At 44.2% G+C, this 130,000-nt stretch overlaps 1 protein-coding gene and 1 long non-coding RNA gene across 2 annotated transcripts; both read right to left on the reverse strand.

The window, feature by feature from the left end:
- Positions 1-37,808: 37,808 nt before the first annotated feature.
- LOC138357085 (zinc finger protein 271-like) lies at positions 37,809-42,683 on the reverse strand. Its single transcript, XM_069313633.1, has one exon. The coding sequence runs from the start codon at positions 39,618-39,620 to the stop codon at positions 38,238-38,240; it is 1,383 nt and encodes a 460-aa protein (XP_069169734.1). The 5' UTR covers positions 39,621-42,683; the 3' UTR covers positions 37,809-38,237.
- Positions 42,684-42,889: 206 nt separating this feature from the next.
- Positions 42,890-117,947, reverse strand: LOC138357167 (uncharacterized). Its single transcript, XR_011224846.1, has 4 exons — positions 117,791-117,947; positions 116,266-116,375; positions 115,723-115,800; positions 42,890-43,127 (listed from the first exon to the last, which is right to left on the reverse strand). It is a non-coding gene; the product is annotated as an uncharacterized lncRNA (long non-coding RNA).
- Between the last annotated feature and the right edge of the window lie 12,053 nt (positions 117,948-130,000).

A 130,000-nucleotide genomic window follows, 5' to 3' on the forward strand; every position in this document is an offset into this window, starting at 1 on the left:
GTTTACAGTACTGTATTGTGAAATTCCCCCGGTGCACATGAAATAAAGTGTTCCCAAAAAATTATTTTTTCTTCGTAAAATGATAAATTCCCTTCCCTCAACATATCTATGTAAAAACAAATACCAAATTCCACTTACTTTGGCTGTGGGGACGTGGACACGGTGCGCTGTGACATCATCAGGACCTGGTCGCCCGTGCGTGAATCGCCCAGACACAGTCGCGCGGGCTATTCAAGCACCAGGTATTGCCTCAAATATATTTTCAATTATTTGTTTTATGTTAACCAATGCGGTTTTAATTGTTTTTTTTATTGTATATGATGCATATTTGTGTCCTTTAAAATATGTATACAGTAAAACGTTCATAATGTTCCATGGAACTGTGATACATGTGTCAGTAATGTGTCCACAGTAAATGTTTATTGTCGCAATATTACCTGTTAAAAATACACTAAAATTACAATATGTACAGTTTCACACACTATTTACACAGTAACATACTGTATTACACACTCAGTACTTCGGAAGTGAGTAATAATCAACGAAGTAGTCCATGGTACACAGCGTGACTTCGCTCTGAGTGCACCAGGTACAAATAAATTTTCGCTTCCTGTTTCTTATGTACATTTCTTATGAAATGTACTCACGTACACCCTTGGCTTTAGTACTTGTAGGTTGTATGTAGCCAAGCTTGTAAAGTAAGTAATTATCAAAAGAAGGCACCAAACCGGGAAGGCTATGTAGTACCAACAAATGTGCGGAATAATCAGAGGGCGCTAAATATCACCAAGGATGCCAATACGAGAACAAAAACGCATAAGGCGAACGATATCAAAAGTATCTGAGTCACCAAGAATTCTACTGAGGGACAGGGGACAGGTGACCGCGAGAGGCGGTCGGAAAGCAAGACACACGCTCGTCCTGGAAGTCAGGACATTCAAGAAGGATATGCCCGACCATAAGAGGGACAATTAATGCAATTAGGACAATAAGGAGCAGGGCGGCGCTCCATCAAGTGACCATGGGTTAAGGGAGTATGACCAATATGCAACCTCGCCAGAGCCGTTTCCCATCGCCGGTTACGGTGGTAGGAGGATGGCCACGAGGAAACACAACATTTAAGAGTACGTAGTTTGTTACCAGTAACAGACGACCAAGAAGCCTGCCAACGAGTAAGGATGGAAGAATGGATAACCAGTTAAAAGTCGGAATATGGAATACCTTTACGAGGGATGGGACAAGAGCGGACAGCTTCCTTGGCAGCAGCATCCACACGCTCATTTAAAGAGACACCAATATGGCTGGGAACCCAACAAAACTCAACTGACTTAAATTTACTGTGAACAAGAAACAGCCAATGTTGGATCTCGGCAACTACTGGATGAACCGGATTAAAGGACCCGAGAGCCATGAGGGCACTACGAGAGACAACAACAATTACAAAGGAAGACTGACAACGAGAAAGCAGGAGACGAAGAGCATAAAGAATAGCATAAAGCTCCACTATGAAGATGCTAGTCTCCGGAGGTAAACGACACATATAAGTGCGATCAGGAAAAACAACAGAGTAGCCAACACTGTCCGCAGACTTAGACCCATCGGTGAAGACAAACGGAGTGGGAGTGAGAAGAAAAGTGCTCAAGGAAAAGGCATTTTAGAACCGTAGGAGGGATAAAAGCTTTAGTGATGCGGGTCATGGATGTACAAAACTGCGGAAGGGGGACTCACCATGGGGCAAAAAAGGAACAACATGAGGAGAAACATTAGAAATATGAACGGAAAGAGAAGCCTGTAAGCGAGATAACCAGACAGAAAGAGGGAGGTGGTAATGAGGAACAGGAACCGCAGGAGAGGTAAAAGTTAAAGCACGACAGAGGCAAGAGGAGGTATGTTGCAAGGACCGTGCAAGATAGCGAAGACAGTAGCGATCACGGCGGTCCCGGAGAGACAGGAAGCCAGTGTCAACATGCAAGCTGAGGACGGGAGTCGAACGAAAGGCACCAGAGCCGAGGCGCAGCCCAGTATGGTGCAAAGCATCAAGACGGCGAAGAATAGAAGTAGAAGCAGACGAGTAAGCAGGGCAACCATAATCGAGCTTAGACAGGACGAGAGAGGAATGTAAAGCAAGGAGTGCGCGCCTATCCGCTCCCCAAGAAGTATGGGACAATACCCTTAGAAGGGCATGGGCCTTAGAGCACTCAACACGGAGGTAAGAGATATGGGGAGACCAAGAAAAACGAGTGTCAAGGAATAACCCCAAAAGCTTCGTGAAATCTTTGTACTCAAGGGGATGACCATAAAGTGACAAAGAGGGACGAAGAACGACTCGTTTCTGAGTAAAGGTCAGGGCACAAGTCTTAGTAGTAGAGAACTTGAAGCCATGATCAGTGGCACAAGACGACACGGCATCAATCACAAGTTGAAGCCGTCGTTGAAGGAGAGGCGCGTCATCACCCTGACAGCAAAGGGTAAGATCATCGACATAGAGAGCGGAGAAGACGCCCGAAAGAAGAGAGGAAGGAAGAGCATTGAGGGCAACCAGAAAAAGAGTAGTGCTTGTGGTGTTTGTGTGTTACTGAGGAAGTCTTGGTTGTAGGGTTGATGTAAAGTCATGACTTGGTTACTGACTTTAATACTTAATATGATTACATGACTAGTAGCTACCAAGCTTGGCTGGCGTCCTGTATGCTCTCTTGTTTACCTCCTCTCTCTGGCGTCTGCTCTGCCACACATAGAAAACGGATGGTACCATTTTCTGTGAACATGACATCCCTCCTTTTCTTTAAAAAGAATGAATACAGGATGTCTACCATGCTTGTAGCACAAAGCAAAGTTATTGACACAAAGTAAGTTATTAACATATCAAGAGATACTGCATACAATTAACATTAATTAAGCACACAAAGAATTTAAACAACTTAATCTTTTCCACAAAGGATTTCAATGTTAAAAATACATATGCAATGTTAAGCAAACATGAAAGAAACTGTAATACAAAGTTACAAAATATTGAATGAGATATCTGCATTATTCAAACAATATTAAATTTAGTTTAGCATAATAAGTAAATACTTTTCATTACATAGGAACACAATTAATCATCAAATCGTGCAGGGCGTTTAACATGACGTTTAGGACGTGAGTCCCCAAATACAATAACATCCCTTGATGAATTGTTTATTGAGTTATAACTCATTTTTTCTTTTTCTTTTGCACGACTTTGCACTTCATCATTTTCTACACTAGTTGGAATCACTTTGAAATAAGCCATATTACGTGTTATACTATGATCTCTATTACTAGCTGTTACCATAGTTCCTTTTACACTAATCACTTTATATGGTTTTGTATCATACGGCATATCTAACTTTCCCTCTTTTTTCTTTTTAACGAGAACAGTATCTCCAACTTTTATGAATTGTTCCTTTGCATGTTGATCATGAGCAATTTTCATTTTGCCCTTGGCTAGTGCATCCTTCTGAGCGAGACGTTTATCCGTTACCTCGGCTGGCATGACGGGTAGTGCGATTCTCATAGGACGTCCAAATAAAAGTTCGCCAGGCGACTTGCCCAGTGTTCCATGTGGTGTTGCACGGTAGTTCCTGAGAAAAGCATACATAGCTTGTTTCCAGGATCGTCCTTCGGCATGAGCACAGCGTACCGCTTTCATGAGAGGTTGCATGATTCTCTCAACTTCTCCATTTGCTTGAGGATGTAGTGGCATCACACGGCGGTGTTTGAATCCAATATGCTCAGCAAAGTTGACAAAGTCTTGTCCATTGAATGGCGGTCCATTGTCCGTCTTGACAACTTCAGGAATGCCAAAGTTTGAAAAGATCTTGTCGAGTTTCGGGATGACGGCCTTTGCAGATGTGGAATTGATGATTTCTACTTCTGGATAACGTGAGTGATCATCAATGACTACCATCAAGTACTCTCCAGTTGGTAGTGGTCCGCAGAAGTCCATCGATACTTCCGTCCATGGTGCAGCAGGTAGTGGTGAAGGTTGTAGAGGTGTTGGTCTTGAAGTATCCACTGCAGCTTGGCAAGGGACACAGGCATCATGCATATCCTTTGCTTGACGATCAATGCCAGGAAACCACACCTTTTCTCGTAGCAGCTGTTTGGTCCTAACAAGACCTTGGTGTCCTTGATGTGCAAGCTTCAGAGCACGTTGCTGGAGAACAGCTGGAATAACGATACGAGTACCTCGCAGCACGGTGTCGCGTTGTTGCGTAACACTTAATTCTGTCTGGATGCGTTCAAGTGCTTTGAATGCATCTTGGTCAACTCCTGAGGGTGGGATGCGTAGAAACTTTTTCTTAGTCAATGCATCCACTGTTGCTTGTAGAGTTGGGTCCTCTAGGGTTGCAGTACGGATTTCATCAAGAGTAAGAGCCTTAGGGACTGCATCACAGGTTACAGAGTGTACATATTCCTCGGCAACTTGTTGATGCTTGGTGATGGTGAAACTGTTGGCAGGATGTCGACTGATGTAATCAGCGGGATTGCCTGCACCCAGCTTGTATTTCACCATAAAGTTGTATGGTTGCAGACGAAGAGCCCATCTCTCAATGCGAGCTGGTGGTTTGGACTTTGGATTATTGAAGATGGTCTCCAACGGATTGTGGTCAGTGACTATCGTGGTGAAGGGCGCACCAAGCAGATACACATTGAAGTGTTCACAGCCCCATACAAGAGCAAGAGCTTCCTTCTCTGTCTGACTGTATCGTTGCTCAACATCTGTGAGAGAACGGCTGGCGTAGGCAATTACTACTCTGGAATCTGGTTGACCAGGTTTGTGTTGGGCTAAAACAGCACCTAAACCAACAGGACTAGCATCCACCGTTAACTCAGTGTCCATTGATGGATCAAAGTATGCAGCAGTCGCATTCTCTACTAGTGCATCTTTCACGGCATCAAATGCATTTTGCTCGATATCGCTCCAGTACCATGATGCATTTTTCTTCAGGAGCTCATGTAGAGGCTTCGTAATGGTAGCAAAATCTGGAATGAAGCGAGAACAGTAGTTTGCCATTCCCAGAAAACTATGTACTTCAGTGGACGTTGAAGGAGGTGCAGCATTCTTGATATCTGCAACTTTCTTAGGATCTGGAGACAGACCTTTGTCACTAAGTACATGTCCAAAGAATTCAATTTTATGTTGATTGAACTCACACTTTGCTCGGCTTAGCGTCAAATTCTTTTCTCGTAAGCGTTGCAATGTTGCACGAAGAGCTTTGTCGTGTTCAGCTTGGGTACGGCCATAAACAATGATGTCATCAGACATGTTGTCAGCATTAGGTATATCTTGCAATACCTGGCTGATGTGCTGGAATACCTCGGCAGCACTGTTAATACCAAAACTCAGGCGCTTGTACCTATACAGACCTCGATGTGTCGTAAACGTTGTGATGAAGCGACTCTCATCATCAAGTTCAAGCTGATGATAGCCCTTGTTTAAATCTAACTTGCTGAATACAGTTGCACCATTCAAGCGGTAAATCATATCATCTACAGTGGGTGTAGGATGGCGTTCACGCATTATTGCCTTGTTGGGAACACGCATGTCCACACAAATGCGTATCTCATCTGGATTCTTCGGCTTTGGTGGAGTGACAATTGGGCTTACCCATGGTGTTGGGCCTGTTACTGGTTCAATGATATCTAGTTCCATCAGCCTATCCAGTTCGGCATCGACTTTCTTGCGAGTATGGAATGGTTGTCGGCGATGTGGTTGGGCAACTGGAATTACATCTGGGTTGATATGCAGATGTACTTTGCTATCAGTATAACAACCTATGGATTTAAATCGATCAGAAAATTCAGCAACAATAGCATCAACATTGTTTGCAGATTCCACTGCTACAGCATTAGAAAGCTGAACCCGCCAAACACACACCGAAACTACGACGTTGGTACAACGTTCGAACAAGTTTTAACACCTCCTAACCAGTTATAACAACCAATATAGCAAGTTGTAACAACGTTCTAATACGTCATAAACACGTTAAGCCAAGATGTAACAACTTTATTACAAGTTGTAACAAGCGGAAAATAGAGACAGTTTCGGTTTGTGTTTCCAGGGAAGTAGCCCCAATTTGGTTGAAGTCTTGTAACTGAATAAAGACTCCTTTGCATTCCTAACAACATGGAATGTAGTAATGAGCATTGCATTCTTTGACTTAATCTCTGCAGTGAAAGTTCCAATCACTGGCAAGGCTACCTTTGAAGCATAGGCAGTGGCACTACCATTGTAGTTTTCTAGCTTTGGGAACTGTTTTTTAAATTTTTCATAGTGGCACTCAGCAATGGTGTCAATGTTTGATCCAGTGTCAATGAGAACTTTGAGACAAATACCAGCAATGTATACACATGTCTCTGGGAAGATCAGAATGGAATGATCTTGTTTGGAAGATCATTCCATTCTGTGATTGCTTGTACTCCATAAGTATAATCACATTCACTGTCATCTGAGACTGGTTGTAATGAAATGTTGTCTTGTATATTATTAACATTCTGGTTATGAGGTGCAATATTGTGTTTACCACCTCGACCCCTATGACCTGATCCTCGTACAGTGCTTTTATTCATTGACTGTGGTTTCTTTAGTGCGGAACGACACATAGCACCAAAATGACCTAGTTTTCCACACTCATAGCACTTCTTACCTTGAGCAGGACAAACATTACCTTGGTGTGGGTAGTCTCCTCCACAATTGTAACATTTATTGTTGACACCCTCTGATGTGGGTCGTTGTGACTGCTTGAGTCTTGTTCCTTGACCCCAGTTGTGACGTGGTTCTCGGCTAAATTTACTGTTAGGTTTGGCATGATATCTTCTTTGATTACGATGTCCTCCCTGCACCTTACATACCTCATCACTGTTAGTAACAGTGGCAGAAGCGTTGTTGGCACTGCACTCCATGACACGAGCATCACGTGCAGCATCTTCCATTCGACGACCATATCCAGTATCTTGGTAAGAGAACTTTCATCATCAACAAGTTCTAGAGCTCTTCGACGGAGACGTGTAGATGTGCATGTTTCAATTATTTGCTGTTTGATTTCTTTGTCAACATCAGCAAACTCACAATGGGCTGCTAAACCCTGCAGACGTGTGTGGTATTGATCCACAGTTTCATTAGAGAGTTGTTTTGCTCTCCTGAAATGCATAATTTCCATTGCAGTATTTTGCCTTGGTTTGAAATGTTCAGTTAATTTGGCTTTGGCAATGTCATAATCTTTGGCACCACCAGTGTCTTCCAGTGTGTCAAAGATGTCACAAACTCTATCACCTGCATAATGAAGTAGAAAGGCACGCTTTCTTTCAGCACTTTTGATGTCAGAAACTATCAACAAATTTTCAAACCTTTTAAGCCATTTGACCCACCTCTGTGACAGGTTTGTCTGGTCACAGTCAGGATCAAATGCAGGAAACTGAGGTATATTTGCCATTTTTACTGAATAAATGTAACTTATCACTTAAATGTTCCACAGAATATTAAACACTTATTGCACTGAATATGTTAGTCAAGAATTCACTGTAATTACTTTAATTTTGCAAAGCACACAAGCATTTTAATGCAAAAGTTCACAACAGTGCACAATATAGCAGCAACTGACTTCTTACCTAGCCCTTGTGTACATGTGTTGTTCCTACTCACAGCAGCAGCATGGCAGTTGGCACAGCAGTTGGTACAGCAGTAGTTAGCAGTTGGTACAGCAGTTGGTACAGCAGTTGGTACAGCAGTCGGTACAGCAGTCAGTTCAGTGTGATGAATTTTGTAGCACGAAGCGTCGTTTCGTAACCAAAACATCAGGTTTTGTACACATCAAAGCGTCGTTTCGTACACAACGTCGGCAGATTCCTCAGTACACAGTTTCTTCAGCACAGCTTGGGTATCACACAGCATTGGTTAGCACACAGCATTGGTTAGCACACAGCATTGGTTGCATTGGTTAGCACACAGCATTGGTTAGCACACAGCATTGGTTAGCACACAGCATTGGTTAGCACACAGCATCGTTTAGCACAAAGCATTGGTTAGCACACAGCATTGGGTATGGTGTTCACAGCACGACTTCTCCTTCCTCGTAACCTCCTCCAAGCTAGAGGAGGAGCAGGCAGGATGTATCCATCCTCCTGTTTGACATAGGCCTAGGCCTAAGGTCTAGTCTTCAGTGCGCCAAGTAGATCAGCTATAGAGGCACTAAGTGTGCACCGCCCCTCCTACCAACTGTGGTAGGCCCTAGACGTGTGGATTGGCCAGAAATTAAGGCAGCAATTGTTAATGTGGCAATATCAGGCCTGCTGAGGGGGAAGTTGTGAGGAAGGAGTTCTGACGTAGGTTGGGCCGCCTCGCGGTACCTGAAGCCTGGGGCCCCACGCGCGTGAAAAATAGCCTTTGTGCCCTCCCTACCCAAGGTCGTGGTCTGTGTGCGCGACTAGTGTGTTTACACAAGAGACTGCCAGGGCACACCATAGAGTACCCCTACGCTACGTGTGAGTGTAAACCTTGTGCCTTGTAGGTGTCTATATGTACATGTGTGCGTACGTAGGGCAGAGTGCAGTGTTGAAGACATACCACCCAACAACACATGAAGTGAGCCGCAGCAAATAGATGGTTGTTGACACGAGAAGTAAGACTTTGAGACAACAACAACAAGTGACCATGGCTGGTGTACCCGGGAACCATAACGACCCCCATCCCCGCCAGGGGCCCCTGGGTGATGGTCCACACCCGGGGCCCTCCGGTCGGGATCCCAGCCCTGGGCCCTCCAACAGTACTGATACAGGAGACTCTACAATAGACGATGAAGGTTTCCAACTAGTCCAAGGTAGAAGTGGCAGGAAACGGGATAAGTCACGGCGACAGGATGAGCAGCAACAGCAACCTCAGCAACAACAACAACAACAACAACAACAACAACGACGACGACACGACGAAGACAGTGAGTGGCACACCCTAATCTTTCCTGCAGGGGTAATGACAGCATCAGAGAAGTTCAGATGGATTATTGAGGCCGCCCGCGCCCACAGAGGAAAGTATTGTATAGAGAGCAGGTGTGTAGGTGGCAATGTTAGTGCACGGGTGCAGGGTTACAGTGCCCTGAAGTACTTCACAGAGACCAGTCTCGAGTATCAAGGTAAGAATGTCAAATTATTAGAAGCAAACCCACAGACAAGACAAACTAAAATTATAATTAAGAACTATAGCATTCATGTTGACGTGAAATATCTCAAGGACTATACCGAGATTGTTTGGGTCGAGCGCAACACTGGACCAGGGGGACTGCCCAAAAATCAAGCAATTGCTATGTGGAAGGGAGAGCTGCCCCAAGTCATTAAAATGCCAGGCATGAGGGCGTGCAAAGTGGAGAGGTATATTGGCAGCCCGTCCTTGTGTGGCAACTGTCAACGGTGGGATCACAGAACGTGGCAATGTGATCGCCCAATTAGGTGTGGGTGTTGCAGTGGCTCTCACGACACCAAGCAGTGTCTGGACAAGCTTAAACAGGGTGGGGGTAGCGGGGTAATACCTAAATGTGTCAACTGCAAGCAGGCCCACCATGCCTGGAACAGATATTGCAGCAGGAGGCCTGACTGGCAGGGCTTGAGAAGGACGCCGACGCAGACGCAGACAGCAGGTGGACCAGTAAACAGGGGCGGGAATGGCTCCGTGAACAGTACCACAGCAAGCCAGGGTCCAGCCTCCAGTAGGCAGACACCAGCCTGGGGTAGTGGTGGAGTGACCCACCACCACCCCGCACAGGCCCAACCAGACCCCATTTCTCTCACAAACCAACTTACCTCAACCCCACTCACTAACCCCAACCTTATCTCCCTCACTAACCCCAACCCTACCCCACCCAACAAACACCATTCCTGCCTCATCACCCATACCCCCTAACGCCTCCCAGTCAACCAGCCCTTCCGCCTCTCAGGCGACCCTCCCTTCCCCCCACCCTACCACTCCCCCTCCCCACTCACCAGTCAACACCTCACTGGGTCCAGATAACACAATGCCGCCCGATATGGAAGCAATGATTACCCACATGATAAAAAATCACCCACTCATGCAAGAACTAATAAGCAAGCAAAATAAACTTGAGAATACCCTATGTACAATCCAGAAGACCCAGGAGGACATACTTCACATTCTGCAGGGCCTGAAGTTGCCTCAGGCGAGTTCAGCAGGTTGCAACTTGGTGCATGGGGATGCAACACGAGCCACGGCACACAACAGCAAACTCAGTGCTACCCAAGTGAACTCATTGCGACCCAGTGAACACACCACCACCAGTGAACACACCACCACCAGTGAACACACCACCACCAGTGAACACAACACCACCAGTGAACACAACACCACCAACAGCACCACCAGTGAACACAACACCACCAGTGAACACAACACCACCAACAGCACCACCAGTGAACGCAACACCACCAGTGAAGACAACAGCACCACCAGTGAACACAACGACACTAGTGTACACAACACCATTGACCACTGGCACAAACATTGACCACTGGCATACAAACAGTACCACCAGCACATGACGGTGGTGCAACACCACATACAACACCACCAGTGAACACACTCTCACCAGCAACAACACCACACACAGCACATCTGATGACCAACGCCTCCACGATGGATAACCATGCTGAAGAAAGTCTCACTATCCTACAATGGAACTGCAATGGCGTTCGCAATAGAATTAATGACATCATACAATACGCTCGTGAACACCAAACTGACGTCATAGTGCTACAGGAGACAATGGTAGGTGATGACTTCAACCCAAGGTTCAGCGGTTATCGCAAGTTCTCCCTGCCACATGAGGAAAGAAAACGGGGTCTCATCACTTTTGTAAATAACAACATTCCCGCACAGATTATTGATGACCTGCACATGGGGGATGAGTTTGAATCACTGGGAGTAACCCTTTACTTAAACAATAATGCTCTACATATAATCAACCTATATGTGCCACAGAGTAAACTTGACCTTGACGCACTGCCTGAGTTTGTTAATGAAGAACCTACCCTGCTGGTTGTGACCTTAATGCCAGACACCCACACTTTGGTGCCAACTGTCATCAGCCCAATGTCAATGGACGGAAACTGTCACTCTTTGTCAGGGGAAGTGAAAACCTTAGGGTCCTGGGTGATGAACAGCCAACTCACCTCAGAGGAGGAAGATTAGATTATGCTCTCCTGCTGAATGCACAGGACACGGATGCCAGTACACACATTGTGCACAGTTTCTGTAGTGACCATTGGGCACTGATTACCACCGTCGACATGAGCAAGAGAAGGAAAGAGACAAATAAAAGAAAAAGGTTATCACTCGGACCAGATATGAGGCCGCACTTCATAAACAGGATGAGTGACTGGTTCACGGAATACCAAATCCCAGAAGACATTGACACATTTGTTGATGACCTTAACCACCAAATTGAGAGCTGTCTAAGAGTTCCGTGCCGTACGCCTGGGCGAAGTAACCCTCAGAGGAAGAAAATAAAATGGTATGAGAATGATTACATAAAGATGCTTAACGCAAATGTGCGAGACATGAGTAGAGAGTACCGGAGACATCCCACTGAAAGTAACCAAGAGTTGTTTAAAACAGTGTGTCAAGTAGCCAGGGAAGAGAAGATTAAAGAGCGGGAAAGACAATGGCTTGAGTTCACTAGCTCTATTGGACGGGAAACATCTGCAAGATAAGTGTGGGCAAAAATTCAGATAGCTAAGGGGGGCAGAGCCCGGCCTGCGGCTCACAAAGACCCCCAGGGTAAGGCTGAGGAACTAATTCACAAGTGGAGTGATGCAGCATCCTCCTCCTCCCTCCCTGCAGAAATCAGCAGGGAACAGCTCCTGCGACATGATGACAGAAGAATTAGGATAACAAGAGCACTGTCTAGTGATGACGAGTATGGGGAACCAATCACAGCCCAAGAAGTAAGGGGCGCTATGAAAAAGGGTAAAAGTACAGCACCTGGTGAAGATGGCGTCACCTACGATATACTCAATGCACTGTGTGAAGTGTCTGGGAATCCACTACTCCACCTGTTTAACAAGTCATTCCTAAGTGGAGTGTTGCCCACGCAATAATTATTCCCATACCGAAGCCTAATGACCCTGGTAATTACAGACCTATCAGCCTCGTGTCATGCACTTGCAAGATGCTTGAAAGGATCATCCTAAACCGACTGTTGCACAAAATAGGCAGGTTAGGGGAGGGGGTCAATGGATTTGTTAAAGGACGGAGCACAGCAAATTGTATAGTTAATTACTTGGTTAATGACACGGCTAGGTACTCTGTATTTGTTGACATCAAAGGAGCCTTCGACAAAGCACAGGGGATTGCGATCCTGGACGAGCTTGCATGCATGGGTGTCAAGGGGAGACTCATGAAATGGGTTGAAGACTACCTCACAGGAAGGAAAGCCAAGGTTTGCTTCAATGGAGCAGTCTCCAGAACAATGAGTATGGAACTCGGGACCCCCCAAGGCGGAGTCTTAAGCCCTACACTATTCAATGTACTTATGAACGCCATTGCAAATATTGATTTTCCGGAAGGAACACAACAAGTGGGATATGCAGATGATGTCCTAATACAAGCTCCCACCTTGGGAAAAATTGAACAGTCCATTGAACTCCTCGGAAGGAAATGTATTGAGCTCGGTTTCACTCTCTCCACAAACAAGACGAAGGCATACTCCCATCACAAGCGGAGAGCAAATGAAGAACTGCAAATTAATGGTGTAAACACTTGAATGGGTTGACCACTACCGGTACCTTGGCGTCACTGTCGGCTCTAACAAGGGAAAGAAAGAGGAGCTCAATCAACTCATAGGAACATGCAAAAGTCGACTCAGGGCACTGAAAGCTATGACCTGGAATGGACATGGAGCCTCTATTGCCGTGCTCAAAATGATGTACACAGCCTATGTGCGCTCCGTCATAGACTATGCCGCACCAGTACTGTGCACCTACTCCTAAAGCGATATGAAAAGGCTTGAAAGCATTCAAAATGAAGATATGACAATCATTCTTGGAGTCCCAAGAACTGCTAAAACGTCTAATCTACGAGAGGAGTTGTCCCTTCCCAGTATTAAAAGCAGAATTTAGGAGCTGAATGCTAAGCTTGCAATTAGGATAGCCAGAGATCCCCATTACAATGATATTGCCAAGAAAAAACTGAGCTCTGTGCTACTTTCAGGGGGAAACAGGAGAAGCAAAAAATGGCATCACAGAGCAGCCTGCTACCTTGAAGAGCTTCACCTGCTTGAGCAAGCCCGTGAGCTCCTGCCTGTAGAGAGGTTACCTCCCTGGGAGGATGACTCATGTAAGATCATCATCAATGAAATGGCAATGAAAAAATCCAACATGATACCACAAGAAATGAGGCACAAGTATCTCGAGGACATTTATAAAGAAGCCGGAGATGAACTAGATCAAATCTACACTGACGGGTCATCTAATCCTATCAATGGCAGGGCTGGTGCAGCATACACGGTAATCAAGGATAATACCTTCCAACGCAGAAATGAAGAAAAAGCACGTATTGAGAACTATGCCTCTTCAACGCAAGCAGAGCTAACTGCCATTGTTATGGCGTTAAGGTTTCTTGAACGGAACACTAATGGTGCAATGATTTGCACCGATTCAAAAGCAGCACTGCAAAGCCTAAGTAAAAATCAGGCAGAAAATCTTGCAATAGTCGCTGAAATCAAGAGAGCTGTGAGAGTACTTACCAATCAGGGAAGAGTCATCAAGTTTCTGTGGATCCCCTCCCATGTTGGAATATGTGGGAATGAACGAGCAGATGTGCTGGCTGCTGAAGGCGCTGAAGGAGACCATATTGAATACTTCATACCCAAGACTCAACTACAAATTAGAGGTATTATCAGGCAACATCACCGTGACAAGGTAACTGAGGAAAGGAGGATAGAAGCACAAACCAGTGAATCTGTACGATGGTACAACATGGTTGCAGCTGGCAATCCCAATCAGTATGGCCGAAGAGGAGGACGACGAGTGAGAGAATCTGTAATAGCGAGAATCCGTCTTGGATACAAATATCCATGGAGATTTGGAATGGAAACAACAGTTGATCAGCGAAGTTGCAGAATCTGTGGTGAGAGTGATGGACACCGCCTTGACCACTATCTACGTGAATGTGAACACCTGAGAGACATTAGGAATAACTGTAGAATAATAAACCCCACATTGTTTGAGTTAGGAAAACACTATTTGTCAAATATTGATACTGTTCTTAAAAGATTTCCCCATTTTGCACCCGCAAGATAACGTAAGCTTTTAAGGGTTGATAAATGTTAATCTTCTTGTTTGAGGCGCTGTTCACTTGAGACAGTTAAGCAAGTCCCAGCTGTGTCTGGGTACAAGTGACAGGATGAACAACCCAGCGGGTTTTCTTCCTATTGGGGAGTGTTGTACATTCTGCTATGGCGGTATGTTCACTCACAAGATGAGTGGCGCTGCCCAATAAACTCGCCCCTCGGGGCAAAATTTAAAATTTAAATTTTCTCCTTCCTCCTCTGGGCGAGACAGCATGCTCCTTCCTTGTTTAAAGTTGAACAAAATACCTGCGTTCCCAGTTCATCCTCGTCGCCAATGTGGTGTTTGTGTGTTACTGAGGAAGTCTTGGTTGTAGGGTTGATGTAAAGTCATGACTTGGTTACTGACTTTAATACTTAATATGATTACATGACTAGTAGCTACCAAGCTTGGCGGGCGTCCTGTATGCTCTCTTGTTTACCTTCTCTCTCTGGCGTCTGCTCCGCCACACATAGAAAACGGATGGTACCATTTTCTGTGAACATGACAGTGCTCAGAACACTACTCTGGGGCACACGTTCGTATTGCTGAAAAGAGGCAGAGAGAGCAGTACCAAGCCGCACCCGAAAGGAACGACGAGAGAGGAAGCTGTGGAGAAAGAGAGGGAGATGACCACGAAGGCCAAAAGAATGAAACTGGGATAGAATATGATATCGCCAAGTGGTGTCGTAAGCCTTTTCCAGGTCAAAAAGGATTTATTTATTTATTTATTTATTTATTTATTTATTTATTTATTTATTTATTTATTTATTTATATATATACAAGAAGGTACATTGGGTTTGTGAGAATACATTGGATAGTACAGTATTTACATTCTTGTAAAGCCACTAGTACGCGCAGCGTTTCGGGCAGGTCCTTAATCTAGCAGATAATTTTAAGTAGGTAGTTTCTTTCAGAATTGATAAATGATAAAGATACATTGCAAGAGAAAAATGAGATGAGAGAGCTAAGTATATTAAAGCACATTGTTATATTATAGCTCTGATTGATTACATTGACAGCTTGATTAGTAATTTAAACAAGATTAATAGACACCATACAGCAGATTGACAGCACATATAAGACAGCAATGATCACAATGGTAAAGATGTTCAGATTGGGTACATAAAGATTGGGAGACTGGGTAGCAAAAGACACAGATAAACAAGATTTATAAACACCATACAGCAGATTGGCAGCACATATAAGAAAACAGCAATGATCACAATGGTAAAGATGTTCAAATTGGGAACATAAAGGTTGGGAGATTGGGTAGCAATAGATACAGTGCAATTTTAAGGCAAAAAGTGAAAAACTATGAAGATGAAATTAGGTACTTTTTAGTATTGATTTTGAATGATGTAAAAGTTGGACAGCTTTTCAATTCAGTAGGGAGTGAGTTCCATAAACTGGGTCCCTTTATTTGCAAAGTGTTTACACAGATTAAGTTTAACTCTGGGGATATCAAAGAGATATTTATTTCTGGTGTGGTGATAATGGGTCCTATTACATCTGTCCAGGAAGAGTTTCAGACAAGGATTTGCATTTAAGAACAGGGTTTTGTAAATGTAGTTGACACAAGAGAATTTGTGGAGTGAGATTATGTTTAGCATGTTTAGGGAGTTAAACAAGGGGGCTGTGTGTTGTCTGAAAGCAGAATTTGATATTATTCTGATAGCAGATTTTTGCTGGGTGATGATGGACTTGAGGTGGTTTGCAGTGGTTGAACCCCATGCACAGATACCATAGTTGAGATAGGGATAGATTAGTGCATAATATAGAGAGATGAGAGCAGAGTTAGGTACATAATATCTGATTTTGGAGAGTATACCAACTGTTTTAGAGACTTTCTTAGTTATGTGTTGTATATGGGTACTGAAGTTGAGTCTCTTGTCTAGGAATATGCCAAGAAACTTTTCATCATTTTTATTGCTAATGTTTACATTGTCAATCTGAAGCTGAATTGCATTTGTAGATTTGCTTCCAAAAAGGATTTAGTAGGTTTTTTTTATGTTAAGTGTTAGTTTGTTGGTTGACATCCATAAGTGGACTTTTTTTAGTTCATTATTAACAACATCATTTAGAGTATGTGGGTTGGGGTTGGAGTAGATGAGGGTAGTGTCATCAGCAAACAAAATAGGTTTCAGAATGTTAGAGACATTAGGCAGATCATTAATGTATATAAGAAATAGAAGAGGTCCCAAGATGCTGCCCTGTGGCACTCCAACGGTTATTGGTAGAATGGGAGAGATTATATTATTGATGGCTACACATTGGTGTCTATCACTAAGATAGGATTGGATATAGTCCAGTGCATGGCCTCGGATTCCATAATGATGGAGTTTACATAAGAGGTAATCGTGATTAACAGTATCAAAGGCCTTTCTCAGGTCAATGAAGAGTCCAATTGGAAACTCATTTTTGTCAAGGGCTGAGTAAATTATATCAAGGAGACTAATAATTGCGTCGTTGGTACTCTTTTGGGAGCGGAAGCCAAACTGACAGGGGCTAAGAATGTCGAATTTTACGAGATAGGAGTACAGCTGTTTGTAGATAATTTTTTCAAATATTTTTGATAGTATGGGTAGGTTCGATATTGGTCTGTAGTTTATGTCTGCCGGATTACCTCCTTTATGAACTGGCGTTACTCTTGCTTTTTTAAGGATATCAGGGAAGGTATGACACTCAAGGGATTTGTTGAACAGCAGAGCTATAGGTGGCGCAAGGGCATGGGAGGCGCTCTTGTATACAATGGATGGGATTTCACTGATGTTCCCAGCTTTGGTTTTTAGTGAGTGTATGATGGACACAACATCTGACGGGCTGGCAACAATGGAGGTCTTCGCAGCAAAAGCAGTAGGAATATAGACCTCCGAGTTCACCCGGACATCAGTCGTGCTGCGGCACTTGCGGAAACCAAATTGAGAAGGGGAGAGGAGGTGATGGTGTTCCAGGAACCACATCAGACGAACGTTAACCATACGTTCAAAGAGTTTGCAGACACAACTTGTGAGGACAATAGGGCAAAAGTCCTTAGGAGATGTTCCCAGAGACCCTAGTTTGCGAACAGGGAGGACAACGGCATCGAGCCAGTCCTCAGGGACTGACGACGACTCCCAGATCCGATTATACAGACTCAGTAAATACCGAGACGTGCACGGAGGGAGATGGCGAAGCATCTCATAATGAACAGCATCGGAGCCTGCCGCCGTAGAACCGCAGAGGGCAGAACGAAGTTCAGAGAGAGAGAAGGGATTGTTATAGGGAAGCCGAAGATGAGTGCAGAAATCCAAAGGACGAGACTCAAGGACAGGTTTACGAAGAAGGAAAGATTGGGGAAGATGAAGACCAGAGCTAACAGAAGGAAAGTGGGAACCCAGTTCGGTAGCGACCTGCAACGGGTCCGCCACAAGAGTACCATGGAGGTGAAGGACAGGTGAAACATCAGGAACGAACTTACCTGCTATCTTGCGGATATGCTTCCAGATCTGTGGCAGAAGAGTTTCGGACGTTGTTACGACCCTGGGTTCCTCAGTGGAAACCAGAGGTCAAAACTGAGCTAATAAACTGCCTTTTAGTATTGAAAACGCATCACGAGGTGCACTTGTTTGTATCTTCCCTGCCAGACATAAGACTATTCTTGTTTTCCAAAGAGCATTTAAGACTGAGCTTGGGGTTGATTATTAAATAATAACATAGGCACCAACTATGTTTAATGATACTTTCTAATCAGTTGTAAAGTTAAACCTGAGTAAACTGGGTATAGGGCTGCGGTACGATTAATTGAGCAGTCTGCCGGCAGCGAGCCAGCTGGGGGAAAGGAGACTGAGAGTCTTTCTTTCTCTGAGCTGGCGTGGTGTGGACAGGATCCTCCTACCCTTCCTCCTCGTTTCCTTATTTCTGTGTCTTGTTCAAGCTAAGTATATACTGTGTACATTATTCAATTTCTGGCATACACGTGTTCTATGTGTAGAGTAGTATACTTTGTGTGTAGTAGGTGTTTTTAGAGTTTATATTACTAGTTATTCTAAAGGGGGTCCCAGTGAAACCACGTGGTCTCCCTACCCTAAGCTGACTCTAGCTTCAAGTGTTTCCTTAGTAGAACTTTACCCTAGCTTGTTTTCAGTGTAAAACCTTGTGTCCTGCTTATGTGGACCAAGGCTTTTAACGTAAGATAGTGTGGTAAAGTAATTATTATTTTTGTTATTGGTGTGAATGTATATGGGGGGTTGTTAAGGGGTTAATAAATAAGTGAAGTAAGAGAGTATCAGTTCTTCCTGTGTAGATCTTAAATCAACCTCTAGACTGACCTTGTGTGTAGCCAAGTATTCAGCACTGCTTATAGTTTTATTTGGGGGCCGGGCCTTTTAGATCTCCCACATTGATAACTCTTAATGCTTACTGCTGCCCCTACATCCAGATAATACTAGGCCCCATAGTACAAACACTCCCCATATATAACAGACGTAATGGAGGAGACATAAGATGCCCAGTAGTAAGTAGTAATTATCAAAAGAAGGCACCAAACCGGGAAGGCTATGTAGCACCATCAAATACGCAAAATATCACCAAGGATGCCAATACGAGAACAAAAACGCATAAGGCGAACGATATCAAAAGTATCCGAGTCACCAAGAATTCTATCGAGGGACAGGTGACTGCGAGCGGCGGTCGGAAAGCAAGACACACGCTCGTCCTGGAAGTCAGGACATTCAAGAAGGACATGCACGACCGTAAGAGGGACAATGCAACGAGGACAATAAGGAGCAGGGCGGCGCTCCATCAAGTGACCATGGGTTAAGCGAGAATGGCCAATACGCAACCTCGCCAGAGCTGTTTCCCACCGCCGGTTACGGTGGAAGGAGGACGGCCACGAGGAAACACAACATTTAAGAGTACGTAGCTTGTTACCAGTAACAGACAACCAAGAAGCCTGCCAACGGGTAAGGACTGAGGAATGGATAACCGGGTAAAAGTCGGAATACGGAATGCCTTTACGAGAGATGGGACAAGAGCGGACAGCTTCCTTGGCGGCAGCATCCGCACGCTCATTTAAAGACACACCAATATGGCTGGGAACCCAACAGAACTCAACCAACTTAAATTTACTGTGAACGAGAAACAGCCAATGCTGGATCTCGACAACTACTGGATGAACCGGATTAAAGGACCTGAGAGCCATGAGGGCACTACGAGAGACAACAACAACTACAAAGGAAGACTGACAACGAGAAAGCAGGAGACGAAGAGCATAGAGAATAGCATAAAGTTCCGCTGTAAAGATGCTAGTCTCCGGAGGCAAGCGACACATATAAGTGCAATCAGGAAAAACAACAGAGTAGCCAACACTGTCCACTGACTTGGACCCATCGGTGAAGACAGAAACGGAGCGGGAGTGAGAAGAAAAGTGCTCGAGGAAAAGGCGTTTTAGAACCGTAGGAGGGGTAAAAGCTTTAGTGATACGGGTCAAGGATGTACAAAACCGCGGAAGCCCTCAACCCTCCACGGGGGCAAAGAAGGAACAACACGAGGAGAAACATCAGAAATACGAATGGAAAGAGAATCCTGTAGGCGAGATAACCGGACAGAAAGAGGGAGGTGGTGAAAAGGAACAGGAACCGCAGGAGGGGTAAAAGTTAAAGCATGACAGAGGCGAGAGGAAGGATGTTGCAAGGACCGCGCAAGATAGCGAAGACAGTAGCGATCACGGCGGTCCTGGAGAGACAGGAAGCCAGTGTCAACATACAAGCTAAGGATGGGAGTCGAACGAAAGGCACCAGAACTGAGGCGCAACCCAGTATGGTGCAAAGCATCAAGCCGGCGAAGAGTAGAAAGAGAAGCAGACGAGTAAGCAGGGCAACCATAATCGAGCTTAGACAGGACGAGAGAGGAATGCAAAGCAAGGAGAGCGAGCCTATCTGCCCCCCAAGAAGTATGGGACAAGACCTGAAGGAGGGTAAGGGCCTTAGAGCACTCAACACGGAGGTAAGAGATATGGGGAGACCAAGACAAACCAGTGTCAAGGAATAACCCCAAAAGCTTCGCGGAATCTTTGTATTCAAAGGGATGACCATAAAGGGACAAAGAGGGACGAAGAACAACCCGTTTCCGCGTAAAAGTCATGGCACAAGTCTTAGAAGTAGAGAACTTGAAGCCATGACCTGTGGCCCAAGATGACACGGCATCAATTGCAAGTTGAAGCCGGCGTTGAAGGAGAGGCGAATCATCACCCTGACAACAAAGGGTAAGATCATCGACATAGAGAGCGGAGAAGACACCAGAAGGAAGAGAGGAAAGAAGACCATTGAGGGCAACCAGAAAAAGAGTAGTGCTCAGAACACTACCCTGGGGCACACCTTCGTATTGCTGAAAAGAGGGAGAGAGAGCGGTACCAAGGCGCACCCGAAAGGAACGACGAGAGAGGAAGCTGTGGAGAAAGAGAGGGAGATGACCACGAAGGCCAAAAGAATGAAGTTGAGATAGGATATGATAACGCCAAGTGGTGTCGTAAGCCTTTTCCAGGTCAAAAAGGACGGCAACAACGGAGGTCTTTGCAGTAAAAGCAGTACGAATATAGACCTCCAAGTTCACCAGGACATCTGTCGTGCTGCGGCACTTGCAGAAACCAAATTGAGAAGGGGAGAGGAGGTGATGGTGTTCCAGGAACCACATCAGACGAACGTTAACCATACGTTCAAAGAGTTTGCAGACACAACTTGTGAGAGCAATAGGGCGAAAGTCCTTAGGGGAAGTACCCAGAGACCCCGGTTTGCGAACAGGGAGGACAACGGCATTGAGCCAGTCCTCAGGGACTGACGACGACTCCCAGATCCGATTATACAGACTCAGTAAATACTGAGGCGTGCTCGGAGGGAGATGGCGAAGCATCTCATAATGAATACCATCGGAGCCCGCCGCCGTAGAACCGCAGAGGGCCAGGGCAGAACGAAGTTCAGAGAGAGAGAAGGGATCATTATAGGGAAGCAGAAGATGAGTGCAGAAATCTAAAGGACGAGACTCAAGGACAGGTTTATGAAGAAGGAAAGATTGGGGAAGATGAAGACCAGAGCTAACAGAAGAAAAGTGGGAACCCAGTTCGGAAGCGACCTGCAACGGATCCGCCACAAGAGTATCATGGAGGTGAAGGACCGGTGAAACATCGGGAACGAACTTACCCGCTATCTTGCGGATACACTTCCAGATCTGGGCCAGAGGGGTTTCGGATGTAATTGTCGAGACATAAGATGCCCAACATTCACGTTTAGCTGTACGGATGGCCCTATGGGCCACCACACTCACCTTCCAAACGAAAAGAAAAGAATCGGCCATATGCTGACGGCGGTGTCTCTTCCAGGCTGCACGCTTACAGCGGACAGCCCGAGCACAGTCTGCATTCCACCAGGGAACGCACTTCTGTGTACCCTGAGAGGAAGAGCGAGGAATAGAGCAGAGGGCAGCGTCGAAGACAGTGACCTCTCCCTTCTGCCTCTCCCTCGCTCTCTCCTACTTTTTCATGACAGAGACAGTAGCACTGAGGGTAAAGAGGTTCCAGTCCGCTTTCGCAAACTGCCACCTAGGGAAGGAGAGGGGAGGGCGAAAAGAGAAAAAGGAAACAAGGATGGGGAAATGGTCACTGCCATGGAGGTCATCACGAACCTGCCACTTGAAATCTAAGTAAAGAGAAGAAGTGCAAAGAGAAAGATCAAGACCGGAAAGGGTGCGAGTCCGAGAGTTCAAATGCATGGGCTCACCAGAATTCAGAAGAGATAGGGAAGAAGAGAGGATAAACATCTCAAGAAGGCGACCCCGGGTGTTCATCAGAACATCACCCCAAAGGGAATGATGACAATTGAAATCACCCAGCAGGAGCACAGGCTCTGGCAAGAAGTCCAGTAAGTGTTTCAGATCAGGAAGAGAAAGCGGGACACTCAGGGGGAGATAAATGGAACAGTGTACCATTTCCCCACAAAGATACGAGCAGCAGAAGAATGGAGAGACTAAGGAAAAAGTAAGGGGACAAAGGGAACATCAGAGCGAATCAAGAGAGCAGAAGAGTTAGGAGCCCCAGCTGTTCTGGAGGGGGGGGGGGAGAGAAAGGAATAGCCACGAAAACGACCAGGACGAGCACCAAGCATCGGCTCCAGGAAACAGACACAAAGGGGCGAAAACCGAGAAATCAGAAGTTGGAGTTCAAGGAAATTGGCATAATAACTTCGAACGTTCCATTGAAGAATATATATCGACGAGAAGAGAAAGGACAACAACAGAGAACAAGGAAGAAACAAAGGCGAAAGAGCAACACAGCACATTAAAGAATGTCAGGGGTCGGGATCAGGGTCAGCAAAGTCAGGGTTAGGGGGGCATGGGTAAACTGAGCAAAGACGGAGGGAAGGAAGCGGGAGAACAGATCAGAGGTGGACGGGTGGGGTCCGGAGGAGGCAACCGAGAGGAGCAGTCAAGGACAGCAGCAGGAAGAGGGGGAGGAGAAAGAGGGGAGCGCAACTCAGAAAGGGCAGCAACCGAGAGGGAAGCAGGGGCCAAAGAAACCTCCATAGCAGGAACAGGGGGCGCAACCACCGAAATGGGAGGGGAAGGAGCGATAGAGGCAAAAGTAGGGGCCGAGGAAGAAAGCGAAACCTTCTTACCCGCCGGGGAGGAGGAAGGAGAGGAGCCAGGCTTACACTTCTGACTTAAAGAGACAGGTGTCCCTGCAACTACGTACCGGGCAACGGATTCTAGCGTCTCAACAGGAGAAGCTGAACGAGAGTGCACACAACGGCCGTTTGGAGAGCGATGGACACCAGCCCGCACCGACAGGCAGCGGAGAGAGTCAAGAGACGGAGGGGAAGGATGGGAAGGAGGATCGGAGGGAGACGAGGAAGAAGACACAGGAGACATGACAGACCGGGTAGAAAGAAGGGGAACCCCAGACAGAGGACCAGGAGGTGGACCCTTCGGGACAGAACTGAAAGGAACAGAGGAGGGGGCAGTGGGCATATCAGGGTCCAAAGGCCCGGAAACGGTTGTGAGTCTGAGGAAGGTGGGAAGGACGAGGAGAGGAAGAACGCAACACACGAGCATAAGAGATATTAGCATAAGGCGGGAGCCAGCGAACCTGGCGCCTCGCCTCAGGAAAAGATAAACGCTCCCGGTGCTTCAAGTTGAGGACGGCTGCCTCAAGATTGTAATGGACACATGCACGGTAGAAGGTAGGATGGGCCTCACTGCAGTTGAGGCAACGAGCCTGGGGAGAAGTGCACTCCGACGTAAAGTAACCTTCGCCACCACACAAAGGACAGAGACAGTCCCAGAGCAGCGGAGGGCACTATGCCCAAACCTCCAGCACTTGTTACAGAGCCTAGAAGGATTTTACTCCTGGACAGAGCACCTGGCACCAGCAAGAATGACAGAGGGTGGAAGGGTCCGACCATCAAAGGTAATCTTCACAACCCGAAGGGGTTCATGGCGACTACCACGAGGGGGACGAGTAAACGTGTCCGCCTGGAGAATAGAATGGCCCTGGGCATCAAGGATATGTCGAATATCGTCGTGGCAGTCCCGCAGATTCCGAACACCGTTCGCAACATGGGGCGGGAGGAGAATAGTGCCAACACTGGCATTCAACTGAGCGTTCTTTGAGACCCGAACAGGGGTCTCGCCAAGGCAGGATAAGGCAGCCAAGCGGGAAGCTGCATCCTGAGAAGGAACAGCAACGACACGTGTACCGAGACAAGTGGGGTTGAAGGTTACAGACCCATCCAAGGAATCAACGAGATGTCAATGGAGGGAGAAATAATCAGGAGGCGCAGAATCAAGAGGGAGGAGATCAAAATATTTGGTCCACGAAGCGGGACCGAACAAGGCTTGATAGGTATCAGAACGGGAAGGAATCGGGCGAGGGCGGCCGTGTCGTGGACGGCGTTGAGAACCCCCAGAGAAAGAGGGGGTTTAAAAGGAGCAGTAGTTACAACTAGAAACGGAGCCGTGCCAGGGGACGAGGTAGTCACCACTGGGGGCTTGGGGCTCGACCCAACCACAAGAGGGAGGGAGGGGAGCTGAGGGGAGGAGTCAGAGTCCAAAGGAGGAGCAAGGTCAGGGCCCAATGCAGCAGAGGCTACAGAGCCCGGTCTTCCAACACGGACAGACTCGGGGGCTTGGTCGCCCACCCCACGAGCCTGAGAAGGTAAAGGAGAAACTGAAACATCGGTTAACATCGCAACAAAAAAGAAATATTCATTCACGAATGTGCCCCCCACACCCACCAAGGAGCCACAATTAGAGGCAGGACATCCAACAAGACGCTATAGCCGATCATGCCTGGGCCACCTAGGGGTGCATCACAAGTATACGCCCCACAAACCGCCACCTTAAGAACCGACAGTCCGTCGAGGTCGGGTTCAGTGACGAAAGGGGGATTGACAATAAAAGGTTCCCCTCACTCTCGACGTTGGGTACTACAGTTCTACAGGTGCAAGAGTATGCCTCCTCAAGCACCCGGGCGTCAAAATAGAGGAAGTCTAAAGAAATAACGAAAACAAGCAAAAGGTCGGCAGGAAACGACAAGCAGATAGGAGAAGAGTGGAGAGAAAAACGAAACAGAATGGAAAGGAAAAGTCGCTCAGCACAATTGGAGAGGACGGCAGCAGGACCACAAGGCTACAAAAGGACAGAGGACTGCCCCAAGGAGCATCACACTCCGGCAGCCGCCCACTAAGCCCCCTCACGGCATCAACAAGCTGAGCCGGGAGGGGGCCAAGCTTGTAAAGCATAAGGTAGTATTAAAAAGGTTATGGAAAAAGATAAATTTGTAAGGTAGTCTTGAAAAGGTCGCTTTGTATGATCCCTCACAGGAAAAGATTCAGTTTGCCTCACGAGTGTCTGTCAGTCAGAAAGAGATTCAGCTAGCCTCAAAATGTCCGTCAGTTAGGAAGAGATTCAGGTATTCTTGAAAATATCTATGGAAAACACCACCATGGAAGCCGCTAACACTGTTCATCTATGCTACTTGTATCAGATGCATCATCACTGAAGGCAGAAAACGATTCGTCTATGTATCATCTAAATATATTGTAGATAGCATAGGATTGCAAGGGTGACGCTCAGAGCTACAACTGGATACGCTTGCTGTATCACTTGCATCCAACCTTTGCGTTAGGTCCTTATTGTGCATAGCTTCACCAATATTATGACCCTAATGTTCTTAAAACAATAAGGTTTGAATTTCACTTACAGAGCATGATCTTTCAAAACCACCACAGACAGGTGTTTGGGAGCCAGAGGCGCGTGCGACACCCATGGTTGCTTATTCAGTACTAACCCAGCCAGCAGCCCTAGGGCATTCTGGGAATTTTTTCCAAGATGGCTGCCTCTCACTGGAGGTCCTAAGAGTCCATTTCGTACACAACCAACCTCGTACACATTTAGAATTGGTACCGAAAAATCAAAGAGTTTTCTCGAGGTTGGCGCAGCACTGCACTGTCATGTTCACAGAAAATGGTACCATCCGTTTTCTATGTGCGGCGGCTGAGACGCCAGAGAGAGAGAAGGTAAACAGGAGAGCGTACAGGACGCCAGCCAAGCTTGGTAGCTACTAGTCATGTAATCATATTAAGTATTAAAGTCAGTAACCAAGTCATGACTTTACATCAACCCTACAACCAAGACTTTCTCAGTAACACACAAACACCACATTGGCGACGAGGATGGGATGTGAACGCAGGTATTTGTTCAGTTTCAAACACAAGGGAGAAGCATGCTGCCTGGAGGAGGAAGAGAAGCTGTGAGCGCCATACCCGATGCTGTATGCTAACCGATGCTGTGTGCTAACCAATGCTGTGTGCTAAACGATGCTGTGTGCTAACCGATGCTGTGTGTTACCCAAGCTGTGTGCTACCCAAGCTATGCTGAAGAAACTGTAATCTGCCGACGTTGTGTACGAAACGACGCTTTGATGTGTACAAAACCTGATGTTTTGGTTACGAAACGACGCTTCGTGCTACAAAATTCATCACACTGAACTGACTGCTGTACCAACTGCTGTACCAACTGCTGTGCTGCTGCTGTGAGTAGGAACAACACATGTACACAAGGGCTAGGTAAGAAGTCAGTTGCTGCTATATTGTGCACTGTTGTGAACTTTTGCATTAAAATGCTTGTGTGCTTTGCAAAATTAAAGTAATTACAGTGAATTCTTGACTAACATATACAGTGCAGTAAGTGTTTAATATTCTGAGGAACATTTAAGTGATAAGTTACATTTATTCAGTAAAAATGGCAAATATACCTCAGTTTCCTGCATTTGATCCTGACTGTGACCAGACAAACCTGTCACAGAGGTGGGTCAAATGGCTTAAAAAGTTTGAAAATTTGTTGATAGTTTCTGACATCAAAAGTGCTGAAAGAAAGCGTGCCTTTCTACTTCATTATGCAGGTGATAGAGTTTGTGACATCTTTGACACACTGAAAGACACTGGTGGTGCCAAAGATTATGACACTGCCAAAGCCAAACTAACAGAGCATTTCAAACCAAGGCAAAATACTGCAATGGAAATTATGCATTTCAGGAGAGCAAAACAACTCTCTAATGAAACTGTGGATCAATACCACACACGTCTGCAGGGTTTAGCAGCCCATTGTGAGTTTGCTGATGTTGACAAAGAAATCAAACAGCAAATAATTGAAACATGCACATCTACACGTCTCCGTCGAAGAGCTCTAGAACTTGTTGATGATGAAAGTTCTCTTACCAAGATACTGGATATGGCTCGTCGAATGGAAGATGCTGCACGTGATGCTCGTGTCATGGAGTGCAGTGCCAATGAGTAGAATGAAAACAAGAAATGAAAACATAGATGAAAAAGCAGCACAAATACAATTATGTCGACAAACAGCGCTCTTTAAAGAAAAAAACAGACATTGGTTGACAAAAGAAGGGTAAGGTAGGTTACAGGGAATTTATTAGGTATAGCTTCGCTTTTAACTTAAACTGGTTGAGAGAGGTACAGTCTTTAACATGGTTGGGAAGGTCATTCCACATTCTGGGCCCCTTGATTTGTAGAGCATTTCTAGTTTGATTAAGTCGTACTCTAGGAATATCAAAACTGTATTTATTTCTGGTGTGATGCTCATGGGTTCTGATACAACCTTCTATGAAGCTTTTGAGATCAGGATTGGCATTATAGTTTAGCGTTTTATATATGTATAATACACATGAGAGAATGTGCAGTGACTTAATGTCTAACATATTCAGAGATTTAAGTAGGGGTACCGAGTGATGTCTGGGGCCAGAATTGGATATTGTCCTAATAGCAGCTTTGTGTTGAGTAATTAGAGGACGTAAGTGATTTTGGGTAGTAGAGCCCCAAGCACAAATACCATAGTTGAGATATGGATAGATAAGGGAGTAATAGAGAGTCACCAGGGCAGGGCGAGGTACATAATATCTGATCTTAGAAAGAATGCCCACAGTTTTTGAAACTTTTTTTGATATGTTTAGAATGTGTCCCTGGAAATTAAGCTTGTGGTCAATGAGAATGCCAAGGAATTTGCCATCTAATTTGTTATTACCAATAACGGTTCTGCCACTGTTACTAACAGTGATGAGGTATGTAAGGTTCAGGGAGGACATCGTAATCAAAGAAGATATCATGGCAAACCTAACAGTAAATTTAGCCGAGAACCACGTCACAACTGGGGTCAAGGAACAAGTCTCAAGCAGTCACAACGACCCACATCAGAGGGTGTCAACAATAAATGTTACAATTGTGGAGGAGACTACCCACACCAAGATAATGTTTGTCCTGCTCAAGGTAAGAAGTGCTATGAGTGTGGAAAACTAGGTCATTTTGGTGCTATGTGTCGTTCTGCACTAAAGAAACCACAGTCAATGAATAAAAGCACTGTACGAGGATCAGGTCATAGGGGTCGAGGTGGTAAACACAATATTGCACCTCAAATCAAGAATGTTAACAATGTACAAGACAACATTTCATTACAACCAGTCTCAGATGACAGTGAATGTGATTATACTTATGGAGTACAAGCAATCACAGAATGGAATGATCTTCCAAACAACCCAGAGACATGTGTATACATTGCTGGTATTTGTCTCAAGGTTCTCATTGACACTGGATCAAACATTTTTTTTTTTTTTTTTTTTTTTTTTTTTGAGATATATACAAGAGTTGTTACATTCTTGTACAGCCACTAGTACGCGTAGCGTTTCGGGCAGGTCCTTAATCCTATGGTCCCTGGAATACGATCCCCTGCCGCGAAGAATCGTTTTTTCATCCAAGTACACATTTTACTGTTGCGTTAAACAGAGGCTACAGTTAAGGAATTGCGCCCAGTAAATCCTCCCCGGCCAGGATACGAACCCATGACATAGCGCTCGCGGAACGCCAGGCGAGTGTCTTACCACTACACCACGGAGACTGCAAATTGATACCATTGCTGAGTGCCACTATGAAAAATTTAGAAAACAGTTCCCAAAGCTAGAAAAATACAATGGTAAAGCCACTGCCTATGCTTCGAAGTTAGCCTTGCCAGTGATTGGAACTTTAACTGCAGAGATTAAGTCAAAGAATGCAATGCTCATTACTACATTCCATGTTGTTAGGAATGCAAAGGAGTCTTTACTCAGTTACAAGACTTCAACCAAATTGGGGCTACTTCAGCTTTCTAATGCTGTAGCAGTGGAATCTGCAAACAATGTTGATGGTATTGTTGCTGAATTTTCTGATCGATTTAAATCCATAGGTTGTTATACTGATAGCAAAGTACATCTGCATATCAACCCAGATGTAATTCCAGTTGCCCAACCACATCGCCGACAACCATTCCATACTCGCAAGAAAGTCGATGCCGAACTGGATAGGCTGATCGAACTAGATATCATTGAACCAGTAACAGGCCCAACACCATGGGTAAGCCCAATTGTCACTCCACCAAAGCCGAAGAATCCAGATGAGATACGCATTTGTGTGGACATGCGTGTTCCCAACAAGGCAATAATGCGTGAACGCCATCCTACACCGACTGTAGATGATATGATCTACCGCTTGAATGGTGCAACTGTATTCAGCAAGTTAGATTTAAACAAGGGCTATCATCAGCTTGAACTTGATGATGAGAGTCGCTTCATCACAACGTTTACGACACATCGAGGTCTGTATAGGTACAAGCGCCTGAGTTTTGGTATTAACAGTGCTGCCGAGGTATTCCAGCACATCATCAGCCAGGTATTGCATGACATACCTAATGCTGACAACATGTCTGATGACATCATTGTTTATGGCCGTACCCAAGCTGAACACGACAAAGCTCTTCGTGCAACATTGCAACGCTTACGAGAAAAGAATCTGACGTTAAGCCGAGCAAAGTGTGAGTTCAATCAACATAAAATTGAATTCTTTGGACATGTACTTAGTGACAAAGGTCTGTCTCCAGATCCTAAGAAAGTTGCAGATATCAAGAATGCTGCACCTCCTTCAACGTCCACTGAAGTACATAGTTTTCTGGGAATGGCAAACTACTGTTCTCGCTTCATTCCAGATTTTGCTACCATTACAAAGCCTCTACGTGAGCTCCTGAAGAAAAATGCATCATGGTACTGGAGCGATATCGAGCAAAATGCATTTGATGCTGTGAAAGATGCACTAGTAGAGAATGCGACTGCTGCATACTTTGATCCATCAATGGACACTGAGTTAACAGTGGATGCTAGTCCTGTTGGTTTAGGTGCTGTTTTAGCCCAACACAAACCTGGTCAACCAGATTCCCGAGTAGTAATTGCCTACGCCAGCCGTTCTCTCACAGATGTTGAGCAACGATACAGTCAGACAGAGAAGGAAGCTCTTGCTCTTGTATGGGGCTGTGAACACTTCAATGTGTATCTGCTTGGTGCACCCTTCACCACGATAGTCACTGACCACAAACCGTTGGAGACCATCTTCAATAATCCAAAGTCCAAACCACCAGCTCGCATTGAGAGATGGGCTCTTCGTCTGCAACCATACAACTTTACGGTGAAATACAAGCCGGGTGCAGGCAATCCCGCTGATTACATCAGTCGACATCCTGCCAACAGTTTCACCATCACCAAGCATCAGCAAGTTGCCGAGGAATATGTACACTCTGTAACCTGTGATGCAGTCCCTAAGGCTCTCACTCTTGATGAAATCCGTACTGCAACCCTGGAGGACCCAACTCTGCAAGCAACAGTGGATGCATTGACTAAGAAAAAGTTTCCACGCATCCCACCCTCAGGAGTTGACCAAGATGCATTCAAAGCACTTGAACGCATCCAGACAGAATTAAGTGTTACGCAACAACGCGACACTGTGCTGCGAGGTACTCGTATCGTGATTCCAGCTGTTCTCCAGCAACGTGCTCTGAAGCTTGCACATCAAGGACACCAAGGTCTTGTTAGGACGAAACAGCTGCTACGAGAAAAGGTGTGGTTTCCTGGCATTGATCGTCAAGCAAAGGATATGCATGATGCCTGTGTCCCTTGCCAAGCTGCAGTGGATACTTCAAGACCAACACCTCTACAACCTTCACCACTACCTGCTGCACCATGGACGGAAGTATCGATCTACTTCTGCGGACCGCTACCAACTGGAGAGTACTTGATGGTAGTCATTGATGATCACTCACGTTATCCAGAAGTAGAAATCATCAATTCCACATCTGCAAAGGCCGTCATCCCGAAACTTGACAAGATCTTTTCAAACTTTGGCATTCCTGAAGTTGTCAAGACAGACAATGGACCGCCATTCAATGGACAAGACTTTGTCAACTTTGCTGAGCATATTGGATTCAAACACCGCCGTGTGATGCCACTACATCCTCAAGCAAATGGAGAAGTTGAGAGATTCATGCAACCTCTCATGAAAGCGGTACGCTGTGCTCATGCCGAAGGACGATCCTGGAAACAAGCTATGTATGCTTTTCTCAGGAACTACCGTGCAACACCGCATGGAACACTGGGCAAGTCACCTGGTGAACTTTTATTTGGACGTCCTATGAGAATCGCACTACCCGTCATGCCAGCCGAGGTAACGGATAAACGTCTCGCTCAGAAGGATGCACTAGCCAAGGGCAAAATGAAAATTGCTCATGATCAACGTGCAAAGGAACAGTTCATAAAGGTTGGTGACACTGTTCTCGTTAAAAAGAAAAAAGAGGGAAAGTTAGATATGCCGTATGATACAAAACCATATAAAGTGATTAGTGTAAAAGGAACTATGGTAACAGCTAGTAATAGAGATCATAGTATAACACGTAATATGGCTTATTTCAAAGTGATTCCAACTAGTGTAGAAAATGATGAAGTGCAAAGTCGTGCAAAAGAAAAAGAAAAAAATAGTTATAACCCGACAAACAATTCATCAAGGGATGTTATTGCATTTAAGGACTCTCGTCCTAAACGTCATGTTAAACGCCCTACACGATTTGATGATTAATTGTGTTCCTATGTAATGAAAAGTATTTACTTATTATGCTAAACTAAATTTAATATTGTTTGAATAATGCAGATATCTCATTCAATATTTTGTAACTTTGTAGTACAGTTTCTTTCATGTTTGTTTAACATTGCATATGTATTTTTAACATTGAAATCCTTTGTGGAAAAGATTAAGTTGTTTAAATTCTTTGTGTGCTTAATTAATGTTAAATGTATGCAGTATCTCTTGATATGGTAATAACTTACTTTGTGTCAATAACTTTGCTTTGTGCTACAAGTATGGTAGACATCCTGTATTCATTCTTTTTAAAGAAAAGGAGGGATGTCATGTTCACAGAAAATGGTACCATCCGTTTTCTATGTGCGGCGGCTGAGACGCCAGAGAGAGAGAAGGTAAACAGGAGAGCGTACAGGACGCCAGCCAAGCTTGGTAGCTACTAGTCATGTAATCATATTAAGTATTAAAGTCAGTAACCAAGTCATGACTTTACATCAACCCTACAACCAAGACTTTCTCAGTAACACACAAACACCACATGCACCAATCGAGAATACTCGGTTGGCGCAGTTAAGTGGTTAAACGGGTATGACCAATACATAATCTCGCGAGAGCCATTTCCCACCGCCGGTTTTGGTGGTAAGAGAAAGGCCGTGGTGACATGCTACCCTTAAGAGCACACAGCTTGTTACCAGTAACAGAAGATCAGTGATCCTGTCACCGGGCAAGGATTGAGGAATGAATAACTGGGTAGAAGTCGAAATAAGGAATACCTTTGCGGGAAATGGGTCAAGTGCGGCTAGCCTCCTTCGCAACAGCATCAGCACGCACATTTAAGGAAACGCCTATTTGACTGGGAACCCAGCAAAACTCGACTGTCTGAAATCTACAGGAGATAAGAAACAGTCATTATTGAATTTCGACGACTACAAGATGGACAGGATTAGAGGATTCCAGAGCCATTAGGGCACTGCGAGTCTATTACAACAAAGGAAGATTGACAGCGAGAAAGCAGTTCACGAAGAGCATTCAAAATTACATTGAGTTCTGCCATGAAGATGCCTCCAGAGGCAGGCGACACATACAGGTGCAGTCAGGAAATACAACAGAGTAGCCTACATCATCGGCAGACTTGGATACATTTGTGAAGATGGAGATAAAGCAGGAGTGTGAATAAAAGTGAGCAAGGAAAATTCGTTTCAGAACTGTAGGAGGGGTAAAAGCTTTACTCATGTGGGGTCAAAACTTAGGAATAGGGACCCACTATAGGGGCAAAGATGGAATGACACAAGGAAAAACATTTGCAAGACGATCCGAGAGAGAGAACCTTGCCAGCAAGACAGTCACACAGAAAGGGGAAGGTGGTGAAAGGGAACAGGGTCTACAGGAGGGGTAATGGTCAAAGTACGACATTAGCAAGAGTGAGGGTGTTGTAGGGACCGCGCAAAGTAGTGAAGACAGTAACGATCACACTGATCCTGTAGACACAGGATGCCGGTCACAACATACAGGCTCTGGGTAGGAATCAAACGAAAGGCACCAGAACTGAGGCGTAGCCTAGTACAGTGAAGAGCATCAAGACGACGAAGAGTTGAGGGAAAGGCAGAAGTAAGTAATTATCAAAAAGAAGGCACCAAACCGGGAAGGTTATGTAGCACTATCAAATGTGTGGGATAACCAGAGGGCGCTAAATATCACCAAGGACGCTAATACGAGAATAGAAACGCATAAGGTGAACGATATCAAAAGTATCCGAGTCACCAAGAATACCATTAAGATACAAACAACAGCGAGGGACGGTCGGAAAACAAGACACAAGCTCGTCCCGGAAGTCAGGATATTTAACAAGGATGTGCACGACCGTAAGAGGGACAATGCAATTAGGATAATGTGCACTCTACATTATTAAAACAGTTAACACTGAAAAGCATCACTGAAAGTACTCAGAGTATGGGTAACGATGTGTATCAGTGCTATACCGACGGCTCTGTAGAAGAATGTGGACGCTGTACCGAATGTGCATGTAATATATTTGAACACATACAGCAATGAAGCACGTCAATGACTGGGCAAGTACAACTCAAACCGAACTTGCAGGCATATACCTTGCCACTGAATTTTTAAAAGACAAAGGCAGTGGACTTTTATACTGTGACTCGCAGAGTGCACTCCTGGCATTGAACGCACATAGTAGTGACACCCAGAAAATAGTCAGTGATATTCGAATGAATGTTTTAGCTGCTAAAGAAAACAGATTTGAAATTAAATTCCTATGGATACCATCACATGTTGGCATCTCAAGGCATGACACTGTTGATATGCTTGCAAAGAAAGCCTGTAGAAAACCAGTGGTAGAAATTGATATGGGTGTTTCATTAGCAGTGACAAAGAGAATACTTAAACAAATATCTAATGCAGATCTCACCAACCTAACAAATTCACAAAGACCTGAAAGTTGTAGCATTAAATATTATGATGGATATCGTGAGGAGACATTCACATATGGGACTATAGAACAAGAACCTGGCAATGTGATGTTATAGTGGCCAGAATACGCCTGGGATATAGACGTATCTGGCAGCTTTCTCAAAACCCAAATGTCGAGTACACAATGTGTCAACTTTGTGAAAGAGAAAACATGCACTCTCTTGAATATTATATTGTAGATTGACTGACTTTCGCCCTCCTGGGCTAAGGTATGCTGAACTGTGTAATTACTATATGAGTACTGGAACACTTGATGATATATTGGACTTATACCCAAGATTAACCATGTAATGTATCAATTATACAATGTATGTATGTGATGTAACTATATAACCTGAGCTTGTAAAAGCACCTTAATGACCTTCAGTGATTAAGCCATGGTGCTTAATCACCTTCAGTGATTAAGCACTTAATTGCACACTAGTTTCTCTATCATCATCTCACCCTGTCAGAGTAAAAGAGACAAATGTATGTGAATGCATGTGTGTGTGTGTATATATGTATGTATATATGTATATATGTGTGTGTATGTATATGAATGTGTATAAAGTATATATGGAAGCTGATCAGAATTACATTTCACCTTTGTAAATGCACATTACTGCCAAAACATTCTGGCCAATGGAGGAGCAAGGTCGGGGCCCAATGCAGCGGAGGCTGCAGAGCCCGGTCTTCCAACACGGACAGACTCGGGGGCTTGGTCGCCCACCCCACGAGCCTGAGAAGGTAAAGGAGAAACAGAATTTAACATGAGGATAAAAAAGAAACATTCATTCACAAATGTGCCCCCACACCCACCATGGAGCCACAGTTAGAGGCAGGACACCCAACAAGAAGCTATTGCTGATCATGCTGGGGCCCCCTAGGCTGTGTCGTGAGTATACGCCCCACAAACGCCACCTTAAGAACCGTCAGTCTGTCGAGAGCGTGTTCAGTGATGAAAGGAGGATTGACAATAAAAGGTTCCCCTCGCTCTCGACTTTGGGTACTACAGTTCTACGGGTGCAGGAGTATGCTCCTCAAGCACCCGGGCGTCAAAATAGAAGTAGTCCAAAGGAATAACCAAAACAAGCAAAAGGTCGGCAGGAAACGACAAGCAGATAGGAGAAGAGGGGGGAGAAAAACGAAACAGAAGGAAAAGGAAAAGTTGTTCAGCAGAATTAGAGAGGATAGCAGCAGGAGCACAAGGCTACAAAAAGGCAGAGGAGTGTCCCAAGGAGCATTACACTCCAGCAGCCGCCCACTAAGCCCCCCTCATGGCATCAACGAGCTGAACAGGGAGGGGGGAGGCAGAAGAGTAAGCAGGACAGCCGTAATTGAGTTTAGACAGCATGAGAAAGGAACGTAAAGAGAGCAAGCAGCATGAGCCCTTCAGCTCCCCAGGAAGTATGGGACAAGACCTTAAGTAAGTTAAGGGCTTTGAAGCATTCAACTCGAAGGTAAGAGATAAGGGGTGATTAAGACAAGCAAGTGTCAAAGATTAACTCAAAAAGTTTAACAGAATCCTTTATAAAAGAGGATTACTATAAAGAGGACAGAGTGGGGTCGAAGAACGACCTGCTTCCAAGTAAAGGTCATAGCACAAGTCTTAGTTGGAGAGAACTTGAAGCCATGATTGGTGGCCCAGGACAACATGGTATCAATCGCAAGTTGAAGCCGCCATTGGAGAAAAGGCGAGTCATCACCTTGACAGCAGAGGGTAAGATCATCAACATAGAGAGCTGAGAAAATGCCAGAGGGATGGGAGGAAAGGAGACCATTGAGGGTTACCAGGAAAATAGTAGTGCTCAGAACACAACCTTGAGGTACACCTTCGTATTGCCGAAAAGAGGCAGAGAGGTTCCCTTAGAATCTCATTCTAAGGGAATGACAAGAGAGGAAGATCTTGAGTTAGAGAGGGAGATTGCCACGAAGGCCAAAAGAACATTGTTGGAACAGAATGTGGTATCTCCAGGTGGTGTCATACGCCTTTTCCAGGTCCAAAAGGACTGCAACCACGAAGGTCTTCACAGCAAAGGTAGTACAAACATGGACCTCTAAGTTCAGGAGGACATCAGTCATGCAGCAACACTTGCGAAAGCCAAATTGAGAAGAAGAGAGGGAGGGCGATAGCGTTCCAAGAACCATATCAGACAGACACTGACCATACATTTAAAGAGGTTGCAGACACGACTCATTAAAGCAATGGAGCGAAAGTCTTTAGGGAATGACCACAGAGAACTAGGTTTTCAAATAGGAAGAATAACCGCCTCAAGTCAGTCCTTGGGAACTGATGACAACTCCCAGACACTGTTATAAACATTCAGTAAATACTGAAATATGTATGGAGGGAGATGTCAAAGTATTACATAATGAATATCAAATGAACCCGCCGCTGTAGAACCGCAGAAGGCCAGGGCAGAATGGAGTTCTGAGAGAGAGAGGAGCGTTATAGAGAAGATGAAGAGGCGTTTGAAAATCTAAGTGACAAGATTCAAGAAGAGGCTTAAGAGTAAGGAAAGGAGGAAGATGAGAATCGGAGCTAACAGTTGAAAAGTGTGAACCAGTTCGGTTTTGACCGAGACCGGATCTGCCACAACAGAACCACAGAGGTGAAGAACTGGCAAGCCATCTGGAAAAAACTTACCCACTAACTTGCAGATTTCCTCCCAGATCAGGGGCAGAGGGGTGTTAGACATAATAATGGAAATGAAAGATCTCCAACTCTCACTCTTAGTCATACACTTGACTTCTGGCGCAAAAGCAAAGAATCAGGCGTCCATCAACAATGGTGTTTCTTCCAGGCCGCACGCTTACAGTGGACAGCCTGAGCACAGGCTGCATTCCACCAGGGAATGCACTTCTGTGCACCCCGGGAGGTAGAGCGAGGAGGGCAGCATCAAAAACTGTCATGAAAGGAGGAGGGGGTCTTGGGAAAGAGGAAAATCAGAGAGGTTGGAAAGAGTAACACAAAGGTAAAGAGGTTCCAAACAGCCTTGTCAAACTTCCATCTAGGGAAGGAGAGGGGAGGGTGAGAAGAAAAGAAAAGTGAGATGGATGGGGAAAAGGTCACTTATGTAGGTCATCAAGAACCCGCCAGGTGAAGTCCATATAAAGAGAAGATGAGCAGAAAGATCAATACAGGAAAGGGTGGGGAATCAACATGAGTGGGTTTGCCAGAATTCACTAGTTATAAATGAAGAGAAGTGAGCACAAATGGTTCAAGAAGGCATCCCCGGGTGTTTGTCAGAATATCTCCCCAGAAGGTATGCTGACAGTTAAAATCATCCAAAAGGAGCACAGGCTCTGGTAAAGAGTCCAACAGGTGTTTAGGATCATGAAGAGAAAGCGTAAAATTTGAGGGGAGATAAACGGAACAGACTGTATACCATTTACTCACAAAGATACGGACCACAAAACACTGAATGGGTAACTGAAAAAGTCGGGGGATGAAGGGAATATCACGACAGATCAAGAGAGCAGTAGAGTTATGCGCAGTAAAAGCTGGAGGAGAAAAGAGAAAGTAATAACTATGCCAAGTAAGTTTTATTGTTTTCTTTTGGGAGGGAGTTCTTTGGTTGTTCTACCTCTTCCCCTCACTTCATTACACACGCAAATCACAATAGCGTGATGCTTCAATGAACAAATCCACAAGGGCCGTGACGAGGATTCGAACCGTCAGAAGAGGTAGAACGGCCTATTGACATAGCTAGAGTGCATGGGGGAGTTGTGTAAAACCCTGGTTTGTGTCTCGGAGAGGCTGCAGGATTCAAGTAAGTTCAGTAAAACTTCTGGTTTCAACTCTTTTTACCATGTCGTAGCTCAGTCGATAAGGCAGCGTCTGCGATGATCTAAGACGTAGGTTCAAATCCTCGTCACGGTCCTTGTGGATTTTTTCATTGATGCATCACGCTATTGTGATTTCTGTGTGTTTTTGACAATATTCAAATGACTTATGCTGTATGAATCCTAATGTGCTTTATTAGATTTGATTTTTGTTTAAAGTCTTTTTGACACTCTGAACAGTGATATGGTTTCTCTCCTATATGAATCCTCATGTGTTTTCTTTTATATGATTTTTGTGAAAAGTCTTTTTGACACACTGAACAGTGATATGGTTTCTCTCCTGTATGAATCCTCATGTGTGTTATTAGATTTGATTTAAGTGAAAAGTCTTTTTGACACTCTGAACAGTGATATGGTTTCTCTCCTGTATGAATCCTCATGTATCTTCTTAGATATGATTTTTGTGGAAAGTCTTTTTGACATTCTGAACAGTGATATGCATTCTCTCCTGTATGAATTCTCATGTGTGTTATTAGAGATGATTTTTGTGAAAAGTCTTTTTGACATTCTGAACAGTGATATGGTTTCTCTCCTGTATGAATCCTCATGTGTCTTCTTAGATATGATTTTTGTGGAAAGTCTTTTTGACATTCTGAACAGTGATATGCATTCTCTCCTGTATGAATTCTCATGTGTGTTATTAGAGATGATTTTTGTGGAAAGTCTTTTTGACACTCTGAACAGTGATATGGTTTCTCTCCTGTATGAATTCTCATGTGTGTTATTAGAGATGATTTTTGTGAAAAGTCTTTTTGACATTCTGAACAGTGATATGGTTTCTCTCCTGTATGAATCCTCATGTGTGTTATTAGATTTGATTTAAGTGAAAAGTCTTTTTGACACTCTGAACAGTGATATGGTTTCTCTCCTGTATGAATCCTCATGTGTCTTCTTAGATATGATTTTTGTGGAAAGTCTTTTTGACATTCTGAACAGTGATATGCATTCTCTCCTGTATGAATTCTCATGTGTGTTATTAGAGATGATTTTTGTGGAAAGTCTTTTTGACACTCTGAACAGTGATATGGTTTCTCTCCTGTATGAATCCTCATGTGTGTTATTAGAGATGATTTTTGTGAAAAGTCTTTTTGACATTCTGAACAGTGATATGGTTTCTCTCCTGTATGAATCCTCATGTGTGTTATTAGAGATGATTTTTGTGAAAAGTCTTTTTGACACTCTGAACAGTGATATGGTTTCTCTCCTGTATGAATCCTCATGTGTCTTCTTAGATATGATTTTTGTGGAAAGTCTTTTTGACACTCTGAACAGTGATATGGTTTCTCTCCTGTATGAATCCTCATGTGTGTTATTAGAGATGATTTTTGTGAAAAGTCTTTTTGACATTCTGAACAGTGATGTGGTTTCTCTCCTGTATGAATCCTCATGTGTGTTATTAGATTTGATTTCCGTGTAAAGTTTTTTTGACACACTGAACAGTGATATGGTTTCTCTCCTTTATGAATCCTTGTGTGTGTGTTATTAGCCATAATTTATTTTTAAAGTCTTTCAGGCACATTCTACAGTGATATGACTTTTCTCCTGAACGGTCACTTATTTATATTTTGATATTTTTTAAAGTAGTTGTAGTACATTACTACTACTAAAGTAGTAGTAATGTATTTATTTTTTTCTCTAAATGTTTTGTATGCTATTATGCGAGATGTTTTCATAATATAATTTTAAACATTCAACACTGATGACATTTTTCTTTTGAATAAATATTTGTACAGTTTTCTTGATTGTATAAACCTTTACAGCTATTTGATCCAATAAGCAAGTATTATCTAATGAAATATTCTACATTTCATTAGTTAAGTCTTGTAGACAATTATTACTAGTATTTGTATCCTTTATAAATTGTTGTGTTCTTTATAAATCTTAGTAATATATTTTTTATATAATTTTAAATGCATGAGCTTTTATTTATTACTAAAGCAAATATTGTTAAGAGATGCCAAAAACACTTGGACTGTCGGATACATAAATAATTCAAGTAACTACATAGTAATCAGTATAGAGTAACCAGAATAGAGCACACAGGTTATAGTGTTAACTCTGTTGTCAACAGATGGCATTCAATATCAGATAAGCAATTGGAATAATCTAACTTTTGTAGGAATATAAAGCAATTTAATTACTTGTCAAAGACACAAGAGAATGGAAAAAAGTTACAATATGTAAACCACTGGTATTATTCATAAATAGTAAGATAATATTGTGCTTATTATATTATAAAATGTGCTAGACATAAAATATACTCTACAATATTTCCTGTGAATCAGCAAGTGTAAAAGCAAACATACAAATCTACGTCTCCACATGCGTTCACCAGCAGGAAAGTTAGTGTCCGTGTATAACTTTGTAAACATTACAAACAAATCTTGTGGCAATTTTTTTTTTTAAGATTTAGCAAAATGTCTTTGTATAGGAAAATTAAATATATTATAAATTTATTTATAATTATACTGTTTTATCATACTGTACATATAGCAACAGCAGAGAGGGATGGTTTATTATAAATACAGCCACAGTATTAAGATGTTTCACTACAGAACCTTATTATAAACATCACCACAGAACTATGGGATGTCTTATTATATATATAACCACAGAACTGAGGGATGTCTTATTATATATATATAACCACAGAACTGAGGGATGTCTTATTATAAATATAACCAGAGCACAAGAGTCAGGTACAGTGGACCCTCATGTGGTCTGTCATTTGCAAAAATATATGTATGTGATTTTTACAAGAACTTACTGATCCAATGTACCATGCACATTGTTATTTTTAAATCCCCTATACATTCATGTAAATATGTAAATAAATAAATAAATTCTGAGCATAAAGAACACTGATATATTATCTTATTTGGAGAGCCTTTTGAGCTTAAGAGCAAATTACCTAAGAAAAAAATCATAATTACTATACAGTATAAAGATTATTTATTTTAAATGCTTTCTCAACATTTACAATGGCTCACATAGGAGAAAAAGTATGTAATGTTTTAAAACTGAAAATATATATTAAACTTTTTTATATTAGAACCTGATTATAAAAATAATTAATTTGAAAATCTTAAAATGTTTTCTTGCCAAACAATAGTATTAACACTTTGAGGTTCCACAGACTGATTATCTCGTCATTTATTTTTCTACTGAATGTGTTCCAACGACGCAATACTGAGTCACTCATTAAAATATTTTTTAAAAATTTAAATTTTATCAGATCAATCTTGTAGTGGTTTTAAAATAGGCGCCTTTAGATTGCACACAATTTGATACCAAAATCAAAGATATAACATGAAACTTGATGTCCAAACACTTGAAATATTATAAATAGGCCTATGGTCCGAATATTAAAATAATTGTTAAAATTCTATTTATTGTCCTATTATCTTGGGACTAGTTTTAAAATGCGCGCCGTTTTATTGCGAACAATTTGATACCAAAATGAAAGATGTAACACAAATATTTATGTCAGAACACTGGAAAGATATAAATAAATTTGTGATGATGAGCGTCCAGAATTAAAATATTTGTTAAAAATCCAGTTATTGTTCTATTATTCTGGGACTAGTTTTAAAATACTCGCCTTTTTATTGCGAACAATTTGATACCAAAATGAGCGACCTAGCACGAAATTTGATGTTATCAAATTGAACGAGTTGAACATTAGGTTGCAATGTACAAAATGGTGCTCGTTCACAAGTAACTTTAGGCTTTTCTGCGGGGAGGCACTCCAGCCTTTTGTACATTTTATTCTTACACATCTGTAGGGAATTTAATTGCGAACACAATGATACCAAAACGAGCGACGTAGCACGAGAATTAAGGTAAAAAAATGGAAGGAGAATGCACATGTTACTGATTTTGTGCGTTTTTGCCGACTTTACGCTTTGCTGTTGGGAGTCACGCTAGGCTTTTGGACATTATATTTAAACACAGCTGTAGAGAATTTAATTGCGAACACAATGATACCAAAACGAGCGACGTAGCGCGAGAATTAAGGTGAGAAAACTGGAATGAGTATACACATTTGGGTGTCACCGCGCGCTTACCCGCACGGAGGGGCCACGATCCCCCAGTCAACCGCGAGTTTCTACGGAGCGCGAAAGTGTTAAAAACAATACTGTACCACATACACAATGAACTAATACCGAGATTTTAAAATTAATGATACACCAAATTTAATTTAAATACACATTTTCTTTGTTACCATAGTGCATGAGATGTTAATAATGCATGACATATTGATAATACATATAGTCATTCACATGAGTGTGCTGAAGACAGTCTTACCCATCTACATGTAGTATTTCTTACACCATAATGTGTTTCATAATACTGCTGACAACACGTATGCAGTATATCTGACAGTGTGTGTGGATGCTGACACTGCAGGTATTATTCAATACCACTGGGTCCTGACACTGCAGGTATTATTCAATACCACTGGGTCCTGACACTGCAGGTATTATTCAATACCACTGGGTCCTGACACTGCAGGTATTATTCAATACCACTGGGTCCTGACACTGCAGGTATTATTCAATACCACTGGGTCCTGACACTGCAGGTATTATTCAATACCACTGGGTCCTGACACTGCAGGTATTATTCAATACCACTGGGTCCTGACACTGCAGGTATTATTCAATACCACTGGGTCCTGACACTGCAGGTATTATTCAATACCACTGGGTCCTGACACTGCAGGTATTATTCAATACCACTGGGTCCTGACACTGCAGGTATTATTCAATACCACTGGGTCCTGACACTGCAGGTATTATTCAATACCACTGGGTCCTGACACTGCAGGTATTATTCAATACCACTGGGTCCTGACACTGCAGGTATTATTCAATACCACTGGGTCCTGACACTGCAGGTATTATTCAATACCACTGGGTCCTGACACTGCAGGTATTATTCAATACCACTGGGTCCTGACACTGCAGGTATTATTCTTCTGGTGACTGTAGGAGCTGTGAAAGAAAGGATTGAGAGATTACCAAGTCGTTTAAAGTCAACAAATACCAAATACAGAATCTTTGAAATCTAGTAAAGATTTCCCAAATAGGATTTTTTTTTAATAATTCCAATACTATAATGGGTCTTTCTCCAAATAAAACAAAGATATACAGTATAGGTAAAATATATAAGCCAGCAGACTGTAAACAGGTACAAATCCCTGCACACAGGAATCTTAGCAGATACAGTACATAGAAAAAGGCAAACATAATTCCAATCTACAAAAATGGTATCCAAGAAGACCCTCTAAATTATAAACCCGTATCATTAACAAGTATGGTAGTTAAAACATTAGAAAAAAATAGCTAATACCAAATGGGTTGATCCATTGTTGTTAACACAACAATGGGTAGAACACCTGGAGAATACAATAATGACATCATAATGGACAGACGGTATGGTTTTCGAACAGGAAGATCCTGTGTAACAAATTTACTTAGTTTTTATGAATCACAGAGATTCTACAGGAAAGAGATGGTTGGCCAACTGTCTATCTGGACCTAAAAGACCAGCATTGATGTAATGAAATGCCATCTTCTGGGTGAGACCAGAGGCTCCCTGGAGCTATCCGGGCTGATATGAGTGAATTAGACCGTGGCATCAGCCAAGTGAATGGAGTTCTTAGGCCTAACAGGGACCACAAACCAGAACCTAGGCCCCCCTCAGAGTGGCACAAGGAGCAATGGCCTATAGAAAGCCTCGTGAGGTTGGAAGCATTCTATGTCTGCCATCGACCAAGACAGGCACCAAAGAAAGGTGGGTACCCCAAAGCAAACCCTATCTGATTAAAAAAACCAGCGTTGAATGTAATGAAACGCCATTTTCTGGATGATTCCCGGAGGCTCCCTGGAGCTATCCATGGCTGATATGGATACCCTAACTATTTTGCATCAGTCGATATGGGTGGCGTTCTAGGCCTACCGGGGACCATGAGCCAGAACCTGGTCCCCCTCAGAGAGGCATGGGGAGCAATGGCCCATAGAATTGCACATGTGATTTGGAGCATTCTATATCTGCCATCGACCGGGACAGGCACCCAGAAAGGTAAGCGCCATAAAACAAACCCTTATTCTGGTTAACAACAAAAATCGACAAACAAGTGGACAGAACTCCCCCAGGAAAATGAACTAACAAGCATGATGTCACACGAGCCTCGCCGCCGCATGTCTGCGCAACTCCCCCCTCCCCGGGAGGGGGAAGGGGGAGCCCCAGACCCCTGCGCCGGCGATCCCCGCCCCAGTTCTGAGGCTGGATATCAAAACCGCAAAAAAAAAACGCCGACCGGAGGGCGGGAGGGTGCCGGGGAGCCTCCGGGACTCACCCAGAAAATGGCGTTTCATTACGTTCAACGCTGGTTTTCTGGGGGGAGCTCCTACGGCTTCCCGGAGCTTATTCACCAAAGACTACCTAAGAAAACAAGGGGACATACCCGGGAGGCGGTCGGTGAACCACACCTCAACACGAAGTTGAGACAACCCAAGGACCCCTCCGGAAAGCAGCAGGCACATCATTCGCTAGAAAAAGGGAGAACGGCTGCAGACGAAGAGACCTATGACCACGACCACAGGAGCCAAAAACCACTACGCCTGAGAAGAGCATGAAGCTCTGCCACACGACCCCCAGAGGCCAATGCCAACATAAAAAGAGAGCCGAGGCAAAGCAAACCTGAACCGAAGGAGCCACAACAACCAAGGAGAAGAAAAACAGGAGAGCACCCTTTCCAAAGACCAGAACGGTACAGGCAGTGCATGAGCAGGCCGGAGGTGAAACAATGCATGAGACAGCCTGCGAAACGGCACAGAAGGAACATCGATACCAAAAGCTAGCAGCAGAAACCAAGGTGCCAGACCCAGGAACGGCCCCAAGCGCCTCTACATCCTCCGCAAGCCAATCCTATGACAGCCCCAGGAGGGAAAAGAAAATGCAGGACCAAAACGAAAATGCCCCAAGCATGCAAGTCCACCGCCACAAGTGCAGCCGACAGGGAAGGATCCCGCATAAGGAGCCTCCCCGCACCAACATCCCGCAGAAGGGCAGGAGCAAAAAGACTCATTAAGAGGAGCAAAATCGCCCCCATGAAAATGAGTAGTGCCGAGACAGCGCTAAGAGAAGAGATATGAACAGAATAACAAGGCCAAACACCCAGAAACTGCCTGGAATAGGACCCACAAGCCCTAGAAAAGACCAGAGGGAAGCTCAACCGAATGACGACAGACGTACCAGAAAACGGGAAGGAGCAAAACCGTCCCGAACCTCCGAGAACAAAAAGAAGCAAACACAAAGGACGAAGGCACAAAAACCCCATCACACCCGAGACCAAAAGTCATGCAGAAACCCCAAGAAGAGGGGGACATGACGGAGAAGGCCCGTCCCGGAAAAAAGGGGCGAAGACCGTAGAAAAACACCCACCGACAGGACAGAAGCAAAGGGCACAATGGACAAGGAAACCAAGCCCAGGGAGGGGCCGACGCCCACAAAGCACGTGCGGAAAGGGGGGAACAGAAAAACCCCACACTACAAAACCGCAAGCCCCGCCCAGAGGGGTAGAAATACCCCGGCGGGGACCAACGGGGCCTGAGGCCCCTCACGTTAGCCCCCCCCCAGCCCCGGGAACCCACCCTGCAGGCCCTGGGGCCGAGCTGTCCCCCCAAAGCCCCAGCGTCAAGAAAAACCCCGGGGCAGCCGTGAAAAACACTAAGGAAGGGAGCCACTAGGCTCTGGAACTTGAACCAAAATCGGAGGATAGGCGAGGGGCGAGACGAAGACCCCAAGCTCATCCCCAGCCAGCTCAACGAGGCGAGGACAACGAGGACAGGACAGAGAATCCAAGGAACATGGAAAAACCAGGCCCGGCACAGCAAGACTGGCAAGGAAGGAGGGCCCCAGAAGGAGCATGGAAGGGCCGAACAAAATGCCACAACCAACCCCGACACGCAGCCGCAGTACCAAAACCACAGCAGAACGTCACCACACTCCCTGAGGAAGCAACAGAGAAGATAAAGATAAATCGGAACATGAGTGGCACCCAAGGGGACACAGGCGGAAACCGAGCACCCAACTGAGCCACAGGGACGGTAGAAGAAACGTGTGCAGTGGAACAGGCAATCGAAGGAACACATTACGCAGCCCAACTAGGGCTGTCCCCATACACAGCCCCAAGAGCAGAAACGAGAGCGCCCATGAAGCACAGAATCCGCTCGACAGGCGAACGACAGGGGAGAGGCAGAACCAAAGAGCCAGATCCCAATCCTGCAAGCACAAGGAGGCGAGCACAAAACGCCCTCGACACAGGAAAACGTACCACCGAACAGGCAACCCCACTGTTGCACCGTGGAACAAGGTGGAGGCGGGGCCCCGAACTCCAGCAAGGTTAGACAAGCATAGGAGAGGGGCAGGAGGAGTACAGGCAGGAGCCGTCTCAGAAGGGCCAAGAGGCCACCCACAGACACCCGTGAACCGAGGAAGGAATCAGGTGGAGAGAACAAGAGCTGCCCTGTATGGGCTAATAGCCCTGCAGTAGGCACCTCAGGTGGTACGGTCCACGTTCTCAAGTATGTATGTACACCCATTCCTACTTCCAAAAACAAAAACAGCGTCAGGACGAAGGAGACGTCATACCGCACCAACCCACCTGCAGAACATAGGCTCTGTGGGCCATGACGCAAGCCTATGAGTCCGTAGCCGCCGGAGGCGGCCAGGGTGCCCATGCTGGAGAGGAGAAGGGGAGCAGCGAAGGAGGCTCCCCACCCTAGAATGCAGGGAAAAAACCTTGTGACTTCCCCACAGCGGCACTCCAGAACACCCCCAAAGCAACGGGGCACGGATTGTATTAAGAAAAGAGCGAGAGGCGAAGCCCCTGAGAGAAATGGATGCAGAACACCACGTGTGCACACCGCCTGGAGCCAAAACAAACTCCCACGGCACATGCGCAGGACGCGAAAGAAAAGTAGCCCAACAAGGCGACAAGGAGCCCAACCGGCGGCAAGGAGCCCAAACCGCTACAAGGAGCCCAAACCGCTGCAAGGAGCCCAAACCGCTACAAGGAGCCCAAACCGCTACAAAGGAGCGCAAACAGCTACAAGGAGCCCAAACAGCTACAAGGAACCAGTATGGAGGCAAATTCCGGGACACGCAGGAGGTAAGCCGCAAAGGCCAACTGCACCACAGGCGAAGAGATGCAGGTAGCCGAAAACCTCTGGAAGACTGAACCGAAAAACCACAGGGACACGGAACCGACCCAGGGAGGAGCAGAACCCAAGCCCAAATCGTACGCAGTATGGGGGAAAGAAACCCCACTCCTCGCAACAGTAAGCCCCGCTCAGAAGAACGGAAATCCAGGCGGGGCGCAATGGAGCCCAAGGCCCCCTCTCCCCAACCCCAGGAGCCTCTACAACAGGCCCCAGGGCCAAGTCGCCCTCCAAAGCCCCGGCCCCACAAGAAAAAGCCGGGGCAGCCGAGAGAGCTGGAAGAGAAGGGGCCCACTGGTTAGACCCCGGAGCATCGGCCGGAGGAACAGACTCAAATGCCTCCGCAGCTACCCCGGACGGGGCAACCCCCGAAACTGCCCAAGTCTCAGAACCTCTAACCCCGCCTCGACCCCGAAGCCTGCAGATGCGTAGGGGCCGGAAGCAGGAGGGAGAAAAACAAGGGGAAGTGGAAGGAACCAAGGCCGAAGCAACCAAGGCCGAAGCAACCAAAACCCCCAAGTCTGGGTCCCTACACAAAGCGGGGCAGCATCGTGGCGTCCAAGGAAGCGACAAACCCGAGCGCGTTGCAACAACCTACCTCGCAATGCGCGAGCTGCCTGCACCCATGGGAATTCATCAGCAGACTGGGTGAATGGAGTCACGAACAAGCAACAAAGCTCGCAGGACTCAGGGTCGAATGTGTCACCGACCCAACAGGCAGCATGACGGAGGCAAAAAACAAGGAGAGTCACCCTAAGACAAAGGGACAGCAACCCTCAACTCGCACAAAGCGAGAGGGGATGCAAGGGTCTCCACTATCGGACCCGAGAGCCCCTGGGGGGTTTCCCAGGGCTCCTAGACTGGGTCTGCTAAGGGTTATCCCAGGCAGGGCACTGCCAACTGGCGCCCCAAACTACCAAGCAAACTGCTAAAGCTGAACCCACGGGACGTGTCCACCCGTGAGGGCGAAGCAGGGGGGGTGCCACCACACAAACAAACCTAATATAAGGGGGGGGGAACACAAGGGAGACCCCCCTACCAAGGTAAACAAGGGAGGAAAAACCCCCAAACACTTGGGGCAGCTAAACGCCAAGCAGCAAAAAGCCAACAGAGGTAGACTCAAGGTGATTTGTGGAAGGCAACCCCAAGCCCCAAGGGTGGTACTTACAGGGCACTCAGGGAAGGTGACCCTAAGCACATGCAGGCCGAGTACCTGAGAATACTACTCCCAGCTCACACGACCACCGTAGGAGCAGCACTGCAAACAAGTCACAGCACTGAGACAAGACCGGAGCTGGAGCCACACGACCGTGCATTATCCCATCAGCCGAGGAACTGGGGCGGGGATCGCCGGCGCAGGGGTCTGGGGCTCCCCCTTCCCCCTCCCGGGGAGGGGGGAGTTGCGTAGACATGCGGCGCGGCTCGTGTGACGTCATGCTTGTTAGTTTGTTTTCCTGGGGGAGTTCTGTCCACTCGTTTGTCGATTTTTGTTGTTAACCAGAATAGGGGTTTGTTTTGTGGGGCTTACCTTTCTGGGTGCCTGTCCCGGTCGATGGCAGATACAGAATGCTCCAAATCACATGTGCAATTCTATGGGCCATTGCTCCCCGTGCCTCTGTGAGGGGGCTAGGTTCTGGCTCGTGGTCCCCGGTAGGTCTAGAACTCCACCCACATCGACTGATGCAAAATATTTAGGGTATCCATATCAGCCATGGATAGCTCCGGGGAGCCGTAGGGGCTCCCTCCAGAAATTGCTACTGAAAGCCAAACTGTTGAGAAGAACTCTCCAAACTAAAAACGAACAAACGAGCATGATGTCACAACCATCTCCGTGCCACTGTCAGTGCAGCTCCCCACTTCTGCAGAAGGGGGAAGGGGGAGCTCCAAACCTCCCACACCAGCTATCACAAACCTCCGACCGGAGGAAGGGAGGGTTGCCGGGAAGACTCCGTGTCTAACCCAAAAAATGGTGTTTCATTACATTCAACGCTAGTTTTCTGGGGGAGCCTCTTTGGCTTCCCGGAGCTACTTAACCAAAGATAAAAACAAGAGGGACTTTCACGGGAGGAGGTCGCCACTCGCTCCAGGGGCACCATGCAAGCGCTCGCTTCCAAGAGAAGCCGGACCTGGGACAAAGAAGTCATCCGAAAACAGGAGCAATAGACCCAGGGGTTCAGATGGAACAAGTCCAGAATGTACCGCAAGTCCGCACAGTCTCGTTTCAGAACCGGAAACAGGCGAGAAACCGACCTGAGGGATGAGGACTTTTGTCCACACCCAAGCAAACCCACTCCAAGATGACCCAACAGAGAGAGAGAGAGCCTGCCCTGCCAGCTCCAAGCCCCCCGAAGAAGGAGGGGCCACCCAATGCCACTGCAAGCCGCATGAAGAGACCCGAAAAGCCGACAAATCGTGGGACCAGGCGTGAGCAAACTGTACGAACCTCTCCCCCCCAATTGCCTCGTCAATAGGATGACCAACGAAAGGGCCGAAGCCCCCTTATGAAAAGCCGATAGATGAGCAGAGCAATTACCGCTCCAACCAGACGTCGTCGGCCCGGAAGGCTGTTCCGACTCTGAAAATGGCACCACTGGCATACCACGACAAGAGGAACCTCGAACCCTGGGGCATAACCCTTTTGGGAAGAAACCCCACGGGCCCCCCTAAGAACCAAAAAGTCCAAGATGGGACGACAACTAGAAACCTCCGTTTGCAGAAACTGCACCATCGCATACTCTGCAAACAGAAAGGACAAAATGGGCATAGAAAACCTAAGAGCCAGAGCTCAAGCGGATTCCAAGGATTGAGCGAGCACCGCCTGATGGCACCCAAAACGAGAAGCAAAAAACAGAGACACTGCCTCCCTCAGGATCGGCACAAACAGCTTCAACAAGGCAGCCGATGCCCGCACCACTGCGACCAACGTACCAGAACTAGGATGAGCAACCAACCCCTCTATGTCCTCCTTAAGCCAGTCCGAAGACAGCTTGAGAAGGGAAAAGAAACGCAAGACCGAAGCCTAATGGTCACAGATGAGTAAGTCCTCAGCAACCAGGGTAGCCGAAAGGAAGGGAACCTGCACGCGAAGCTACACAGGCTGACATCCCAAAGAAGGACAGGGATGTCCGTGACACTGCTACAAACAAGCAGTGAAGCGTTCAATCTCGCCCCCCGGGTAAATCTGAACAACTGTCAGGGCCTCTCGCCACTGAAGCATGTGGGACCGACAGAACATATGCCATACCGCCATTGAAAATACAGGCTATATTGCCAAAGAGGACGACTCCGGAACCTCGTAACGCACCTAGTAAAGAAAGGAAAAACCGATCACAAATGAGGCAGGATCCATTATCGAGGCACAATCCAGGTCGTGCAAGAGATGGCCTCGAGCCACAATGGCCTCCCGCACCTAATGGGGCACGATGCGGGAAGCCGAAAACCTCCGGAAGCGAGGAACAGAAGTACCAGAAGGATCCCAGGGAGGGGTTGATGCTATATCAAAATCGTATAGGGAGGGAGAGGATAAGAAAACCCCACCCCCCTGCAACAACAAGCTTCGCTCATAGGGTACCAACACCCAAGCGGGGTCAAATGGAGCCCAAGCCCCCCCCAAGTCAACCCCCTCCCTTGCCTCGGGAACCTCCACATTAGGACCCGAGGCCGAGTCGTCCTGCAAACCCTGTGCCTCAAGAGATAAGGCAGAGTCCACCGGAAAAGTTGGAACAAACAGGGCCCACTGGTCACACCCAGAGGCACCGGCTGGAGAAAAAGGCTCGAATGCCTCCGTCATCACACCAGAAGGAGCATCCCCTGAAACTGCCCGAATCTCACCACCAACTAAACCCTGCCCTGACTCTGAAACCCTTAAACACTTCAGAACTGGGTGCAGAGGGTCGAAGAACAGCAGGGGAAGGACAAGGGAGGCATGGACGAAACAAAGTTGAGGCGATAACAACCCCAAGTTCGAATCCCTATATGCAAAACTGGGCAGGCTCGTGGCATCCGGGTTAGTAACCAACCCAGCGCACTGCAGCAACCTAAAACATGCATGCAACGCCGAAGCTGCCTGCACCCGAGTATTAAGATCAGTGGATTGGATGAACTGGAGTACAAGCAAGGAACACCACTCGCAGGACTCCGGGTCAAAGGTGTCACGGACCCAACAGGCAGCATGAGGGAGGCACAAATTGGTGATTGTCATCCTGAGACAAGGGGACAGAGCAACCCTCAAACTCACATGAAGTGAGATGGGACCCAGAGAATGCATCCATCGGACCACGGAGCCCTAAAGGGGGTTTCCAGGGCCCTTACATGCTCTGCTAAGGGAAGCCCAGGCAAGATACTGATAACTGGCACCCCAAACTATCCAGCGAACTACTAACAGTTGAACCCTTGGGAGGTGTACACTCACAGGGACCTAGTAGGACCACCAATTTATATAGAAGGGGTACCAACACCAAGGGGCAGACCCCCACCAGGCAGGAAACAAAAATAAAAGAAAACCCCTGCATGAGGGACAACGACCCGGTGAAAACTAGCTGCACAGTACCTTGCGCCCCTACCAGTGACAAAACAAGTGGTGCAAGAAACACCCCAGCTGACACCAAGGCAATTAAGCAATTACCGAGAAGCAAAAGATTCTACAGAGGCAGACCCCAAGCGACTTGTGGAAGATAACCCCAAGCCACAAGGGCAATACCTACTGGGCACCTAGGGAAAGGAACCCTAGGCATATGCAGCCCCGAGTACTTGTGAAATTACTCCTGGTTCACACACCACCACAGAACAGGACCACACCACAAGGCACAGCACTGGAAATGACTTGAGCTCAATCAGGGCATTAGTCAATGGAGTTCAGCCTACCGGGGACCATGAACCAGAACCTGGCCCCCTCAGAGAGGTACAGGGAGGAATGGCCCTGGAAAACACCCCATGGTTGGGGGTTTTCCTTATCTGCCATCCAATGGGGTTAGGCACCCAGAAAAGTAGGCATAACAAAACAGACCCCACATGGTAAGAAAACTGCAACCAAAAACCGGAGAGGCAAAACACCCACCAGTCCCAAGTTAACAAGGGAAACAAGCAAACATCACACTTTGCCGTCGCACCACTCGTAAGCACAGCCATCCCCTCCCCGAGAGGGTGATGGGGGAGCCCCGGACCCCTTGTGCTGGTTACCTAGCAATCCAGTTCGGAAGCTAAGCATCCAAACAATGAGAAAAAAAAAACATCAGCAGGAGGGAGGGAGGGAGGGTGACTGGGAGCCTCCAGGGATCACTGAGAACTTTTCGACCTCCAAAAGCACTGCGCCTGAATATTGACCCAAGAAATGGCAAACACGGCAGCCAAAGCAGCAAACTTCCTAACGTCATGGGCGTGCAGACAGATAGCAGGCTGGCTAGACTTAACCACCATGCTGTACGGCCATAATAAAGGACAATTCTGTGGTGAGCCGAAAATAAATTCTGCGCAAAAAATTATTTTCTCTTGTTAAATTGTAGCCTCTGATCACAGCAAAATAAAATTAAATATTGTATGTGACATACTATAGCCATGATGGAGCTGAGAAGTTGAGCAAATAATGGGCGCTGAGCGATAAAGCTCTCAGGGTCACTAGCAGACGCCACCTCACTCCCTCTTTCACCAACACCTCTCTCGGCAACATTCCTTCTCCCAACATACTCATTTTGCTGTTATTACACTATATACACACACATCATATACAGTATAAGAATCTACATTTGTTTTCAACATAGCGAACCACTAAGCTGGTATGCTGAGTCCAGACAATAACAGGCTGCCACACAGAATCAGTAGACGACGCTACCTCCCTCCCTCCCTCCCTCACCAAGATTACTCCTCCCACCATACTGCGAACAGGGCTAATTATCACCACAATCCTGCTATTATCAGAATCCTGGTCACTAAATCCTGTAAATTAATCATTTTCCACAAGTTTATTCTGTAAAGGAACATGAGAATTCATTTCAACATTCTAAGATGGACCAAACAATGGTAGGGTGCTGTGGCTACCTGCATAGTGCTGTGAACATCTTGAACAGAACATGAGAACATAAGAATAACGGTAACTGCAGAAGGCCTATTGGCCCATATGAGGCAGCTCCTATTTATAACCTCCCACTCATATACATGTCCAACCTATCCCACAACAGCATTGTGTTCACTGATATCTGGAAATTGTACAGTCTTTATCACAGTCAGGCTCCTCTCTAATACTATCATGGCTAAATAATACCAGTTACATATATATTTTTACAATTTTAGGCGATGCTGTGGTCACAAGCTGAACAGCGATGCTGTTAGCTCATGCTGTACTCACCTAATTGTACTCACCTAATTGTGCTTGCGGGGGTCGAGCTCTGGCTCTATGGTCCCGCCTCTCAACCGTCAATCAACAGGTGTACAGGTTCCTGAGCCTATTGGGCTCTATCATATCTACACTTGAAACTGTGTATGGAGTCAGCTTCCACCACCTCACTTCCTAATGCATTCCATTTGTCAACCACTCTGACACTAAAAATGTTCTTTCTAATATCTCTGTGGCTTATTTGGGCACTCAGTTTCCACCTGTGTCCCCTAGTGTGTGTGTGCCTCTTGTGTTAAATAGCCTGTCTTTATCTACCCTATCAATTCCCTTGAGAATCTTGAATGTGGTGATCATGTCCTCCCTAACTCTTGTGTCTTCCAGCGAAGTGAGGTTTAATTCCGTACCTCTCCTCGTAGCTCATACCTCTCAGCTCGGGTACTAGTCTGGTGGCAAACTGTGTGCCAACCTTGGTTGCTAACTCAGTACTGAGGGTCTCACACTTAAGAACGATTTTCTTTAAAAATGGGGTCTGTTTAAAGGAGTCCTGAGACACAGGATGTGAGCCTCGTATACCTGCAGAAGTTTTGAATCGCTCCCTATACCTGAGAGCGCCACTCTGCGCACCCCCGATCTAACCCCCAATCTGGTGCTCTGCGTACCCCCAATCTAATGCCTCAAGGCACTCTGCACAGTGCGGTGGTTAACCCTTAAATTGCACAACACTTTATATGACATGTTGAGTAATTGACGCACGGCTGCGCAATATAACGTTTTGGAGTACTACCCGCTATTTAAACTGAAGTTTAAATAAAAATAATATAACTCCATAAAAAATATGGAGTACTATTTAAATGGCCCACAGATACAAGGGGTTCACATCACCTTCTGCAGGGCTCTTGTAAACAGACGCCATTTAAAAAAAAATTGTCGGCAACATTCCCGGGTGTGGGGGCCTCAGTACTGAGTGAGCCACCAGGGCTGGCACAAGCAGCATGAGCTCACAACACTGCTGTTCAGCTTGTGACCACAGCTTCACCTAAAAATGTCAAAAATATATGTAACTGGTATTATTTAGCAATGATAGTATTACAGAAGACCCCTGACTGTGATAAAAATTACTAGGATTCTGACAATAGCAGGATTGGTGTGATAATTTGTGCTGTGCTGTGAGATGAGTAATGTTGCGGGTGGGAGGGCTGAAGCATCGACTGCCGAATCTGTGTGGCCACCTGTTGCTGTCTGCACTTACTATAGTACCCCTCACCATAGTGGTTTGCTATGGTGAACAAAACATGCAGATACTTATATATAATGTCTGTATATAGTGAATAAAAGCAAAAACAGTATAGTGGGAGGAGAATTTTGGTAAAGGAGTGAGTGGCAGCCAGTGGCTGGCTGGTGTGCCGGCCACTCCTTGCTGCTTTTTGACTCAGCATACCAACTTAGTGGTTTGTTATGGTAAAACACACATGTAGATACAGTATCGACTATTTAACAGTCTCTTATTTACCAATCTGCCGGTTCCATTGACCGGTTTGGGAGATCCGGTATCTGGAACCTCATATACCGTCTGGCGGTCGATATTGGGTTTGTTTCGGTATCGGCGGGCCCTCACATGGGAACGGGCCACCAACCTTGAAGGTATTGAGGGAGGGATGGGAGGTAGTGATTGAGGGGGAGAGGCAGGGAGGGATAGAAGCAGTGAGGGAGGGAGAGTGTTGGTACATCTACGCTTGTATGGTGAGTAAAGGCACAGAGATGTAGCTACTCACACAGTCAGCTAGTGGCGGCCGCCCTCACGGCCAGACGCACTAATATTTCTCCTACAACAATACTGTTTGTGGTGTTATTACGCTATATACACACATTATATATAAATATCTACCTGTTTTATTCACCATACTTGTACAAGTAAACTGGTATGGTGCCCAAAGACCATCGTGGTCATCAGTAAACAACATGATAAGTCCTGCAGACGACGCTCCACCCTCACCAAAATGGCGGCTCCCAACCTCCTACTCTCGCTGTTATCTCACACTATACACACGTTATATATAAGTATCTACATTTGTGTTCACCATAGCGAACCACTAAGCTGGTATGTTGAGTGCAGTCAATAAAAGGTGGCCACACACACTCAAAAGACAACGCCACCATCCTCCCTCCCACAGCACCAAATATCACCACAATCCTGTTATTATCAGAACCCTGGTCAGTTTTATCACAGTCAGGGGTCTTCTGTAATAATATCATCGCTACATAATAGCATGAACAAGTATATTATGGCATTTTTAGGCGATGCTGTAGTCACAAGCTGAACAGCAGTGCTTTGAGCTCATGCTGCGTGCATCAGGCTTGGTAGCTGACTCAATACTGAGGCCCCTAACACCCGGGAGTTTGGCCCACGATTTTTTTTTAAAATGGCGTCTGTTTACAAGAGCCCTGATGAAGGTGTGGTGAATCCTGTGTATCCGCAGGCCATTTAAATCTTGCGTAGTACTCCAAAGCATCACATGATCCGATGCGCAATTTACTGCAAATCGGTCAAAGCATCATATGATGCGATGCGCAATTGAAGGGTTATGGAAACTTCAGTCTGTGCACATTGCTTTTAGGAAACTTATTTATTTGTTATTACATAATTACTAGTACTTATTTCATTTGTTTTTGGCAATGATTAATTGTTCTAAAATTTATGGTAATTCCTGTAACCAGGTGGTCCCTCCCGACGCTCCCCTCCCACCCTCCCGACACCACCCACCCACCCCACCACCTCCTTCACCATGCATCTATAGAGCCACAGGCAGACGGGATTAATACAGTACGAATTTTTATCCGGCCAAACCAGCTTTTATCCAGTTCCTGTGGCCATTTTGGCCGGATATTGAGAAAACTTTATCCGGTCACAATTTTGGCCGTATAAGGGCGTTTTCCGGATGTTCGAATCCCGGATAATCACGGGGTTACAGTATATACATACACACACTGTATATACCCATGTACATGTGTGTTCCCCATAGCGAACCACGAAGTTAGTATGGCGAGCAAAACAAGAGTGGCTGCCACACAGAGAGGGTACCTGAATTCTCTCCCTCCCTCCCTCACCACAATTCTTCCTTCCACAATACTACGCTCAACGCTAATTATAATCACAATCCTGATCACAAATTCCTGTAAATGAATAATTGACCACAAGTTTATTTTGAAAAGGAACCTAAAAAGTCGTTTGAAGATTCCTAGATGGACGAAATAATGCTGTGGTTAGTGCTGTGAACATCGTGAACAGCATTGAATCACTGATATTTGAACATTGTACCCAGTCATTATCACACTCAGGCTGTTCTATAATACTATAATGGCTAAATAATACAAGTTATATACAGTGGTACCTCGGAATGCGATTGTCCCTATATGCGAGGTTTTCGGAAGGCGAGCAGTATTTACTCCAAAAATTTGTCTCAGAAGGCGAGGGTTACTTCGGGACGCGAGTTTGTTGATACGCGTACAGGCCGACCTAGCGCGTGCTGGTTCGGCGATCGTTGCCCCTCCGCCCCGCCGCCCCTCAGTTTACCATTGTCTCGCGCTCAGTGACTACCCCCACATCAATTCTTCTCGCAGATTTTCAGTGTTTTGTTGGATTTTTGGTGATTTGTCTATACAATTTGTTATTATATATCTCACCATGGGTCCCAAGAAAGCCAGTGGTAAGGATAAAGGCCAGAAAGCTCATGTGAGGATGACAATAGAGGAGAAACAAGAGATCATTCGGAAGCATGAGAACGGTACACGTGTTGTTGAACTTTGTAGGCAGTACAACAAAGCCACATCAACAATATGCACTATACTTAAGAAGAAAAATAAGATTATGGGTGCTAAAGTGGCAAAAGGAGTAAGAACATTAACGGCACAAAGACCACAAATACTTGAAGAAGTGGAAAAGTTGTTATTAATTTGGATACACGACAAGGAGTTGAGGGGTGATAGTGTTTCGGAGGCCATTATTTGTGAGAAAGCCAGGGTGTTGCACGAAGACCTTCTAAAGAATACCCCTGCAACGAGTGATGCAGATAAGAAAGAGTTTAAGGCAAGCAGGGGCTGGTTTGAAAAATTTAGAAAGAGAAGTGGTATCCATAGTGTTACAAGGCATGGGGTTATGTGATGTGATTATGGAAGGGGACTCCCCTTCCAAACAGTAACTCCTCTCCTCCTCCCCCCTCCTCACCATCTTCCATACGCCTACAGCACTCGACAGCAAGGTAAGTAATAACTGGAACACAGTTTTGTAGGTTTATTTAGATGAATTAGGTAAATTAGGTATAAAAATTTAGTTTGATGTGGGGTTTTTGGGGTAGTCAGGAACGGATTAATTCATTTCCCTTTATTTCTTATGGGGAAATTAACTTCGGAATGCGAGTTTTCGGAAGGCGAGGCGTCTCCAGGAACGGATTAAACTCGTATTCTGAGGTATGCCTGTATATATTATGACATTATTAGGCGATGCTGTGGTCACACGCTGAACAGCAGTGCTGTGCGCTCATGCTACGAGCACCAGCCTTGGTTGCTCACTCACTACTGAGACTCCCACACCTGAGAATGTGGACCACGATTTTTTTTAAAGATGGCGTCTGTTTACAAGAGCCCTGTGGAAGCTGATATGAACCCCATGTAGCCGCGGGAGTTTTGAATGGAACGTGAAAAATACAAATACCCGGAGGCACGTTGCGCACCTGAAGCCTGGGCCTGCAGGCGCGTTGCGCAGTTAAAGGGTTAAAGAGTGTGCAGAGGCTGAGGGATACCTACTGCAACAAGATTTTAATTGTGATGAAACAGGACTGTTCTGGAAAAGATTGCCTAAGAGGACATACATTACCAAGGAGGAAAAATCCTTGCACAGACACAAGCCTATAAAAGATAGGGTTACGCTTGTGCTGTGTTCAAATGCAAGTGGCGATTTGAAAATTAAACCCTTGCTAGTGTATCATTCTGAAAATCCAAGGGTTTCAAACAGTATAAAGTGCAGAAACACCAAATGTGTGAGATGTGGAAGGCTAACAAAAGGGCACAGAGTGACTAAGATTTTTTTTCGGAGTGGGTGAATGAAGTGGTGTGCCCTACCATAGGAAAATATCTGCAGGACAAAGGTTTGCCACTCAAGGCCCTGCTTCTCCTCGACAATGCTCCTGCTCATCCTCCAGGATTGGAAGATGAATTGATGCACAGATACAGTAAATTTCTCACAATAAAGTTCCTTCCTCCTAACACCACCACTCTAATTCAGCCTGTGGACCAGAAAATCATAGCGAATTTTAAGAAACTGTATAAAAGGGCACTTTTCCGGATATGTTTTGAAGTGACTGAAGCCACAAACCTCACTCTCAAAGAGTTCTGGAAAGACCATTTTAACATTTGTAGTTCTTTAAAACTCGTTGACAAAGCCTGGCAAGAAGTGACTCAAAGAACCCTGATCTCTGGCTGGAGAAAATTGTGGCCTGAATGTGTGACAGAACTAGACTTTGAGGGGTTTGAGCCTGTAAATGATGCGCCTATTGTTCAGGAAATTGTTACTCTGGGCCAGCAAATGGGCTTGGAATTGAACGATGATGATGTGGAGGAGTTAGTGGAAGAACACAATGAAGAACTGACCACCGAAGAACTCCAAGCCCTTCAAACGGAACAGCAAGAAGACTCAGCCGAGGATGTTTCTCCAGTGGAGGAGGATGAGGCAGTAGCGAATGTCCTTTCTGCAGAAATTAAGGTGGTGTGTCAGATGTGGGAAGAGATGCAAACTTTTATTGAAAAGACTCACCCAGAGAAAGCTGTAATAGGCCTTAATCTTTTCAATGACAATGTGATGCCTTACTACAGAGACAGCTTGCGAAGAAGGGAAAAACAAGCTTCCATGGACAGATTTGAGAAAATCGAGCAGTGAGCCACAACCAGGACCTAGTGGTATGCAGGCAAAACGTGCCAGGGAGTGCACACCAGAAAGGTCCTCACTGCCTGATGTTATAATGGAAGGGGACTTCCCTTCCAAACAGTAACACCTTCCCTCCTCCTCCCACCTCCTCACCATACCTGGTTGATACCTGGTTGATGGGGTTCTGGGAGTTCTTCTACTCCCCAAGCCCGGCCCGAGGCCAGGCTTGACTTGTGAGAGTTTGGTCCACTAGGCTGTTGCTTGGAGCGGCCCGCAGGCCCACATACCCACCACAGCCCGGTTGGTCTGGCACTCCTTGGAGGAATAAATCTAGTTTCCTCTTGAAAATGTCCACGGTTGTTCCGGCAATATTTATTATGCTTGCTGGGAGGACGTTGAACAACCGCGGACCTCTGATGTTTATACAGTGTTCTCTGATTGTGCCTATGGCACCTCTGCTCTTCACTATTCTACATTTTCTTCCATATCGTTCACTCCAGTACGTTGTTATTTTTCTGTGTAGATTTGGTACTTGGCCCTCCAGTATCTTCCAGGTGTATATTATTTGATATCTCTCTCGTCTTCTTTCTAGTGAGTACATTTGGAGGGCTTTGAGACGATCCCAATAATTTAGGTGCTTTATTGCGTCTATGCGTGCCATATATGTTCTCTGTATTCTCTCTATTTCAGCAATCTCTCCTGCTCTGAAGGGGGAAGTGAGTACTGAGCAGTACTCAAGACGGGACAACACAAGTGCCTTGAAGAGTACAACCACTGTGATGGGATCCCTGGATTTGAAAGTTCTCGTAATCCATCCTATCATTTTTCTGGCTGTCGCAATATTTGCTTGGTTATGCTCCTTAAACGTTAGGTCGTCAGTCATTATTATTCCCAAATCCTTTACATGCTGTTTTCCTACTATGGGTACATTTGATTGTGTTTTGTACTCTGTATTATGTTTAAGGTCCTCATTTTTACCGTACCTGAGTACCTGGAATTTATCACTGTTAAACATCATGTTATTTTCTGATGCCCAGTCGAAAACTTTATTAATATCAGCTTGAAGTTTTTCAATGTCTTCAGCCGAGGTAATTTTCATACTGATTTTTGTGTCATCTGCAAAGGATGATACGAAGCTGTGACTTGTATTTTTGTCTATATCTGATATGGGAATAAGGAAAAGCAGCGGTGCAAGGACTGTACCCTGAGGTACAGAGCTTTTAACTGCACTTGGACTAGATTTTATATGGTTGACCGTTACTCGCTGAGTCCTGTTTGACAGAAAACTGAGTATCCTATGTCCTACTTTACTGGTTATTCCCATTGACTTCATTTTGTGTGCTATCACGCCATGGTCACATTTATCGAAAGCCTTTGCGAAGTCCGTGTATATCACATCAGCATTCTGATTTTCTTCTAATGCCTCAGTGACTTTGTCGTAGTGCTCAAGTAGCTGTGAGAGGTACGATCTTCCCGCTCGAAATCCATGTTGGCCTGGGTTGTGAAGGTCATTGGTCTCCATTAAATTGGTGACCTGACTCCTAATCACTTTCTCAAATACTTTTATGATGTGCGATGTTAGTGCAACTGGTCTATAATTCTTTGCCAATGCTTTGCTCCCTCCCTTGTGTAGAGGGGTTATGTCTGCTACTTTAAGTGCATCTGGTATCTCCCCCGTGTCCAAGCTCTTCCTCCACACTATACTGAGTGCCTGTGCTACCGGCACTTTGCATTTCGTTATAAATATTGAATTCCATGAGTCTGGACCTGGGGCCGAGTGCATGGGCATGTTTTCAATTTCTCTTTCAAAATTTAGTGCGCTCATGTTTATATCAGTTATATTTACAGGGGTTTGAATATCCCGCATAAAGAAATTGTCTGGATCTTCCACCTTCATGTTGTTTATTGGAGTGCTAAACATGTCCTCATACTGCTTTTTTAGGATTTCACTAATTTCTTTGTCATCCTCCATGTATGAACCTTCACTTGTACGAATAGGTCCAATACTGGCAGTGGTTTTTGCTTTTGATTTCCCATATGAGAAGAAATATTTTGGATTTTCTTTATTTCCTGAATTGCTTTCTGTTCTAACTGCCTTTCTTCAGTTTCATATGAGTGTTTCAATTTCCGCTCGATTTCTTCAATCTCCCTATTTAAATTATTCCTTCTTTGACGGGAAATTCGTGTCTGCATAAGCAGTTCCGTTATTTTTTTCCTGCGTTTATAGTGTCGTCTGCGTTCTCTTTCTACGTTAGATCTCTTTCTGGCTTTCCTCAAAGGATCATGTTTCAGACAGACTTGATACGCTTCTGAAGTCAGTTTTTTCTATTCCTTCTGTAGGACTTGTATTACTTAGAACAGTTCCCCATGGAATGTTTGTAAGTTCCCTGTTTATCATCTCCCAGTCTATCCTTTTATTATTAAAATTGAATTTACTGAATAGCCCCTCTCGCTTTATCAACGTTTTAGGTCTATTCTGAGTATTGATGGTCGTTTGCACTTCAATGAGCTTGTGATCTGAGTATGTGATATCTGATATCGTAATGTCTCTGATAATGTCTTCATTGTTCGTAAAGACCAGATCTAGAATATTTTCATTTCTCGTTGGCTCCGATATCTGCTGATTGAGTGAAAATTTGTCACAGAATCTAAGTAGTTCTCTAATCTGTGGTTGGTTAGGTCCTGATAGATTTCCTGGTATAATATTATTGTTTGCTGTTCTCCACCTGAGACTAGGCAAGTTGAAGTCACCTAGGAAGATAATATCAGGTATCGGGTTCTCCAAATTATCAAGACTATTCTCTATTTAGCTTATCTGTTCTGTGAATTCCTCAGCCGTTGCATCTGGTGGTTTGTATATTAGAATAATCACTAAATTTATTTTCTCTATTTTCAATCCCAGTACCTCTACCACCTCATTTGTAACATTTAGGAACTCCGAGCATACAAGATCTTCCCTAATATACAGACCCACTCCTCCATGTGACCTAATTTTCCAACCCATCCTCCGAATTGACAGTACGATTTAATACTAAGTGTAATAAGTACACTTTCGTACTGTCATAACCAGTGCATAATTGTACTTATTTACCCAACTCCCTCCCCCGATTTAATTCTCCTCGTTTTCTGTTAACACACTCAGAATTTTAGGATGCAGTTTTCAATTTCAATTAGCAATACACAAGTTTTAAATATCAGGAATTTCTTTTTCAGGTTTATTAAACAATATAGATTTTATACAAAATTTTAAAATATCCTTAGTTACTTTACAATTTATTGATATATTTTAGTTTTGTTTTATTAGTTTTATAAAACTGTAATATCAATATAGCTATAGGTTAAGTACTAATTGTAATTAAGAAGCTATAAAATTATTATCTTCAAAAACTAAGACGGTTAGGTGAGGGTGTGGTTTTCTATTCAGTTTTTCAGGTAAACTCAAATATTCACAATATATTTGAGAGTACGATTTAATACTAAGTGAAAATAAGTACAGTACAATTTATAACTGCTATGAATAGTACATAATTGCACTTATTTGTCTCCTTACATTTACCACCCCATTTTTGGAGGACGGGCTGAATTTTCCTATCACACCTGTATAGGTTATATCCTGGAATCCAGATCTCTCTGTCCAACAATTCCCCTGCATGGGTTTCTGTGAAAGCTCCAAATACTGCATTTGACTCCGTGAAGAGGCCATTTATGAACTGTACTTTGTTGTTTGTTCTTGTTTTCAGTCCTTGTATGTTGGCAAAGATGAATGAGGTTACTCTATTAGTGATAGTTTGAATGGGAGACTTTTTCGGCAAGCCCATTATTCGTGGACATAATGAGTTTGTTCTGACCAGTACTGATTGTTGTAGGGCAGTTGTCTGTCGTAGTTGTAGTTCCCTTTCGGTGGGTAATTGTATCTGTAATTCTGGAATGCAAGTGGATCTGGCATCCAGTTCCATACACTCTCCATGCTGCTCCTTTTGAATTCTCTGCCCATCTGGTATAAAAAATTTATAGGGTTTCCTCCAAATTCATTATCCTGCTTGCCACTCTTTATGTAGCGTTCCGTGCCTTTCACGTGAAAGTGTGGGCAGCTGAGGTCATAGCATTTTCTGTCCTTCAGTGAGGTTTGGCACATGTCAGGATGGAAAAACCTACATATTGATCCAAATCGACACTCACCTTTCCTAAGCATATTTAAACATTTTTTGGGATGTTGGTAACTACATTCTAATCCTTTCTTATTACCAGCATATCTATGTCTGCATATGCCCTTTGCATAAAATTTGCATAAGTCTGTCCTTCTGTTCTGAATTGCTCTATCAGGAACCATCTTCCATACACCTACAGCATTCATCAGCAAGGGTAAGTAACAACTTGAACATAGTTTTGTAGGTTTATTTAGATGAATTAGGTATAAAATTTTGTTTGAAGTGAGATTTTTGGGGTAGTCAGGAACGGATTAATTCATTTCCCATTATTTCTTATGGGGAAATTAGCTTCGGATTATGAGTTTTCGGAATACAAGCGGTCTCCAGGAACGGATTAAACTCTTAAACCGAGTAACCACTGTATTCTAATTTGATGAAAATAAAGATCATATGCTATTCTGAGAGAGGAATAACATTAAATGAACAATTGGTGATAGTTCATATTTTATATTCTGAATTGAAAATCTGAAGTTTTCAATATTCAATTTTAAAATTAATTTTGATTCTCTTATTTTTCAAGTGATCATTTAGACAAAGTTAGAGCATTTGCCTAGTTGATTATGCCAAAAAAATTGGAAAATGCTTGTGCAAGTTTTAAAAACTTACGTTAAATTATTTTGTCAAATCATATACGTATGTATTGCGCGGTCTAAGGGTTAAGGATGTGCGCCCAGCAAATCCTCCCTGGCCAGGATACAAACCCAGGACAAAGAGATCACGAAACGCCAGGCGACCGTCTTAACCACTACACCAAAGGGACTGGTAATAAAAAATCAAATGAATCAAGTCGACGTAAACTACCTTACCTCCAAAATGTCAACCTGTCTTGCTATTTTCAAACAATATTGGTTATTCACCAACTCATATAATTGCTGATATCTGCCATGTATAAACTTCAAGAAAATTATAGTCTATCTGTTTATTAGCTAAATTACTCCTGATGTTCTGTTACAATTTCTGCTGTTCCATCCAATATGTAATTGTCATCATTCTGCACCCCCCAATCTATTTCAGTTGAATTCATGCTTTTGATCTCAATAAGTTTTAAGTTTTTCCCACATCTTGCCCAAAATGTTCTGACAATAAAGTTCCTTCCTCCTAACACCACTCCTCTAATTCAGCCTGTAGACTGTACCAAAATCCATATTAGTAGCTTTAGGCATAGTATAAACTAGCTCTATCTAGAATGACAACATTATGTTTGTAACTAATTTTGAATGTACATCGGCACCTCGACTTACGATTGACCGGACATACGATAATTTCGTGTTACGATGTAAATTTGATATAAAAATGCGACTCAACTTACGATAGTGTCGTCGACTAACGATATTTGTTGGTACACGTTTGGGTCGATTGAGCGCATGGTTCCCGGTCACACTGGCCGACCTGCCTCAATTTACTAGAGCTGCCCGCTTAGTGACGATCACGCCAATAAGAAATTCCGTTTTTGTGGTGATTTTTTACTTTTTGAACTGTGACGATAATCTCTTTCAAGAGAGATTGAGCCTCCTCTTCCCTACATAAAGTTACTTATATACATACAACAATAAGATGCTACCTTCAAGATACATCTACCAGTAGCACAAAAAATTTTGACCAGGAGGGAAACGTACCCTAAACTCCCCCCTACTCCACACTCCCTCCATGCCGGCTCGCCACCGTCATCAACCAGCAAACTACCATTCCTAGCCTGCCTGCTTCTGATTGGTGACCTGCCGACTGCACCTCAGCGCCCTTTACCAAGTCGATGTCTGGGCTTGTACCAGCCATTGAAGTTAGAATATCTTGTGCTCTCAAGCTGTGAACAACTAACTGATATACGCTCTGTCTATCAGGTGGATGTTTCTCAGCTAGCGCTTTATTCTCAGCACCTGCTTATTTCATTTTGTCTTTATATTATAGAGTAACGTCATCCCTGTTCTTAATTTTTATGTTATATTTTTTGACTTGTTTGCTTGCACTGTACATAGCCAAGGAATTGTCTGTTTTTAATTTGCTTTCAGTTTAATTAAAGTTTCATTGTTCATACTATGTGTTTTGTGTGTAGTCCCTTACTTTACCACAGACAACAGCCAAGCAGTCGATCTTTTTTTTCTTAATGTGATAGGCATTGACACCAGCCATTAGGAGGACTGCCGAACATCTACACTCCTTCATTTTTCTGTCACATTAAATAGGGGCCTGTCCGGGAGCCTCACTCAGGTACTAGTACTAGAACATCAATTTGTGTAAGTGTACTTGGCTTTGATACAGTTGCTTTTCAATATTTTCATTACTTTTAATATTTATATATATATATAAATATATAGATATAGATATATACAACAAAACAAGGCAATATGGGAGTAAATAAACAAATTTGTGGCCACTGTAACAACTTCTTAAAGACGAAGGTAACGGGAATTGAATGTTATATCTGTAAGACTAGATTCCATTCAGCTTGTACAGGAGTAACACTACGGCACTGAGAGATGGCCACTTGCTCTGGGTGTGTAAAAATGACCTGCCAGCTTGGAATATCCTAAAAAACCTTCTAGATAACATGACGCATGAACGGAAAACATCATTCATTGGAAGCCTACCAGCCATCCAGAAGGAGTGGGAAAGGAACAACAATTCTAATATACCAGGGGCGGAGGCTATAGTCAGGGATGAAACTGAGGCTGAAACTCAGGAAGTTGCAAACTCTGACTCAGTAGGCCAGGATGTAGATGACAGTAAACTAGAAAGTGTACCTGACAGCTCGATAGGTACAGACACCACGACGGTTCTCGATAGAGCAATTCAGAACAGAAGGACAGACTTATGCAAATTTTATGCAAAGGGCATATGCAGACATAGATATGCTGGTAATAAGAAGGGATTAGAATGCAGTTACCAACATCCCAAAAAATGTTTAAATATGCTTAGGAAAGGTGAGTGTCGATTTGGATCAATATGTAGGTTTTTCCATCCTGACATGTGCCAAACCTCACTGGAGGACAGAAAATGCTATGACCTTAGCTGCCCACACTTTCACGTGAAAGGCACAGAACGCTACATAAAGAGTGGCAAGCAGGATAATGAATTTGGAGGAAACTCTATAAATTTTTTATACCAGACCGGCAGAGAATTCAAAAGGAGCAGCATGGAGAGTGTATGGAACTGGATGCCAGATCCACTGGCATTCCAGAATTACAGATACAATTACCCACCGAAAGGGAACTACAACTACGACAGAAAACTGCCCTACAACAATCAGTACTGGTCAGAACAAACTCATTATGTCCACGAATAATGGGCTTGCCGAAAAAGTCTCCAATTCAAACTATCACTAATAGAGTAACCTCATTCATCTTTGCCAACATACAAGGACTGAAAACAAGAACAAACAACAAAGTACAGTTCATAAATGGCCTCCTCACGGAGTCAAATGCAGTATTTGGAGCTATCACAGAAACCCATGCAGGGGAATTGTTGGACAGTGAGATCTGGATTCCAGGATATAACCTATACAGGTGTGATAGGAAAATTAGGTCACATGGAGGAGTGGGTCTGTATATTAGGGAAGACCTTGTATGCTCGGAGCTCCTAAACGTTACAAATGAGGTGGTAGAGGTACTGGGATTAAAAATAGAGAAAATAAATTTAGTGATTATACTAATATACAAACCGCCAGATGCAACGGCTGAGGAATTCACAGAACAGATAAGCAAAATAGAGAATAGCCTTGATAATTTGGAGAACCCGATACCTGATATTATTTTCCTAGGTGACTTCAACTTGCCTAGTCTCAGGTGGAAAATAGCAAACAATAATATTATACCAGGAAATCTATCAGGACCTAACCAACCACAGATTAGAGAACTACTTAGATTCTGTGACAAATTTTCACTCAATCAGCAGATATCGGAGCCAACGAGAAATGAAAATATTCTAGATCTGGTCTTTACGAACAATGAAGACATTATCAGAGACATTACGATATCAGATACCACATACTCAGATCACAAACTCATTGAAGTGCAAACGACCATCAATACTCAGAATAGACCTAAAACGTTGATAAAGCGAGAGGGGCTATTCAGTAAATTCAATTTTAATAATAAAAGGATAGACTGGGAGATAATAAACAGGGAACTTACAAACATTCCATGGGGAACTGTTCTAAATAATACAAGTCCTACAGAAGGAATAGAAAAACTTACTTCAGAAGCGTATCAAGTCTGTCTGAAACATGTTCCTTTGAGGAAAGCCAGAAAGAGATCTAACGTAGAAAGAGAACGCAGACGACACTATAAACGCAGGAAAAAAATAACGGAACTGCTTATGCAGACACGAATTTCCCGTCAAAGAAGGAATAATTTAAATAGGGAGATTGAAGAAATCGAGCGGAAATTGAAACACTCATATGAAACTGAAGAAAGGCAGTTAGAACAGAAAGCAATTCAGGAAATAAAGAAAAATCCAAAATATTTCTTCTCATATGCGAAATCAAAAGCAAAAACCACTGCCAGTATTGGACCTATTCGTACAAGTGAAGGTTCATACACGGAGGATGACAAAGAAATTAGTGAAATCCTAAAAAAGCAGTATGAGGACATGTTTAGCACTCCAATAAACAACATGAAGGTGGAAGATCCAGACAATTTCTTTATGCGGGATATTCAAACCCCGGTAAATATAACTGATATAAACACGAGCGCACTAAATTTTGAAAAAGAAATTGAAAACATGCCCATGCACTCGGCCCCAGGTCCAGACTCATGGAATTCAATATTTATAAAGAAATGCAAAGTGCCGGTAGCACAGGCACTCAGTATAGTGTGGAGGAAGAGCTTGGACACGGGGGAGATACCAGATGCACTTAAAGTAGCAGACATAGCCCCTCTACACAAGGGAGGGAGCAAAGCATTGGCAAAAAATTATAGACCAGTTGCACTAACATCGCACATCATAAAAGTATTTGAGAGAGTGATTAGGAGTCAGGTCACCATTTTCATGGAGACCAATGACCTTCATAACCCAGGCCAACATGGATTTCGAGCGGGAAGATCGTGCCTCTCACAGCTACTTGAGCACTACGACAAAGTCACTGAGGCATTAGAAGAGAAACAGAATGCTGATGTGATATACACGGACTTCGCAAAGGCCTTCGATAAATGTGACCATGGCGTGATAGCACACAAAATGAAGTCAATGGGAATAACCGGTAAAGTAGGACGCTGGATACTCAGTTTTCTGTCAAACAGGACTCAGCGAGTAACTGTCAACCATATAAAATCTAGTCCAAGTGCAGTGAAAAGCTCTGTACCTCAGGGTACAGTCCTTGCACCACTGCTTTTCCTTATTCTCATATCAGATATAGACAAAAATACAAGTCACAGCTTCGTATCATCCTTTGCAGATGACACAAAAATCAGTATGAAAATTACCTCGGCTGAGGACATTGAAACACTTCAAGCTGATATTAACAAAGTTTTCGACTGGGCATCAGAAAATAACATGATGTTTAACAGTGATAAATTCCAGGTACTCAGGTACGGTAAAAATGAGGACCTTAAACATAATACAGAGTACAAAACACAATCAAATGTACCCATAGTAGGAAAACAGCATGTAAAGGATTTGGGAATAATAATGTCTGACGACCTAACGTTTAAGGAGCATAACCAAGCAAATATTGCGACAGCCAGAAAAATGATAGGATGGATTACGAGAACTTTCAAATCCAGGGATCCCATCACAATGGTTGTACTCTTCAAGGCACTTGTGTTGTCCCGTCTTGAGTACTGCTCAGTACTCACTTCCCCCTTCAAAGCAGGAGAGATTGCTGAAATAGAGGGAATACAGAGAACATATACGGCACGCATAGACGCAATAAAGCACCTAAATTATTGGGATCGTCTCAAAGCCCTCCAAATGTACTCGCTAGAAAGAAGACGAGAGAGATATCAAATAATATACACCTGGAAGATACTGGAGGGCCAAGTACCAAATCTACGCAGTAAAATAACAACGTACTGGAGTGAACGACATGGAAGAAAATGTAGAATAGAACCAATGAAGAGCAGAGGTGCCATAGGCACAATCAGAGAACACTGTATAAACATCAGAGGTCCGTGGTTGTTCAACGTCCTCCCAGCAAGCATAAGAAATATTGCCGGAACAACCGTGGACATTTTCAAGAGGAAACTAGATTTATTCCTCCAAGGAGTGCCGGACCAACCGGGCTGTGGTGGGTATGTGGGCCTGCGGGCCGCTCCAAGCAACAGCCTGGTGGACCAAACTCTCACAAGTCAAGCCTGGCCTCGGGCCGGGCTTGGGGAGTAGAAGAACTCCCAGAACCCCATCAACCAGGTATCAACCAGGTATATGGTGCTGTGTGTGTATTGTGCATTCCGAGAGTAGCATATTGTGAGTGTTGGATAACTTTGGATTACGTGGTGACTGAAGGCCTCAGTCATTCTCTTAGTTGGTTATCCCTCCCTCCGTGTTATTACTCGTGTTTTCCACCTTTTGTCCCTAGGATATTTCTCAATCTCGACCAATCATCATTTTGGTACCCTGGTACTTTGATTTGTCTTCGGGTCAAAGCACCCTATCTTCTGCAATCCAACCGAAGGAGGATACAGAGGGCCATAGTTCCTCTAGCACGGACTAAGTTGCTGAGTTGGAACCTCAACAGCAGTTCTCGTCACCAGTTGACACTCACACCCCTACACATCGGTCAGAGATAATGATATTTACTTAGGTAGGGAATTAGCTTTCTTTTTTCAGAGCACAAAGTTTGCTAATTCTGTAAGTATCATATTTCATTTAGTGGGAAAACCCTTGCTTCTGTCCTATAGAGACTCGGCAAGGTATGCCTACATTCTTGGACTACCCTATTCACTTTTAAAACAATTAAATGTTTCATTTGTTTTAGAAACTATCGGTTTCATTTATTTAGTAGGATTTTCTTGCTCTTATTCTCTTACATTGAGTACCAGGTACAAGATTTCCTGTGCTTTTGATTGACTAATCATTTACCCTACTAAAATTAACGTTAATTGTTAACGATTAAAATTCCACAGGATAGTTACCAGTTGCCACGTCATCCTGTTACTGACACTTACCATATCACAAGTATATTCAGTGTACATTTATTTGCTATTTTCACCATGTTTTGTCTCCCAGCTTTCCGTAACGATCCAGCAGGTGAAATAGGGAACTTAATTCATGCCAAGAAGACCGAATTACAAACTCTTGCACAGGAGTATCAACTAGATGTTCCCCATGGAGCCAACAAAAATGACTTGCACAATTTAATATTGGATCACCTCTTAGATGAAGGGAAGATTGACTCGGAAACTGGCGAAAATTATTCTATTGCAGATAGACATACCCTGGCAACTATGAAGTTGAAGCTCGAACTTGCAAAAATTGAACAGGAACTACAAAAAAGAAGCTCTACAAATGAGGGAAAGAGAGGCTGCCATAAAGAAAGAACAACAAGAACGTGAGGCGGCCCTGGCGAAAGAAGCTCTCCAGATAAGGGAAAGAGGTTGCAATCAGGAAAGAAGAACAGAAACGTGAAGCCACCCTCAAGGAACGCGAGATGGCCCTAAAGAAGGAAGAGGCGGCCCTACTCCAAGAGCGTGAGCGAGTACAGCTTGAAGCAAAACAACGTCACCTGGAGATGCAACGCGAACATGCTAAGAAGCAAGCTGATATGATTCTAGCATGTCGTCAACAAGAACTCACATTGGAAACTACACACCACACTCAGCGTCAACAAGCTACAGCTAGTCTTCCCTTAAGTTTCAATGTCTCCCATGCAAGTTAATGCCACCATTCGTTGAGACAGAGATCGATGTCTTTTTCACCACTTTTGAGACCCTAGCTAAAATACTTAGCTGGCCTACAGATCAATGGTCTACCCTTCTCAGAGTGCACCTCACAGGTAGAGCTGCAGTTACTCTCAGTACCTTAGTGTCTGAGGATGACTACCAGACCCTGAAGCAAGCAATTCTGGACGCCTACCTTCTCTCCACCGAAAGCTACAGATGAAAATTCCGTGATTATCTAAAGGCAAGTACCACCACCTTTCTAGAATTTGCCAATACAAAGAAAAGATATTTCATGAAATGGCTGGAAGCAGCACATGTCTCTACATTTTCAGAACTCGTCAACCTCATGCTAGTTGAGGAATTCTTGAGACGTGTTCCCCCCTTCCATCCGTTTATATTTAGCAGACAAAGAAGAAACCGACTACATCAGGTGTGCGAAGTCGGCTGCCACTTACAGCCTCATCCACTGGCTAACACCAGAACCACCTTCAGTAAGAAGTCTTGGTATAGTTATGATAAAGTGAGTACAGATGAAGCGTGCTCTCAATTGTATTTTAAGTATTGCAACCTCTATGGACATACCATAGATAAATGTGGGAAGGCTCAATACAAAGGCAATAATGAAACTACTAAACCCAAACCGACTCCTCCTAAGTCCGGTAAGCCTGTGATGAATGTTGGTGTTCCTGTTAATGATCTTTCTCTCTTCAGCAAACACCTGTATCTTGGAACTGTCTCTACCAACGGTATAGATTCGGAGGGACGTTTCAAATTGAAGATCTTGAGGGACACAGCGGCTCTTCAGTTAATAATATTGCAATCAGCTGTGCCTAATATCACCTACACTGGGGAAACCGTCCTTATCACTGACCTCCCTGCTACCACTCCGTATCCACTCGCCAGAGACCACCTGGATTGTCCTTTGTAACCGGTGAAGTCCAAGTCGCCATCAGGTAAAAGCCTTTTCCCATGTCTGGAGTGCAACTTCTCCTGGGCCTTCGACTTGGCAGAATATCTGCAACCGTCCAACCTGATCATCATGGACAAACCCCAGGTGTGTAACTCTGTAGTGGACAATCCCATCTTTGAGTATGTTTCAGCAGAGGTTCAAGAAAGTGATGAAGTTTCTCTCCGGTTTTGGTGACCACCCGTGCACAAGCTGCACGCCCGCAACCAGCTGACTCTACTGCAACCGCTGTCCCTCAAGACCCTCAGAATCTACCACCGAATCTTACTAGTTTGGAGTTCCGTAAGTTACAGAGGGAGGATCCTTCATTAACACCATTATTCTTCCAGGCTGAGACTTCCAGACTCAATCTGACAGTATCCCTGGGTACTTCCTAGAGAATCAGTTGCTCTACCGCAGGTGCAGACCCAGTAAGCTGAAGGAGGATGACGATTGGGCAAATGTCGAACAACTAGTGGTTCCCACCAGCCTACGGCCCGATATTCGATTTCTGGCCCACGGAGCACTTTCTCACTATGGTTTTAACAAAACCTACCATGGAATCAGACAAGACTACTACTGGCCAGGTATGGTTAAAGACATCAAAAGTTACGTGCAACAGTGTCATACATGTCAGATGGCAGATAAACCTAACATCTCTATTCCCCAGGCTCCATTGACTCCTATCCAGGTGCCTGCAGAGCCTTTCCACAGACTCATCATAGACTGTGTTGGTCCTTTACCCCGGACCAGTTCTGGCAACGCCTATATACTAACTATCCTGTGTCCTACCACCAGATTCCCCATAGCAGTTCCAGTAAAGAACATTACGGCTGCTACTGTGGTGAAACAACTATTGAAGATCTTCACCCAGTATGGATTTCCAAAAGAGGTTCAAAGTGACTGTGGCACCAACTTCACCAGTGATCTCTTCAAGAAGACACTGGAAGAGTTCAACATCACACAGGTATTGTCCAGCCCCTATCATCCTGCTTCACAGGGTTCTCTTGAACGTAGTCATCAGACTATTACAGCACTCCTAAAGAAATTTTGCAATGAAACCTTGAAGGACTGGGATAAACAACTTGACCTCAATATGTGCATTTTCAGAAGTCTCCCTAATGAGTCTCTAGGAGTATCTCCTTATGAGATGCTCTACGGACGTAAGTGCCGTACTCCTCTCAAAGCTTTTAAAGACTCTCTACGTAATGCCACCTTCAGTGACCCTCAGAATGTGCCCCAGTTTCTTCAAAACTTAAAACACATTCTAGAGAGAGTACGTAAATTTGCTAATGACAATCTATTGAAAGCTCAGGAGAGGATGAAGACTCATTTTGACCAAAGCAGCAAATTAAGGAAATTTAAACCAGGAGACTTCGTGTTGGCATACTTTCCTATCCCAGGTTCTCCATTGCAAAACAAGTTTTCAGGACCCTACCGCATCAAGGAGTGCAGAAACAACCACAACTACGTTCTTGAGACTCCAGATAGGCAGCAGAAGACCCAGTTGTGCCACGTCAACCTCCTGAAGCAGTATCAAGGTACTCCCCCCACTGTATTGGTATCATTATCCACATTTGAAGGTCCATACCTCCACAGTGAGACCTTCCCTGCTTCTCCTCCCGAAAGCACTAACACTGAGGCAGTGCTTTCCAACTCGGAAATCCTAACTGATCTTCATACCTATTTGCAGGACAGTAATAGTGCTTCTCTCATCAGAATCTTCAAGGAACATCAGAAGTTGTTCAGCAATGATCCACAGGAGTGTAATGTGGTTCAGCACGACATCCAGCTACTCCCTGACACCCGACCAATTCGTCAACCTTTCTACCGAATCAGCCCTAGCAAAAAGGAAGTTATGCATGCTGAAGTACAGTACCTCCTGGATCATGGGCTGGCCACCCCTTGTGAGTCCCCTTGGGCCTCACCCTGCATCTTGGTGCCGAAACCGCACGGTAAAGTGAGGTTGTGTACCGATTACTGGAAATTGAATCTAGTGACTGTCAAGGATGCTTACCCATTACCTAGAATAGATGACATCCTTCACGCCATTGGTAATGCTCGGTATTTATCCAAACTAGACTTACTCAAGGGATACTACCAAGTATGTTTGACAGAGCGAGCTAAGGAAATATCTGCCTTCACCACTCCTTTTGGCCTTTACAGATATGAACGCCTCCCATTTGGACTATGTAATGCCCCGGCCACCTTCCAGCGAGCTGTCAACCGCGTCATCCATGGCTTAGATAACACCTATGCCTACTTGGATATCTTTGTGGCAACAAACACCTGCAACGAACATCTGCTCCAGCTGCAACGATTGTTCGCCAAGCTCCTGACCGCCGGCCTCACCATTAACTTGGGCAAGTCCACCTTTGCTAAAGGTAAAGTGCGTTATCTTGGTCATGTGATAGGGAGTGGCAGCCTAGCTCCGTTAAACATACACACTCAAGCCATCCAGCATTACCCACAGCCTACCACCCGGAAGCAGCTCCTGCGCTTCCTTGGTCTTGCCTCCTACTACTGTAGGTTTGTGAAGAATTTTAGTACGGTAGCGACACCATTGATCACTTTAACCCTTAAACTGCGCAACGTGCCTGCAGGCTCACGTCTGGTTTGCGTAACGCGCCTCCGGGTATTTGTATTTTTCACGTTCCATTCAAAACTCCCACGGCTATATATGGGGTTCACATCAGCTTCCTCAGGGCTCTTGTAAACAGACGCCATCTTTAAAAAAAATCGTGGTCCACATTCCCGGGTGTGGGAGCCTCAGTAGTGTGTGAGCAACCAAGGCTGGCGCTCGCAGCATGAGCGCACAGCACTGCTGTTCAGCGTGTGACCACAGCATCGCCTAATTATGTCAAAATATATATATAACTTGTATTATTTAGCTATGATAGTGTTATAGAAGAGCCTGAGTGTGATAATGACTGGGTACAATGTTCAAATATCAGTGATTCAGTGCTGTTCACGATGTTCACAGTGCTAGCCACAGCACCACAGCATTATTACGTCCATCTAGGAATCTTCAAATGATTTCTTAGGTTCCTTTTCAAAATAAATGTGTGGTCAATTATTCATTTACAGGAATTAGTGACCAGGATTGTGATAATAGCAGGAATGTGGTTATAATTAGCATTGTGCGTAGTATTGTGGAAGGAGAAATTTTGGTGAGGGAGGGAGAACGAGAATTGAGGTAGCCTCATTGTGTGTGTGTGTGGCAGGCACTCTTGTTTTGCTCACCATGCTAGCTTAGTGGTTCGCTATGGGCAAAACATATGTACATGGGTATATATAGTGTGTGTATATAGTGTAAGAACAGCAACAGGAGAATGTTGAGAGGAGCTATTTTGGTGAGGGAGGTGACGTAATCGTAGCGTCGTCTGCTGTGTGATTTTTCATGCAGTGTATAGTGGCCACTGTACTGTTTGGACACAATACCGGCTTACTTGCATAGTTCTGGTAAATAAAACATGTAGATAGGCATATAGAACATGTGTAATAAGAACTATAACAGTATAGTGGGAGGAGCAATGTTGGCGAGTAAGATGTTGGAGTGAGGGAGACTGGCTGGGTGTGGCTGCTCTCACTAGAGGTGTTCTGAATGTGTTCATGGCCAAATGCTCCTATTGGCCCATACGAGGCAGCTGCTATTGGCCCATACGAGGCAGCTGCTATTGGCATATACGAGGCAGCTGCTATTGGCCCATACGAGGCAGCTGCTATTGCCCCATACGAGGCAGCTGCTATTGCCCCATACGAGGCAGCTGTTATTGGCCCATACGAGGCAGCTGCTATTGGCCCATACGAGGCAGCTGCTATTGGCCCATACGAGGCAGCTGCTATTGGCCCATACGAGGCAGCTGCTATTGGCCCATACGAGGCAGCTGCTATTGGCCCATATGAAGCAGCTGCTACGCGATGTTCTGAATGTGTTGTCAGTCAGGTGCAGTCATCATTCAGTCTGGTGCAGTCAGTGAGAGGTTGTGTTAGCTGGAGCTCCGATTCTAGTAACATTATTATTGCAATAATGGAAGGATTAGTGAAGGATTTGGTGAGTCTGGTTGGAGCTCTGAGAGCAGAGATGGATTCCTGCGGGAGAAGGTACGACAGCTGAGACTTCGGGAGGAAACGAAGGAGGAGGCCAGTGTTGACGGGACCTCATTAAGAAGGACTGACGGGACCAGTATTAACACTTTCGCGCTCTCGGCACTCAAAAAAAAATCAATACCCTAGATGCTTTCGGCACTTCGCGCCCCTACGCGTAAGACCGAAAAAGTGTACACTCTTTTGACTGTCCTGACAATAATTGAAGGCGCACGTATTTAAATTTGGTATCACTGTGTTCGCAATGAAATTGTCTATAAGAGCATACCTATAAAATGCCGCCCAAGCATAAGGAGTATCAACACCAAATAAAAAACTATGCAGATCACTCGCCGAGAGCGCCAAACAGCAACAAAATGTTTCCACTCTCTTAATGGTTGCGAAGCCTACAGTTGTCCTACATCGCTAATTTTGGTATCATTGGAATCGCAATAAAATTCTCTACACGGACATATGCATATGAATGTTTAATATAGGTAATTGCCCACCCGCAAGAGTGTGGGAAGTGGAGAGTAGTTAGCCGCGAGCGCACTGGCGAAAACACAGGGGGGAAATCATGCTTGGAAAGTTTATACATTTATACGTTTCCTGACCCTACTTTTCTATGTACGTATTTCTTTTTTATACCAATGTGTTCGCAATAAAATTTTCTATAAGATGAAATGTATAACATTTGTACAAAGCATGTGTAAGAGAAGCGCCAAATATAGAACCACGTCGCTCAGTATGCATTCACGGCAGAAACGAACGCATTGTTTTCGTTCGTTTGATGTTTGTCATGTTTATACTTGTTGAAACATTTTATAATTTGTATGACAGTGATCGCAGTAAAATTCCCTACACAGACATATACATAACACATACAAATATTTCCCACGTGTTGGATATATCAACGGCTAAAGGGAACCCACTGCCACACGCTCGCCACACCCGCCACACCCCCAAACATACTTTGTGTTTTTTTTTTTTACTCATAGAAGTTTATGTGATATAATATTCATTCTGGTACCAAAAAATTCGCAAATAAATTCTCTACAAAACGTATATAATATAACTTCTTATAGATGATAAAAAATTCCAAATAGGTGTACTTACCCTGTCTATGTTGATTGAAGATCAACAGTTGAGCATTTTTTCTTCACTCCACCATCTTCAGGCTTCTGATACTGAAGTTGCTCATCTGATGTTTCTTAGGTGGAGTGAAGGTGTTGCCGGTGGTTATTTTTTCTCCACCCAAAATATCTTTCTTCGGTGGTACCTTGTGTAGCAAGGCGCAGCGCACAGTGTCACATCACAAGTTTTACATCCATATATCACGTCCCTCCTTTTGCCAGACTTGTAACAAACACGGCATCTTTTTTTTTTAGCCAAGTGCACGAGTTCATGCGTCAACTTGTAGTTGAGACGTTGTTCTGAATCTATAATTCTTGTATTTTTTGGATTCACTGGAAGAATATTGTCTTCTACAGGAGCCACCAAACTTGTAGTAGAATCTTCTATGAAATCAGAAACATCAAGTGGTTCTATGTCCTCAATGTCCATTTCAGAATTTGTGGTTGATGAGTGGGCTTTAGGTGTTGAGGTGAACAGAGGACGCCTAGCACCAGATGGCCCGGGTGTTGAAACTGCCACATCAGCAGGAGGAGCTGCGCCCTTGCTGTTCCACGCCAATAAGGCTTTTATTCCTACTGCGTGAAACTCTAATAGTGTTAGTTTTTTTGTATCTGTTGAGTAGTGGTTATACAATGCGTATGCATTGTGCATGGCCATTTGCAGAAAATAGAAAGTGATCTTCTTGGTCCATTTGTGGGTTTTTCTTGCAAACTCATAATATTTGACCATTTGATCAAAATGATCAACACCTTTCATGAACTTATTGTAATCCACTATGGCTTTGGGTTTGTTCATTTTCACAATTTCTACTCCAGTTCTCCCGTCACCTTTACGAACGCGTTTCCTGCGCTGTGCTTGAGTAGTGTCGGCATTGTGGATATTGGTGATGATAGAGACAGGGCGCTTGTCCTTCCAAACTATAACAAAGGTGTTATCCTTACGCATGTATACGGTCGTGTCGGTTGCCATTTTACCCTTTACAACTTGTTGCAGATCCTTGGGGGTGCCACGTTGTAGTCTAAGTGTGCCACATGTGTAAACATGTGGAAGAACTTAGAAATGTGTTGGAACCGAGCAGACGACATAAACAAGTTGAAGAATCGACAATGCCACATCTGATTCGTCTGCCAGTACATCCTCATTGTAGGCATCTTCACTATGCCCATCAGTATGCACAGGGCCAAATATCGGGACATTTCTTTCACCGACACTGGTTTCCACGTTTTTCTTGCTGACTCAGCCATGAGATGTATGACGTGTGTGGCATGCAAATTTGTTTCATACTCTAAGTATTCAACCACTGCTCTAGTGAAAAATAATTGTAAAAACTGCAATGGAGTAGCAGGTAGTGGAATTGTTAGGCCGGGTTGCAGTAAAGTTATCAACGATGGGAGGAGTATTGCTACGATTCCACTCATCACCCAGCCTAGCCCTCTTTGGTACCGGACACGTGCGGTCACCGCGTGGCGGGGCTGGGGCTTCTTCATCACTCTCATCCTCACTCTCACTCGAAATATCTTCATCACTTGAGGAAACCTCATAAAGAACATAATTTTCCGGTTCGTCAGCCTCCAAATCATCATCAGAAGACCCTGAAAAGGCTTCAACAACGTCGGGAATCTTGGATGGAGTGAGATTGACCCCACGATACAGATCGAAAATCCTGGCGATCTCTTCTGCTTTCCTAGATTTCCTACCTTTGTTTTGCGTTCCACTGCTTGTTCCTGGTGCAGCATCCATGTTGAAGGTATTGAATGGGTTTTAGGTACACGAGAACGGAAACGGAACGGAAATAAATGCGTAAAACGGGTCACGTTTGCCGCGAGAGGGGAGCACAGTGTGGGCACTTGGCGTGTCAACAAAACAATGGGCCGACCACGTGACTGGGTAGGCCGAGATGCCATGTGTTCGGCGAGGGAGAACGGGAATTTCATGGAGAACAATCTGAGAGTATCCCCATCCATTTCGGTTAAAAAATGGAATTTATAGAAATATTTTTTCGATTGACGAGAAAAGTAGGCAGTTATGCGGAATCGTAAGAAAAACCAGTGACGAGTTATCTCTAATCGAAAGCGCGAAAGTGTTAAGAAGACCTCGTCTTGGCAAGTTGTGAAAGACAGGGGTATTAAGAAGACCTTGGCAAAACTGACAACTAATAGCCTACACCTAAGGACTTTTAATGCATTTGACGTATTAGAGGACGAGTGCTGTGGTGAACCTGTTGTTCAAAGAGGAGGCAAAGCAACGAGGAGCATTGAAGCGCAGGTCCCTCAAACTGCTCGAAAGGAAAAGGGAGAATCGAAGCGAATTTTGGTTGTGGGAGATTCCCAGGTGAGGTATTTAGACAGAACGTTTTGTGCCAGAGATAGGGGGAACAGATTAAGGGTTTGCTATCCGGGAGCTGGAATTGGTGATATTGTTGGAAACATAAATGATATTATGACGGGAAATGGAAACAAACCCATTATTTGTATTAGTGCAGGGGGTAATGATGTTGGGCGAGTTAGGAGTGAGGAACTAATACAGAGATTCAGGACAGCCATTGAATTAGTTAGGAGCAAGGGAGGAATCCCGATCATATGTGGCATTCTTCCAAGAAAGGGAGTGGGAAATGAATGGATGTCGAGGGCAATTGGTGTCAATTGCCGGCTGGAAAGATATTGCAAATCAAATGCAATATCTTTCATAGACAACTGGGAACACTTCTATGGAAGATATGAAATGTATGCTCGTGATGGGGTGCATCTATCGAGAGCTGGGGTTGTTGCTGTTGCGAACTCGTTGGAAGAAGTGGTTAGAGGTGTTTGTTTGGGTTTAAACTGTTAGTAGATAGAGGTATGGGAATTGATTTGGAGGAAGGAGGTAATAAAAGTATGTGTTTATGGGAGAAAGGAATTGGCAAAATGATCAGGGAAAGAGAAAGGCCTCAAAATAACAATTCACTTAGGGTATATTACACTAACAGTAGAAGTCTAAGAAATAAAATTAACGAATTAAATGCTCTTGTCTGCACAGAAAAAATAGATATTATTGCACTTACCGAAACGTGGATGAATGTAGAAAAAAGAGAACTATTAGCTGAATATCAAATAAATGAATTTAAACTATTTCACACAGATAGATATATTAGACGAGGAGGTGGAGTAGCCATATATGTTAGGGACAATTTGAAATGTAGTCTCAAAGAGGGAATCAAAACTGAGCCACACACAGAAACTATTTGGATAGAATTAAACGAAAAAGCTAATAATATTATAATAGGAGTTATATATAGGAGACCAAATTTAGACAGAATGGAAGCAAAGCATCTATGGGATGAAAGGGGGTCTGGGGCTCCCCCTTCCCCCTCCCGGGGAGGGGGGAGCTGCGCAGACATGCGGCGCGGCTCGCGTGATGTCATGCTTGTTAGTTCGTTTTCCTGGGGGAGTTCTGTCCACTCGTTTGTCAATTTTGTTGTTTAACCAGAATAGGGGTTTGTTTTGTGGCGCTTACCTTTCTGGGTGCCTGTCCCGGTCGATGGCAGATATAGAATGCTCCAAATCACATGTGCATTTCTATGGGCTATTGCTCCCCGTGCCTCTCTGAGGGGGCCAGGTTCTGGCTCGTGGTCCCCGGTAGGCCTAGAACTCCACCCACATCGACTGATGCAAAATAGTTAGGGTATCCATATCAGCCATGGATAGCTCCGGGGAGCCGTAGGGGCTCCCCCCAGAAAACATGACTGAGAAGAAGTATAGGTTAGGAATCGTCTCCAAAGAATTTTCAAAGAATTACTCATCATTGCTATCTAAAATAATTAGGAGAGCCAAAATTAAATACTACGAAGATAAATTTACCCACACAAAGGGCAATATTAACACTTTTCTGAGATCTTCACTTGGATGTACGGGCGGTTTATTTAAGCGCTTGTCGGATCACGACGTACATTTACGGTCCGTGTTATAGTGGGTATATACTACTCGATCGACTTGGGGTTTGTATGAATATGTTTGCCATTAAATTTCAGTTTTCTCTAATAGGCACAGTGCCTATTTGAGAAAACGGCAATGTTTTGTAACTTAGAGGAGAGACTACTGAGTTGGTGACACAACGAGGGTAATCGCCCACTCCACACACTCTTGTGTTGGCCGCGATCATGATTCTACATTTATATGCATATGCCTGTGTAGAGAATTTTATTGTGAGTTCAGTGATATAAAATTTAACGCTGTAGGACTAATGTGGAGCTGACAACAAACAAAAGAGTATGAACATTTTGTAGCTGTTTGGGCGTACAGCGAGACGGCAAGTGATCTACGTTTTTATTTATTTCGTGATGGAATAGCTAATGCTTTGGTTACATTTTATACATATGATTTTGTAGAGAATTTTATTGCCAACACATTGATACCAAAAGGAAATACGTAGCTCGAGAATTGGTGTCAGGAGATTGAAAAGATTACACACTGTTTGGTGTTTACGCTCATGAGAAAAAAACGACGCGCGCACAATGCGCAGAGTTTTTTCGCAGGTACCGCGCGCATTAAAGTGTTAAGAAAACATGGAGCATGCCTACTAATTCCACTGATGTTACTGACATAATCCTTTCCATTAAAACCAAGTCTAGTGCCCTTGAGGAGATACCAACTTTTATTTACAAAAAAGCCTCCAGATTTTTAGCTCCTGCCATTGCATTGCTCTTCAACAAGTCACTTGAACTCCAAACCTTTCCAGATATTCTAAAAAAAGCAAGAGTAACCCCTGTCCACAAATGTGGTGATCCTACTGATGTTAACTTCAGACCTATATCAATTTGCCAAACTTGTCAAAAATATTTGAAAAACTAATCTATAAGCAGCTTTATTCTTATCTAGCCAAACTCAATATACTTAGCTCTTGTCAATATGGCTTCAGACCCCAAAAAAGCACTAACGATGCACTTATTAGTATGATTAACTTGATATATACAGCTCTTGATAAAAATGAGTTCCCTGTTGGGTTATTTGTAGACCTGCATAAGGCTTTTGACACTGTTAACCACCAAAACCTTCTTCTTAAATTACAACATTACGGAGTCAGAGATCACTCCCTGCAGTACATTAAGCCTTACCTTACTGACAGGCTCTAGTATGTTTCTGTGAATAATTCAATTTCTCCCACCCTACCCATCAACATTGGTGTTCCCCAGGGCAGCATACTTGGCCCTCTCCTCTTTCTCATCTACATTAATGACCTTCCAAATGCCTTCCAACATCTCAAACAATTCTATTTGCTGACAACACGACCTTCATTTACTCCAGTCCTGACCCCCCTTGCTCTAAATATCACAGTGAATACTGAGCTAAATAAAGTCCATCACTGGCTAACTGCCAACAAACTCACCCTCAATATTGACAAAACTTTCTATATTTTGTTTGGCAATAAATCCTCAAATTAAATAAATCTCACGATTAACAATACCCAAATTTGTAACAAAGTAGATGGCAAATTCCTTGGCATTCTCATTGACCACAAGCTGAATTTCCAGGGACACATTCTAAATATATAAAAAAACCAGCGTTGAATGTAATGAAACGCCATTTTCTGAGTGAGACCCGGAGGCTCCCCGGAGCTTTACCGGCTGATATGCTAATGTCAGACTTTGGCATCAGTCATGTGTATGGAGTTCTAGGGCCTACCGGGGACCACGAGCCAGAACCTGGCCCCCTCAGAGAGGCAAGGGGAGCAATGGCCTATAGAAACCCCCGTGTGGTTGGAAGCATTCTATGTCTGCCATCGACCGGGTCAAGCATCCAGAAAGGTAAGCACTCCAAAACAAACCCCTATTCTGGTGAAAATTGCTACCTAAGCCAAACTAGTGGATAGAACTCTTCAACAGAAAACAAGGAAACTAGTATGACGTCATACGTCACCGCGCCGCTGTCTGCGCAGCTCCCCCCTCCCCGGGAGGGGGAAGGGGGAGCTCCAGACCTCCCACGCCGGCTATCCACCCATCAGTTCTGAGGCTGGATGTCAAAACACGCGAAAAACGCCGACCGGAGGGAGGGAGGGTTGCCGGGGAGCCTCCGGGTCTCACCCAGAAAATGGCGTTTCATTACATTCAACGCTGGTTTTCTGGGGGGAGCCCCGTCGGCTCCCCGGAGCTAACTACCCACAGAGGAAGGTCAAAGGGACAGAACCGGGAGGCGGACACCACGCACCCCCCAAGGAGGCGAGACAACCGGCAGCAAACGCCAACCCAAGGCACCACAGCCCCGAAAATCACGGGAACAACACGAGAACCACGAGCAGCAAAGCCCCTACACGAACACCAAAAATCCATGCCCGAACGACCGCAAGGCCACGTCGCCCAGACGGCAGCGAGAGCAGCGAAGCCACGAACGCCACAGGCATGAGGGAAGAACACAGGCAGCTTAGCCGCAAGAACACGGCTGACCACCCGGGACACTATCACCCGCGAACCGGGAAGAACAGAACCGGATCAACGCAAAACGCGCTCCGGACCCAAACGCCGTGGCACGCAAACAACAGCGGAGGGCCGCCACTGAACACAAAAACGACACACCCCCGGCCCGACCAACGAAGCACCAACAAACCCTGGACCCCTCCAGAATGCAGCAGCCCCACCCCGCGGCAGAAAAGATGGAGACTGCTGCCACCAAACAACCAAAACGCTAAAACCGAAGGAGCAAGACAACTCAGCGACTCGAACCCCAGAGGCAAAGGCTCAAAGGAAAGAGCCGACGAAAAAACACCGGAACCGAAGGGGCACTACCAACCGAGGAGAAGACAGAGCACGCTGACCAGAGACCAGGATGGTGCAAGCGGCGCACGAACAGGCCGGAGGTGAAACGACGCACAAGACAGCTGACTAACGGTGCAGAAGCAACACCAAGACCGAAAGCAAGCTGAAGCGGCTCCGCCTGCGCCGCACGAAAAGAGGCGACAGTATGTGGCAAGACGACGGCCCCCAACCCCCACCAGAAAACCAAGCCGAGAGTACACCCAGCTAACAAGAGTAACCACCTAAGGGACAGGAAAAGGAAGGACCGCCAAAATACCCCATACTGCCGCCAAGAGAAGCACGCAGGTGGGACACCTACCACGAAGCCACCCGACCACCAACCGGAGGCGAGACCACGAGGCAGAACATAAGCAGGCCCGACAAGGCCCCTCCGAGCCCAGGAAAAAGGCAGAGCCGCGAGAAGATCTCGGGCGCGACCACCGAAACCCAAGCGGCACAAGGAGATGGAACGTCTGCCGAACAGAAAAACTCCCCAAAGCATGCAAGCCCGCCAGGAGTTCAGAAACGACTGGTCCGACGTGAGACCCCCCCCAAAAAAAAAAATAAAAAAATAACCGGCAGGGCAAGCTAGGAAACCAAAGAAGGCGGAAGGGTCGCCGCCAGAACAGGACCCGAACCAAGGGGCACGAACAACTGCAATAGACCGAGACAAAGAAGCACATCACAGGACACAGGCTGACCAATGCCTAAGAACACACGCAGAACATCCCTGCTGCAGAGGAGGCAGGAAGAAAGAGCAGAAGCACAAAAAACCCCAGGAGAACAACCAGGGGTGGACAAGCAGGCAGGGACAAAAACCCCACGCAATCCCCAGGCACAAAACGGCAGCAAAGTGCCACTCCACAACCGGACACAGGAACAAGGACACGCCACCGTGAAACACGGTACCAATGCACACGTGCAGCAGCAGCAACAGGCACCACTGCAACACGTAAATAGCAACTCCCCTCTGCAAAGGCAGAGAACGGAGCAGGCAGACCCCAGACAGGGCCAACGGAGACACGACAAAACCCTGCAGGCCCAGAAACCTGCACCAGGCGACCGACGGTGGAGAAACCCCGCTCGATACCTGCTGGATGAGGTACTGGGAGCTCTTTTACACCTGAAGCCCGGCCCAAGGACAGGCTAGACCGGCCAGAGGATGGCCCACCAGGCAGCTACTAGGAGCAGTCCACCGGCCCACATACCCCCACAACCAGGACGGGCCGGAACTGCCATACGAAAACAGGCCAGTGCGCCCTGGAAGTCCACGGACGAACCAGCAAGAAGGCTTATGCTCGCAAGTAGGTCGTGTAACAAGCACAGACCTCTGATGGTAATACAGTGTTCCCCAAAGGTGCCAATAGCACCACTGCACTCCACTGGTACTATCCCGCAAGTTCTACCAGATAGGCGGGACCCAAGAGCCAGAGCTCAAATCCTGCAAGCACAGCCAGGAGCCTTACCAGGTGAGTACAGAACCAACCCTACAACCCCCACACCTCACAACATTAAAAAAGGAGGGTCCCCTGAATGACTCCAGCATGGGTTGGACATGCACATGAGGGGGACAGGAAGGGGTGATAAAGGAACAGTCACTGGTGTGCGAACGGTCTCAGTCGTACAAAAATATACCTAAATAAAGACAGGTATATAAACACCGCCGCATCCAGCACCCGGCCAAAAGACGCCAGACCGCAGAAACTCACCTGGCGAATGGTGGCACGAACTTGACACGACTCAACCGTGCCCAGAAGAACTTGAGAGCACCGCCAGGTGAAGACGCCAGAGCCGGACCCTGCCGGACCCGCAGGAGAGCAGGGAGAGGCGAAGGAGGCGGTCCACACCCATGACACAGGGAAAACCGTGGTGTCCTCCCCACAACTGGGAACCAGGACACCCCCGGCATGAAGGGGCACATACCGCAGCCAGGGAGAAGAACGAGAGGCGAAGCACTGTAGCAAAAAAAGGCGCAAAACACCAGCACTGAAACACCGCCCAGACCAAAACGAACTCCACGGCGCATGCGCATAACACGCTGGCCGAACCGCACACCCTCTCCGCGGGAAAGCGCCAGCCAGGACTACTGCACGAGAAAAGTAGCCAAAAGAGGAAGCAGGAACAATAAAACCGGCCAAAGAAGCAAAGAGCCCAAAAAGTAGCCCAACCGGGCGACAAGTAGCCCAACCGGGCGACAAGTAGCCCAACAGGGCGACAAGTAGCCCAACAGGGCGACAAGTAGCCCAACAGGGCGACAAGTAGCCCAACAGGGCGACAAGTAGCCCAACAGGGCGACAAGTAGCCCAACAGGGCGACAAGTAGCCCAACAGGGCGACAAGTAGCCCAACAGGGCGACAAGTAGCCCAACAGGGCAACAAGTAGCCCAACAGGGCGACAAGTAGCCCAACAGGGCGACAAGTAGCCCAACCGGGCGACAAGTAGCCCAACAGGGCAACAAGTAGCCCAACAGGGCGACAAGTAGCCCAACAGGGCGACAAGTAGCCCAACAGGGCGACAAGTAGCCCAACAGGGCGACAAGTAGCCCAATAGGGCGACAAGTAGCCCAACAGGGCGACAAGTACGAGGAGCCGACAGACGTTCCAATAACGCGGGAAGTAGCGAAAAACCTTCCCGTTCCCTCGAGAACACAGAAGCCAACACTAGTCCCGAAGGCACATGAAGGCGCAGGCGCACCCGAGATCAGAAGTCACGCAGAACCCCATCGAACGGGGAAACATGAAAAAAACACCGTCCAAAAAAGGGGTGGGAGGAAACATCCACCCACAGGACGGAACCAACCGACTCAAAGGCCAAGGAACCGAGCCCGGGGAGGGGCCGACGTCCAACAGCACGTACGGCGAGTGGGGAGGAAAGACCCCACTCCGCGTAACCACAAGCCCCGCCTAGAGGGGGATAAAAAAACCCACGGGGTCTAACGGGGCCAAGGCCCCCCCAAGTCAGCCCCTCCCCAGCCCCGGGAACCTACACGACAGGCCCCGGGGCCGAGCCGTTCCCCCAAAACCCCGGCCGTACCAGAAAACCGGGGCAGCCGTGAAAACACTAAGGAAGGGAGCCCACTGGCAGACTCATACAACACGGCTGGAGGAACAGGCTCAAATGCCCCCGTCACTACCCTGGAAGGGGAATTCCCCGAGACTGCCCGAGTCTCAACACCAAAAACCCCGCCCCGAACCTACAGACGGTAAGGAACCGGATGCAGGCAGGAAGGGTGAACCAGGGGAAAGACAAGGGGGCGTGGATGGAACCGAAGCAACCAACACCCCCAAGACCCAAAACGAACTACAACGGGGAAGCCCCGGGGCTCCCGGGGAGGAAACCACGAGAACGTTGCCACCATCAAGGCTCAAGTGCAATGCCCCTGCTGCCCGCACCCGCTTTGTTAGCACAACTGGGTAACCGAGCCACAACGAGCAACCAAACTCACAGGACTCCGGGTCGAAGGTGTCACCGACCCCACAGGCAGCAGACGGAGGCAAAACAGAGAGTCACCCAGAGACAAAGGGTGAGAGCAACCCTCAAACTCGCTGGAAGTGAGGGGGGGACTCGGGGTCACATCCATCGGACCCGCGCGCCCCCAGGGGTTTTCCAGGGTCCCGAGCGTTTACTTTAAGAGGACTCGCGCTCAGGTAATCCCAGGCAGGGTACTGCTAACAGGCACCCAAAGCTACCAAACAACTTTCTAAGAGCTGAACCCCCGGGACGTGTACACTCACGGGGACCTAGCAGGGGTACCACCAGAAAATACTCAGAACACAAGGGACACAAGGGGCAAGAACGAAGGCAGACCCCCCCCCCACCAGGTAGATAAACAAAAAGAAAAAGAAAACCCCGCAAGAGGACAGCGTACCCAAGCGGAACAGAGCCGGCCGCTATGATTGGTAAAGACAAGCTGCACAGTACCCTGCGCCCCACCAGTGCAAACACTGCCCCTTACTCTAAGGCGAACAAGGGAGACAGAACACCCGAGCACACAAAGAGCGGCCGAAAACCAAGCAGTAAACGGCCAAGCAGGGGCAGGACCCAAGGAACTTGTGGAAGGTGGCCCCAAGGGCAGTATTTACAGGGCACCTAGGGAGGGGAACCCTAGGCGCATGCAGCCCGAGTACTGCAGAATCACTCCCGGCTCACGCACCACCTAGAAAACAGACACCACACTCTAGGTACAGTGCTGAAACAACCACTGGAGCCGGAGCACATAACCATTGCCTATAGCATCAGCCGAAGAACTGATGGGTGGATAGCCGGCGTGGGAGGTCTGGGGCTCCCCCTTCCCCCTCCCGGGGAGGGGGGAGCTGCACAGACAGCGGCGCGGTGACGTATGACGTCATACTAGTTTCCTTGTTTTCTGTTGAAGAGTTCTATCCACTAGTTCGGCTTAGGTAGCAATTTTCACCAGAATAGGGGTGTCGGAAAATCCGACACCATTTAACAATAATATCATACAGACAGATAAGAGCTGTGTTGTATAAACAAGTTACCCATAGAAAACGTAACTTGTAGTGGAATTACCGTCTAAAGAAAACGGGATATCATCACCACATACTATTATAATTCACCACCTATTATGGTGGGAATTATTCTTAAATACATTAGTCTTTGGACTTTACCATCATAAAAACATCTTATATAAATTAACTTAATTATCAATATTAAAGTAGAGTAAATGTGACCCTTCTATCACTTTCTGAAATCTGGACAATGTAAGCCAGGCGTCAGAGGGAGGAAGGAGGCAGCCATTGTTGTGTCACCTCCGAGACGTGTGGAGCAAATTTGGCTCCTATCATTCTGGACAATGTCGGCCAGTAACGTTAATAGTATGGAGTGTTAAACAGTCATTGTTTTATACTAGACCAGAGGCTCACACGGGAGCAAATTCGGCTCCTGTTAATTTACTTGGACGTAGTGTTATGGAAACCAAAGGTACCATCTCCAACACGATGTCTACAATTCAAGTTAAGTCTATCCGAAACCCGTTTATCATTCATTTATGGCCATTAATGTCAGGATATAGGGTGACCCGGTTAGATCACGTGGAAGCCTCAAACTAAAGGTAATTAAGCCAGGTCTTTAATGTTCCATGTACTGTATAGTGTTTTCTCTGATATAACTTGTCATATATAGGATTCTGGCTTCACAGTTAGCGCCCTTTTGACAGGTCAAGACGAGGAAGAGTTTGTGCACCAGTTACCTGGGTGATATGGAAGCTACCTCAAAGAGGATAATTTGGTGTCTACACCCTAGTTATACCTGGTGGACTAGCCTGCTGTACTATAAGATAAGGAACCTCTTCAATGTTTAATAATGTGTAGTTAATTCTGTAGTTTGATTGGCTGCATATATATATTAATTTAATACCCCCCCCCCCCCCTAATGTGTAGAGGATCGATTTGTGAGATTAAGAGATTATTGCAGAAATACAGTCCACTTATCATTATACAAATTGCTATCGAAGTATATAAATTAACGTAAATATAAATTCATATAAATTAAATAAATATAAATCTCACAGGTCGGTTCCCACAAGGGGTTTGTTTTGGAATGCTTACCTTTCTGGATGCTTGACCCGGTCGATGGCAGACATAGAATGCTTCCAACCACACGGGGGGTTTCTATAGGCCATTGCTCCCCTTGCCTCTCTGAGGGGGCCAGGTTCTGGCTCGTGGTCCCCGGTAGGCCCTAGAACTCTATACACATGACTGATGCCAAAGTCTGACATTAGCATATCAGCCGGTAAAGCTCCGGGGAGCCGACGGGGCTCCCCCCAGAAAAAGTTTCAAAAACTGTTGGCATTCTTTCTAAGATCAGATATTATGTACCTCGCCCTGCCATGGTGACACACTATTACTCTCTCTTGTCTATCCTTATCTCAACTATGGTATTTGAGCTTGGGGTTCTACTACCCTAAATCATTTACGTCCTCTAATTACTCAACACAAAGCTCCTATTAAGACAATATCTAACTCTGGCCCCAGACATCACTTGGTACCCTTACTCAAATCTCTGAACATGTTAGATATTAAGTCACTGCACATCCTCTCATGTGTATTTAATATATATAAAACCCTGAACTGTAATGTCAATCCGGACCTTAAAAGCTTCCTAGAAGGTTGTAACAGATCCCATGAGCACCACACCAGAAACAGATACCTATTTGATATTCCAAGAGTACGACTTAGTCAAACTAAAAATGCTTTGCAAATCAAGATACCCAGAATGTGGAATGACCTTCCCAATTATGTTAAAGACTGCATGTACCTCTCCCAACCAGTTAAAGATTAAAACTAAGTGCTACCTAATTAACTCAATGTAACCTATCTCACCCCTAAATGTCAACCCATGATACCTGGTTGATGGAGTTCTGGGAGTTCTTCTACTCCCCAAGCCCGGCCCGAGGCCAGACTTGACTTGTGAGAATTTGGTCCACCAGGCTGTTGCTTGGAGCGACCTGCAGGCTCACATACCCAGCACAGCCCGGTTGGTCCGGCACTCCTTGAAGGAAACAATCTAGTTTCCTCTTGAGGATGTCCACAGTTGTTCCTGTAGTATTTCTGATCTACGATTTTATACAATGCTGTTTGTTGACCAAATTGTATTTTTGCTTTTTTTCTGCCATGCCCCCCCCCCCTGCCCTTTTTCATTTTTTTCTTATTTTTTCTCAACACAATTTATACTTTAATCTCAATTAGAGTTAAGTTTTAGTCTTTGTTTTTCCTGCCCGAAATGCTTTGCATAATAGTGGCTTTAGGCATTGTATGTACTAGCTCTATCTATAAATCCATCAACTTTTGTATCTTACCCTGTATGTATGTACTTTACCTGAATAAATATTTGTATTTGTATTTGGTTTAGCCGGATAAAATATCAGAGCCGGTTAATTTGCTGCCGATGTTACATTATCTGGACAGTCAGCCGGATAATCATGGAATTGTCCGTATATGAAAACCATGAGGCAGGCCGTACCGTATTAATCCCGTCTGCCTGTGGCTCGAGGCACATGGTGTAGGAGGGGGTGGGGTGGGTGGGTGGTGTCGAGAGAGAGGGGAGCATTGGGAGGGACCACCAGGGGGGATAAGGGTTGGATGGGGGAGCGGACTATACACTACAGTACAGGAGTTACCATCAATTTTAGAACAATTCATCATAGCCAAAGTCAAAAGAAATACTAGTAATTATGTAATAAAAAATACCATACAAGTTTCCTAAAAACAATTTGCACAGGCTGAAGTTTCCTTCAAAAATGTTTTTTTTTTTCCTGCTGGCGTCCTACGTAACGTGCCTCCTCCCTACCCCGACTGGACCCATCCAGGCCTGGTCAAGCCATGTGCTCTCTACCCTCGTGTTACACCACAGTGCTGCGCCATTAGTGAAATATTTTTTTTAAATAACTTTTTTATTTTCATAGTAACTTTGAACATTTTTGACCAAGACTATGTCTGGTAGCAGCATGAATCGTTCTGGAGATGTTAAGAGGAAGAAGGATGTCCTTACAATTAAGGACAAGCTATGTGTTATACAACTTTGTGAAAATGGCCGGTCGACCTCAAGTGTTGCCAAGGAATTTAATATAGGCACTAGTACTGTTTCTGATACAAGGAAACAAAGAGAGAAACTTATAAAATTCATTTCAACCTGTAAAAGTGAAGGTGCAAGCACTAGCAGAGGGTGTGGTAGAAAGACTATGAAAACTTCGACGCATGTACAGTTGGATGAGGCTATGTACAAGTGGTTTGCTCAGCACTGCACAGCTGGCCTGACAATTTGCAGCCAGAAATACAAAATGCTGCAAGCAGGTTTGCAGCAAGCCTTGGAATAAAAGATTTCGAAGCGAGTGAAGGGTGGGTTGCAAGGTTCAAGGGTAGGCACAATATTGTGAAGAGGAAAATTTTCGGTGAAAAATTGAGTGCAGATGAAAGCAGTGTAGAACCATTTTAACAAATTAAGAGCATACATTGTGGCAAATAATTTATATTCGTATCAAATTTACAATGCAGATGAAACTGGGTTGTATTGGAGGAGTTTACCAGAAAAATCTCTAGCAATGAGAAGTGAGGGTTGTGTGCCAGGACCTAAGGTCAACAAGGACAGGCTCTTGGCCATGATGTGTGCGAATGCCGACGGCACAGACAGAATCACGTGTGCAATTGTTGGCAAATCTAAGAAACCAAGATCCTTGCATGGACAGACTGCCAGTCAAATATTATACTGTAGACACTCGATTATCCGGGATTCGAATATCAGGAAAACGCCCTTATACGGTCAAAATTGTGACTGGATAAAGTTATCTCAATATCCGGCCAAAATGTCCATGGGAGCTGGATAAAAAATCGGAGCCGGTTAACTTGCGGCCATTCAGCCGCATGGTGTAGGAGGGGGTAGGGTGGGTGGGTGTTGTAGGGAGAGAGGGAAGCTTTGGGAGGGATCACCTGGGCGAGAACTGTCAGGAAGAGAGGGAGTTGGTCAGGGAGGAAGGGAGCTGGTCAGGGAGGAAAGAGAGTTGGTCAGGGAGGAAGGGAGTTGGTCAGGAAGGGAGGGAGTTGGTCAGGGAGGAAGGGAGTTGATCAGGGAAGAAAGGAGTTGGTCAGGGAGGGAGGAAGGGAGTTGGTCAGGGAGGAAGGAAGGGAGTTGGTCAGGGAGGAAGGGAGTTGGTCAGGGAGGAAGGAAGAACTGTTGTGTATGTGACTCGTGTTAAGCCTAACGAAGGGAGGTGGCATTGGCGGTGTTGCAAGAATTATATTGTTTTCTTATTGCTGTGGAGAGGTAGTTATGAATATTAATTAAATAACACACTATAATAGTTGAACAGTACAGTGCAGTATTTGGTTTGCTATTTATTCATTTAAATATTTACAATAAAATAAAATGGGATTTAACAGAACTTAAGGCGCATATGTTAAAGTCATCGTACAGGGTGTCAACACCCACGTGTCGACACATGTGGAGGGGAGAAGGGAAGGCTGGCATGAGGTGGGGGGGGGGGACCAGGCAGGAGATCACACGTGTCATTTGTCTCTCGTTCCAGGCTCACCAACTCACCCACCTGCCAATCCACCCAGCCACCTGTTCACCTACCTGCCTGATAGCCCACCCAGCTACCTGTTCACCCATCTGCCTGCTTGCCCACCCACCCATCTGAATGCTCGCCCACCCACCCACCTGCCTGATAGCCCACCCAACCACCTGTTCAACCACCTTCCTGCACATCCACCTACCTGTTCACCCACTTCCTTGCCCACCCACCTGTTTACCCACCTACCTGCCAATCCACTCACTCACCTGTTCACCCACCTGCCTGCTCGCCCACTCACCCACCTATTCACCCACCTGCCTGCTCGCCCACTCACCCACCTATTCACCCACCTGCCTGCTCACCCACTTGCCTGCTCGAACCTGTTCACTCACCAAGCCTATCTGCCTGCCATCCACTCATCCAAAACCCACCTTCCTGAACCCACCTATCCCTGCCTGCCCACCCACTTTCACTGCCCACCTACCATCTAGGTAGCTAACCACCCACCCAGCCCCACACACTAGTGTGTGACAATTCAAATCATGAGTGTGGTATAAAAATTGTTGGAAATGGCCCCTTTTGGACTCAGAGGTGAAAAAATACTATTATCCGAAATATGTGATTATCCGGCTGAGGGTCCTTCCCATATAGTCCGGATAATCGAGTGGAGACAGTACTATTAATTCCTAGTGTAGGAACGCCATAAGTTTCCTACTATACATGGCTGCTGCTGCGTCAGCCGCCCCAAATCACATGGGGGACGACTTCTTTATTTGAATCTAATTAAACCCAGTCTAAACTCTGCTTTATTTGCATTGTAATTTAGATTGGAAATTGATTTAATTTACCTAAAATAAATTATACATCCATCCCAGGATGAATTCTCCACATACGTGACTAGCTGATTCTCAGTTGGTATAAAAGCCACGACATGTACACCAACCTCAATTAACCCTTAACCACTGGACTGCACCGAGAAAACTTGGTCGGTGGGAAACTGCGCCAACCGAGAAAACTCTTTTTGATTTTTTCGTACCCAATCAAAATGTGTGCGCGTTGGTTGTGTACGAAATGGACTCTTAGGATCTCCAGTGAGAGGCAGCCATCTTGGAAAAAAATTCCAGAATGCCCTAGGCCTGCTGGCTGGGTCAGTACTGCAACCAGTCCTCTTAAAAATAATGTCGCTTTTCGCTCGCATGCGCGCTATGGCCCAAAATGGACGTAATTTGAAGTGAAATCGACTCACAAAAGTGGTGTACTGTCCCATTTTCCGTTTGAGTCCTCCGGCTTACTCGGTTAGGTTCGGAGAGGAACCTTTCAATTAACGCTTTTCATGACATTTTGAAACTTTAGCAGACTTTCCTGCAATCCTAACCTACCAGAGGACCCTTAACTTGCTATTTTGGAGAGAAAAAAAAAGTTCAAAATTAATTTTAAATTTTTTTTCATTTTCAAATTAAGTCCATTTTCGGCCATACGGGTAAACAGCCAAATTCAGACGTAATTTGTAAAAGGACAGGTTGAGTACTGAGTGAGCAACCATGGGTGGCGCATGTGCCTCTCTGGCTCCTAAACAGCTGTCCAATGCGGTGTTGAAAGATCGTGCTCTGTTGGTGAAATTCAAACATTATTGTTTGAAGAACACAAGGGTCATGATATTTGTGAAGCTAGGCGCAATAAGGACCTAACACAAAGGTCGGATGCAAGTGATACAGCACCTATGAGGACAATACAGTGAGCGTATCCAGTTGTAGCTCTGAGCGCCACCCTTGCCCACCTATGCCTTCTCCAATTTATATAGATGATACATAAACGAATCATTATCTGCATTCAGTGATAATGCATCTGATACAAGTAGCATATATGAACAGTGTTAGTGGGTTCCATGGTGGTGTTTTCCATTGATATTTTCAACAATAGCTGAATCTCTTCCAGACTAACTGACACTCTTTTAGGCTGGCTGAATCTCTTCCAGACTGCCTGAATCTCTTCCAAATTGACGGACACTCTTTGAGGGTAGCTGAATCTCTTCCTGTGTGAGCCCTTAAAGTGATCTTTTCAAGACAACCTTACAAATTGATTTTTCCTATAATCTTCAATACTACCTTATGCTTTACAAGCTTGGCTACATACCACCTACAGATACTAAAGCCAAGGCTGTACGTGAGTGTCTTATTTGTAAGCATACAGAACGAAGAAACAGTAAGTGAAAATTTATCTGTACCTGGTGGTTATTACTCACTTCCTAAGTACTCAGTGTGTAATACAGTATGTTACTGTGTAAATAGTGTGTGAAACTGTTCATATTGAAATTTTAGTTAATTTTTAACAAGTAATATTGTGACAAACATTTATTGTGGACACATTACTGACACATGAATCACAGTTCCATGGAACATTATGAACGTTCTACTGTATACATATTGTAAAGGACACAAATATGCATCATGTACGATGAAAAAAACGCATTGGAAATACATAGAACAAATAATTAAAAATATATTTGTGGCAACACTCGGTGCTTGAATGGCCCACGCGACCGTGTCTTGGAGCTTCACACAAAGGCGACCAGCCCCTGATGATGTCAGAGCGCACCTTGTCCATGTCTCCACACCCAAAGTGGAATTTGGTATTTATTTTTACATAGACATGTTCAGGGAAGGGAATTTATCATTTTACAAAGAAAAAGAATTTTTGGGGAACACTTGATTTTATGCGCACGGAGGGAATTTCACAATAAAAGCGGCGCATCACAGTGGTTAACCACTGTGATGCACCAAGTTTATAGTGAAATTCCCCCCGTGCGCATGAAATCAAGTGTTCCCCCAAAAAATCTTTATTTGTAAAATGATAAATTCCCTTCCCTGAACATGTCTATGGAAAAATAAATACCAAATTCCACTTATATTGGCTGTTGGGACGTGGACAAGGTGCGTTCTGATGTCATCAAGGGGCTGGTCGCCTGTGCGTGAAGCTCCCAGACACAGTCGCATGGGCCATTCAAGCTACGTGTGTTGCCACAAATATATTTTCAATTATTTGTTCTATGTATTTCCAATGCAGTTTTATTTGTTTTTTATCGTATATGATGCATACAGGTATATGTGTCCTTTACAATATGTATACAGAAGAATGTTCATAATGCTCCATGGAACTGTGATACATGTGTCAGTAATGTGTCCACAATAAATGTTTATTGTCACAATATTACTTGTTAAAAATTCACTAAAATTACAATATGTACAATTTCACCCACTATTTACACAATAACACACTGTATTACACACTCAGTACTTCGGAATGAGAAATAATCAACGAAGTAGTCCATGGTACACAGCGCGACTTCGCTCTTGTTGCACCAAGTATAGATAGATTTTCACTTACCTGTTTCTTCGTTCTGTGTGCTTGCAAATAATGCATTCACGTACACCCTTGGCTTTTGTACTTGTCGGCAATATGTAGCCAAGCTTGTAAAGCATAAGGTAATTTGAAAAGATTACAGGAAAAGATCAATTTGTAAGGTAGTCTTGAAAAGATCGCTTTGTAAGGCCCCACACAGGAAGAGATTCAGCAACCCTCGAAGAGTGTCAGTCAATCTGGAAGAGATTCAGCTACTGTATTCATGAAAATATCTATGGAAAACACTACCATGGAAGCTGCTAACACTGCTCATCTATGCTACCTGTATCAGATGCATCATCACTGAATGCAGAAAATGATTCGTTTATGTATCATCTATATAAATTGGAGATGACATAGGTGGGCAAGGGTGGAGCTCAGAGCTACAACTGGATACGCTCGCTGTATCGTCCTCATAGATGCTGTATCACTTGCATCCGACCTTTGTGTGAGGTCCTTTTTGCACCTAGCTTCACCAATATCATGACCCTTATATTCTTCAAACATTAATGTTTGAATTTCACCAACAGAGCGCGATCTTTTAACACCACGTCAGACAGGTGTTTGGGAGCCAGAGGCACGTGCGCCACCCATGGTTGCTCACTCAAAACTAACTCAACCAGCAGCCCTAGGGCATTCTGGGATTTTTTTCCAAGATGGCTGCCTCTCACTGGAGAGCTTAAGAGCCCATTTTGTACACAGTCAACCACGCACACATTTTGAATGGGTATGAAAAAATCAAAGAGAGTTTTCTCGGGTTGGCACAGTTTCCCACCGAACGAGTTTTCTCGAGTGGCGCAGTCCAGTGGTTAACCCTTTAAGTGCGCTACACATCATATGATGGGTTGACTGACTTGCAGTAACTAGCACTTCCCATCATATGATGTATTGGAGTACCGTACAAGATTTGAAAGGCCCACGGGGTAGAGGGGGCCCCCATACGCTGCCCAGGGGCTATAGTAAACAGCTGCCATTTTGTAAAAAAAATCCAGCTCGCGCTACCATCGCGTGAGCTGGTAGCGTGGGAGGCCTCAGTTACCCAGCAGCTACCATGTCGAGCACACGGCCAAACGCTTCCCGGGCGCGCACCATGCAATCACTCATCCAAGAGCAAAGAACTAGTGAATTATTTTCTGATGGCGGGGAAAGTGATTTTGATGACTCTGACATTGATAAAGACTACACACAACTGACCGATGATAGTAACATGGACAGTGAAAATGAGATTCAGCCGCCTCCCATGGTGAGGTCTATACGCTCACCCATGCCACCTCGCCCAGTCTACTCCAATTCACCCATGACCACACAGTTCCTGTGCTTATTTAGAGTCTGAGGATATTTTTGGTGACGAGTCAGAGGAAAGTGACTCTTTCTGGTTTTAGTGAAGTGGAATCCGAACATAGTGTTACCGAGACTGGTGCCAGTACCAGTGGTGTTACTGGGCGAGATTTTGTCGTGTCAGCAGCGTCTCGCCCACCCAAGCGCCACCGCATGGAAAAACATGAGGCACCAAGAGTCTCATGTTCACGTGCTTCCACCTCACGTGCACGTAGCGGTCGTACTGTGCGTAGACGGGCTTCAGCTCCTGGTCCATGGTGTGCATCGCTTCCTTGCCGTCGTGCCCCTGTTGCGTCTCGCAGGACACCAGGTGTACTAGTATGGAGTGATGGTGCTGGTTTTATTCCTCGAATTCCTGCCTTTGATAATAAAGATGTGGGGATTACAGAGCTTTTCCCTTATAATGGAGAGGATGTGTGTGAATTGGATTTTTTTACAGCATTCTATGATGAGCCGCTCATGGAATATATTGTACACCAAACGAACCTTCATGCGGTTCATCTCATTCGAAAAGAGATACAGTAACAATTTTCACGATTGCAACATTGGAAAACCACCACTGTAGGTGAAATGTATGTGTTTTTAGCAATATATATGTTGATGAAACACTGTGTCAAACACACTATCACAGATTATTGGAGCAAAGATCTGACTATTCCAACACCTTTCTTCGGGAAATATATGTCCCGAGACAGGTTTCAGATACTCCTCATGTGTCTGCATTTTGCAAGTAATGAGGACCGGACAGAGGATGATAGACACACAGAAATCACAATAACGTGATGCATCAAATGAACAAATCCACAAGGGCCGTGATGAGGATTCGAACCTGCTTCTGGGAGTATCCCAGACGCTGCCTTAATCGACTGAGCTACAACGTGGTTAAAAAGAGTTGAAACCGAAGTTCTACTGAACTTACTGGATCCCGCAGCCTCTCCAAGACAGAAACCATGGTTTTACACAACTCCCCCATGCACTCGAGCTATGTCAATAGGCCGTTCTCCCTCTTCGCTCTTACATCATTACACACAGAAATCACAATAACATGATGCATCAAATGAACAAATCCACAAGGGCCATAACGAGGATTCGAACCTGTGTCTGGGAGCATCCCAGACGCTGCCTTAATTGACTGAGCTACGAACTTAAATTCAGTAGCACTTCGGTTTCAACTCCTTTAACCATGTCGTAGCTCAGTCGATTAAGGCAGCGTCCGGGATGCTCCCGGACGCAGGTTCGAATCCTCGTCACGGCCCTCGTGGATTTGTTCAGAGGATGATAAGACTTTGGCGAGTGAGGCACTATATGAATGAGGTGATTGGAAAGTTCAGAGATTTTTACGTACCAGCAAAGAAGCTGGTGACTGACGAATCCCTGGCGCTTTTCAAAGAACGTGTTTCATTCAAGCAGTATATTCCCTCCAAAAGAAACAGATTTGGATTGAAATTCTTTGTACTGTGTGACTGTGAAACAGGATACGTGTTACACATGATTCTGTATTCAGCTAGTGATGTAGACATTCCCAGTAACGACGAACATGGTTTCTCGGGTAGTGTGGTGAAGTCACTGATGGCACCATGAATGAACTAGGGCCACATCTTATACAGATAACTACTATACAAGTCCATTGCTAGCTGGGTTCTTGATTGAAAATAGAACCGGATTGGTTGGCACAGTAAAGACACGAAGAAGGGAAATGCCAGTGTTTGACGGTGACCTGCAGTTGGTGAGTGCCAGCTACGGAAATGTAATCAAATACTCTCGGTTCGGTGGAAAGACGAGAGAAGTGAACCTGCTGACAACCGTTCATGATGGTACAATGGTGAACAGTGGCAAGGTGAACCGTGTAACGAAACAAACATTATTGTGTTTTTGACTACTGTATTACAGATGACCCCTGACTGATAAAAATGACCAGCATTGTTGTGATAATTAGCGCTATGGGAGGAGTGATGCTGAGGGATGGAGGGAGATAGCATCGTTTACTGACTGTGTGGCCACCTGTTATTGTCTGCATTCACCATACCAGCTCAGTGGTTTTCTATGGTGAACAAAAATGTAGATACTTATATATAATGTGTGTATTAGTGTAATAACAGCAAAAGGATTATGTTGGGAGGAGCCATTTGGGTGACGGAGGTGACGTCGTCTGCATGATTTGTCTGGCTGTGTAGAGGGTGGCCACTGTGCTCTTTGGGCACCCTACAAATTTAGGTGTACAGTTACGGTGCATACAACATGTAGATACTTATATATAATGTGTATATATAGTGTAATAACACTGCAAACAGTATTGTCGGGGGACAAATTTAGTACGTGTGACCTTGAATGAGTGTGGGAGGCAGCCGCCAGCTGACTGTGTAGCAACGTCTCTTAGTGCCTGAACTAACTATATCAGCTTAGTTGTACAGTTGTGGTGAGCAAAACATATACATTCTTATATATAACATCTGTATGTATATGTATATAACATCTGTATGTATAACACCACAAACCGTATTGTTGGGGGAGAAAGTTTAGTGCGTGTGACCATGAATGAGTGAGGGAGCCACCAGCTGACTGTGTGTAGCGACGACTCCTAGTGCCTGAACTAACTATATCAGCTTAGTTGTACAGTTGTGGTGAACAAAACATGTAGATACTTATATATAACGTCTGTATATTGTGAATAAAATATATAACAGGATGGTGGGAGGAGAAAGTGGGCGAGTGAGGCGTTGTTGAGGGAGTGGCAACGAATGGCTGGGTGGTGTGTGACGGTCACTCCTCATTGCTTTTAGACTTACAATACCAACTTAGTGGTTTGTTATGGTGAACAAAACATGCAGATACTTATATATAACCTGTGTAGAGTGTGTAACAACAGCAAAACTATTTGTTTATTGTTTTATGAACATAATAATTGAATCACTAATATGCACACCATACTTTTGAGTATAGCGATGATTCACCCCTTTTATTATATAAATATATCACAATACACACTATTGAATAATATTACTGCAAAATAACCAAGAAAAAATCAATCAGAAACATTGAAATAATTAGGTGATAATATCTTTGTGGCAACTCCCACCTGTTGGCTCAGGTGACGCTGACCGACTCTGAAGACCACTCTGTGAACGCCCACTTTTTGCCAGACTTCCTCAGTCTATGTCAATGCCCACTTTTTGCCAGACTTCCTCAGTCTATTACGCCCAAAATATGTCTCCTACAATTTTTTTTCCCCGTGCTCAGGGAACACTAACATTTTTATAAGACGAAAAAAAAATTGAATTTTTTTTCTTGCGCTCAGGGGTGTAAATCTCCTCAGGACCCCTTAGCAGCTTTAGGGTTAATGATTAATTGAGCCTTGACAAAAAGATACTGTACTGCACAGTATAATGTACACTGTGTAAATATAGAAATGATTTTCAATTGTACAAGTGCATTACAGCTCTTAGTCAACTTTTTTTTTTTAAAGTGTAGTGTGTTATTCTCATGTGAATTAGTAGCAAGCCTAACTGTTGTGTGAAGTGAATGCCTGAAAAGTATCCACTCGATTTAACGGCCTATATGGGGCTGTACCCTCGTCGTTATTTCCGGAGCTCCGGTATTTCCGAAGTTAAGTCTGGTTGGGTAATTTTTCAAGTAACATTCAGGTAGGATATATTTTATACTGTATAACTAAAATTAAATAAAGTTTATTGTGTAATTGTGTTACAATTTTGTGCCACGCCGACGATTAAGCCAGCTGTTGGCTGCTGCATGGATGATGTGTGAACCGCTCTTATCAAGTAGTGGGAAAAAATTGGTTCATTCCTTTACATTGCAAAATATTTCATGTATCAATCAGTGATTGTTAATATTTTCTCAATAAAATTTTAGAGATGTGTTTTGTTTTACCCTGTACAGTGCAGGTAATGTATTTTTAATGTTACGACACAGGCTGTGGCAGCCTGGCCACACAATGGCGTTCGAGCCTTGTCATTAACTGAGAGCTAGCCGAGACGAAATCTTTTGAGCTCACCTTTTCTCTGCTAATGATAAAATATACATTTGCAGAGACTAATATGTAGCTTTTGTTGAAAAAAAAAAATGTTGTAATACTATAATAAAATTGGTAAATTGACTTGCAGTACTTTTAACCACTTAACTGCGCCAAACGAGTATTCTCGATCGGTGGGAACTGCGCCAACCGAGAAAACTCTCTGATTTTTTGGTACCCATTCTGAATGTGTGCAAGGTTGGTTGTGTACAAAATGAACTCTTAGGACCTTCAGTAAGAGGCAGCCATCTTGGAAAAAAATTCCCAGAATGCCCTAGGACTGCTGTCTGGGTTAGTACTGAATGAGCAACCATGGGTGGCGCACATGCCTCTGACTCTCAAACAGCTGTCCGACGCGGTGTTGAAAGATTGCACTCTGTCGGTGAAATTCAAACATTATTGTTTGAAGAACATAAGGATCATAATATTGGTGAAGCTAGGTGCAATAAGGACCTAACACAAAGATCGGATGCAAGTTATACAGCACTTATGATGAAGATACAGCGAGTGTATCCAATTGTAGCTCTGAGCGCCACCCTGGCCCACCTATGATATCTCCAATTTATTTAGATGATACATAGATGAAATGTTTTCTGCGTTCAGTGATGATGCATCTGATTCAAGTAGCATAGATGAACAGTGTTAGCAGCTTCCATGGTGGTGTTTTCCATAGATAATTCGAAGAATAGCTAAATCTCTTCTTGACTGATGGACACTCTTTGAGGCTGGCTGAATCTTTTCCCTGTGTGGGGTCCATACAAAGTGATCTTTTCACAACTACCATACAAATTGATCTTTTCCTGTAATCTTTTCAAGACTGCCGGTCGGCCTAGCGGACAGCACGCTGGACTTGTGATCCTGTGGTCCTAGATTCGATCCCTGGCGCCGGCGATAAACAATGGGCAGTTTCTTTCACCCTATGCCCCTGTTACCTAGCAGTAAAATAGGTACCTGGGTGTTAGTCAGCTGTCACGGGCTGCTTCCTGGGGGTGGAGGCCTGGTCGAGGACCGGGCCGCGGGGACACTAAAAAAGCCCCGAAATCATCTCAAGATAACCTGAAGATAACCTGCCTTACATTTTACAAGCTTGGCTACATACCACCTACAGGTACTAATGCCAAGGGTGTACGTGAGTGCGTTATTTGCAAGCACACAGAACGAAGAAACAGGAAGCAAAATCTATCTGTACTTTGTGCAATGAGAGCGAAGTCGCGCTGTGTACTATTGACTACTTCGTTGATTATTACTCAATTCCGAAGTACTGTGTAATACAGTGTGTTACTGTGTAAATAATGTGTGAAACTGTACATATTGTAATTTTAGTGAATATTTAACAAGTAATATTGCGACAATAAACATTTATTGTGGACACATTACTGACACATGTATCACAGTTCTATGGAACATTATGAACATTCTACTGTATACATATTGTAAAGGACACAAATATGCATCATATACGATAAAAAAACAAATAAAACTGCATTGGAAATACATAGAACAAATAATTGAAAATATATTTGTGGCAACACCCGGTGGTTGAATGGCCCGCGCGACCGTGTCTGGACGAGTTACGCAAGGGTGACCAGCCCCTGATGATGTCACAGTGCACCTTGTCCACGTCCTCACAGCCAGAGTAAGTGGAATTTGGTATTTATTTTTCCATAGACATGTTCATGGAAGAGCATTTATCATTTTACGAAGAAAAAATAATTTTTTGGAACACTTTATTTCATGCACACAGGGGGAATTTCACAATAAACTCCGAGCAGCACGGTGGTAAACCACTGCACTGCGCAAAGCGCCTTTAGGCGCTCAGAGAGTTGTGCTTTTTGTTTTTTAATTTGGCTATATTTTAATGTTTTTTAATGTTTTCATTACTATTTGTGTTTTGAAATGGAAATAGTTGACATTGGAAACATTTTGACATTAAATTTACCTGAACATTTGTAAAAATAACAAAAATATGTCCTTGTCAATTGCACCAAGATGTTTTTGCCGAAAATAGGTGAGCAGTGCAAGGGTTAATGAAGCTGAAGATTACGAAGCTGTGAAGATTACGTCATCCTCTGCAGCGCTTGTTTAACCCTTTAGTTGCGCATCGCATGACATGATGCTTTGACCTACTTGCAGTACATTGCGCATCGCATTATATGATGCTTTGGAGTACCGCGTAAGATTTGAAAGGCCCGCGGGGTATAGGGGATCCCCATACGCAGCCCAGGGGCTATAGTAAACAGCCACCGTTTTGAAAAAAATCCAGCTCATGCTACTATCGAGTGGGAGGACTCAGTTACCCAGCAGCCACCATGTCGAGCGCACGGCCGAACACTTCCCGGGCATGCCCCACGCAATCACTCACCCAAGAGCAAATAACCAGTGAATTATTTTCCGATGGTGAGGAAAGTGACTTTGATGACTCTTGATATTGATAAAGACTACACACAATTGACCGATGATGATAGCACAGACAGTGAAAATGAGATACAGCCGCCTCCCATAGCGAAGCCTATACGCTCACACATGCCACCACGCCCAGTGTCTACTCCAATTCACCCTCGACCACACAGTTCCTGTGCTTATTTAGAGTCTGAGGATATTTTCGGTGACGAGTCAGAGGAAGGTGACTTTTTCTGGTTTTAGTGAAGTGGAATCAGAACATAGTGTTACCGAGCCTGGTGCCAGTACCAGTGGTGTTACTGGGCGAGATTTTGTCGCGTCAGCAGCGTCTCGCCCAGCCAAGCGCCACCGCATGGAACAACATGAGGCACCAAGAGCCTCATGTTCACGTGCTTCCACCTCACGTGCACGTAGCGGTCGTACTGTGCGTAGACGGGCTTCAGCTCCTGGTCCACGGGGTGCATCGCTTCCCCGCCGTAGTGCCCCTGTTGCGCCCCCTGCGTCTCGCAGGACACCAGGTGTACTAGTGTGGAGTGATGGTGCTGGTTTTATTCCCCGAATTCCTGCCTTTGACAATAACAACGTTGGGATTACAGAGCTTTTCCCTAATAATGGAGAGGATATGAGTGAATGTGATTATTTTACCGCATTCTATGATGAGCCGCTCATGGAATATCTTGTACACCAAACAAACCTTCATGCGGCTCATCTCATTAGAAGAGAGAACAGAATTTTCACAATTGCAACGTTGGAAAACCACCAATGTAGGTGAAATGTATGTTTTTCTAGCGATATGTATGTTGATGAAACACTGTATCAAACACGCTGTCACAGATTACTGGAACAAAGATCTGACTATTCCAACACCTTTCTTCGAGAAATATGTCCCGAGACAGATTTCAGATACTCCTCAGGTGTCTGCATTTTGCAAGCAATGAGGACCGGACAGAGGATGATAGTCTTTGGCGAGTGAGGCACTATATGAATGAAGTGATTGGAAAATTCAGAGATTTTTACGTACCAGCACAGAAGCTGGTGATTGACGAATCCCTTGTACTGTATCCCTGGCCAAAATGGTCACAGGAACTGGATGAAAGCTGGTTTGGCCGGATGAAAATTTGGCATACCGTATTAACCCTTAACATGCTCGGGGTCTAATATCCTGCCATCCGCACAGGCGCATGTCATTTTGAAAAAAAAAAAAAATTTTTTTTTTTGCTAATCTGTTAAGTTCTGTTCACCGATCACGGGAAAAATAAAAAAAAAATTCTATTGTACTTACTTTTGTTGCAATAGAGCCGAGAAGCTCGGTGATGACGTCACAATCTGCATGTTCGCTCATGCAGTACACGCCCGGGAGGTGTTGTGCGCGGTCCTCAAACAGCCAGAGTTGCCACAAATATATTTTTGCGCTATTTATTTACAATGTCTAAGCGCATTTTATCTAATTTTTTTTCACTAATTGTGTTTCAAATACTGTTTGAACATATTTTGTATCAATAATTGTTGCATATTTGAGTATACACAGGCGCACACAAATGTTTTCAATTACGGCAATATAATATGTCATTACAGTCTATTATATTGTATGTTCTGCTTATATTTGTATATATTTACACACACGCACACGCTATCTGCTTATATGTTTACATATTTACACACTCGCACACGCTATACACACTTTGAAGCACACTTAGAAGATTTCTAGACTGTGGTAGTCATTGAAGCAGTCGACAGCACATAATGGGATACCACACGTTTCACACCATGTTTGCACAAGCTTCCGTTTCTTGTCTCTACATGTCGTTGTTTTACACACCAAGCAATCACGTTGGGCTATTGCACGCTTCACACCAGGTGGCAAATACTTAAGTTTGTGTGCTAGGAAGCCTTCAGTGTGAGCAAGGCGTGGAGTACCAGCATGCTGCAACAGTGGGTTTATGATGGGCCGCTGAATACCTGGGACATCTTTTGCAAACTTTCCTAATAACTGTATTGCAGCACCAAATACAAAGTCACGGAAAGTGGGCTTACGTCCAGTTCTCACAAGGTACATGTTGAAACAGTTCAGCATGCTCATGTCCACAAGATGGAAGAACACTTTTTTCGTCCACCTACATGTCTTCCGCACACACTCTGCAGTGCCAATCATCATGTCTGATTTATCAATCAACCGCATGTTGATATTATAGTCTAAAACACAGTCTGGCTTATATAGTGGTGCGTTTGTTTTATGGCTCACTTTCCCACTGTTCACCATTGTTCCATCATGAATTGTTGTCAACAAGTTCACCTCTCTTTTGTCTTTCCACCGAACTGACAGAATGTTATCACTTTTCCTTCTCTGACACTCACCAACTGCAATGTCGTTGTCAAACACAGGCATTTCCCTTCGTTGTGGCTTTACTGTACCAACCAATCCGGTTCTATTTTCTAGCAAGAACCGAGCTAGCAAGGGACTTGTATAGTAATTATCTGTGTATAAAATGTGTCCCTTGTTCATCCACGGAGCCATGATGGTCTTCACTACACTCCCCGAGAATCCATGTTCGTCGTTACCGGGAATGTCTACATCACTAGCCGAGTACAGAATCATGTGTAACACGTATCCTGTCTCACAATCACAAAGAACAAAAAATTTCAGGCCAAATCGGTTTCGTTTTGAGGGAATGTACTGTTTGAATGGAACACGTTCCTTGAAAAGTATGAGAGATTCATCAACCACCAGCTTCTGTGCTGGTACGTAAAAATCTCTGAATTTTCCAATAACATCGTTCATGTAGTGCCTCACTTGCCACAGTCTATCATCAGGTGTTCGGTCCTGAACACTTCCAAAATGTAGACACCTGAGGAGTATCTGAAACCTGTCTCGTGACATATATTTCCCGAATAAAGGTGTTGGTATTGTCTTGTCCTTGCTCCAATAGTCATTTATTGCATGTTTGTGACAGTGCTTCATCAACAAACAGAGTGCCAAAAACACATACATTTCCGCCACTGTGGTATTTTTCCAACGCTGCAGTCGTGAAAATTCTGTGATTTCCCTCTCAATCAGGTAAGCAGCATGCAAGTTCGTTTGGTGTACAATGTATTCCATGAGTGGTTCATCATAGAATGCTGTAAAATATTCCATCTCAGCCATGTCCTCACCTTGATTAGGGAAAAGGTTTGTAATCCCTACATCTTTATCGTCAAAGTGAGGAATATTAGGAATAAAATCGTCACCATCACTCCACTCAAGTACACCAGGCGTCCTGCGAGATGCAGAGGAAAGACGGCGAGGAAGCGATGCATACCGGCGACCAGGAGCTGAATACCGTCTGCGAGAAGCACGGCGGCTATGTGCACGTGAGGTGGGTGCACGTGAGGTCAATGCACGTGAACACGAGGGTCTTGGTCCCTCATGTGGTGCCATGCGGTGGCGCTTGGCCGGGCGAGATGCTGCTGACGCGACAATTTCTCGCCCAGTTACACCACTGGTACCAGCCACAGGCTCAATAAAACTTTGATCTGAGTCACTAAACCAGAAAAGGAGTCACCTCCCTCTGACTCATCACCCTCAAACAGAAAATATCCACAGGAACTGTGAGGTCGTGGTAGAATTGGGGTAGAAAATGGGCGAGGAGGCATGGGTGAGCGTATAGGCCTCGCCATGGCATGGCGGTCATTCTCACTTTCACTGCTGCTGCTACTATCACCCGACAACTGTGTATAATCCTCATCGTTGTCTGAATCGTCAAACACACTTTCTTCACCTTCAGAGAATAATTCGTGGGCTATTTGCTCTGGGGTGAGGGACTGAGTGGTGCGTGCCCGTGAGGCGTTTGACCGTGCGCTCGCCATGGTGACTCTCGCTAAACTGAGGCCTCCCATGCCTTCGGATCGTGAGCGGGAATTTTTTTCAAAATGGCCGCTGTTTACTAGAGCCCCTGGGCAGCGTATGGGACCCCCAGCTACACCGCGGGCCATTCAAATCGTGCGCGGTACTCATACACTTCATATGAAGTGAAGCGCAGTTGACTGGTAAAACGATTTACACTTCATATGAAGTGATGCGCACTTTAAGGGTTAATCCCGTCTGTGGCTCTAGACGCATGGTGGAGGAGGGGGTGGGGTTAGTGGGTGGTGTCAGGAGGGTGGGAGGGGTGCGTCGGGAGGGACCACCTGGGTACAGGAATTGCCATTAATTTTAGAACAATTAATCATAGCCAAAAACAAATGAAATAAGTACTAGTAATTAGGTGATAACAAATAAATAAGTTTCCTAAAAGCAATGTGCACAGGCTAAAGTTTCCTTCAAAAATATTGTGAGTTTTTTCCTCCTGGTGGCCTACGTAATGTGCTATAGCTGCCCTACCCCAAGTGGACCCGTCCAACACTGGTCAACCCATGTGCGTCCGTCCCTCGTGTTATACACAGTGCTGCGCCATTAGTGAAATATTTTTTTAAATAACTTTTTTATTTTCATAGTAACTTTAAACATTTTTGGCCAAGACTGTGTCTGGTAGCATCATCAATCGTTCTGGAGGTGTTAAGAGGAAGAAGGTTGTCCTAGCAATTAAAGACAAGTTATGTGTTGTTCAACCAGTGAGTCGTCACAGGCAGCCATATGCCTTCAACAAGTGAGGCGTTATAGGTAAGCCAAACGCCTTCAACAAGTGAGGTGCCACAGGCAAGCCAAGCACCTTCACCAAATGAGGCTTCACAGGCAAGCCAAGCGCCTCCAACAAGTGAGGCGCAAGCAAGCGCTTTCAACAAGTGAGGCATCACAGGCAAGTCAAGCGCCTTCAACAAGTGAGGGCATGCAAGCGCTTCAACAAGTGAGACACAAACAAGCACCTTGAACAAGTGAGGCCTCACAGGCAACCCAAATGCCTTCAAGCAGTGAGGCTTCAGCAGCTGGCAGTCAAAACTAACTTTGCTTAATGAACTGTACAGTAATTTTAAGTGTTAATTTTAGTGCTGTGTTAGTATAGGTTACGTAAATTGTTAAGAATTCTAAACTTCAAGATGTGTGGCATCAATCAAGAAGACGAACCCCAACAAGGTAAGTTGATGTTTCTAGTTGAATATTTAATAATTGTATGTGGCAAGGCAATTCAAATTATGTTGTGGTATAAAAATAGTTGGTAATGGTCACTTTTGGACTCGTAGGTGAAAAAGTACCATTATCCGAAAAATGTGATAATCCGGCTGGGAGTCCTTCCCATATAGTCCGGATGATCGAGTGGAGACAGTACGTGTAATAAATTTTTATATTATAAGTGCCGGATAAACCGAGCTCACAGACCAACCAGGCCAACTTAAAATTATCTGTTGATTTGGGAAACGTTCCAGTAGAATAAGTCACATGACTGTGCATACGGATGATAAACCTCGTGAATATCCTGAGTGTGGCAAGGGATTCGTCTGCGAGTTATAAAAGCTCACAGGATTGTGCATACAGCTGATAAACCTCCCGTGTGTCATGAGTGTGGGAAAAGATTCAGATGATGCATTGCAGATGGTGCATTCAGATGATGAACATTACCTAGTTCCTTCATCTGGGAAGAATGAAGACATATTGGTGTATTCGGATGATAAATAGTACCTAGTTCAATTGATCAGTAGACTGTATATCATACTAACAATAAACATACAACCCCAATGAATTTTCCAGTGAGGTTTGATAGAAATTTACTTCAGGACACACACTAGAAAAAGTTTATAAGTTACAAATAACAATTTTTGTGTGTGTGAATTTTTTGGTGGATAATATACATTTATACACTAAAGGGACCTAGCCATATTTATTCTTAAACGTCTTCAAACTGATATTACTTTGAAATTTAACAATAAAAACATAAGCATTTTTACTATTAACACATAAAAACAAAAACTGGTAGAATTTTTCAACTAATATTATTGCAAACCCTTTTGATTGGTTTTGTTATAAAGTTAAAGTTCAATATAGTAGGCTAAGCTAAGCTTTGCTAAGCTCCGTGGTGTAGTGGTAAGACACTCGCCTGGCGTTCCGCGAGCGCTATGTCATGGGTTCGTATCCTGGCCGGGGAGGATTTACTGGGCGCAATTCCTTAACTGTAGCCTCTGTTTAACACAACAGTAAAATGTGTACTTGGATGAAAAAACGATTCTTCGCGGCAGGGGATCGTATTCCAGGGACCATAGGATTAAGGACTTGCCCGAAACGCTACGCGTACTAGTGGCTGTACAAGAATGTAACAACTCTTGTATATATCTCAAAAAAAAAAAAAAAAAACTAGAACAGAGGATTTTTGGACTTGTAGATTTGTAAACCTCATCCTGTAAACATTCATGTTTCTACATGTTAAACAAGCTACGAGGATGAGGGAAGGGGATGTTCCCTCCATTCTGGATGTTATATTTACAAGAGGAAGAGATATTTATCATTTAGTACCTCTCTCCCTTGGGTAAAAGTGACCATGTCTTTTTGGGAATAAAGTATGCAATGCATTATAATCTGTTAGAAAATAAGCTTGAAGCAGTTGAAAAACCTGATTTGTGGAAAAGTCATTATGGGGAACTCAGATATTTCCTTAAGGAATTTGACAAACACTTGCTGTTAGGACATGAAGTAAATGAGATGTATGTCAAGTTTTGTGAAATATATGATAAAGGCACAACAAAATTTATTCCAAAGGAGAGATGCAGAACTAGGAAAAGGAGATTTGTTTATAGATGTCATCTGGATTTTTACGAGTTTCGGAGTTTCCGTGATATTTTCTATTTTGATCAAAATATGTATAATGTTAATATTGATAAATGAGCTTTCCTGTCTACTTAGGTAATGATTCCAAAGATCGTCCTTCCTTTCCTCCCGGGAATCTGGATGTAGCAGGTGCTCAATTGTCAAAAGTGAAAAATTTGTTTTGTCATCCAAATGCACCATATCGGTAAATTTTTTAATAATAATTTAAAAATAGTAAATGGCACTATTTTTGCAAAATCATTACAAGATCTATTATTCTAATAGGGGTTTGATAAAATACAGTAGAATGCCTACTGGTTTTACCTGTAATAGGGTTTGATATACAGAGCACCACTTGGTTTCCGAACCCCTTGGGGACGAGACTCGTCGGTTAACATCTAAGTTCGTATACGAGAAATAGAGGGGAAAAAATAAACAAGAAATGTAAAAAGAAATTTTTCCGAAAAATTTATGAAAAAAACTCTAGGGGAAAAAATCGACAGGTTCATGGCATAAATGCGACCGTGTTTTGTTTGTACTCACCAATAAGTGAAGTCCTGATCCGCTTTATAAAAGTCCTTAATTGTTCCTAACTGATTATTAACCCTTAAACTGCGCATGGCGTATATATACGCCCTGAGTAACATGTCCCATGTTGCGCATGGCGTATATATACGCCATAGGGTGCCAGGCCTGATTCAAATGGCCCGCAGCTACACGGGGTTCACAGTAGCTTCCTCAGGGCTCTTGTAAACAGATGCCATTTAAAAAAAAAATCGTGGGCAATATTCTCAGGTGTGAGAGGCACAGTACTGTTGGAGCAACCAAGGCCGGCGCACGCAGCATGAGCGAACAGCATTGCTGTTCAGCTTGTGACCACAGCATCGCCGAAAATTGTCAAAATAAATATATAATTGTTATTATTTAGCGATGACAATATTACAGATGACCAATGACTGTGATATAAATAACCAGGGTTGTGATAATAACAGGATTGTTGTAATAATTAGCGCTGTGGGAGGAGTGATGCTGAGAGACGGAGGGAGACAGCATCGTTTACTGACTGTGTGGCCACCTGTTATTGTTTGCATTCACCATACCAGCTCAGTGGTTCTCTATGGTCAACACAAATGTAGATACTTATATATAATGTGTGTATTAGTGTAATAACAGCAAAAGGATTATGCTGGGAGGAGCCATATGGGTGACGGAGGTGACGTCGTCTGCACGATTTGTCTAGCCGTTTAGAGGGTGGCCACTATGCTCTTTGGGCGCACTACAAGCTTAGGTGTACAGTTACGGTGCATAAAACATGTAGATATTTATATATAATATGTGTATATAGGGTAATAACACTGCAAAAGGTATTGTTGGGGGAGAAAGTTTAGTGCGTGTGACCTTGAAAGAGTGAGGGAGCCGCCAGCCGCCATCTGTGTATAGCGACGACTCTTAGTGCCTGAACTAACTATATCAGCTTAGTTGTACAGTTGTGGTGAACAAAATATACACATACTTATATATAACGTCTGTATATAGTGTAATAACACCACAACTGGTATTGTTGGGGGAGAAAGTTTAGTGCGTGTGTTGAGGGAGTGGCAGCGAGTGGCTGGCTGGTGTGTGGCAGTAACTCCTCGTTGCTTTTCGACTCTCAATACCAACTTAGTGGTTCATTATGGTGACCAAAACATGCCAATACTTATATATAACCTGTGTATAGAGTGTAATAGCAGCAAAACTATTTGTTTATAGTTTTATAAACATAATAATTGAATCACTAATATGCACATCATACTTTTGAGTATAGCGATTATTAACCACTTTTATTATATAAATATATTACAATACACACTATTGAATAATATTACTACAAAAAAACTAAGAAAAAATCAATCGGAGACATTGAAACAATTAGGTAATATCATCTTTGTGGCAACTCCCATCTGTCAACGCGGGTGACGCTGACCGGGTTTGACGACCGCTCTGTCAACGCCCACTTTTTGCCAGACTTCCTCGGTCAATTGCGCCCAAAATATGTCACCTACGATTTTTTTTTTTATTTTTTCCGTGCTCTGGAAACACAAATTAACATGTTTAGAAGACGAAAAAAAATTTTGAATTTTTTTTTTTTTTCTTGCGCACAGGGGTGTAAATGTCCCAAGGACCCCTGAGCAGTGTAAGGGTTAAGACGTCTGGCAAACATCCTCTGGATGTTTCCTGCCAGCCTGCAGGAACATCCTGCCAGCCTGCAGAAACATCCTGCCAGCCTGCAGAAACATCCTGCCAGCCTGCAGAAACATCCTGCCAGCCTGCAGAAACATCCTGCCAGCCTGCCTGCCAGCCTGCAGGCACATCCTGCCAGCCTGCAGGCACATCCTGCCAGCCTGCCTGCCAGCCTGCAGGCAAATCCTGCAGGCACATCCTGCCAGCCTGCAGGCACATCCTGCAGGCACATCCTGCCAGCCTGCAGGCACATCCTGCCAGCCTGCAGGCACATCCTGCCAGCCTGCAGGCACATCCTGCCAGCCTGTAGGCACATCCTGCCAGCCTGCAGGCACATCCTGCCTAAAATATACGATGATGTACTGTACATTTAAGAAACAAATCTGGGTCACAGGTCTGTGGAGTGTGGTTAGGCTTATGGAGTCAGCCGGTCCCTCCCCCACCACCGACACACCTTCCCCTCTCCCCCACCCCAAACCCATACACACACACACACACACACACACACACACACACACACTCTCAAAGGTCACGTGGTTCACGGTTCACTTCAACACCCATATATCGCTTCCTGCCTGCATGCCTCCTTCCCAGCCTGCCTGCCTGCCTGCCTCCTTCCCAGCCTGCCTGCCTGCCTCCTTCCCAGCCTGCCTGCCTGCCTCCTTCCCAGCCTGCCAGCCTGCTTCCTTCCCAGCCTGCCTGCCTGCCTCCTTCCCAGCCTGCCTGCCTGCTTCCTTCCCAGCCTGCCTCCTTCCCAGCCAGCCTGCCTCCTTCCCAGCCAGCCTGCCTGCCTCCTTCCCAGCCTGCCAGCCTGCTTCCTTCCCAGCCAGCCTGCCTGCCTCCTTCCCAGCCTGCCTGCCTGCCTCCTTCCCAGCCTGCCTCCTTCCCACCCTGCCTCCTTCCCAGCCTGCCAGCCTGCTTCCTTCCCAGCCAGCCTGCCTGCCTCCTTCCCAGCCTGCCTGCCTGCCTCCTTCCCAGCCTGCCAGCCTGCTTCCTTTCCAGCCAGCCTGCCTCCCTCCCTGCCATCATGCTAACGAGTAGTGTGTGTTAGGCTTATCTTCGGGAATGAGCCGGTCTCACCCCCACCACCAACAAACCACCCGCCCCCCTACATCCCATCTCTCAAGGTCACGCGGTTCAACCGCGTGACTACCACTCACTCCCTGCCTGCAAGCTAGCCTGCCTGCCTGCATGCCTGCCTGCCTGCCTGTGCCTGCCTTTCCCTCCCTAATTCTCACTACTTCCATCCCTTCCTGCCTACCTCCTAGCATCTCTCCCTACCTCCCCCCTCCCTCTTAGCATCTCTCCCTACCTCCTAACATCTCTCCCTACCTCCCCCTCCCTCCTAGCATCTCTCTCTCCCCCTCTCTCACTGATTCCCCCCCCCCCCTCATTCATACTGCCTCCCACCTAAGCTCCATCGTCCATCCACCCACCAGTCAGCCATCACTGACGCAATGCGTGCATTTGGAGCCAACATGGTGCACAGATGTTTCTTGATTGTGCAGATATGTAAAACAAAAACACAGAATGAACATTCCAGCCTTATGGCAATTCAAAATAATTGGAATAATAGGCCGTGAATCTGTGAAGTCACAGTGGGCAAACTGGACCATCGCCCACCCACCACCACAAACCGGCGTGACGCTTGGCGGACCCCTTCCTACCCGAACTTTGTTCGGGTAGCGGGTAGCATGACTCCCCAACCCCAATCGGGAAACTGGAAGTTTCGGATAACTAAAGTTCGGAAACCAAGTGGTGCTCTGTAGTTGATTATGGATATATTGTAATGAAATGCTCCTATTGTTAAGAAACACTTTTTTAAAAGTGTCTTTTGTAATGAGCAGCTCTGAAAATCAGTTGATTACAGATAATGCTACATAATACACTTAATGTGTGTATATGTTACCACAAGTGAGGTACATAAAGGTATTTATGAGTAAGATGTAATTGTGTCTTTGACACTGATAAAATTAAGTACTGTGGTTTTATATACTGAAAATTAGCTAAAAATATATACTGTACAAGTAAATAAATTTTACCTTGCACCGAGATCCACCAAGCCTGTATGGTGTGCGTTTCAGTATTTCGGAAATCTGGAACGATCTGGAATCTCTTATCTGCAATGAAACAATACATATTATTGCACTTACCAAAACATGGATGAATGTAGAAAATAGAGAACTATTAGATGAATATCAAATAAATGGATTTAATCTATTTCACACAGATAGATATATTAGACAAGGAGAGGGAGTAGCCATGTATGTTAGGTAATATTTGAAATGTAGTCTCGAAAAGACTACATTTCAACAGAAACGTGCCACACACTAGTCACAAGACTGAACCTCATCGAGGCCAAACGTCTAAATGAGAGCATGAACGAGTAAGAAATAATACTTTAACACCAGGCATCATACACACAATGAATGCACCTGCAGACACACAACGAGCACTATCAACATAGCAAAGATTACTCCATAAAAAAAAAATCATTAAATATGATTGACAATGAGATGAAATAATGCACAGTATGTCAATTTTGTGAAATTTTTTCATTACTGAACTAGGTTTTCAATGCTTACATTTGTTATTCTTGGCATTCTTTGCTTCATATCTGAATCTTCGTTTTAAGTTTCCACTTCAGATGTGCCTTCCGCAGCTATGCATCTCCGGTTTGCAGCATCAAAATCATCTGCAATAGCTGAATATAATTAATAATATATCAGTGAGATATATATTTATCATTACCTAGTAGTAGTGAACACTAAGAAATAACATAAATCAGCTTTTAGAGATGTTTAATAATATGACACACATGATTTGGAACTTATAACTGGGTTAAGTACTTTGCACATAAGTCTCAAGGAGCCATTAGGAAACCCTGCTTGTGATTAAAATATTATGCTGTTTTTAGATACTGTATGTGCAGCACAGTACCTCGCCTTTCCATACACCAGCACTGGCCCTCACCTCTTAATACACCAGTACTGCCCCTCACCTCTCAATACACCAGTACTGTCCCTCACCTCTCAATACACCACCACTGCCCCTCGCCTCTCAATACACCAGCACTGGCCCTCGCCTCTCAATACACCAGCACTGCCCCTCACCTCTCAATACACCAGCACTGCCCCTCGCCTCTCAATACACCACCACTGGCCCCTCGCCTCTCAATACACCAGCCACTGCCCCTCGCCTCTCAATACACCAGCCACTGCCCCTCACCTCTCAATACACCAGCACTGCCCCTTGCCTCTCAATACACCACCACTGGCCCTCGCCTCTCAATACACCAGCACTGCCCCTCACCTCTCAATACACCAGCACTGCCCCTCGCCTCTCAATACACCACCACTGCCCCTCGCCTCTCAATACACCAGCACTGCCCCTCACTTCTCAATACACCAGCACTGCCCCTCACCTCTCAATACACCACCACTGCCCCTCGCCTCTCAATACACCACCACTGCCCCTCACTTCTCAATACACCAGCACTGCCCCTCACCTCTCAATACACCACCACTGCCCCTCGCCTCTCAATACACCACCACTGCCCCTCACTTCTCAATACACCAGCACTGCCCCTCACCTCTCAATACACCACCACTGCCCCTCGCCTCTCAATACACCACCACTGCTCCTCACCTCTCAATACACCAGCACTGCCCCTCACCTCTCAATACACTACCACTGCCCCTCACCTCTCAATACACTACCACTGCCCCTCACTTCTCAATACACCAGCACTGCCCCTCACCTCTCAATACACCACCACTGCCCCTCGCCTCTCAATACACCACCACTGCCCCTCACTTCTCAATACACCAGCACTGCCCCTCACCTCTCAATACACCACCACTGCCCCTCGCCTCTCAATACACCACCACTGCTCCTCACCTCTCAATACACCAGCACTGCCCCTCACCTCTCAATACACCACCACTGCCCCTCACCTCTCAATACACTACCACTGCCCCTCACCTCTCAATACACCACCACTGCCCCTCACTTCTCAATACACCACCACTGCTCCTCAGCTCTTAATACACCAGCACTATAGCCAGCACCAGAATCTAATAATATTATAAAATATAAGTGTTTACTTACGATAATATTTGCGTGATTGCATGAAGCGTTTGTCTTCTTGCTGACTGCACGGACCACAAACTGACCGCTTTGTTGATGTTCCTGGCGGCGGATGACGCTGTGACGTCACAGGTGAGGGACGCTTTGCGCACTACTCAATCGTCGCTTGAACCCATCATAAAAGTTTTGTTATTTTTATTATTTTATTTTTATTTATTTTTATACAAGAAGTTACACTGGAGGTTAACAGAGAATATAGAAAATAAGTTGAATTAACATTCTTGTAAAGCCACTAGCACGCATAGCGTTTCGGGTAAGTCTTTAAACTAACAGTTTTTTTTTTTTTATAAATTAACAGTAAAATTGATAAAAAATGTTACCAGGTATTTTATAGCTTTTCTTTGCAGGTACAGATAATTTTAAGTAAAATAATTACAGTAAAATCAACAAAAATGTTTACAGGTAATTTGAAGAAATATTGACACAAAAGCATATCAGAATAATACACAATAAAGAAACAAGGATTACTAGATACATGAGAATAGCATTTCAGGGTTATACATTGGTTCACTGAAGCACAATATGAGGATCATTTCGAGGAAAAGTTTCAAGGAATAATGCAGTAGAAAATGCACTCAATACAACAACCATGATATCAAATGATATCTTAGATTACAATGTTAAAGTAATATGGCTTAGGTACAAATATTGGGGGATTGAGTAGCACTAGATACAGTGTGAAGATAAAGCCCATGGTAGAAAACTATGAAGATGAAATTAGGTACTTTTTGGTTTTATTTTTGAATATGGCAAAAGTTGGACAGCTTTTCAAGGCATTAGGGAATAAGTTCCATAGATTAGGTCCCTTTATTTACATAGAGTGTTTACATAGATTAAGTTTGACTCTGGGGATATCAAAAAGATATTTGTGTCTGGTGTGATGGGCATGTGTTCTGTTACATCTGTCCAGGAAGAGTTTCAGAACAGGGTTTGCACTTAGAAAAAGGGTTTTATAAACGTAATTTACACAGGAAAATGTGTGAACTGAATTTATGTTTAGCATGTTGAGGGATTTAAACAGAGGAGTTGTGTGTTGTCTGAAAGTAGAGTTAGTTATTGTCCTGATTTTTTATTTTTGCTGGATGATGATGGGCTTGAGGTAGTTTGCAGAGGTTGAACCCCAAGCACAGCTACCATAAGTAAGATAGAGATAGATAAGTGCATAATAGAGTGAGAGGAGAGCAGAGTAGGGTACATAATATCTGATCTTAGAGAGTATCTTAGAGAGTATACCAATTGTTTTAGAAACCTTTTTAGTTATGTGTTGTATATGGGTGCTGAAGTTGAGTCTCTTGTCTAAGTACAGGCCAAGAAACTTTCCATCATTTTTATTGCTAATGTTTACATTATCTATCTGAAGCTGAATTGCATTTGTTGATTTGCTTCCAAATAAGATGTAGTAGGTCTTTTCTATGTTTAGTGTGAGTTTGTTGGTTGACATCCACAAGTAGACTTTTTTTTAATTAATTGTTTACAACCTTATTTAACATGAGTGGGTTGGGGTCAAAGTAGATGAGTAGTATCATCAGCAAACAATATAGGTTTAAGTATGTTAGAGACATTAGGGAGATCATTGATGTATATAAGAAACAGGAGGGTCCTAGGATGCTGCCCTGTGGCACCCATACAGTTATTGGTAGAGTGGGAGAGGTTATATCATTGATGGCTACATATTAGTGTCTGTTACTAAGATAGGATCGGATATAGTTCAGGGCAAGGCCACGGATTCCATATTGGTGGAGTTTAAGTAAGAGGTCGTTATGGTTAACAGTATCAAAAGCCTTTCTCAGGTCAATGAAGAGTTCAATTGGAAACTCACTTTTGTCGAGGGCTGAGAAGATTAAGTCAAGCAGACTAACAATACCATCATTGGTACTCTTTTGGGAGCGGAAGCCAAACTGACAAGGACTTAGTATATTGAATTTTATAAGGGAGTAGAGCTGTTTGTAAAAAAAAATTAAAATATTTTTGATAATATAGGTAGATTTGATATGGGTCTGTAATTATTTATGTCTGCCGTGTTACCTCCTTTATGAACTGGCGTTACTCTTGCTTTTTTAAGGATATCAGGGAAGGTATGATACTCTAGGGATTTATTGAACAGCAATGCTATGGGTGGTGCAAGGGCATGGGGGGCACTCTTGTATACCATCGATGGTATTTCACTAATGTTCCCCGCTTTGGTTTTTAGCGAGTGAATGATGGACACAACATCTGGAGGGCTGACCGGAGAGAGAAGAGAGTTTGGATAGCTGCCTGAAAGATATGTGGTAACATATGTCTGAGTCTCTGGGATTTTTCGGGCAAGGTTAGCACCAATCGATGAAAAGAAGCTATTAAATTCAGTTGTTGTTTCAAGATCTGTTGCAGGTACTCACTTAGTTGTACTCACCTAGTTGTGCTTGTGGGGGTTGAGCTCTGGCTCTTTGGTCCCGCCTCTCAACCGTCAATCAACAGGTGTACAGGTTCCTGAGCCTATTTGGCTCTATCATATCTACACTTGAAACTGTGTATGGAGTCAGCCTCCACCACATTACTTCCAAATGCATTCCATTTGTCAACCACTCTAACACTAAAAAAGTTCTTTCTAATATCTCTGTGGCTCATTTGGGCACTCAATTTCCAACTGTGTCCCCTAGTGCGTGTGCCCCTTGTGTTAAATAGCCTGTCTTTATCAACCCTGTCGATTCCCTTGAGAATCTTGAATGTGGTGATCATGTCCCTTACTAACTCTTCTGTCTTCCAACGAAGTGAGGTTTAATTCCCGTAGTCTCTCCACGTAGCTCATAGCTCTCAGCTCGGGTACTAGTCTGGTGGCAAACCTTTGAACCTTTTCCAGTTTAGTCTTATGCTTGACTAGATATGGACTCCATGCTGGAGCTGCATACTCCAGGATTGGTCTGACATATGTGGTATATAATGTTTTGAAAGATTCCTTACACAAGTTTCTAAAGGCCGTTCTTATGTTAGCCAACCTGGCATATGGTGCTGATGTTATCCTCTTGATATGAGCTTCAGGGGACAGGTCTGGTGTGATAACCCCAGGTCTTTCTCTCTCTCTCTGACTCTTGAAGTATTTCATCTCCCAAATGATACCTTGTATCTGGTCTCCTGCTTCCTACCCCTATCTTCATTACATTACATTTGCTTGGGTTAAACTCTAACAGCCATTTCTTCGATCATTCCTGCAGCATGTCCAGGTCTTCTTGAAGCCTCAAGCTGTCCTCCTCTGTCTTAATCCTTCTCATAATTTTGGCGTCGTCAGCAAACATTGAGAGGAATGAGTCTATACCCTCTGGGAGATCATTTACGTATATCAAACAGGATAGGTCCGAGTACAGAGCCCTGTGGGACTCAACTGGTGATTTCACGCCATTCTGAGGTCTCACCTCTCACTGTAACTCTCTGCTTCCTATTGCTTAGGTACTCCCTTATCCACTGGAGCGTTCTACCAGTTACTCCTGCCTGTTTTTCCAGCTTATGCATCAACCTTTTATGGGGTACTGTGTCGAAGGCTTTCCGACAGTCCAAAAAATGCAGTCCGCCCATCTTTCTCTTTCTTGCTTAATCTTTGTTACCTGATTGTAGAATTCTATCAAGCCTGTAAGGCAAAATTTACCCTCCCTGAACCCATGTTGATGGGTTGTCACGAAGTCTCTTCTCTCCAGATGTGTTACTAGGTTTTTTATCACAATCTTCTCCATCACCTTGCATGGTATACAAGTTAAGGATACTGGTCTGTAGTTCAGTGCCTCTTGTCTGTCTCCCTTTTTGTATATTGGTACTACATTAGCAGTCTTCCATATTTCTGGTAGGTCTCCTGTTTCCAGTGACCTACTATACACTATGGAGAGTGGCAAGCAAAGTGCTCCTGCACACTCTTTCAATACCCATGGCGAGATTCCGTCCGGCCTAACAGCTTTTCTCACATCCAGCTCCAATAGGTGCTTCTTGACCTCATCTCTTGTAATTTCGAACCTTTCCAAGGTCACCTGGTTTGCTGCCACCTCTCCTAGCGCCGTGACTTCTCCCTGTTCTATTGTAAAGACCTCCTGGAACCTTTTGTTGAGTTCTTCACACACCTCTTCGTCAATCTCTGTGTACCTGTCCTCGCCCACCCTAAGTTTCATCACCTGTTCCTTCACTGTTGTCTTCCTCCTGATGTGACTGTGTAGTAACTTTGGTTCGGTCTTGCCTTTATTAGCTATATCATTTTCATACCTTTTCTCAGCTTCTCTTCTCACTAACATACTCGTTCCTGGTTCTCTGGTATCTCTCTCTACTTTCTGGTGTTCTGTTATTACGGAAGTTCCTCCATTCCCTTTTGTTCAGCTCCTTTGCTTTCATACATTCCCTATTAAACCACGGATTCTTCTTTTGCTGGTGTATAACTATCCTTGGAGATTTTTTATTTTATTATGTGAATGTTGTTTAGCTTCTAGGATGTTAGAGATCTCTCTCCATGTGCTTTTCATGTTGCCTTTTGCTTCTTTGAATCTATTCTCGTAATAGGAACGCCTTGCTTTTCTTATTATCCTGGTAAGCACTAATGAGTACCTCTTTACTACTTCCTTTCCAACTAGGCCAATCCTAAGTTTTTTTTCATATTCATGTTTCTTGTCGATTGCTTTAAGCGAGTATGGCCAATACGCAACCTCGCCAGAGCAGTTTCCCACCGCCGGTTACGGTGGTAGGAGGATGGCCACGAGGAAACACAACATTTAAGAGTACGGAGTTTGTTACCAGTAACAGACGACCAAGAAGCCTGCCAACGGGTAAGGATGGAGGAATGGATAACCGGGTAAAAGTCGGAATATGGAATACCTTTACGAGAGACGGGGCAAGAGCGGACAGCTTCCTTGGCGGCAGCATCCTCACGCTCATTTAAAGACACACCAATATGACTGGGAACCCAACAATACTTAACCGACTTAAACTTACTGTGAACAAGAAACAGCCAATGCTGGATCTCGACAACAACGGGATAAACCGGATTAAAGGACCCGAGAGCCATGAGGGCACTACGAGATTCAACAACAACCACAAAGGAAGACTGACACCGAGAAAGCAGGAGACGAAGAGCATAGAGAATAGCATAAAGCTCCTCTGTAAATATGCTAGTCTCCAGAGATAAGCGACACATATAAGTGCGATCAGGAAAAACAACAGAGTAGCCAACACCGTCCGCAGACTTAGACCCATCGGTGAAGACAGAAACGGAGCGGGAGTGAGAAGAAAAGTGCTCAAGGAAAAGGAATTTTAGAACCATAGGAGGGGTAATAGCTTTAGTGACGCGGGTCAAGGACGTACAAAACTGCGGAAGGGGGACTCTCCACGGGGGCAAAGAAGGAACAACACGAGGGAAAACATTAGAAACACGAACGGAAAGAGAATCCTGTAAGCGAGATAACCGGACAGACAGAGGGAGGTGGTGAAGAGGAATAGGAACTGCAGGAGGGGTAAAAGTTAAAGCACGACAGAGGCGAGAGGAAGGATGTTGCAAGGACCGAACAAGATAGCGAAGACAGTAGCGATCACGGCGGTCCTGGAGAGACAGGAAGCCAGTGTCAACATACAAGCTAAGGACGGGAGTCGAACAAAAGGCACCAGAACTGAGGCGAGCCCAGTATGGTGCAAAGCATCAAGACGGTGAAGAGCAGAAGAGTAAGCAGGGCAACCATAATTTATTTATTTATTTATTTATTTATTTATTTATTTATTTATTTATTTATTTATTTATTTATTTATTTATTTATTTATTTATTTATTTATTTATATATATACAAGAAGGTACATTGGGTTTGTGAGAATACATTGGATAGTACAGTATTTACATTCTTGTAAAGCCACTAGTACGCGCAGCGTTTCGGGCAGGTCCTTAATCTAGCAGATAATTTTAAGTAGGTAATTCCTATCAGAATTGATAAATGATAAAGATACATTGCAAGAGAAAAATGAGATGAGAGAGCTTAGTAAGTATATTAAAGCACATTGTTATATTAAAGCTCTGATTGATTACATTGACAGCTTGATTAGTAATTTAAACAAGATTAATAGACACCATACAGCAGATTGACAGCACATATAAGACAGCAATGATCACAATGGTAAAGATGTTCAGATTGGGTACATAAAGATTGGGAGACTGGGTAGCAAAAGACACAGATAAACAAGATTTATAAACACCATACAGCAGATTGGCAGCACATATAAGAAGACAGCAATGATCACAATGGTAAAGATGTTCAAATTGGGAACATAAAGGTTTTGAGATTGGGTAGCAATAGATACAGTGCAATTTTAAGGCAAAAAGTGAAAAACTATGAAGATGAAATTAGGTACTTTTTAGTATTGATTTTGAATGATGTAAAAGTTGGACAGCTTTTCAATTCAGTAGGGAGTGAGTTCCATAAACTGGGTCCCTTTATTTGCATAGAGTGTTTACACAGATTAAGTTTAACTCTGGGGATATCAAAGAGATATTTATTTCTGGTGTGGTGATAATGGGTCCTATTACATCTGTCCAGGAAGAGTTTCAGACAAGGATTTGCATTTAAGAACAGGGTTTTGTAAATGTAGTTGACACAAGAGAATTTGTGGAGTGAGATTATGTTTAGCATGTTTAGGGAGTTAAACAAGGGGGTTGTGTGTTGTCTGAAAGCAGAATTTGATATTATTCTGATAGCAGATTTTTGCTGGGTGATGATGGACTTGAGGTGGTTTGCAGTGGTTGAACCCCATGCACAGATACCATAGTTGAGATAGGGATAGATTAGTGCATAATATAGAGAGATGAGAGCAGAGTTAGGTACATAATATCTGATTTTGGAGAGTATACCAACTGTTTTAGAGACTTTCTTAGTTATGTGTTGTATGTGGGTACTGAAGTTGAGTCTCTTGTCTAGGAATATGCCAAGAAACTTTCCATCATTTTTGTTGCTAATGTTTACATTGTCTATCTGATGCTGAATTGCATTTGTAGATTTGCTTCCAAATAGGATGTAGTAGGTCTTTTCTATGTTAAGTGTTAGTTTGTTGGTTGACATCCATGAGTGGACATTTTTTAGTTCATTATTAACAACATCATTTAGTGTATGTGGGTTGGAGTTGGAGTAGATGAGGGTAGTATCATCAGCAAACAAAATAGGTTTCAGAATGTTAGAGACATTAGGCAGATCATTGATGTATATAAGAAATAGAAGAGGTCCCAAGATGCTGCCCTGTGGCACTCCAACGGTTATTGGTAGAATGGGAGAGATTATATTATTGATGGCTACACATTGGTGTCTATCACTAAGATAGGATTGGATATAGTCCAGTGCATGGCCTCGGATTCCATAATGATGGAGTTTACATAAGAGGTAATCGTGATTAACAGTATCAAAGGCCTTTCTCAGGTCAATGAAGAGTCCAATTGGAAACTCATTTTTGTCAAGGGCTGAGTAAATTATACCAAGGAGACTAATAATTGCATCGTTGGTACTCTTTTGAGAGCGGAAGCCAAACTGACAGGGGCTAAGAATGTCAAATTTTACGAGATAGGAGTAGAGCTGTTTGTAGATCATTTTTTCAAATATTTTTGATAGTATGGGAAGGTTCGATATTGGTCTATAGTTGTTTATGTCTGCCGGATTACCTCCTTTATGAACTGGCGTTACTCTTGCTTATTTAAGGATATCAGGGAAGGTATGACACTCAAGGGATTTGTTGAACAGCAGAGCTATAGGTGGCGCAAGGGCATGGGAGGCGCTCTTGTATACAATGGATGGGATTTCACTGATGTTCCCAGCTTTGGTTTTTAGTGAGTGTATGATGGACACAACATCTGTCGGGCTGACTAGTGAGAGGAGAAGATAGTTTGGATAGCTGCCTGAGAGATATGTGTTGATATGTGTCTGAGTCTGTGGGATTTTACTTGCAAGGTTAGCACCAATCGATGAAAAGAAGCTATTAAATTCATTCGCCATTTCTAAGTCAGATGACGGTGTAAGGCCATCCTTAGAGAGTGTTATCTGGTTGTGGGAGTGTTGTTTAGTTCCCAGGATATAATTAGAGATGGTATTCCATGTGCTTTTCATGTTGCCTTTTGCTTCTTTGAATCTAGTCTCATAATATGAAAGTTTTGCTTTTCTTATGATACTGGTAAGCACTGATGAGTACCTTTTAACTACTTCCTTTGAAACTAGGCCACTCCTAAATTTCTTTTCGTATTCATGTTTCTTGTTGATTGATTTAATTATGCCACTTGTGAGCCACGGGTTATTTTTTCTTTTATCAGTAACTTGTTTTGGTAAGGAGGGGACAGTGAGTGTTGTAGAGGCTTAGAGTTTTGGAGAGAAAGAGGTTAGTTCGTTAGTTACGCTCACGCTCGAACGCTCATCCGCTCCTGACGACCCTGCTCCCCCTCCAACTTTATCAGCTGCTCCTTGAGCCTACAACATCCCTAACATGATGTAACAACCCCAGAAGGCAGCTAAGTACCCAGTGACCTAAATGTGACCGAAATATTCGACAAAATCTAACCTACTACCTCATCTCGACCTCATTAGTGTTGCTCCCTGGAGGAAGCTAACCTGACGTTTGCTGCTGCCATATCAACAAGTCTACCCCATCTGCTGCATACATCTCTGCTGCTACCATGCCAAACAATTCTAAGCTCGGCAAGGCCGTAAAGAATGATAGCACACCTATCAGGATGAACCCAACCAGCCAAGCTAGCAACAGGAATAATGCGGCTGTCTCCCCCTTAGGGGCTACCGGGGGGGAGTACCGACCCTCCCTGCGTCAACAATAACAAACCTTCCCAGCTGATTGAAGCGTCGTCACTGACTCGAGCCTTACTTATTTTATTTTTATTTTATTTTATTTATGCATATACAAGAATGTACATAAGGAATGTGAGGATACAATTATGGTAATTACAGTCTTGTAAAGCCACTAGCACGCGCAGCGTTTCGGGCAGGTCCTTAATCTAAGAAAATTTTAAGGAGGTAAATACTTGCAAAATTTATAGACAAAAAAATGATAACAGATTACATGGAATGAAAAAAAAAAAAAAAAAGATGAGAGAAAATTATAGGTACAGTATATTAAAGCACATAGGTAGCTATGATTGATTGCAATGACAGCTTAAAATGGTAGTTGACAACAAATTGGTAGGCACAATACAGCAGAAACAATATAAGATTGATTGCAATGACAGCTTGAATGGTAGTTGACAAAAATTGGTAGTCACAATACAGCATATGGCTAGCACATAAAAGAAGACAGCAATGAACACAATGATAAGGTTGTTTGATATTACATAAAAATTAGGAGATTGGGTACCACTAGGTACAGAGCAAATTAAAGCTCAGTGTAGGAAACTAAATAGATGAAGTTAGGTACTTTTTGGTTTTGCTTTTAAATAAGGCAAAAGTTTTACAGTTTTTCAATTCACTTACAACAGTTATGTAACCATATGGAGCAACTTAAACGAGCTGCCTCCCCATGTACTGACTTTAAGCGTCCCGCTGATAATCCATGGCTCAGATTATTGACTCAAATACATGATGACCAAAAGTCTATAATCCGAGAGCAGTCGGACCTGATAATGAAGCTTCAGAGGGGTCCATAGAATTACCCAAATCAGGCCAAAACTACCCAAATCGTATTAGCATTACGTAAGTAATGAAGAAATATGGTATATTTACTTACTATAATGTTGGTGCTACACGTAGAACATGATCAAACCTATTTTTACTCTGAAATAATCTAATTTCATAACGAAATGAGACGTAAATATGTGAGAGGTGACGCCATAGGAAGTCGACGGTCCAAGCGACAATTGTGTGGAGCGACTTATCCAAGATATATGGTCGCCTGGAGAGTGTTTGCTGCCATAACAGCCTCCTGTACACAGTGATCCAGTCGTCGTATTTCATGGCTCAAATTGTCTCAAATTTAATTGGTAATATTAACAAGTAGAATGTGTATTTATAATAATATTTTTTATAAACAGCCACAAAATATTTAATATTTATTAAAAAAAAGTGTCTGGAAGTTAAATCAATTCCACATGACAATAAATTTGTTATATAGATACTAGCGTTATTCGTTGGTATGCGTTCGCTATTTAAACTACTCCAGTCCTTTTCGTTCATAGAACACCGAACCCTACACGCTCTCTGATATATTGCTTAATTAACAAATATTCACAAATAAAGATTATATTTATATATGTTATCAGAAAGGCAGATATAAAATAGTTTGTGTTAATGCATCACAGAGATTATACCTTATTAGAGAGGAAAAATATTCATATTTTAAACAAGGCTTCTTGGCCGACGCTCTCCCTTTCGATGGGAACTATGACCTTTTGAAAATCAATGTTAATTGAATCTATATATTGTAAAAAACGAAGTTTTTTATGTCATCAGAAAGACATATAAGCTGCATGTTAATACTTTGGTATAAATATAACTGAAGTGAAAGTGAAGATATATGCCTTTTTATAGTTACTTGATGGCTCGCTCAGGGAGTGTGAAGGCCTGCACACAAGCCAATCAATTTTATAATTAATGTACATATATGCAAAGTAACGTCAAAGGTTTTTATTTCAGAATAAAGACAGATGTAGACGATAATGTAAATACATTTCAAGGAAAACATATCTTAAATGAAAGCAAAGATATGGTCAAATAAATAGGCAATACCACACCATCGCCAGTGTCCGGACACATGAATATTCGCATTAGGTAGGTGAAAGGAAATGTACCCAACCATTTCCATTTACGCGACCAGTTTCCGTTCTTATGTTCTTACTTACATTTATTGAAATTTATCATCATCATCATTTACAGAAATAAATTAACATAAAAATGTAGTAATTTTAATACACAAAACAGAAGTAGATATGTATGTATATTATGACGCAGGATAGGATCACTATTGCAGAACTATTCGCATACTTTGCGTCATTATATACAGTACTGGAATTTAAAAAAAATCGCGGAATTCAGAGATAACACCATCATTGGTGTCCAAGAAAAGTGTAAGTACTTCATTTATAATGATGTGCTGCCCGAAATCTTAGCGAAGTATCTAAAATTTGCTTACTGTAAGTAATTCATGCAAATGATTGTAAAGCCGTCGCCCAGTGGGGTGGGTGTGGAGCACATGACTGTTAAACTGCCGCCCAGTTGGATGGGTGTGGAGCACATGACTGTTAAGCTGCCGCCCAGTTGGGTGGGTGTGGAGCACATGACTGTAAAGCTGCCGCCCAGTTGGATGGGTGTGGAGCACATGACTGTTAAGCTGCCGCCCAGTTGGGTGGGTGTGGAGCACATGACTGTTAAGCTGCCGCCCAGTTGGGTGGGTGTGGAGCACATGACTGTAAAGCTGCCGCCCAGTTGGGTGGGTGTAGAGCAAGACTAGTAATTGGACGACTCACCATAGATGTAAAGTGCCTAGTATAGTGACTTGTGAGCCTCTTGTTGAATCACTTGTGATACAAAGATTATTGATGTGTGTATTTGTGTGGGTGATTGAATATGTATGTGAATGTATATGTATGTATATGTATATATGCAATTGACGATCACGAAACAATAATCATTTGTATGCGGAAAATTCCATATTTCATTTCTCTGGATTTACCGCATATGTATATATATGTACATGTATGTATGATTATGTGTACATGTATATATAACATTAATAAGAGGAAATGAAGATGAAGAAATGATAAAAAGAATGGCAATAGTGGATAGTAGTAACACACTTAAGAATTATTCAGTAATAAATACAAACTCGTCCTTCACCTATGATAAAGGAAAGTCAACTTGGAAGGATTCAATTTACATGAGATTAAGATTAGGATACAAATATATCTGGCAATACGGAGTTGATGTCAGTGAAAAAGATAAGGAGTGTAAATTATGTAGTATGCCGCACGCCCACACCTTAGAACATTATGTATTAGAGTGTCAACTTATTGATAACTATAGAAATAAGGAAATAAGTAATGTACCACATCAAATTGTTTGTATGTGTGATAATGGTATGATAGACAGTATACTTAGGAGCTACAAAAATTTTGCCCCAAGAGTGTAACAATTGTATGCTGTACTTACTATATTAACCTGCAATGTTAAATGGGATTCTTGTAATGTTAATTGTCTATTTGTACTT

Source organism: Procambarus clarkii, chromosome 76 (genome assembly GCF_040958095.1).
Source record: "Procambarus clarkii isolate CNS0578487 chromosome 76, FALCON_Pclarkii_2.0, whole genome shotgun sequence".
NCBI lineage: Eukaryota > Metazoa > Arthropoda > Malacostraca > Decapoda > Cambaridae > Procambarus > Procambarus clarkii.

What these genes read in the sequence shown, in the direction of transcription:
- LOC138357085 (XM_069313633.1), bottom strand. Translation starts at nt 39,620, where the DNA reads ATGGCTAATAACACACACACAAGGATTCATAAAGGAGAGAAACCATAT.